This window comes from Labeo rohita, chromosome 3, assembly GCF_022985175.1.
Source record: "Labeo rohita strain BAU-BD-2019 chromosome 3, IGBB_LRoh.1.0, whole genome shotgun sequence".
In the NCBI taxonomy this organism is placed as follows: Eukaryota; Metazoa; Chordata; class Actinopteri; order Cypriniformes; family Cyprinidae; genus Labeo; species Labeo rohita.
The window spans coordinates 2,958,999-3,080,582 of NC_066871.1; the positions used below are offsets into that span (position 1 = coordinate 2,958,999).

A 121,584-nucleotide genomic window follows, 5' to 3' on the forward strand; every position below is an offset into this window, starting at 1 on the left:
TCCAGTCTCATCCACGTCCAGCTATTTTTAGCTGTACAAAACAGCTTGATTTGCTATTTGATATTGCATATTGGTGTGTCTTACCATGTTATTTTAATGTATTATCTTAATTATGAACACACTCGTGTTTAGTGCAAACTATTTTACTGTTTACTGCACATTGTTATTCTCGTTATTCCCTATAGCAGATAATGAACCTTAAATCTCACCCATAGTCTTACTTCCACATTGAAGAATAAGGTGGAGAGACGCTGTACCATATCTATAATTACCTGTATTGGACAATATCTATAGTTCCAACTTAATGTACTAAAGATTGCTGTTCCTGTCCCGTACTCACCAGTATGCTCTTGTACATATTGCCATTGTTGCAGAACTCCACACTGACCCTGATGATGCACGAGTCATCCACCTGTCTGTTGTAGAAGGGCAGAGAGGTCATGGAGACTGAGCGCTTATGGGTGGAGACCAGGTGTGGGTCAGCTGACACTGATAAAGAGGAGGATGAGGAAGATGGATTCAGGTTGAGGTCCTGCTGAGAGCTGGAGGATGAACTAGACATGGTGGAGGAATCAGGAGAGGAAGATGAGGGAAAAGCTTCAGAGTTCCGACCACAGCTGGAAAGAGACTAGAGATGAGAAGAGACAGTGACATTTTAGAGCCATTTTCAACAAGACATCATCACAATTGTTCTCAAGTGTGAAGCAACAGTTCAGGACTGGTACAAACAGATATGAATGATTAGATACAAACAAAAATACCAGGTGACTTAACTTTATAAGGGATGATGTCGAGTTGACTGGTCATTATAATGACTGAATGATAATATCACATCAGTTCTGCTGATTGGAGTTTAAACTGTTTTCATATGAAGCTAGATACATAGATATTAGAAGATTCTGCTGGATACACCAAGGTTTCTGGTTCAAATGCAGCCCGAATGCATATAGACTATTGCATGGATTCAACATTTTATTAAAACTTTTCAAATCTGAACAGCAGCTTCAAACGATGGAAGCGATTAGAACAAAAATTTCCAAGAATTTGAAGCATTCCAGTACTGACGTCTGTCCGTCCCTGAACATGGTGCAGAGGGCACGACTCCTGACACAAAGGGCGCTTTTTTAATGCTGTGCTTGAGTCATAACATCGACGTAAACACATGAGCGGTGGGACATTAAAAACAAGGACAGAAGCTTTAGTTGTCTGCAGGAAATGATGTCAGAGACCTTTGAAGTGAAGAGTGATATTAAGGTCATCGAGATAAAAGATATACAATGGCTCTTATGCTCAGCAAGACTGCATTTGCTTGATCAAAACTACAGTGAAATATGTAAAATATTATTAAAATTTAAAAGAACTCTTTTCTACTGTAATATATTTTAAAATGCAATTTATTCCTGTGATGCAAAACTGAATCTTCAGCATCATTATTCTAGTGTCACATCATCCTTCAGAAACCATTCTGATAGGCTGATTTGCTACTTAAGAAACATTATCAATGTTGACTATGATAATTCATACATAAATGACAAGAGGTTATGTATGTTAAAATAATTGTAATGATAGCTATTGAGAGTCCCTACCGACATCTAAATACACTGACCAAAATTATTATAAATGTAACACTTTTGTTTTTGCCCCCATTTTTCGTGGATCTAAGACTATTTCTATGTACACAAAAGGCCTATTTCTCTCAAATATTGTTCACAAATCTGTCTGAATCTGTGATAGTGAGCACGTCTCCTTTGCCGAGATTATCCATCCACCTCACAGGTGTGGCATATCAAGATGCTGATTAGACAGCATGATTATTGCACAGGTGTGCCTTAGGCTGGCCACAATTAAAGGCCACTCTAAAATGTACAGTTTTATCACACAGCACAATGTTTTGAAGGAGCGTGCAGTTGGCATGCTGACTGCAGGAATGTCTACCAGAGCTGTTGCCTGTGAATTGAACGTTCATTTCTCTACCATAAGCCGTCTCCAAAGGTGTTTCAGAGAATTCAGTACATCCAACCGGCCTCACAACCGCAGACCACGTGTAACCACACCAGCCCAGGACCTCCATATCCAGCATCTTCACTTCCAAGATGGATGAATCCTGGTTTTCACTGTACAGGGCAGATGGCAGACAGCATGTATGGTGTCGTGTGGGTGAGCGGTTTGCTGATGTCAACATTGTGGATCGAGTGGGCATGGTGGCGGTGGGGTTATGGTATGGGCAGGTGTATGTTATGGACAACGAACATAGCTGCATTTTATTGATGGCATTTTGAATGCACAGCGATACCGTGACGATCCTGAGGCCCATCGTTGTGCCATTCATCCACAACCATCACCTCATGTTGCAGCATGATAATGCACAGCCCCATGTTGCAAGGATCTGTACACAATTCCTGGAAGCTGAAAACATCCCAGTTCTTGCATGGCCAGCATACTCACCAGACATGTCACCCATTGAGCATGTTTGGGATGCTCAGAATCGGCGTATACGACAATGTGTTCCAGTTCCTGCCAATATCCAACAACTTCGCACAGCCATTGAAGAGGACTGGACCAACATTCCACAGGTCACAATTAATAACCCGATCAACTCTATGCGAAGGAGATGTGTTGCACTGCGTGAGGCAAATGGTAGAAACACCAGATACTGACTGGTTTTCGGACCCCCCAATACAATAAAACTGCACATTTTAGAGTGGCCTTTTATTGTGGCCAGCCTAAGGCACACCTGTGCAATAATCATGCTGTCTAATCAGCATCTTGATATGCCACACCTGTGAGGTGGATGGATTATATCGACACAGGAGAAGTGCTCACTGACACAGATTTAGACAGATTTGTGAACAATATTTGAGAGAAATAGGCCTTAGATCTTTGAGTTCAGCTTATGAAAAATGGGGGCAAAAACAAAAGTGTTGCGTTTACAATTTTGGTCAGTGTAAATTAAATGAAACTGTCTAAAATAATAAATGTAAATATGCATGTGTGTGCACAAGTACCGGTGATGTAAAAGATGATTGAGAAGTAGATATTTCCTCAATTTCAGAGCTGCTAGATCCTGACGAGGATACGCTGATCTGGTCTGCGTTCTTTTTGGACCCCTCATTCCCTGGCAAGAGCCTGGAAACACAAATTTTTCCTATGTTATGCTAATGAAAGCTTGCAGCTGTCAAGACAGTTGCAGCAAATTCAAGTCAAAATGGTGTTTAAGCAGGATTTATACTCACGATGAGAGCTTTTTGGTGAGAGTTCGGTGACTCCAGCCACTGTTGGATGGAGAAGTGTCATGAGGAGTCTCCAGTTGTCTGGAAAGTTCATAGCTGAGGACAAATAAAGCACAATTAAAATCTAGGAAAAGGATGTGAATATTGGGGGGAACCTCTTTAAAATAAAAAATAAATTCTCTGTAAAATGTCTGACACTTTAATTTGATATATTTATTTTATTTTATATAGTTTATTTATTTATTTTACATAGTTTTTAGTTTTATAGGTTTTTAGTTTGCTGCATACATTTACACTTTCATAAATCTATCATGACTCATTTCATATCACTGGAGTCTCACCTCTCCTGATCCGACAGCAGTTTTTGACTCTGTAGCCATGCAGCGATCTGAGGATGATGGGGTAAAGCATACTGGGAACACGAGGCCTGCAGCTGACGGATCTGCCTTAAAATCTCATATTCCTGCAAACCAGTGGGAGTAATTCCCATGAAATGAAGAGGCAAAGCAGCAATATGCAGAGCAAGAGATTAAAGAAGAATACAAGGAACAAAGCCATGACTGTTACGCAACACACTCTGTATAAATAATCAGTCATGAGATTAATATCAGTACGCCTTCAGAAGAAGAGAGTGCTCTATGAACGTTAAGTCTATCTCTACAGCGCCAACGTCAAACTGACACTTTAAAGAGGATTTCAATGTTTATTCAGAATGGGCACTTTAAGATCACATCAAATATATAGCAACAACAACATTTGGATGAAGATGGCTAACCTTCGCTATGTTTAATTAGACAGTTAAGAAGATAAACAAAGAGGACTCACCCGTCTTCTCTTTTCAAAATTAATGAGGCCACCCTGTTGAAGTATGTACAAATATCAATCAAAATGATACATTATGAGAATTCTGCATGTGCAACAAAATAAAAATGGATAAAAATAAAATGGACTGTTTTAAATATTTTAAAAGTTGCTATGCAATAGCTAGAGTGCTTTGGCTGGTCACTACAGTGTTTCTAGGCTGTTGTGCATGATTTTTGAACACATTGTTATTAAAACTACTATGATGTTCTGAGTGGTTTTTAGCACATTTTCTACTAGGGTAGTCTGAATGTTGCTTGGGTGTTGATAGGTTGTTGCTATGGTGTTACTAGGGTGTTTTGTCTGGTCACTGCAGCGTTTTGGGGGTGTTGTGAATGATTTTTGAGCATATTGTAATGCAGCCACTATAATGTTCTGAGTGTTTTTTTAGCACATTCCCTGCTAGGGTAGTCTAAATGTTGCTAGGGTGTTGCTAAGTTGTTGCTATGGTATTGCTAGGGTGTTCAAACTGACACTACTGCAGTTATAAGGTGTTATGCTTGTTTTTTGAGCACAGTGTAATGTAGGAACTATAATGTTCTGAGTGGTTTTTAGCATATTCCCTGATAGGGCAGTCTCAGTGTTGCTAAGGTGTTGCTAGGGTGTTTTGGCTGGTCACTAGAGTGTGGCTAGGGAGTTGTGCATGGTTTTGGAGCACACTGTAATGCAGCAACTATGATGTTCTGGGGGGTTTTTAGCATATTCCCTGCTAAGGTAGTCTGAATGTTGCTAAGGTGTTGCTAGGTTGTTGCTAGGGTGTTTTGGCTGGTCACAAGAGTGTTACTGTTTAACATATTCCCTGCTAAGGTAGTCTGAGTTGTCCATGATTTTTTTTAACACATTGTAATGCAGCTACTATGATGTTCTGTGTGGTTTTTAGTATGTTCCCTGCTATGGTGGCCTGATTGTTGCTAAGTTGTTGCTATGGTGTTGCTAAGGTGGTCACTAGAGCATTGCTAGGGTGTTGTGCATGATTTGTGAGCACTCTGTAATGCAGCTACTATGATGCTCTGAGTGATTTTTAGCATATTCCATACTAGGGTAGTCTGAGTGTTGCAAAGCTGTAGCTAGGTTGTTGCTTTGATGTTGCTAGGGTGTTCAGACTGGTCACAACAGTGTTTCTAGGGTGTTGTGCATGGGTTTTGAGGACATTTTAATGCAGCAACTATGATGCAACTGAGTGGTTTTTGGCACATTTTCTCCTAGGATATTCAGAGTGTTGCTAAGGTTTTGCTATGTTGCTGCTATGCTGTTGCTAGGGTGTTGCTATGATGCTGCTAGGGTGTTCAGACTGGTCACAACAGTGTTTCTAGGGTGTTGTGCATGATTTTTGAGCACACTGTAATGCAGAAACTAAGATGATCTGAGTGGTTTTTGGCATATTCCCTGCTAGGATGGGCTAAGTGTTGCTAGGTTGTTGCTATGGTGTTGCTAGGGTGTTCAGACTGGTCACAACAGTGTTTCAAGGGTGTTGTGCATGATTTTTGAGCACACTGTAATACAGCTACTATGATGGTCTGAGGAGTTTTAGCATATTCCCTGCTACGGTTGTCTAAATGTTGCTAGGGTGTTGCTAAGTTGTTCAGGCTGGTCACTACAACATTGTTTCTAGGATGTTGTGCATGGTTTTTGAGGACATTTTAATGCAGCAACTATGATGCAACTGATTGGTTTTTAGCACATTTTCTGCTAGGATAGTCAGAGCATTGCTAAGGTGTTGCTAGGTTGTTGCTATGGTGTTGCTAGGGTGTTTTGGCTAGTCACTAGAGCATTTCTAGGGTGTTGTGTATGATTTTGAGCACATTGTAATCCAGCTGCAATGATGTTCTGAGTGGTTTTCCAGCATATTTCCTGCTAGGGTAGTCTAAGTGTTGCTAAGGTGTTGCTAGGTTGTTGCTATTGTGTTACTAGGGTGTTCTGGCTGGTCACTAAATCGTTTCTAGGGTGTTGTGCATGACTTTTGAGTGCACTGTAATGCAGAAACTAAGATGGTCTGAGTGGTTTTTAGCATATTCCATGCTAGGGTAGGCTAAATGTTGCTAGGTTGTTGCTATGGTGTTGCTAGGGTGTTCAGACTGGTCACTACGGTGTTTTGAGGGTGTTGTGCATGATTTTTGAGCACATTGTAACACAGCTACTATAATGGTCTGAGGAGTTTTAGCATATTCCCTGCTAGGGTAGTCTAAATGTTGCTAGGGTGTGGCTAAGTTGTTCAGGCTGGTCACTACAACAGTTCTAGGGTGTTGTGCATGATTTTTGTGCACACTGTAATGCAACAACTATGATGTTTTAGCACATTCTCTACTAGGGTATGCAAAGATGTTCTGAAAGTTTTACTGCATTCTGAGTATTTTGAGTGTTGCCTGGGTTTTAACAGGTTGTTACTATGGTGTTGCTATGGTGTACTGTGTTTTTAGCACACAATAATGTAGCTATTAGGGCACTCTGTGAGTGTTTGAGCTCTTTTTCTGCTAGAGGCATTCTAAGTGTTGCTAGGGTGTTTCTCAGATGTTGATAGAATGTTCTTTGTGTGCTTTCAAATATGTGGCTGCTAAGGCATTCTGAGAGTAGTTAAGGTATTGCTAGGATGTTGCTAAGGTATTTAGGGTATTATCTGCTAGGGGTATTCTGGGTGTTTCTAGGATGCTGCTATGGTGTTGCAAGGGTGTTTTTAACACACAATAATGTGGCTGTTTAAGTGTTCTGAGTAATTTTAGTGCATTCTATGATAGGGGTATTCTAAATGTTGCAATGGTATTGCTAGGATGTTGCTAATGTGTTCCTAATGGATTCAGCATTTTTATGTGGCTGCAAAGTATTTTCTGTGGTGTTCTGCTGATTTTAATGCCCAGTTGCGTAGCTGCTAGGGTGTTTGGCGTGCTTCTATGGCATTCTGTGCTAGGATAGGTGTCTAGGTGTTTGCTAAGCGATAAAAATTTAATTGTATAAGCATTACTAATAAAGGCAAACACTCCGTCATTTCTAAACAAACATGATTATAGCCTCACCTCCACAGTGTCTGGTAGGGCAGTGTCCAGCATGGTCAGTACTGTAAGGTATGTCCCCAGATATGGAACTGTCCCTCCAGCAGAGCTCTGTAAGAAATCACTCTGCCATTAATCACCTGAATATAACTGTAAAACATTGATTATTAATAATAAAAAGTGTGCCAACTGTCGTCATCTTTACCATCTGTTTTGTTAGAGGAAATCTCTTGGATGTTTTTGTGGTGGTGTTATCCATGTCAGCTTGACTCCCATCCTAAAACATGTGAGAAATAGCATGTAGTCAAGCTAATATGTGACCATCTAATAACACTCTTGTTTTTCCTTCATCGATAAAAACAATAGTGCTTTCATGTGAACTCTGAGATCAGGTCATTGCTCTGATAATCCCAGTACACTCTGGTCAAACAGAGGAGTCAATTTTAGACAAACAGCAGTGTCAGTGTCTCAGTCCATAATATCATAAGTGGATTAAGAGAGAAAAGAACTCCAAATATGAAATCAAATGTGTTCCAACTGAAATTGCAAAAGAACACTAAATTAAATTCACATGTTTCTAGAAGTGACTTTCAAAAATTCAGAGTGTATTCGTGGCATACTGAATTGTCGTGATTATACGGTTTTAAGGGAAATGCCCAATGCTAACAATCATTTTATCAGGTAGCACAATGTCCCAGTGTTGTTATTGTTAACTAAAACTATTAGTTTCTGTAAAAGCTTAAATAAATGTTAAACAGAAATTGGAAATGTTACCTTGGAAAGTAACTGAAATGAAAAAGTTTAATTTGATATACTAAAATTATTAAAATGAAAAAATAAGGCTATATAGAAAACACATATTTAAAAATATAACAAAATTACTAAAACATAATTTAAAATTAAAATAAAAACAGAGAATATAAGAATGAAAGCATTTTAAAAAATCCAAAATATTCATTCAAAATATTCATAAATACTGTAATAGTATATAAATCATACTATAGTAACACTGTTGTGTTCATGGCTTACATCCACAAAGATTTCTCGGCTGGTCAAAACACAGTTCTCATCTGGGAACGTTTCACACAGGTTCTCGAAGACAGACAGGGCCTCCCTGGAGATACAAAATCAGACATTTCCAATGAAATATTGCTTAATCATAATGCTTTCCACAAATGGTTCAATGGTTTTCTGCTAAAGTGCTGGGGGAAAAACTATATAGAGAATAAAATCAGCTATATGAGACTATAGTGACCAAAAAAGCTCATAACTATTATGCAGTGTATCTGTACCTGCTGACAGCAGGCCATGTCTTCCTTAGTCTGTAGATGGGGTTGGACTGAAGGGCAGATAAAATGGCCTTAAGAGAAGAGAAGTTCTTCAGCTCTTTGCAGCCCTGCATGAAAAGAAAAAGTCATTCTTTAACACACTGTAAAAAACAATTTGAGTCAACTTAAAATAATTTGTTACCTGGCTGGCTTTAAAATTTTAAGTTCAGTCAGCTCAACTTAGTCTTAACTTAAAATGTTAAAGTTGATTCAACTTAAAATTTGAAGGCAGCTGGGTAACAAGCCCAGCTTTTAAGTTTTTTGTTTTGTAAACTTAAATATCTAAGTTGTGACTTTACATTACAACACATTACAACTTAACATTTCTAGTTGACTAAACATAATTTAGTTGATTGAATTTAAAATTTTAAGGCAAGCAGGGTAACAAATTATTTTAAGTTGGCTCAACAAATTTTTTTTTTAAAGTGCAATATTTTCATATGAGTCTTTAAAAAGGACGACATGAGAATGACTTTGAAACACTGAAGATCATTTAAACCTCCACCTGTCTCTAAAAAGCGAACCTGTGCAATCCGAACCCATTTTTCAATGACTCTGGCTCTTTGTGTGGCAGACGAAGAGGATCGAAGCAGAGACGTGATCACCCGGTTGGTAACTGCGTTGAATTGGGTGATGGTGGCCCAAATAGTGGGTGAGAGGTTCTCTTTCTTGTCCCGTTGAGACCACACACAGCCTAGACACTGGAAAGGGACTACCTCCATGAACAAGTCCTACAATACCAAGAATGCAAATATTACAAATCAATATGACCATAAGGAATCAAACAGAAGCAAGCTATGAAACACTTCCACTCACAGCATCCATTCGGGTGAGCTGTTCGGCAACATCCGAAACGGAGAAACTCATGAAATCCATCAGGTTATCTGACTCAAAATCACTCGCCTCCTTACTCAAAGCTGATTCTTCTTGTTCAACTGGAACACCAGCTACAACATCTGGATGTGTGAAAGATAGACAAATCATGGGTACAACGATTCAAAAGTCTAAATGTTGATCTATACACATTTTTCAGCCAATAACATTAAATAAAAGCGTATGCACATCAAAAAAATATCAATACATAATTCAGCAATTATCTATTTATGTAACTCAGAGACTATACACAGTATTTGTGCATTTATAAACAAATACAAAAAAAGTGAAACTGTGAAATATTAGTACAATTTTAAATATCTTTTGTCTATTGTAATGTGTTTTAAAATGTAATTTATTCCTGTAACCAAAGCTGAATTTTCATCTTCAGAAATCAATATGCTGATTTGCTGCTCAAGAAACATTTCCTATGATGTAGATAACAGTCGTACTGCTTAATATTTTTGTGGAAACTGTGATACTTTTTTTGCAGGATTGTTTGGTAAATAAAAAGTTTAAAAGAACAGCATAAATGTTGATCTATTAAAGCAGAAGTTCACTTCCAGAACAACAATTCACAAATAATTTACTCACCCCCTTGTCATCCAAGATGCTCACGTCTTTCTTTCTTCAGTTGTAAAGAACTTAAGTTTTTTCAAGAAAACATTTTAAGATTTCTCTCCATATAGTGGACATCTATGGTGCCCCGGGTTTGAACTTCCAAAATGTAGTTTAAATGCAGCTTTAAAGGGCTCTAAATGATCCCAGCAGAGAAAGAACAGTCTTATCTAGCAAAACGATTGATTACAATTTACAATTTATATACTTTTTAAACCTCAAATGCTCATCTGGTCTAGCTCTGTGTGAACTCCGGGTTAAAACAGTTAGGGTATGTCAAAAAAACTCCCATCTCATTTTCTTCTCCAACTTCAAAATCGTCTTACATCACTGTTTTACCTTTTTTTGTAAAGGATCTTCTTTACACGTTCACTTTGCAAACACTGGGTCAGTACTTCTGCAGTAATGTAGAACGATTTTGAAGTTGGAGAAGAAAATAAGAAGGGAGTTTTTCGACATACCCTTAACTGTCTTTAACCGGAATACACATAGTTCACACAGAGCTCGACAAGACGAGCATTTGAGGTAAAAATGTATAAAAATAGTCTTTTTTTTTTTTTTTTTTTTAAATAATTGATCGTTTCATTTGATAAGATCCTTCTTTCTCGGCTAGGATCATTCAGAGCCCTTTAAAGCTGCATTTAAACTACACTTTGGAAGTTCAAACTCGGGGGCACCATAGATGTCCACTATATGGAGAGAAATCCTAAAATGTTTTCCTCAAAAAACACAATTTCTTTACAACTGAGGAAAGAAAGACATGAACATCTTGGATGACAAGGGGGTGAGTACATTATTTGTACATTAACTTTTTGTTCTGGAAGTGAACTTAGCCTTTAATATTTTAAGCCTATTCACAATATATAATCCAACAATGACCTTCTCCCTGGAATTTCTTAAGGAGAATTTCATAATGCTTGGCCAGGGTGAAGAGAGCGGCATGTCCTCTCAACTGTAAGCACATAAGACGCAGTGACGAGTGCATGGGAGCGTCCCTGAAATCATCACTGTACTCCTCCAACCACATCTGGAGCACAGTCCACAAAGAGCTACGAGGCAAAAAAACAAATATTGAAGCTATATTTTCAAAATTGTATTGCAAATTGATAGCTCTATAGAGCCACAGTGTGTATATATGATGTGTGTGTATAACACACATCAGCTTTAATGTAAATCAACATTGATAATTTAATCAAAGTCTACTGTATACATAAGGTGTCAAACACCCCATTGTCAGCATATATTTTTACCTGTTAGGGTAATTGGTGCTGTCAAGTGCAGAAACAAGCTTGTCCCTATTAGACAAAAAATGAGAAAGTACAGTTCTTTACAAATACTGTTTATATATAAACATTACCAGTACTGTATGGTGCTTCATTATTTTAAGACTTCTTGTCGTAAAACCTTATTGACAAAACAGTGTAATAAAAGACACTAGCTATAAATCAAACAAGACACACCTTTCCAACTGAAAGACTGACTGCTCAAAACCTTTCCTTATTAGTAACAGTACTGTTTTCCAGTAAAATATCTAAACATTCTTAATGAGATTAATTTATTAGAGAATATATGGACACTGCATTGGTCTAATATCCTGATGCTTTTAATTTGCGAAATGCAACCAACACCCAAGGCACGAGCTGTGTTTTCAGACTACTCTGTCATATTCGGTAATGTGTCTGGCTGGAATAGACAAAACAGGCTTTCAAAGGCAGAGTTACATCAAATATATAAAATATATCATTAAACACTGCCTAATTGATATATGCAGACTTTCTTCTTGAAAAAAAAAACTCATAAACAAACTTGTTAAAGGAGAAGTTCACTTCCTGAATACAAATTTCCTGATACTCACCCCCATGTGCTCCAAGATGGTGGTGTGTTTCTGTCTTCAGTCACAAAGAAATTAAGGTTTTTGTGGAAAACATTCCACCATTGTCTGTGTACTTCGGTTCAAAAAGGTAAGGTAGAGAAAGAAATCCTGGAATGTTTTCCTCAGAAAATTTAATTTCTTTTCGACTGAAGAAAGAAGGAAAAATGAACATCTTGGATGACATGGGGGTGAGTAAATTATCAGGAAATTTCCATTTTGGAAGTGAACGAATCCTTTAAGTATATAAACCCATGAACCCTCAGAGATGACAAGTGGAAACTGAGTTCAAGGAAGTGGTCAGTGGTGATGTATCTTGTGAACTAATGATGTGAAAAAACTACAGATAACCAAATGCAGCTGGTCATTTGCATATGCACTAATGTGCACACATCTAAACACTGACCTCTGGAAGAGCATCTCGATGAGTATGTTAGAGCTTGTGAAGGTGCGATACGTGGACAGCAGTATCCTGCCATAGTCTTGCTCCTGACAGCAGGGGTCCAGAAGATGATCGACCAGCTTGTCCAGTGTGGCCGCTTTTAACCTGCGTACTTTACATGTTCGGTACTGAACAAAAGCCTCCGTGGGATCGGCCGACTGCTGGACCGGCTCTCTGCGCAGGGTGATCCCAAACACAGCCCCTTCTTCATGCTCCTCTCCCCACTCCTGAACAGGCTCCTTTTCCACAGATGCCAAAAAAAAAAACATTACTAATAATCCTTTTTATTTTTAATTAAAATATTATAATAATGTTATAAAAGGAGATTTTTTTTAAAGAATTAAGAGCATTGAAATTTTTGAGGGAAATGTTTGTAAAATAGAGACTATATTAAATATCTGACATGAAATATGCGATTAATTATAGTGAAAAAGAAACAGTGACCAGCCAGTTACAATATATAAAGTATACACTATTGTTCAAAAGGATACAAATAAAAATATTAATTTCAAAATAATTAATAAATAAACCTTACTGACCCTAAACTTTCTCTTATAAATCTGTATACATTTTAAAATCTTAATATTATAAACATTAGAGTTTAGCAAGTGATCTTAACAATCCAAGCTATAACATAGCAACTAAATGGATGAGCCATATTCTAAATCAAATACTATTTACCAAAAACACTACCCATAATGCATGCCTGTTTGTAAAACAACACTGGTGGCCAGCCTGTCAGCTAAAAGCAGCATGGATTTGCAAACCACAGACATGAGGACAAAGAGTCATTATAGCATGCTTTAGCTGGCTGACGAGCAGCTGATGTGACCATAACATTAGGGCAAGTCCACACGAGCACACCTCAGGATCACTCCTGCTGCTGAGTATGGGTTATGTGCTCAACGTAAACTACTATTATGAGTTGTGACACTCCAGACTATCAATTACAGCCCATTATTGATGAGTTAAAAGGATAAACAAGAGGACAGCTGAAGATGTGAAAACAAGCAAGCAAACAAACAAGAGACTACTGTTCAAATCCAAAGTGCTTTAAAATACCAAAAAAAAAAAAAAAAGGAATAATAGGTGGTAAAGCATGTTATGACACAGTTGCTAGGCTGTTCTGGGTGGTTGCTAGGTAAAGAGTGTATCCAAAGTGTACCGAACAATTGTGGATTGACAGGGCATTGATATGCAGTTGTTATGGTGTTCTAAGTGATTGCTAGGATGTTGCTAGGGTGTTCTAAGTGGTTGCTGGGTGAGGAGTGTATCCAGAGTTCACCAGCATGATGCTTTGGTGTTGTGGGTTGACAAGGTGTTGCTGTGCACTTGTTAAGGGGTTCTAAGTGGTTGCAGGCATGTCGCTAAGATGTTCTGGGTAGTTGGTAAGTGAAAAATGTATCCAAAGTTCACCAGCATGATGCTTTGGTGTTGTGGGTTGTCAAGGTGTTGCTATGTAGTTGCTGTGGTCTTCTAAGTGGTTGCTAGGATATCAGCAGGGTGTTCTGGGTGATTGCTAGGTGAAGAGTGTATTCAAAATTAACCAGCATGATGCTGTGGTGTTGTAGGTTGCCAAGGTGTTGCTATGCAGTTGCTACAGTATTCTAAGTGGTTGCTGGGATGTCACTAGAGTGTTCTGGTTGGTTGTTAGGTAAAGAGTGTATTCAGAGTTCACCAGCATGATGCTTTGGTGTTGTGGGTTGACAAGGTGTTGCTAAGCGCTTGTTATGGGATTCTAAGTGGTTGCAGGCATGTCGCTAAGATGTTCTGAGTAGTTGGTAAGTGAAAAATGTATCCAAAGTTCACCAGCATGATGCTTTGGTGTTGTGGGTTGTCAAGGTGTTGCTATGTAGTTGCTGTGGTCTTCTAAGTGGTTGCTAGGATATCAGCAGGGTGTTCTGGGTGATTGCTAGGTGAAGAGTGTATTCAAAATTAACCAGCATGATGCTGTGGTGTTGTAGGTTGCCAAGGTGTTGCTATGCAGTTGCTACAGTATTCTAAGTGGTTGCTGGGATGTCACTAGAGTGTTCTGGTTGGTTGTTAGGTAAAGAGTGTATTCAGAGTTCACCAGCATGATGCTTTGGTGTTGTGGGTTGACAAGGTGTTGCTAAGCGCTTGTTATGGGATTCTAAGTGGTTGCAGGCATGTCGCTAAGATGTTCTGAGTAGTTGGTAAGTGAAAAATGTATCCAAATTTCACCAGCATGATGCTTTGGTGTTGTGGGTTGCCAAGGTGTTGCTATGTAGTTGCTGTGGTCTTCTAAGTGGATGCTTGGCTCTTGCTAGGATGTTTCTGAGTGGTTGCTTGGTGAAGAGTGTATTCAGAGTTCACCAGCATGATGCTTTGGTGTTGTAGGTTGCCAAGGTGTTGCTATGCAGTTGTTATGATGTTCTAAGTGGATGCTAGGATCTTGCTAGGATGTTGTGGGTGATTGCTAAGTGAAGAGTGTATCCAAAGTTCACCAGAATGATGCTGTGATTTTGTGGGTTGGCAAGGTGCTGCTATGCAGTTGTTATGGTGTTCTACGTGGTTGTTAGAATGTCGTTAGAGTGTTCTGGGTGGTTGCTAGGTGAAGAGTGCATTCACAGTTCACCACCACTATGCTATGGTGATGTGGGTTACCAAGGCATTGCTATGCAGTTGGTGTTCTAAGCCATTACTAGGAGGATTTACTGGGTAGCTGCTAAGTGAAGAGTGTATCCAAAGTTCACCAGCATGATGCTATGGTGTTGTGGGTTGGCAAGGTGCTGCTGTGCAGTTGCTATGGCGTTCTAAGTGTTTGTTAGGATGTTGTTAGAGTGTTCTGGGTAGTTGCTAGGTGAAGAGTGCATTCAAAGTTCACCAGCATGATGCTTTGATCTTGTGGGTTACCAAGGTGTTGCTATGCAGTTGTTATGATGTTCTAAGTGGATGCTAGGATCTTGCTAGGATGTTCTGGGTGATTGCTAAGTGAAGAGTCTATCCAAAGTTCACCAGCAAGGCGCTTTGGTGTTGTGGGTTGTCAAGGTGTTACTATGCAGTTGTTGTGGTGTTCTAAGTGGTTGCTAGGATATCAGCAGGGTGTTCTGGGTGATTGCTAGGTGAAGAGTGTATCCAAAGTTCACCAGCATGATGCTATGGTGTTGTGAATTGCCAAGGTGTTGCTACACAGTTGCTATGATATTTTCAGTAGTTGCCAGAATGTTGCTATGGTGTTCTGGATGGTTGCTAGGTGAAGAATGTCAAAAGTTAACCAGCATGACCCTATGGTGTTGTGGGTTGGCAAGGCATTGTTATGGTCTTCTAAGTGGTTGTTATGATGTCAGTGGGGGTGTTCTGGGTAATTGCTAAGCGAAGAGTGCGTTCGAATGTTCAGCAGGACTATGTTGCAGGTTGCTAGGATGTTGCTAAGATGTTCTGGGTGGTTCACCAGCATGACGCTTTGGTGTTGTGGGTTGCCAAGGTGTTGCTGTGCAGTTGTTATGGTGTTCAAAGTGGTCGCTAGAATGTCGCTAAGATGTTCTGGGTGGTTGCTAAGTGAGGAGTGTATCCAAAGATCACCAGAATGATGCTTTGGTGTTGCGAGTGTGCAGGGCATTGCTGTGTAGTTGCTATGGTGTTCTAATGGATTGCTAGGGTGTTCAGGGTGGTTGCTAGGTAAGGACTATATCCTAAGTCCACCAGCATGACACTATGATCTAGTGGGCTGCCAAGGAATTACTACACAGTCTCTATTGGTTTCTGGTTTCTTCAGTTTCTACACTACACAGTGTTCTCAGTAGTTGCTAGAATGTTGCGAAGGTGTTCTGGGTGGCTGCTAAGTTAACCAGCTTGATGCTTTGGTGTTGTGAGTTGCCAGTGTGTTGCTATGGTGTTTTAAGTGGTTGCTAAGATGTCGCTAGGATGTTCTGGGTGGTTGCTAAGTGAAGAGTGTATCCAAAATTTACCAGCATGATGCTTTGGTGTTTGCCAAAGCATTGCTACACAGTTGTTAAATGGTTGCTAGGATGTCACTAGAGTGGCCAGCAAAGTTTAAAACTCTTGTTTTATGGCAGTGGCTTTTTAAAAAGCATGTCTGCCTCAGTAATGGCTAACAACTACAGCCTACAACTCCCAATCTGAATATAACATGAGTCTTTCCTGATGAATAAGCACAATGAAGTGTCTTTTGATTTATTCCAGTGAACAAACACTACAGCTAATGAGAAGCTGTCTACAGCTCAAGAGCAACAGCACTTCAGTTCAAAGGACACGCACCTGGGACACAAAACATATCATCATATATACAAAGCGTATCATTAAAGCTGCATAATATGACATGCACAGTGACTCGGTTTCTCAAAAGCAGTTTTAAACCTTTATAACATCCTATACTTTTTCCAAATCATCCCCATTCTCAGTGCTCTTTCAGCCCTGAATCTCCTCAACCACAGGTTAATGGTTACTGTAGACACATTCATAACATTTTTCACTGGATCACACGAGGTCATAGGCGCTTGCCATCAGATAGCAGGACACGAGAGAAACGGGCTGTTATTCAAGGACCAGCAAAAGAATAAAGAATACAAAAAAATACTTTCTGATGCCCAACAAACAGTCCAGGCCATGTCTGTTGTCAGCAAGGCACAAAACTAGCACACAAGAATTTTTCACCTTAACAAAATAAGCTATTCAACAAAAGCTGAACTGGAACTGCTGCTGACAAGGTCAGTTACTTTGGCTTAATGTCTGTTGCCCACATTCACCAGGCCAAATCTCACAGCTAGCAGACAAAACAGAGGCACATGACACACAAGCCTGGGCGCAAACTGCTGGCTGGTGTTGATTAGTTAGTTAGCACAATGAGACAAACGTGATGTGAAAACAGGTTTTACATCAAACGTCTATCAAATGCACTAGGTATTAGATATTTTGAACAAACCCACTACTACAAAAAACATTTGTGTGTAATTGCACTTAATTCAAGCCCTAATTGTTACTGTTATATAGCCTTTTTGACAACTTGCCCCTGTCTAGCTATGATTTATGACACTGTAGTTAAACACAGTAACGTCAAGCCCCTCTCTCTGACCCACATTGAACGGCCTCGTCTGTCAGCACTGATGTATATCTGTCAGGTGCTGGGACAGCACATTTTCTGAACACGATCTCTTACTCTATTTAAAGAGCATTCAGGCCACAGCAACACACTGCATTCAACACACACAACTCAGTTCATAACACACTTACATAATGCGCAACTGTAAAGTACTTGTCATTCAAAAATCGACATAGAAATAAATAATGCATTGTCTTACCATTGTCAGCTCCCATTTTCCCATTTCTGCGAGGATGCTTTTATGATATAATCCTTCCCATCTTCATAAATAAGCATAAAAGCTGTAAAAACTTAATTGCCTTGTAGAGAATAAAAGCATTTCGCTAAAATAAACATTTTGAGTTGCATATTACATTTAGCCTAAGTTATTACGCTACATAGCCTACAGTATATAACATCTTACAGTTGTATATAAACAGCCTTTTTGAATAATAAACGATTGTCATAGATATATATATATATATATATATAAAAACCTAAACGATTATTAGCCTATATATATTTACTCTTAGTATCAGAAACGTCTAAAAAAAGATAGCATGGTAGAATATCCTCGCTTTGTGGCAGACTGATCGCACTAATGTGTCGTTTCACCTGCGCTCAGAAGGGCATCATAAAGTGGGAGGTGTTAAAGAAGGAAGCAGCTCACTATTTACACTGTAAGCGACGCCAAAGAACTATAACGTCGATTATTATATTCAACAAGCAATATGCGAATAATTTCATGACTTCAAATTAAGTTTCTCACTGAAAAGCGCAAGGTTCAAATCTGCTGACCAAGGCGCTACCAGCTAAACGTGAACTTAATAAGTAGAATATAATGATAAAAAAAAACAGGAAGGTTGTGTTTGTGATATTTACATCTAGAAATGTAAAATGAACTGATAAACCTTGTTTCCATAGACTTTGTTGGCGTTTCGTCTGGTGCTGATCTAAAGGCGCTCGATCAGCAAACTATCGCCTCCTTTTTTTTTTTTAATTAGTTTTTTCTAGACTTTTTGGACCAGGACGAAGAGTGCATTCATTAAAAAAAAAAAAAAAAAAAAAAAAAACATTCATCAAAATTCTTCAGTAAGTTAAAACTTTTAACGCGAAGATTAAATATCTATACAAATATAAAAATGTACGAGTTTAATAGTTAAATATTTATTATTTCTTAAATATTAAAACTGAATGTCTTTATATGTAGAATACTTACATATTTATACATATATAAAGATGTATATAGACAATTACAGTTTCAATACAAAAAAAACAACAACTAATATTTAAAAAATAAATGTAGCTGTGGATGTCATAGTATTAGTTTTAAATATTAGTGTTCATTATTTATTATTTTTTAATAAAATTGAGGGCCTTTACATGTAATGTAACTTGCATAACTATAAACACATAAAGATGTATATATATGACAGATAAATTACAGTGTATCAATTAAAAACTTTTTTAACATTTAAAAAAATAATAATAAATGTAGTTGCTGTCAATGCCATAATATTAGAGTTAAATATTATTCAGTATTCAATAAGAGTTCTATATATATATATATATATATATATTAAAATTGATTCCCTTTACATGTAGAGTACTTCATATCTAAATATATAAAGATGTAAAAAAAATATCAAATGTAGTTGCTGTCAATGCCTTAATATTAGATTTAAATGTTAGAGTTCATTATTATTTTTTAAATATTAATATTGATATTTACATATCTATAAATATATATACATATGTATATAGAAACTGTATATAGAAAGTGTTTCAATAAATAAATATATATATATATATATATATATATATATATATATATATATATTTTTTTTTTTTTTTTTAATAATAAATGTAGTTACTGTCAATGCCATAATATTAGATTTAAATATTATAGTTCATTATCTATTATTTTATAAATATTACAATTGATTGCCTTTATATGTAGGGTATTTACATATCTACAAATACATAAAGATGTATATAGAAAATTACTATGTTTCAATATAGAAACTATTTTAATATTTAAAAAATAATAAATGTAGTTGCTATTAATACTATTAGAGTTAAATATTTATTATTTTCTAAATATTAAAATGTATTGCCTTTATATGTAGGGTACTTGCATATCTATAGATATATAAAGATCTATATAGAAAATGACAATGTTTCAATAATAATAATAAAAAAATGTAATTAAAAAAATGTAGTTGCTGTCAATGCCACAATATTAGAGTTATATATTATTCAGTATTCAATAAGAGTTTTGTAGAGTTCAGTATATATTATTTTTAAAATATTAAAACTGATAGTCTTTATATACTTGCACATCTATAAATATATAAAGATTGATTGTAATATTTAAAAAAACAAACAAAAAAACAAATAAATGTAGGCCTAGTTGCTGTCAATGCCATACAATTAGAGTTCAATATTTTTTTAAATTCTTTGAAAAAACTAACATTGAACTGTAGTATTATGGCATGGACAGCAATACTGATGTACTTTCATGAAATACTTATATAAATTTATATAAATATATAATAAATCTCTCTCTCTCTCTCTCTCTCTCTCTCTATATATATATATGTGTAAAATACACTTTGATTTGTACACTGTGTACCAATCATTGTGATAGTTCTGACAGTCAATTTGAATTATTACTTCTATCCTCATAAAGTACAGGGCTGGAGATGAAGCGCCTGAGGGAAGGGCTTTTCTGGTTGGTGCACAACGGAGGCCAACAGCTCAGCGTGTGTCCCGTGGGACTGGTGTGACGCGGTAACTGTCGTCACTGCCGATCATCTGATCTAGCCGCTACTTGCCAAATAGTATTTTACACACTGGTAGAGACGTGTGCTTCATTACCATGACGGCAGGTGGAATTTTCCAATCTCAAATTATGTTTTATCTCAGAAGCAAAATGAAGTGAGATGAAACAAACAGTATTTAGGACACCACTGGTACTGTGAAAATGACAGGACAAGCCAAGGCCACAAAACCTATCCAAATATGATGTCAGTTTTTCCTGAGCACACATAACACCTATATTCTGTGTTAATAAACAATAACTTGAAATCTGAGCTCTGGATTGAACTCCCAAAGTGTATACAAGCTCTATAAAACTGGGTTTTGCTGTAACAGGAAGACATCAGCCCCTGGAGATGTGCATGGGTATCATGGAGAAGCATTCACACGTCACTATGGGAGCTGTGCTTCTGTATTGATGAGGGAGTTCAGGCGCTTTGAAAACAGTGTTACCCAAGACGATTTGCTTTAACACCATGGTTATTTGTAGCACAACAGAACTTCCCTATGGGAATGAGATTTTGTATTTTAGTACTGTCCTAATGTTATCAGAAAATATTTGTTTCATTTCCTGGTTAGATAGACAAGACATAATCATAACACCCACATGGGAGTTCAAGATGTTTTTCAACATTTAAAATATGGGAAGCAACAAAACTTCCCTATTGGATTGTAATTTTATATTTAGTACTTTTAGAATATTATAACATTTTTAGAATGGTAGGATTTTCATTTTCTGGCTAGACAAGTCATAACAATAACAATTCCATAAGAGTTCAGGAGATCTTCTAAAATTTAAAACTGAGTAAATCTGAGTAACTTTAGCCAACAATTAAACAATTAAACCAATATCGAGTGAATATTGCAGTTGGCATACAGAAGTAAAGCAGCAAACAAAGATTGTTCGATGCTGTTAGAACCGGCATATGAAGCAAGTTTAAACAATAAAAAGTAAGAAAAAGTGAAAAGTAATACGACCAGAGATGTAGTAGTAGTGAAAATGTACTCACCCTCAAGCCAACCAAGATGTAGATGACTTTTTCATCAGAACAGATTTGAAGAAATCTAGCAGGATGGATCCTCTGCAGTGAATGGGTGCCATCAGAATGAGAGTCCAAACAGCTGATAAAACACTGAGTGAACTATTCCTATAACTGTGTTTGTATGTTGTCAACATACATTTTAAACTACTAGAGAACTTTTTGAATTTGAATATCAGTGTAAATCTAACTTAAATTGTCTTCTGGGAAACATGCAAGTATTTTCTGTAGCTTCTGAAGGGCAGTACTAAAAAAAAAAAAAAAGATATTTAGTGTGAAAAGATGTCAGATCTCGAATTCATAGTCATTGTTGGAAAGGGTTCAAATCCTAAAAAAAATAATAATAATAATTTGTGGGACCTGAAGGATTTTTCAAAGAACAGCGGGCAGTTTAACTGTTTAGGACAAACAAGGGACTCATGAACAACTATCACTAAACAAAAAAACACAGCTGTGGATCATTCAGGTAACAGCACAGTATTAGGAATCAGGTGTATGTGAACAGGGTCATTTTTATAAATTCAACTATTATTTTCTCTTGTGGACTATATGTAAATGTCTTCTATGTGAAATATCTTAATCAGGTCAGTATTAAAAAAAAAAACATGCATTTTGTATGATCCCTCTTATTTTGGTAAAATAATTACCATTTAGCAGATTCTGCAAGGTGTATGTAAACTTTACTTCATGTAAACTGTATGTAGCACGTTAACTCTGTTTTTTTTTAGACTCTAGTTGTTGGTTATATGGCAAAGGTCTTGAAAATGCCTGTAGAGAAAATGTAGTATATTATGAAGTAATCATGAAATGATTTTAGTCCGTGAAAAAGGCTAAAATAAGATATTCCCCATACTCATATCAAGAGAAAACTAATCTTTAAAACATCATTTATCTGACGTGAGTTAAAAGTCAGCAGGCTTATAGCCACAGACCTGCTCTAGTTTAGAGCTCCTGCTAAAATAGATTGACTTCTGTATATTTAGTCAACAGCGCCACCTTATGGTTGACTGGAATTTTGAAACTTCTATCATCAACCGACCATGGTAAGCAAATAGAAGAAAGTGTAGTCAACAGTAAAATTATTTGCGCTACAAACCAGTGTGTTTAGGAATACGATACTAAATTAAAACAATATGATACAAAATAACAGTCTGCAATATCAAGAACCATAAAGGGTTGTTTATGGTTACACCGGAAGTCTCGCACATTAATTCAATTTGCATTTTGCAAATGGTCCCACAATGCGTCATCAATCGGCTATACTGGCCGCACTGAATCTAAATAGTCATGAACCGAACGAAACTCGCATATTTTGCTGATTATTGCTGCTGAAAATGATCAATTATTGTCATGTTTTGGGCTGTACTAATCAGTCGGACCGAAATCAAATCAAGGAGAAGAGTGCAAAAAAACTGTCTGAGGTTTGTAGCTGGCCAAACTGAGCCGGGATTTCCAGAGCAAGAATCTTCACAACATCCGTCTTTGTTCTTATCATTTCCGGGCAGATAAGCAATTAATAATTAATACTGTGTACATATCTTTACCACTTATTAGCTTTAGTTTGTCAAAATATTACGTCTTTTCCTGCTTAGTTACTACATGATCTAGCAGCTTCCACACGGTTTCCCCGTGGATTAGACAGCATAAATCTGCAGAGCAACATATTAAGTAGGACATTAACTGTGCAATCCATGCTGTTGTTTACATCCGAGTTAGTTTTGCCAGTATGGCCACGCATCCGAGTAACTGACTAAGTAGTGCCATAAGTGCAAACCCTCTATACATTAAACAAAGAGGATAGCTAAGATTCTGTAGCTATTAGGTGAAAATTGAGCACAATTACTAAAATAAGCATTTAGTGTAAAACTTTTTTCATGTGTTTATATTCAATAGCAAAACTTGGCTGATCACTGATCTCCTCAGAGTCTAACACAAAAATACACCAATGTAAAGTCTGATAAACAGATTTTACACAAATATTGTAGAACATTTTTTATTTACCATTTATTGAGGTGTACCAATGTGTAACAAAACACTGAATAATGTCAAAAAAAAAAAAAAAAAAACATGGTGAAAGTCACGAAGTCTTAAACCGTTTTACCTAAACTACATACAGGCACTTCTTATAATGTACACAGGGCCATGAACTAGAAATGAACGGATTATCCAAGTAAAACATTTAAGCATTGGTTTCAAAGAAAAAGAAAACAAAGAAAACTTTTTTTTCTACAATCCTGTCCAACAGCACAATGAAAAAAAAAAAAAAAAAAAAAAAAAAAAAAAAAATCTAGGCCAAGACAATTCAGTTATTCTTTGAACTATTCATTAAAACATTTGACAGTTATTGCGAAAGCTTTTTAGGCATTTAAATAAATGTAAAACCTGAGGAAAAAGCAGAGGTGTAATTTGACCTAATTCTAAAGGAAAGGTTTCCGCATTTTCAATCGTAATATATGGCCGAGATGCTGAGGTCAGTAACTTTCTGTTTGTGTTTTTTGAAACTTTGTGTTTCATAATTAACACGATTGTCTAGCTCTCCAAGGCACTATAAATACGGCAATGAAAACAATTTCGAGCACCTCCAGTTTCTCAATCTCTGCCGAGGCACAAACACACAACCCTGACCATCAGTGAGGACTAGTTGGCCTGGTTCTTCTTACTCAAAACATTGAGAAGTTTCTCCGACATCAGATAGGGTCGTTCTGGGCTGCCGTCGTTCCTCTCCAGGTCCTCCACTGTGATAAATCAATGTGAGAAAAGATGTTCAGGAACAAACAAGCCATGGCTTACCTTCAGCTACCACACTGGATGAAAATAAATTGACATGCCTGTGCTCAACAGACACCTCACACACAATGCAGACAGACCTAAATAACAAAAGCACCTCCTTGTTGCATAATATTTATTAAAGACTAAAATAAAAAAAATAATAATTCTGACATGTTAGGTAGCAAAGCACACAAAAGGCAGCATACAAAGTTAAAGGCTCCTCAAGAAGGCAACAAGGTGTTTTTTCCAAAGTAGGTTGCAAATTGCTACCAAATACAATAAACAACCTGAAAGTGCATTGAAAGGTTATGGCTTACAAGTCTGAAGGAAAAGCAGCAATAACATCATCTGCATCACACATAAATTAAGAGAAACATTAGATGTTTGTCCATCATAAGAATAAAATGGCAGGAAAGAAAAAAAAACAAACAAACAGTATACTCAATGCATTATTCTTCTGATAGTAAGAACAATAAACACTGAATCAAAAACTTTGATGCAAGTCAGCCAACTGGTGTATAAAAACAGTAAGTCTGGTAAAGTAACAAGACTGAAAGTTGTTGCCTTAAAGGGATAGTTCACCCAAAAATATAAATTCTGTCATTAATTACTCACCCTCAAGTTGTTGCAAACACGTCGTAGTAGCCTTGCTGTCTATGGAGGGTCAGAGAGCTCTCAGATTTCATCAAATATATCTTAATTTGATAAACAAATGTCCTACTGCTTTGGAGCGACATGAGGTTGAGTAATTAATGACAAAATTTCATTTGCGGGTGAACTATCCCTTTAAAGTGCTGTTGAACAGATGAACATGCAAAGCAGAAGGGACTCACTTAAAATTTAACATGAAAACAGACCTTATTTACTTTCATAATACACATTCATATTGTGCAAACTTCATTGAAATGTTTCTCTCATCTCATCTCCCTTTCAGATTGTATTTTTCAACCACCTGTCATAAAGACACTTTTCATCATCCAAGTTCACTATTTTAAAGGTAAAACTTTACAACAAGATCCCATTAGTTCATGAATTAACTAACAATAAGATACATTTGTTTGAGCACTTAATATTTGTTGTTAACATTACTTAGCAACTGTTAATTTTTAGTTCATGTTTAAATAATATTAACATAAAACCTTTAATAGTCAGTATTAGTTACTGCTGAAACTAATATTAGTACGATTAATTAATGCTTTAGAAGCATTTTCCATTGTCGGTTAATGTTATTGTTAAGTAGTTGAGTGAGTTAAAGGAGAAGTCCACTTCCAGAACAAAAACTTACAGATAATGTACTCACCCCCTTGTCATCCAAGATATTAATGTCTTTTTTCTTCAGCCATAAAGAAATTATGTTTTTTGAGGAAAACATTTCAGCATTTTTCTCCATATAATGGACTGATATGGTGCCCTGATTTTGAACTTCCAAAATACAGTTTAAATGCGGCTTGAAATAATCCCAAATGTGGTTGTAAACAATCCCAGCCGAGGAAGAAGGGTCTTATCTAGTGAAACGATCAGTTATTTTCATTTAAAAAAAAAAAAAAAAAATACAACTTAAATGCTTTTCAAACACTCGTCTTGTCTTTCTCTCCCTGAACTTTGTGTATTCTGGCTCAAGACAGTTAGTGTATGTTGAAAAAATCGTATTTTCTCCCTCAACTTCAAAAATGATTTCAAAATCATCCTACATCACTGCAGAACAACTGACACAGTCTTTGCAAAGTGAACATGCAAAGAAGATAAAACAGCGATATAGGGCGATTTTGAAGTTGAGGGAGAACATGAGACGGGAATTTTTCGACATACCCGAACTGTCATGAACCGGAAAAAAACAGTTCAGACATAGTAAGACAAGACAAGCGTTTGACATTAAAAAGTATATAAATTGTATTATTTTTATGAAAATAACTGATCGTTTTGCTAGATAAGACCCTTCTTCCTCAGCTGGGATCGTTTACAACTGCATTTGGGATCGTTTGAAGCCGCATTTAAGCTGCATTTTGGAAGTTCAAACTCTGGGGACCATATCAGTCCATTATATGGAGAAAAATCATGAAATATCTCCCTCAAAAAACAATTTCTTTACGGCTGAAGAAAGAAAGACATGAACATCTTGGATGACAAGGGGTGAGTACACTATCTGTCAATTTTTGTTCTGGGAGTGAACTTCTTTCTATAAGTGAACAGCCAGTCTATAATGGCCAGTCTTTTTTAATAATTCCAATAATTCATAAAGTCTATGAACAAGTTGATGTCATCGCAGGGAGAAATCCCGCCCATTTATGACAGTCTCTAGCATATTAGCATAGACACAGCCCTGAGTGAGAAGCAGCACTCGCCATTACTGGAGATATAAAATGTCAGCGCCAAAGAGGCATTACAAGTGTTGTGTTTTGGTATGCACCAACAAACATAGGAGTCTCCATAGACTCCCTCAATCTGAGCCACTGAGCACACTGCGGTTAAATTTCACTTTCGAAAGAAATGTCCTGGAAAAAAATCGGTAAAGTCCCTTATATGTTACGGGATCAATATCAACGCTTTGTGCGCAAATGTCAGCTCCAGACAAAGTAAGTATCAAACTGCATTTTTGGAAGAGCTTCTTGGTACTCTGTAAGGTTAATGCTGCCTTCACGTGCCACCAGAATGATGGTAAATAGGAATATGGTAGTTAAAAATTGCATATGGAAGCAATGTAAAGTCGACTGCTTGAATTTGTTAAGCTCATAATCATAAGTGGGAGTTATAAAGTTTGAGATAGCACTCGATGGCACCATGAGCCCGGCTATGTTGTTATTTATATTGTGCCGTGCTCCCGATCGGTGTAATTTATTATGCACAGTACAATCAGATAACTGACTTTTAAACTGATTCCGGTTCCAACATACAAGGCTAAACACCACTACTGAGAGTTTCTGACATTTTCAGAGCGTGAGATTGGCCTGTTTTTTTTTTTTTTTTTTTTCTGGCTCATGAAGCTCCGCCCTCTTCTGAAAAGAGGGCCAGGAGCACCATCATTTGCATTTAAAGGGACAAACACAAAAATAGCACGTTTTGGCTCAAACCTCAACATCTGTTGGGTATTTTGAGCTAAAACTTCACATACACACTCTGGGGACATCAGAGACTTATTTTACAGGGCATAATAAGTCACCTTTAATATCCTGTTTGACTTGGAGAAATATCACATTATTGTAAAATAAAATGTTTTGCATGTCATTCTCAAGATCGTTTTCCCTGACAGTCCTTTTATTCCCTTAACATACAATTATTAAATGCTCGACAACTGAATGAATATTCAATCATTTCAGGTATGACTGAAACTTTTGACCATTCAGTCTCTAAATACACTAAATGAGATTATACTTCCACATATGATTACATATTCTGCGTCATTTTCATCAGTTTTTCATTGTTTTCTCTGAAGCCGTCAGCTGCAGCATCTCGTCACGTGAAGTAGGGGTCTGAGCCGCATCCGCGTCCTTCAGCAGAATGTCGCGCAGCCCTGCGGTCATGTGATACGGTCGTGCCGCGGAGCCGTCATTACGCTCAAGGTCTTCACCTTTGTGTGGTGTTAGTGATGTTTAGTAATGTGAGGATGTCAGAGGGAAAAAGTAAGGAATTGTGTAGGTATGATAAATGTGAAATTAGGTTTGTGAGGAACAGAAGTTGAATATGAAGGTGTTGAATAGAAAAACCAAGAAGGAACAGCCATAAAAGGAGAAAGAGAAAAAGAATCAGGTTATTATGAGATGAAAGACAGAACAGCACATCAGTTCCATTGAAATTGCACACCTTAGTTAAGCAGGTACCATAGACAGATTAGAAACACCTCATACCAGAATACATAACTAAAACGCTAAGTATATTGTCAGTCTAGTGTGCCACGAGAAGTTTTAACTGGGCTACATGCACTGCCATGCACAATGAAGAGTCAGTCAGCTCATTAGTGACACGGGCTTCATCCAAACAGATTTAACATTTCCCTAAATGCAGCACTATACCATTTTTAAAGGACTGAAAATAGAGGATCTACATTTTTTTATTTGATTTTCTACCTTCCAGAGCGAACCTTGATATGGCTTGATATTTATACTCGTACTACTGGTGAAAGCACTTATTAATGGCAAGTACTTACAGAAGCAGAGGAAGAGTGTGTCCACACACATGGCGTAAACGCTGAAAAACCCATGTGCAATGAGGTAGGTGCCCACCAACACAGTCTGGAGAAAAAAAAAAAAAAAAAAAAAAACACAAACAGATTTCAATCAGACAGCTGCAGATTTTATTTTATTGTCTATAAATCCAGGCTAAGTTCAGGTAGCACACACGGCTGTTCACATGTTTGGTTTTTATTAAAAAAAAGTAAATAATAGTTTTATTTAAAACATCATTTTATGTATTGCATATTGACTATTTAATTATGAAAAGAAAGTAAATCAGCATATTAATATGATTTCTGAAGAATCATGTGACGCTGAAGACTAAAGTAATGATCAGACCTGCAAACTCATCTGAGAAAAAAAGGTGACAGTGTCAAGTAAGTGTTAGGGGATGGGGGAAGGCAGAATGGGCGATGCCGACGCCGACACGGTGAACTCAAGTAAGTGTTAGGCGCATGATACTAAAATAAGAAAACAACAAAAGAACCAAAAAACACAAATTATATTATACTGAAAAACATTTATTTTTTCCTTCTACAGAAATTTGCTGTCAGTTAACAACAATAAAATAAAAGTCTATCCACCGGCACGGTCTCCATTTTTTCTTGTTGTTCTTGTTGTTATGGAAACGTCAGTTCTGGCTACTCGCTTCTCATTGGTCAGCTGTCAAAAAGACGCTTGACGTAGGGCGTTTCTTTCAGAAAAGTTGAACTTTTTTCAACTTGAAAAGACGCTCTGAGCTGCAGAAAAAGACGCCGGCGGTGGCGTTTAAAAAAAGCGCTCATGACTTTTTTGAAAAGACGGTTTACTCCATAGGATTAGAATGTAAAACAGACGCTGACAGTTTGAAAAAAGACGCCAAGTGTGAACATAGCCTAATAAGTTGGCTATCTGAAATACTATATACTTACGTAGCAAGCTAAATGGTTAACTTTAGTTAGCAAGACGGTCAGACAATGCAGGAATTAACATTACAACTAGCTAATAATGTTAGATGGCTAGAAAATTTGCTATCTTGCTAACGGAAATTCCAGCATTGGATCCGCTTGTATTGCTTGCTATTAAGCATTTTGTTCGAAGCATAGGCTAACTGTATGAAAAAAAAACGCTAGCTGACGTTATTTGACTTAAGCAAACAAATATCTGTTGTTTAGCTCCAAAAAGACTGACTTACATTGAATTCAATTTCCATCAGAGTTTCCACATTAGGTCAGGTGTCTCTTGACAGGCGCGAACACAGATTGCAGTTCTGATTGGTCCAGAAAAAAATGTCATTTATAAGAATTGTCCAATAATCGCCTACATGGCACGCAAGCCCACCCCCACTTCCCTCTCTTGACAGGCGCGAGCTCAGTTGAGATTCCGATCGGCCCAGATCGCAAGCACCCCCCCTCCCCCCTAAAAAAAAACTCTCCGGTTCTACACGATTCACGTGAATGACCCAATTGACAATGAAAACGGCGATTGTCGCCGAAAAGCGACAAGTTTGCAGGTATGAATGATGCTAATTCAGCTTTGCATCCCAGGAATAAATTACATTTTAAAATGTATTCAAATAGAAAACATTTATTTTAAACTGTAAAAATATTTTACTGTAAAAAATATATTGCTGTATTTTTTTATTTTAAAAAATGCAGTCTGTGAACATAAGAGACTTATTTCAAAAACAAAACAAACATAAAAAAATCTTACTGACCCTGTGTTAAACTTACGTTCCGTTTTCCTTCTTTTGTCATCTTACCTAGTTTGTCTGTTTGTTTAATTATTCATAATTTCCTTAACCTGTGATTTAGTGAATCACCTTCTTCGCTTCAGTGCATTTACACCCTTTAGTTCCTTGAGGTAATTGTTTGGTATTGTTTGTTAGTGTTTGTGTTTCTTCTCGTTTGGATTACCTGAGGCACTTACATTCACACTATAGGCAAATGTGGCCTAAATCCAATTTTTTTTGCTCACATGTGACTCAGATCTGTTTCTCATGACAGTGTGAACAGCACAAACCATATGGAATCTGATCTTTTTAATTCTGTTATGTGCCACTTTCATATGTGGTACTAACGCTGATACAGGTCAGATGTTTTGCAATGCAACCATACTGTGAACATTCATGTCGGAATTCATGCAACTTTTGCGTCACTCTAGATCTACATTCGTCACGGTTCTGCTCTCATGGGAGTCACTTCAAAGATTTCACATGCCCAAACTTATCAAGACAGTTGCGAAAGGTAGTGAGTGGAAGTAAAGTGATGTATCAGAACTCCTAAAGAAGAAGTTAACTTCCAAAAATGTACAGATAATGTACTCACCCCCTTGTCATTCAAAATGTTCATGTCTTTATTTCTTCAGGTGTAAAGAAATTATGTTTTTTGAGATAAACATTTCAGGATTACTCTACATATAGTGGACTTCAATGGTGCCCACAAGTTTGAACTAGCAAAATCCAGTTTAAATGCGGCTTCAAAGGGCTCTAAATAATCCCAGCTGAGGAAGAAGGGTCTTATCTAGCGAAACAATCAGTTATTTTCTAAAAAAAAATAAATAAATAAATAATAATAATAGGCAAAGACCCTTCTTTCTCGGCTGGGATCGTGTAATTTTTTTTGGACTAGTTTTGAGAAGCAATTGGGCAGATTTTGTCGTGAAAACCTGGCAACCCTGTTCGTATTGTTCTTTTGTGCATGAAGATCAGGTCAGAACCATGATCTGTTCACACTGGAAATCTGATATTACTATAACAAAAAAATAAATAAACAAAATAAAACGCAGTGTGAATGTAACCTTAGACTAATATATTAGTTAAATAAGTTTATTTTGAATTACTTGTTTGCCTTCCACATAATTGGACCAGACGTGACACCCTAAATTCTAATCACTGTCTGAGTAAATGGTGTTGTGTCTTAATAAACGAGTTAATAAAACAGAACATTGTTAATGAACTTTTTTTTTTTTTTTCTCCATTATTTATGATCACATTCGATCACTCACCAAAATAGGAACCCAGTAGTAATGGAGACTGGGTGTGGCACCCTTAAACGCATCTGTATGTCCTGAGAAAAAGAAGAAAGCAAAGATCCCTGGGGGAAAAAAGAGGGAGTTAGAAAAGCCACTTGTGTTGTGTTCCATCAAAATATACAACAAAATAATCAAAGTTGTATAATTTAACAACTGTCAATAATATTAAAATCTAATGTTAAGTTAATAACCATTATGATTTATAACCATTTTCATTCTCTTCAGTCTAAAGCATAAAACTCACCCACAAGCCCCACGATAAGGAGTTTTCCAAGGAATAAGATGAAATCAGTGACCTTATCCAGGACAACCACCCTGTAATGAGTGAAAACATCTGTGAAACATTCTTTAAATTCAGCCAGCCCGCATCAGCTTACAAAACCTAGTGAGTGCCTCATTTCCTGCATTCTTGCCTTGAACAATTTCTAAAAAATAGTTGGTCTAAGTGCAAACACATGCACTTTTTGGCTGTTATCAGCATCACTAACATGTTTGTTAGTGTTTCACAATATGAGCATTGCACTTTTAAGATACTGTGTCAGTTTAATTATTGTATGTTAAAATCCAGCACTCCGTTTCAGTCCCTTCCGTAATGGAGTTTTAAAATGTTTCCTACCTGACTACATTTCTCATGAGGAGGAAGAAGGCATCACGTGCTGATCGGCAGAAGTTTTTACCGTATATTGCCACCTGCCACAGAAAAAAAAAAAACTTATTTAGCAAAGAATGCATATGGAGATGCTATTAAAATCCTATACATTCAAGTGCGTAGGCACTGGAAAAAAAGAAAGAATGCCTCCTCTTTGACGCTTCAGTCAGTGAATGGGTGCCTAAACAGCTGATAAAAAAAAAACCCATCACAATAATCCACAAGTAATCCACATGACTCCAGTTCATCAATTGTGAAGTGAAAAGCTGTGTTTATAAGAAACAACTCCATCATTAAGATGTTTTAACTTCAAACCATTGCTTCCAGCTAAAACAGTCCTCCAAATATAATATTGCTTTCTCCAGTGGAAAAAATTATCTGAATCAGGAGAGAAATATGCAAAGATTTAGCACCGTTTACAAGTGTAAACAGTCCAAAACAGTTCTAAACAAATGTTACCCTGGGCCACAAAACCAGTCATATGTAGCATGGGTATATTTGTAGCAATAGCCAGCAATACACTGTATAAGGGAAACGGGTGGATTTTTCTTTTATACCAAAAATCATTAGGATATTAAGTAAAGATCATGTTCCATGAAGATATTTTGTAAATTTCCTACCATACATATATCAAAACCTAATTTTTGATTAGTAACATGCATTGCTAAGAACTTCATTTGGACAACTTGGACAACTTGGACAAGGTCATTTTCTCAATATCTAGATTTTTTTGCATCCTCAGATTCCAGATTGGAAATGTTATTACTGACTTTTAGCTGGAAGCAGTGGTTTATAGTTGAAAAGCCTTAATGATGGATTTGTCTCTTACAAACATGCAGTTTTTCACTTCACAAGTTGTTAACTGATGGACTGGAGTGGTGTGGATTACTGGTGGATTATTGTGATGTTTCTATCAGCTGTTTGGACTCTCATTCTGACGGCACCCATTCACTGCAGAGGATCCACTGGTGAGCAAGTGATAAAAAGCTACAATTCTCCAAATCTCTTCTGATGAAGAAACAAATTCAGGATGACCTGATGTTGAGTAAATGTTTTTTTGGTGAACACTTCCTTTATGTTATAGTTAAATGAACACACACCATAATGTAGGCGTTCCGGTTAATGAACTTGATGAACTTCTCTAGGCACCAGAAGCAGCATTTCAAACAGCACAACAAGAACTTGGCAAATTTATTCTCTGCTCCTGTGGGATCAAAAAAAAAAAAAAAAAACATTCACATACAAAAATTCACAAACAGAGTATGTACAGTGTGGGATATGGCAGGCAATGGATAATGTTCAGCATCATGTGAAAGAAGGAAGCTGCAGGGTTTATTTTGCATTAATGACAAGCTGACTGTACATCAACCAGCTTATTACATTAACAATTATAAATAAATAAAAGAACATGAATTATTGATCTGACTTGATGTTACTTTATTCTGTGAGAAGAAAGAGGCAGCAGAGTAATCCGACAGACATGAAACTAGCACATCAGTATACGAAAACAGTCAATGCTTTAAAGGGGTCATCGGATGCCCATTTTAAAGTTGATATGACTATTTAGGGTCTTAATGAAAAGTCTATAATATACAAAGGTAGTGAAAAAACAACACCCGTTTTACCTTGTCAAAATGATCTCTCCCAAAATCATCCCATTCTGATGGATTATTTAAATGCAAATGAGCTCTGCTCGCCCCGCCCTCTCCTCTCTCTGTGGAGTGACGAGCCTGTTTACTTGAGCTGCATTTAGTCGTGTTTAGCCGCTAAACTTGCTAACTAGCACGTTATTAGGAAAGGTGATTGTGGAGATTCATAATAAACCCCTTATACTCACTTCTGCTGTAAGTGAAGCTGGATCACGAATGATTTGCATGCACATAGACACGTTTATGTAGATCGGGTGGTGCATTCCCTTCACAAACAAATGTAATCCACTGCATCTTTAGCGGCTCAGAAGTTGGGAGTAAATGACGACCACTAAGTTCATTATTACATCCAGCAACACAACACCTCAATCGGAGATATTGTTGTCTAACTTACATCCCTGCTCCGGAGGCTCAATGGAGGTTGGACTGTTACAGCTGATTTAGGCGGGTCTGAGGTAAGATGCTCATGTCAATCAACTATCGTGGGAGCAGCCTCTGTTGGTGTGACGGCACACCGACAGGCATCTGAGAATGGCTCGATTTGAAAAAGGCTATATTATTTTTACAGATTAATTAAAAACTGCATGGATTTTTATCATTATAGGGTTGATGTGTACATAGACTGCGAACACACATTAATGTTCAAACAACATGTAAAAGTAAACTTTGCATCCGATGACCACTTTAACACTCATTATATGCACATATTTGGTAATATATTGCAGTGGCTAACTAATTAGATCTTTTTTCTAGAAAGTGGAATAATAACATTGACTGTAAATGTTTTCCTCTTACCTTTGAGTTTGTGGTCAATATACTCCAGCAGAACCCTGATAATCTGGACGATGGAGAGGATGAGAGAACCAAATGCCAGGGAGCCTGTGTGATATCTGCATGTGTACAAAATGCATAAAAAATATCAACTAAATCATCCTTCGGACCCAAATGACACACTTTACCATGCATACGTATCTTTTTCTAAAGCCACACCTGAGGGATCTGCCCAGAGAAGCACACAGCGGGAAAGCGGGCATGTCATTGGGTTTATTAGGAGCCCAGTAGTAAGATGCAAATGCCCCTGCCAGAGTCATCTGACCCAGAGCAGTGACAAAGTTTGCACACCAGAAGAACAGGAAAACATTGTAGAATTGAAGGAAGATCAGGTATTTGTGATATGGCGTTTCGCCACCATAGAAAGCAAACAGGCACTCAGACTGTGGACAGGCTGTCTTCACAGCAGAAAGACTGAAGTTCTGAAAGAGTCGGAGAAACGAGAAACAGGGATCATTCAATTTGGGATTGTACTACATATTAACAGCAATATGTATTCACAGTAAAACATGTATGTTATAAGCACCTCAGGGTTGCAGGTTTGTCTTGAATGTAGACAATCTGTTTCATTGAAAACTTTATAAACAGGTTCACTGGATGTAGCGAGGAAACTGTTTAGATCGATTAAGGATTCGTACTGGTGTGATCGTGACAAATTCCGCTTCATTAGCCACCACAGGGAAATAATGAGAAGAATAACAAAGTGCAGTGAACAGTAAAACTGTTCGCACTACAAACCAGTATGCTCATAATTAAAGGGGTCATCGGATGCCCATTTTCCACAAGTTGTTATGATTCTTTTGGGTCTTAATGAAAAGTCTATAACATGCTTTGCTTAAAAATTCTCAATGGTGGTGTAAATAACACCTTTTTTACCTTGCCAAAATCAGCTCTGCAAAAATCATCCCGTTCTAATTGAGGTTGCTTTAAATGTTAATGAGCTCTGCTCGCCCCGCCCCTCTCTTCTCTCTGTGGAAGCTATTTTTCCTGAGCTGCTCTCGCTGGATTAAAGCTACAATGCATTGTTCTCGATCAAAATTGACCTGATTAACATAAGAAAATAACAATTTCACCATAAAATCATGTAAGTGAGTTTCATGTTTCACAATCACAGAGTAAAAGGCTCACCAGCATGGGGCAAAAGGCACAGTATATACTTTAGCTATTTTTTTTTTTTTTTTTTTTTTTAATAATAATACTTGTTCAAAACAATCACGTTAGCAAAGTTTGTACTATTTTTACTTTTACAAAGTTTGTACTTATTTTGATAAAAGAATCAAATAAATAAATATAGGCTACTGTCATTAAAATATGTAAATATAAAACATTTTAAAATACACAAACAAAATCACTTTTGATTATCTCTAAGATGGACACCCAACATAATATATGATATATTTACCATCTGAATTTAACAATGTCATGTCAACAAATGGAAAAGTCAGTCATCTATTAATCATCTTAATTATTGTGCCTTTAGCCCCAACAGCAGGGGTGATTTTTTTCTATTCTTTATTTAAAAACTGCTGCTTTAATTATCTTAAACCAAACTGGGAATCATTAAGACGACCTTTGTCTGAAAATGTATTCAATTATTTTGTGTTTTTCATTTGCTGCTTAAATCTACATCATAGAATCAGCCATACAAAAACACATTACTGCTAGGAGTTATTGCCCAAACTTAAAAGTCCTGTTTAAATTATTAAAACTAGAGGCATTTATTAACTTTAAGATTTTTTTTTTATCTTGTAGACTACCTGCATGTTATATGCACGTGTGTGTGGGACAGAGGGGAACACGGCCGCATCACAGCATGCTGCCTATATCATAAATCAAAGCGCATGACAGACAGTTGTCGGAGAACACCTGAAAAGTGTGACCAAATGATTGATACTCGTCTGTATTTGCAGTACACAAGCTACGGTTCAGCTGCGCACAACAAATGCTGCAAGTGTGAAAACACAATGGGTGTGTGCTGCTCCCTCTCTACATACACACAACTTTTGCACTGCTTGCACATTCAGTGTGAAACCGCCGTTTTATTCAAGTTCCTGTTTAATACTGCCAACATTAACTATGTTTCTGCTTGATACTTAAGACAAGGATACACTGCAGTGACGCCCCAGAACGCGATGACTATGGTCAAGAGGAAGAAGGTAAAAATAGGGTAGAACAGCGATGACATCACGTGACCGACGGCCCTGAAAGAGGACAAAGAAAACTAAGGTCACTGAGGGTCAACAAGACTTAAAGGTATAGTTCACCCAAAAATGAAAATTCTGCCATTAATTACTCACCCTCATATTGTTCCAAAGCTGTAAGACTTTAGTTCATCTTTGAAACTTAAGATATTTTTAATAAAATCCGAGGGCTTTCTGACCTTGCATAGACAGCAATGCAACCGACACGTTCAAGACCCAGAAAGGTAGTAAGGACATGGTTAAAATAGTCCATATGACATCAGTGGTTCAGCAGTAATTTTTTAAAGCTAGGAGAATACTTTTTGTGTGCAAAGAAAATAAAAATAACGACTTTATTAAAAAACTTCTTCCCTTCCTTGTCAGTCTTTGCCGCATACATGTGGTGCTGCTGGCACACAAGCCAGCGTTCTGATGTAAAGTCGTTATTATTGTTTTATTCATGCACGTAGCTTCATAAAATTAAGGTTGAACCACTGATGTCACATGGACTATATTAATGATGTCCTATTTTAACCATGTCCTTACTACCTTTCTGGGCCCTGCAAGTAGGAGTTACATTGCTGTCTATGCAGGGTCAGAAAACTCTTGGATTTCAACAAAAATATCTTAATTTGTGTTCTGAAGATGAACGAATGTCTTACGGCTTTGGAACGACATATATCGCTTTTAACAACGCAGATTGTGTCAAAGCAGCTTTACAGTATTAAATAGGAAAATAGTGTGTCAATAATGCAAAAGGACAACAGTAAACACTTAATTTTCAGTTAAAAACAGTTCATCATTGAATTCAGTGATGTCATCATCCAGCTCAGTTCAGTTCAAATAGTATCTGTGCAATCAATTTGACGATATCGTTGGAAATTAAGTGAGTAATTAATGACATTTTTGGTTGAACTAATCCTCGAAAGGTAAAGTGTGTACCATGTCTTTAATCATAATAGGCAGAATCCACATTAAAAAAAAAAAAGATGTTGATGTGAAAACATCATGTCTTAAATACAGTTTCATATAAATTCCCAAAACACAAACCTGCTGGCCTCCTTCATGAGCTCAACAGCGATTCGGATTCGGTTCCTGAGGAAGATGAGGAGAATGATGATGATGACTTCCAAAATAGCCAAGATGATGACTGCAGAGAGGAACACGAGTTATTTTCACAATTTAAACATTTACAAACTGCTAAATTACTTAGAAAGAAAGAAAGGCTTGCCACAGCAAAATAGTAGGTTGCTTTTTGGCCCTAGTTAAAAGACAATATTATGATAATGGCTTGGGTGCCTCCTTCAATTTTGTGGTATGAATTACAGGCTGTAGTTTAATATGTAAGGTCTTTTTCAAATTCCTAACCCCAAATATGAGCAATAGTAACAGTGTGGCTACTCACTGAAGGCCAGCCAGGTCTGTCTGATGTGCAGGTAGACGGAGAAATTGGGCTGGAGGCCCAGCTGCTGTAGGGTGATATTAGCACCAGGCATGTCCTTCAGATTGACATACTTCATGCTGCAGTGAGCAATACCTATATAAGGAACAGACAAATGATTGAAAGATTAACAGCTATACTGGACTAGATGAACGTGTTGATGTATTTAAATAATGCCATACCATAGGCAACGACAGCGATGACCAAGATGATCATGACCCACACCATGATTCCAGCCAGATAACGCAGAAGAACAATGAAGATCAGACTCAGCACCACAGCAATCACCAAACAACTGCATGAAGAAACGGATTAACACTTAGTCACAGTGAGAAAGACATCCAAACTAGTGTTGATGTACTGCTAAAACTATTCAAAATATCAATTGAAATAAAATAACTGTTAACTGAAATATGATATAAACTAAATTAAATAAATAATAATAATAATAATAATAATAATAATAATAATAATAATAATAATAACAACAACAACAACAACAACAACAACAACAACAACAACAACAACTAAACAAAAATACATGAGCTAAAGCTAAAAATATAAATGGACAAAAATACACAACAAAAAAACTAATAAAAACTAAAATATGAAAAATGTAAAATATGAAATATAAAAAAAAAATAAAAACTATATAAATATATAAAAATTATATTAAAATAACACTGATCCAATATATATATTTTCACTAATATAAAAACAAAGTATTTAAAAAAAAAGGAAAACATAACTTACATTAGGATCCAGTACCAAGATTTTGTGTAATCCTCAAAGATCTTCATTGCAACTTGACGCCCTTCCATGACTACTGTAATGTTCCTTTGATTGTCAAAAAAAATTATGAATTTAAAATAAATAGCCCATTGAATTGCACTGCAATTGCAGAAGTTGCATATAAATTAATAATTTTCATGCATATACATGTTTGAGAAGTATAAATATGTGTTTACTTCATTCCAGCCACCAGGTCTTTTGCTTCTCTTATGTCGACTCCATCATTAAATTTTTCTTGATCACCCACTGTGATGGCATCTCCCTTTTTCCCCAGAGATGGAAAGCATCGCTGCAAAACTGAGAGAACAATAGCATTAAGAAACAGAATCATTAAAAATGTTCCCATACAGCAAATATTGCAATAATAAAAATAAAGTCTTTACATGGTTTGCTGGAAATCAGATATGAAGGGCACAGCTTTTCGTGTAAAATTTGTTGCGCTTTCTTAGGGAAGACAGAATTGATAGGTCATTAGACATTTCTAGAAAAAAATGACCTGAAAATTTAATCAACAGCTAAAAACTAACTTACCTTATTCCCTGGGTCTTCTCTGCAGTACGTTTTGTAATATTTCCAGTCTTCTGCGTTTCTAACGGCGGTTACTAGAGTCATAGTGCGATCAGGACATTTTTCTACACACACCTACACATAGAAAGAAAGCAAACAGGATTGACTCTCGAAAACAAAACAAAAAGTGAAAAGAAATGGTTTTTGAGGAAAACATTCCAGGATTTTTCTCCATATAGTGGACTTCAATGGTGGCCAATGAGTTGAAAGTCTAATTGCAGTTTCAATGCAACTTCAAAGGGCCTTACATGATCCCGGAATATGATAAGGAATAAGGGTCTTATCTAGTGAAATGATTGGTCATTTTCAACAAAAAAATAATAAATAAATAAATAATATATATATATATATATATATATATATATATATATATATATATATATATATATATATATATATATATATATATATATATATATATATATATATATATATATATATTTATATTATACAAAAACAGAGTTGCCACAGACAGAAACAGGTAGACAGGACACACAAACCTGCGGCGTGGGACACTGGAACTCTAGGAAGACGACGGGAGTGGCACATTTCATCATGTTGAAGTAGAACAACAAGGGCTGCTTCCTGGAAAAAGTCATCACAAAAATAAATTCTCAGTTCAATGAGGCTAATAGTGATTAATTTCAATTAAATAGTCACAGGTTCATTTAGCATTGTTTTTTGTTGTTGTTTTTGTTTTTTTAAACAGTCCACCTTCTGATTTGTTGAAGTTCGACTCAAAAAGACATATCATGACATAAGGCTATGCTCTATAAATAATCATTATCCGACAGTTTGACTAATTGAGCTGTACATTTTCCTTCATGTTTGTTTTTCAGACGGCAGGAGAATAAAGTAATGCTTGGTATTTTATTTAACATAGTAATAATTAGGACATCCACTATGAAAGAAAATATATACTGCACATAAAATCTGCTCTCCCGATTTTACTTACTACACACATCCTGTGAATTATTCACTGGAATCTCTCGTTTTTCTCCCCAAATTCTAAAGTCTCTTTCTATGTTTGTTTTCACATGGACACTTTAAATGTAATTGTTTCCATTTTCACTTCTAATTCTTATTAAAGTAGAAGTCCACTTCCAGAACAAAAATGTACAGATAATGTAATCACCTCCTTGTCATCCAAGATGTTCATGTCTTTCTTTCTTCAGTCGTAAAGAAATTAATGTAATTAATGTAATCTTTGAGGAAAACATTTCAGCATTTTTCTCCATATAGTGGATTTCTATGGTACCCGAGTTTGAACTTCCAAAATGCAGTTTAAATGCAGCTTCAAATGATCCCAAATCCGGTTGTAAACGATCCCAGCCGAGGAAGAAGGGTCTTATCTAGCGAAACGATTGGTTATTTTTATAAAAATAATACAACTTATTTTTAAATGTCAAACGCTCATCTTGTCTTACTCTGCCTGAACTCTGTTTTTTCCGGTTCGTGACAGTTAGTGTATGTCGAAGGGTGTTTAAAGGGTGTTTAATCTTCTTTGCATGTTCACAGTGCAAAGACTGGGTCGGTACTTCTGCTGCAATGTAGGATGATTTTAAAATGATTTTTGAAGTTGAGAGAGAAAATACAGTTGGAGTTTTTCGACATACCCTAACTGTCTTGAGCCAGAATACACAGAGTTCAGGGAGAGCAAGACAAGACGAGCGTTTGAGATTAAAAATGATTTAAATTATATACAATTGTTTACAACTGCATTTGGGATCGTTTGAAGCCGCATTTTGGAAGTTCAAACTCGGGGCACCATAGCAGTCCATTATATGGAGAAAAATGCTGAAATGTTTTCCTCAAAAAAGAATTTCTTTACGACTGAAGAAAGAAAGACATGAACATCTTGGAAGACAAGGGGGTGCGTAAATTATCTGTAAATGTTTATTCTGGAAGTGGACTTCTCCTTTAACAGGGTATACTGGAATGTTTATATGTCAGGTAAATACAATATTTGTTATCCGTCAAATGACTGAAATCACTTTAAAATATCATCACTCATTGATCTAGTTAATGAGCATTTTTTCACTCTAAAAACAAATGGTGCTATATAGCACTAAAAGTGGTTCTTTGGCTTGTAATCATAGGGGAACCACTTTTTAGTGCTATATAGCACCTATTTTAAAAGGTACTATATGGCACCTTTGTCAAATGATTCTATGTAGAACCATCAGATGTACCATATAGCATTTTATTACTTCAACAAAAATGGTGCTCAATAGAAACAATCATAGGGGCTTGTATTACTACAATAGTAGTAAATATATTTACTACAATGGCAAAATGTCTTGAATAACTTTTATGCTTTTCTAAGGTCAAAAGGTCTTATGTGGGAAATATTTCCTTATGGGGGCCTTAGGGGGAAAAAGATCTTCAGGAAATACACTGTATGTTATTGTTGTTTTTAATCCTTTCCCCAACTGAAGAGTTTAAGAGAGAGTTAGAGATCCTTATTCAGAGGCTTAACAGGTTCTTTGTATGGCAGTGGTGCTATATAGCACCTTAACGACCCAAAGAACCACTGAAGAACCGCTGAAGAACCAGACAGGGGCTTGACCGGTTCTTTATACACTAACGGTGCTATATAGCACCACAATCACACCAAAGAACCGCTGAAGCACCATTTTTTGTGTGTACGTATGTTACATAACACAGACATATATTGCTACAGTGATATTTAACACATGCATAATATTGTTGCAGTTCTTCACAGTCTGTTGAAAGTAACGCTTATGTTTTTACACCTGAAGGCTAAGTAGATTAAAGTCTCCTCATTGTGTTGTATTTTTTGAAAAAGCTTATTATTGTGTCCATAGAGCAAATCTTTTACTGATTATTTACATTTTAACAGTAGTTACTCCCATAATTTACGAAAGCATCACAGGACATAGGAAAAAGGTGGATACTCGTAGATTTACTCTTAAAGTTCTCCCTTACAGTCATGATTTACAAATGATTTGAGTGTAGAGGTCGACCGAAGTATCGGTTTTGCCGATTAATCGGCACCGATAGTTGATTCCCGGAACTATCGGTTATCGGCAAAAATCCACGCCGATAGTTTTTCCGGGTTGCGTCAGAGCTGAAGCGGCTGAGAACGGTCCGTTGTCCTTATACAGTGCGAGAGCCAACATATCTATGGCAAGAGCGGCCTCTATAGGCGAAAATCGCTGAAAAGCACGTGCTTTTGTTTTGACACGTGATACTGTTCGTTGCAAGGAGAGCGCAAGCTGCCTGGAGAGAGCGCGGTGCACGGACAACGCTGACACTTCAAATGCACGTTTAAAACACAGACAGCGAAAAGGTATGTATACAGTACACTACAGTACATGTTTTCATCTCAATATAAAGTAATTCATTTGTTGATTAGATTCTGCATTGGAGAAAGAACAGCAGTATGTTTGTCGACAAGGCTGAGAGGACGCTAACATTAGCAGTACATCAAGCGGTTAAAATAATGTGGCAAAAATACACGCAAGTCCGACCCAAATGTTTAGTGTCATGACTGTTACCATCAGGAATTCGTTCAATTTCAGTTCTTTTTATCTTCAGGCACAGGGTGCGATTTGCCGGGGGGATGGGGGGGATCCGACTGGAGCGCTTGGAAACAGTGAATCTTTTTGTGACGCAGTGTTTTACTGATTCGGAGTTTCAAAAAGCTCTGCTGATACTTTGCTCACCTTCTCTATATAATTTATTTGTTGTTTGAAATGAAATCATTACTATTATAGGCCTAACTTACGATGTTTTTATTAAATTTGTTATCACGTAATACAGCTCCCTTCGTATTAAAACCATTTCATGACGTGACACTCACTATCTGGTTCTTGCCTAAAAAGACGGGTATATAATGAGCGTTGTTAACAGATTACACAAACAGTTTGGTCAACCTCTGCCTATTGTTGTTATTTGGAGTGTCTTTTATTATTCATTTTGTATGTAACTTTTATTTATTTATTTGGAGTGTTACTTTTTGTTTCAGTTTGAAAGCATGTCTTTAATTTACCTCAATATTTATTAATATATTCATATTTATTTCATATAGCGCATTTTCATGATTCAGTACTGTTTTTTTGTTTGTTTTTTGTAATGAAGTTCAGTACTATTTTACATGGAGTGTTGTGTTTTTATTTATTTATTTATTTTTTTTTAATCCAGTATCCATTTTAAAAACTATCGGTTAATTAATCGGTTATCGGCAAGTACGGACCAACCTAGCTAATATCAATATCGGTCGACCTCTATTTGAGTGATTGTTAAAAAGAACCAGTTTGAAAGAATTATATTCAGTAATGCTATATAATGTCACTAATGATGTCAGAGTGGGGCAACAAATGGGATAATAATCCTAAATTTAGTGTAACTTACTCCAGTTTTCCCTGGCCACAGAACTGTCCCATACTGTCTGTGGGGTAGATCACCTTCCTTGGGTCACCGTGAGTCCAGGCTGATGAATAAAAACAGAAATGATGAGGATTTAATAATTCACACACAGAGCAGGAATTCTTAAACTTTTTAACAGATTTTAATGTGCTTTTTATGTAGCCATTACATCTCCAAAACGAAGTCATTAGGCGTGCAAGTATGAGATTTTGTTCGATTTGCTAAGTGTAATTTATTTCCATGAACTGATCAAACTGTCCATTTCACAATCAATTCAAAATTCTGATTCAATGATTCATTTGTGCCATTACTCAAACATATTTAATAAGTCCCTGTAGGACATTTTTCATATAACATACATGACTCTGGACCACAAAAGCTGTCATAAGGGTAAATATTTGGAAATTGAGATTTATACATCATCTAAAAAGTAAATAAATAAGCTTTTCATTGATGCATGGTTTGTTAAGATAGGACAGAGAGATACAACTATTTGAAAATCTGGAATCTGAGGGTGCAAAAAAATAAACAAATAAAAATATTGAGAAAATTGTCTGTCCAAATGAATTTCTAAGCAATGCATATTACTAATGAAACATTAAGTTTTCACATATTTACGGTAGGAAATTTACAAAATATCTTATGGAACATGATCTTTACTTTACATACTAATGATTTTTGGCATAAAAGAAAAACTTAAATATTTTGAATAGCACAAAAATACTGAAATATATACATATTTTTAAGCTTTATCACCCAGCACTCATCATACACAAACCAATAAATAAAAATGCCAGATACAAAATTTAAAGGGTCATCATTACACAGTGCCCAATCCATCTTTAACACCTCTGCAGACTAACCTACCCAATATTCCCACTGCAACGTAGCCTATTACGGCCGCGATGAAGAAGATACAGCAAATAATGTCTGTGCATCCTCTGTGGAGCAGAGAGAAACAGACTGTTGCAACATGATTTAAAATGCTTTCAGGGGGTCATGAAATGCATTCAAATCTTTGTTATGTTCGAGAGGTTAGTTTATAAAAAAACAATATTTGTTAAAAAAAAAAAAATATTAACAAAAGATATTTGTTAAAAAAAAAAAAAAAAAAAAAAAAAAAAAGATAAAAATCCATCCTCATTTCCACTTTCTGTGAGTGAGAGAAGTGAGAAGGGCAGAAATCAAAGTAAGTGCCCACTGCTGTAACTGGCTAACTTTACCACAACGCAGACACGGCCTCTTTTACAGCATGCCATGTGTTTGATACTCAAGATAGCATGCGCTGTGAAATAGCCATATATATATTGAGTTCTGAAACTTGCAGTGTGTTTTTTTTTTTTTTTATAGAGTAATCTCTGATATATGTTTAAATATCAAGAACATTCTCCATTCCATGACCCCTTTAAAAGCTACAGGACAAATACAGAATGACCAAGGCACAACATTTCATATAGGGAAGCATCAGGCATCGCTGTTTGCATGCAAGCTTATCAGTGAAATCTTTTTACTAAAATGCCACATTTGATATCAATGCTGATAAACTCTTTTGGGATAATAACAAAATTTGGATTTATTTATTAAACAAATCACTTAAATTCTAGAATGAATGCATGGACCATTGTTAACGGCCACACTTGAATGGTGTTTTTTTGTCTTTAATCTTTTTTGAGCTTGACAGTGCATAGAAAAACAAAAGCATTAAATAAACTCATTAATGAGGTTTGAAATTTCAATTTTCATTTTTAGGTGAACAGCTCCTTTAATGTTGTAAAGATCAAAGAAATCAGATCATTTCTTACCTGTTGTGGATGGGTCCTTTGAACTCTGGGTCAAATTTTTTGGGCTCGCCTGTGAGAACAACAGAGAAAAACTAAATTAACTACCACTGAACGAAAACAGTCAATACTCTAGACATCTTAGCAGGCCCTTTTATACCACAAAAAAAAACAATAGGGGCTTTCGCATTGGAGGAACCTCCTAGAACTATTGACAGAAATTCATGCTTTTTGGCATGTTCGCACCGCAGAAACTATAGAACTAAATACATTCCAGGAACTCTGTTGGGGGAACTAATTTAGCTCCTACTTCAGAGTAAGGTCTAAAATAGTTCTATAAAAACTACTAAAAATTGATTGGCCAAATGCATACAAAACACCGGCTGGCTACTTTTTAAAAAGCAGTGAAAAAATATTTACTCCGCGAACATGGAAAATAGTGTTAATAATGGCATTTTGTCTGCATCGTTGCGTTCTTTTCTCAGCATCGATGATATGCAACATTACAAGTTTTCATTGGAGATTTAGTCAGATTTTCATGCTCTTTCAATCACGTAAATTGTGCATTTACATTCTATCTCCGTCATCACGAAACCCAATTGTGATGATTTTGGCTCACATTTAGCAAAAACCCACCAATTCAACAAATTAAAATATGGTGACATGTCAATCAGCTAATCAACTCAAAACACCTGCAAAGGTTTCCTGAGCCTTCAAAATGGTCTCTCAGTTTGGTTCACTAGGCTACACAATCATGGGGAAGACTGCTGATCTGACAGTTGTCCAGAAGACAATCACTGATACCCTTCACAAGGAGGGTAAACCACAAACATTCATTGCCAAAGAAGCTGGCTGTTCACAGAGTGCTGTATCCAAGCATGTTAACAGAAAGTTGAGTGGAAGGAAAATGTGTGAAAGAAAAAGATGCACAACCAACTGAGAGAACCGCAGCCTTGAGAGGCTTGTCAAGCAAAATCGATTCGAGAATTTGGGTGAACTTCACAAGGAATGGACTGAGGCTGGGGTCAAGGCATCAAGAGCCACCACACACAGACGCGTCAAGGAATTTGCCTACAGTTGTCGTATTCCTCTTGTTAAGCCACCCCTGAACCACAGACAACATCAGAGGCGTCTTACGTGGGCTTTGGAGAAGAAGAAATGGACTGTTGCCCAGTGGTCCACAGTCCTCTTTTCAGATGACAGCAAGTTTTGTATTTCATTTGGAAACCAAGGTCCTAACATTAAGATGGAATATTATTCAACCACCTTTTTGGCTGACATGAAACGTACCCCTAATTATAGAATGACTAGTATGCGTGTTTGTGTAATGTGTGATGAGCTTACAAAACCATGTTCATATGTACGAATATCCATTCACTTTGGGAAGCACAGATGCTTTTAAATCAATGGGAGCAAAATAAAACTGAATGTCTGAATTAGAAGGCACTGTTATGTTGTTTGTCAGCCCACTTCTTCCACCACTCCACAGCACCACGCCCACTTTTGCAGTATTTTTTAAAACTGCGATGAGAAACAGAGGACTTCATGACCCATTAAAGAAAACTACTCACTTATAGGTCATAAACATGCATTTCAGGCTATGTTTGCACAATTAAGCACAACGTATAGGCTATGTTTGCATAACCTCTGCTGATCTGCAGCAGAGGAGTGTCTCTAGCACACGCCTGGAAAATCACATTCCAGCACAGTGATTGAGCAACAGCTTCTGCAACATAGTAAACGACCACCTAAGACACCCTAACAATCATTCAAAACACCCTAGCAATGCATAGAAGCATGCCTAATACCCCTCAGAACACTCTTGACTTTTGGTAGTGACTTTTGCACGGGCAAACACCACTCCTTCAGAAAATGACAACTCTATTTTTCTCTCAAAAATAACAGCATCCTACGCATGTTGTTTTGGAAAATATTTCTCATTTTATAGCCCTGGAATGCATTTTCCCCATCACAAAGTGGAACAGAAAGGGTAAGCAGAGTGAGTAAGAGAGAGCTTTTCCATGCAATACATGCATGCTTTTAATTACTGTACAGTTGTTCCTGCTTGTCAGTTAACATCTAGGGCGGGGGGGGGGGGGTGGGGGGGGGTGCTTCCAAAATAGGTCAGTCACATGGTGTAAAATGTTGTGCTAAAGAGCAAGTGACCAAGTTAATTTAGCTTAAATGATGAGTCTTTGGATTTTTACACCATGCTTAAAAATGTCTGAATGCCATTGCATTACAAAAGAATGTAAATTTTAATGGCATTTATTAAAAAAAAAACTGCACAAGCACATTTCCATGCCAATAGTTTACAAAAACAACTATTAGATAATAGTAAAACCACAAGATACACCGTTCAAAATAAACACTAAAATACCCATTCTGGTTTTTCAAACCACAGTTGCAGTTCCTTCAGTTCAAAGAAAAAAGAAAGTAGTTTGTAGTTCTAGGAATTGAGCTCAGATGCCACTACCTTTGATATTTTTGGGTCTGATATAATGGCATTTAGAGATTTTAAAGCGTGTTCACTTTTTAAGGCCACTGAACTTCAATCATGTAAACTGAAATAAAGAAAGAACAGATGTGCAAATGCTCTTATTTGACAACCACAGAGCTGTCTTGTGGAGAAAACTGGTTGATTTTTCCATTGAGTGCATGAAAATGTCTTGCACTGGAACAGAAAATCTGCTCTGTTTATGTCTCAAACACTATGTAACAATATAACGATAAGAATGCATAATAACTTACCCAAATGCATTTGATTAAACCACACATGTAAAATGACTTGCATATTAGTTATACAGCAACTTGCAAATGAGGAACATCACATGCAATTTGTTATAATCTGCCAACACAAACACAAAACGGCCCACACTGTGAAAAACAAAAAAAAAAACAATTTGTTGAGTCAGCTTAAAATAATGTGTTACCCTGCTGCCTTAAAATGTTAAGTTCTGTCAACTCAAATAAGTTTAGTCAACTTGAAATGTTAAGTTGTACTAAGTGACAACTTAGATATTCGTGTTTGTTAAACTTAAAACCTGGGTAAGTAACCCAGCTGCCTTAAAATTTTAAGTTGAATCAACTCAAATATCTAAGTTATCACTTAGTACAACTTAACATTTCAAGTTGAATAAACTTTTTTTTTTTGAGTTGACTGAACTTAAAGTTAAGGCAGCTGGGTAACAAATTATTTTACGTTGACTCAACAAATTGTTTTTTACAGTGTAAATGTTAAATTACATACACATTTCCATTCATTTGGATTGCATTAACTAAAAAAAAAAAAAAAAAAAAAAAAAAAATGTATGACAGTCATACATTAATAAAAAGGGTAAAGATAAGATTCATTAAAAAAAAATCATGACATTGCTTATTAACTATTTTTATCCATTTTTATTTTAATACATTTTTTAAGATTCATTTATTCAAATACTTCAGCACTAATCTGTTCACTCCAAAAAAAAAAAAAACATTTATTCCATTAAAAAGTATGAACATGGCTAGTTGTTGAACAAGCACTATTCAATTAGTTCAATTGTGTGATTGAAAAAAACTAATCAATTTATTGATGATAAATACATAAACCTGGTTATTGTGTATTTTAAATAGATACAGTTTATTTTTAATGTATGACTGAAAATATGCATCACATTAAGATTAGTTTGTAAAACTGTACTCCTTATATGCATTTCAAATGCATAATCTTAATCCATAGTATTCAACACCAAGTTTAGTATTAAAGCTGCAAGCAGCGCTGAAAGGGCCCTCACCACTAGGTGGCTTTAGGAAAACAGTGAAGGGTGAGCAATACGCATTTAAAGTGCTAAATATGGGAGGAATATGTCAATGTCATTTACATGTGCCAAACTTCCTGCTGCCAGCTGGTGGCGCTATGACTATAACTGAATATAGGCATGTAGATGTCTTCAAGCCAGGACTTTGATCAAACATATGAAGTTTGGTGCAGGTATGAAAATGGTATGTTTGAGTGACTCTAAAAAAATGACATATCCTGTAGCCAACAGGTGGCACTATGATTATAACAGAATATTGGCCTTTAGATATGTTAAGGCCAGGACTCTTATCAAACATGTGAAGTTTAGGGCAGATCGGACATTGGCTGAGTTATAACAAATTCCTTTTACATGATGCAACATCAAGCTTTGTCAGGCCACCACCCTTTAATGAAAACTCAAGATATTCACAATTTAACATCACAAAGGCCAAACATAATACCAAATATGACCAAATATAATGCTGATGTCATTAAATCTCTATGAGTTTGTTAGAGCATAAAGCACGCCACTTCCTGTTGCGTTCCTATAACTGAATATGGACATGGGCATGTGTTCAGGACAGGACTGTTAATCAAATGTGAAGTTTAAGGCACACTGGACATTGTAAGCCTGAATTATAATAACTTCCTTTTTATGGCGAAATATCGAAGTTTGTCAGGCCGCCACAGACATGCCCTTCAACAAAAACTCAAGATCTTAGCAATTTAATGTCACAAGGGGCTTTAGATTAGATTGAACAAATGTGGTGTTGATTTGGTGTTGAGTTCATTTAAAAACAAATAGCAAAATCGGCACAAAACTTGCTGAAAAAATGTAAAATAACAGACTTTCTGTTGGGTTTTGGACTCGTACCAGGGGACTTTTTTTCTAGGTATCGGTGTGTTGAATCGTACATGTATGTGAAACAGCTCGAGGGGCACTTCAGTGAAATTTGATAGGTGTCACTATCAAGCCATTTTGCCACACCCACTTCTGAAATGCATATCAGATTTAAATTTTCATCAAAGTTTCATTACTTTGAGCATGTTTAGGCCCTTAAAAATGTGATTTATTTCAGAAAAGAAGAAGAAGAAGAAACAGCTATTCCAATAGGGTCCTCGCACCACCTGTGCTCGGGTACTAATAAAATAGATTAGTAAAGCAGAAGTGAAATACATGAAAGTGAGTAAGTGTTGTTTTATAGCTGTAAGGTTTGTAAGGCCTCATCATTACAATGATTCATTTTATCCAAATCTGAAAACTGACACCATGGATTGCTAAAATGCAGGCAAACCCCAACCACTTAATGGGAAGACAATGACATGGGAATTTCTACTGTAGCATGTGACTGTAAACATCCACACCCTCTGAGACAGACACACAAAGACTGAGAGCTTTAGTTCCCGGGCAGACCAGGGTATTGTGAAGATGGACAAAGGCCTAGTATGATACTAATGCAGTATTAACATGCTTCCACGGCTACACAGAATGAAAGCAAATGGAATAAAAGCCAACAACAGTGCCATTAGAGCAGCTTCAGGAGGACTAAAACTCTGCCACTGAAAAATCCCACAGGTTCTGGGAAACCATTAGAATCAATGTCTGGACATGAAACCAGACTGACTTGCCATAAATAATCTCAACTTTACCTCTGGTAAGTTGCTCAATGAGAGCTTCAATGGGCTCGTCCACAAGCCAAAAGTATGAAACACATGCACACATGCATACAAGAGGAGATACCATCAAGTGACATTACCGCTCTTTTTGTAAGCACCGTCCTCCGCGGGCATTTTTATGTTCAACGGCTCAATCTGATGATCTGATATTCCTTCCTCGCTGTCAGACTGGGAAACGCACCTACAGCACACTATCCGACTTTTACTTCCTGATTTCAAGCGGGAAAACAACCTGCCACTGTTGAAAACTGGTTCGACCAGTCTAGAACAGGTTCAAGCTGAACTAAACACCCCTTTTCAAGCAAGAAAATATTGGATTTCCTTCATTTGATCTTTGTAAACTCAGCTCGGTGTCCTTTCCCAACTGTTTTTCTCATGCTTTTGCCTCTGCAGGATAAAATGGAGATTTTTTTGTGTCTCTAACATGGGGAGGGATCCAAGCTGGGCGTGACGGCATTGACACTCGTTCAACTCCATTTACATTCATTTTGCTAATTTGTTGCAAAGCAATTTCATTGAGTAAGTGTCTCTTGAACTTTCCTAAACTGCATTACCAGCTTGAGTTAAATCATATAAGATCTTCTTTTAGGTCTCAAACAGCCTGCTGTCTGCGTAGGTTTATCAGTGTGAAATCAAGTGTGAGAAACCAAACTTTCCTTTGGTTTTACAATATCTAGTAAGACCTGTTCATATGTACCTCCACTCATGCTGATCGGAAAGTGATAAATCAATCAAAAATTCAACCAAACTGAATCTAATTAAATTTAAATCAGATTGTTGATTACGGGTGGGACTATAAATAGACTCGTTGATCAATTCTATGATTTTCCAAATGCATTGCGATTCTTTCTGGAAGTGAATCTGAGCTAGTTTTTAACCACACACTCAAATGCTCACGATGAAGAGCGCTGAAGAACGCTTGTGCGTTCGTCTGACTAAATGGTTAAATAAACTTGCACCTCAGCTAACACAAGATTAATGTGCAAACAGCCCACTGTGAACACTCTTCGCCCACAATAATTCGCTTTAACCTTTTCGAACTTATGAATCATTATTTTAGGATTATTGTAGGCCATTCTGCACAGAACTGGTGCAAACTGCTATCCCACGATGATAGCGTTTTAAAAACATTAAAAAAAAGCATTTAAGTATTCAAATCCTAGATGTTGAAATCATTTTTGCATTTTATTCAATTGTTGTTTTTAAAAATCTTTGTTAATTTTCTTTGTAAATTATGAAATTTATTAAATGTTTTAGTCCATTGGCTGAGACTGATTTTAACTACACCCCTACATTTATGATTAGGAAATATTTATTTGTCACTCTTTCTCATAGCTACAAGGTGAGTAGATAGGCCCCATCATTTTGAGGTAAAGAATGTCACTACTCACTAAAAAATGTTGGGTTAAAAATAACCCAACTAGTAACCCAACTATGGGTTGGTATAGCACCTTCCCATCTGTGGGTTATTTTAACCCAGTGAATTGGGTTAAAATCCAGTTGGGTTAAAAGTAACCCAACAGTTGAGTTAATTATTTAGATTAATTTACATCAGTTTTTTTTTTTTTCCCTCCTTTTTTTTTTTATTATTATTATTTTTTTTAATAAAATTACTTAATAAAAATACATTATAACACTACTGTGTATTCAAATACATCTTTTGTTTATTTAAATATGCAAATAATACATTTACAATAAGTCTTGCTTCCTACACAAATTAATCTGTTCTAAGGTCAGATACAAGCTACACTGCTTGTAGTAAGGTCTTCTGTTCCATTGTTTCACTGTTGAAAATGCTAAAAATCTGGGAGGAGTTCTTGGAATTAGTGCAGCAATCCGGTGTCATCCAGTAGCATAAAACTTTCTTCATTCACTCCTTCCTCTGTGATAAGATGAAGCAGAATAAGAAACATTTTACAGATAAACTAGTAAACTTTTTTTCATAATTGTTGGAACACCTACACTACTAATCAAAAGTTTTTGAACAGTAAGAATTTTCTTTTTTTTTTTTAAATTCTTTTCTACTCACTAAACCTGCATTTATTTGATCCAAAATACAGTAAAGGCAGTAATATTGTGAAATATTTTTACTATTTTAAATAACTGCTTTCTATTTGAATACATTTTAAAATGTAATTGTCCAGTGTTTTCAAAGCTGAGCTCGTTTTCTTTGTCTCATAATCCTTCAGAAATCATTCTAATATTCTGATTTGCTCCTCAAAAAAAACATTTATTATTATTACTGAAAACACCTGTGTAGAATTTTTTGCAGGTTTCTCTGATGAATAGAATGTTCAGAAGAACAGCATTATCTGAAATAGATATATTTTGTAACATAAATGTCTTTATCATCACTTTTGATCAATTTAAAGCATCCAAATTAAACCTAAATAAATAAATAAACACTGTCTCCAAGCTTTTTTATGTTACTAAAGCTTTTTATTTGAGATAAATGCTGATCTTTGAATCTTTTTATTTATCAAAGCATCCTGAAAAAAAAATACTCAACTGTTTTAAATATTAATAATAATAATAATAATAATAATATAAAATCTTATATAAATATAATAATATAAAATATAATAATAATAAAATCTTAAGCAGCAAATCAGCACATTACAATGATTTCTTAAAGATCATTTAACACTGAAGACTGGATCAATTCAGCTTTGATCACAGAAATAAATTTGATTTTAAAATATATTCAAATAGAAAGCAGTTATTTTAAATGCTGTATTTTGGATCAAATAAATGCAGGCTTAGTGAGAAGAGAATTCTTTAAAAACATTAAAAATCTTGCTGTTCAAAAACTTTTGACTGGTAGTGTATATGGATCACTGATATAAATAGTTTACTTACCTTGACTTTTTTCAATTAATTGGCATGTGGATGTTTAATGTATGAGATTCCACTGTTGTAGTTCTTCCTTCACTGAAGAACCCAATGTCTAAAAATAAGTATAAACACATTTAGTACACATTTAAAAAACATGCAAATCTGTCATAGCTTTATAAGAGAAATGGCTGTAATTAGAGGCGATTCTAATATATGCATAACAATATTCAATATAAATAAACCATAAAAACACGTTTAGTATTATTACAATTAGTGCTCGCTTTCCAAACAACTGACGCTTGCCCTGTTTGCACCAGCAGGCGTCGCCGTTGTGTCACGAACGATTGGAAGCGGTGAATCATTTTACGAAGCGATTCGTTTAATTGATCCGAAACTTTGAAAAGCTTCGTTTCTCCCACCACGTCTTTTTTGGGGAGAATGGATAGACTTTTCTAGCAGAGAATTACAGAATTTGAGCGCATCTCTCCGAGCTGCCGCTGAGCTAACGTTACATACTGGACCGAAGTTGAATGATCCGTGTGGAGCGGTTCAAATGAACATTTAACATTAGCCATTTCCCATATGTAACGTAAAATGTGATAATCATTAGTGCGAGCAAATAAACTGTAGTCAGAATACGTCTGGAACCCTCCATCAACTGTAAAATAATACCTGTAAACAGTGACATTATATAATTAGCCCTACGTACATTTCACCATACATTATTAACGTTAGGTTACTGCACTACATCTCTAAACAGTTTCACTACTTTCTGCTAATTTTTATTTACTTTATTACTGCTAGCGACCTAACTGGGACAGCTAAGTTAACGTTAACGTTAAGTTACTCATTTACAATCGAACTCATTCTCCGCAGTAACGTTACAATACACTGACTAAAGGAAACTACAACTACAAAAAAAAAAAAAAAAACAACAACAACAAAAGTTCAATTTTGAAGTCCATTTCACGTTCTTCTTATAAGTATAATGTTATAAGAGTTATCAAAACCCTACTACTCACCTCATACTGATGCAGCAGCAGCTTCTTCTGTTGTCAGTCACCGTCGTCCGTTAAAATTTGAACTGTCGCCGCGGGAACCAGTTAAACTGAACGCTGGGTTATTATTAAAAACAACCCAACGATGTTTAAAAAAATACCCCAACGTTTTAGAAAATAACCCAACATAGTGACCCAATATGTGTAACCCATCTATTGGGTTAAAAAAATAATCCATCTATTTTTACTGTGTACCGAACACAATTTTTCTATAATTAAACACACTTTTTTGGGAGTTATTCCATAACATTTAGTTTTTATATGTGTACTGATGTTCATAACTGTGCTAGCTAACCATGTGCGGATTAGCATCTTTGAGCTAGCTTCAAAAGTATCTAAAATTGTCAGTACTGAAACATTTGGTGAAGTTTCAATAGTGACATCTTTGTTTTTTGGGCGTTATCCCATAAAATTGTCACTACCGTAACAGTCACGACCGAAACATGTCACTGTTTCAGTAGTGACAAAAGTGAACACATAATCCTATGTATGTGGGTTAAAATTCTGTAATGTGTTGTTGTCACTAGCAAAACACAGGATATTTTATCAAAAATAAAGTATACTGAATTATCAACCAAGATGTTATGATAGTGTTTGGTTCAATGTATATTCAAACTAATGAATCCTTAACTTTAAAATCAGCATGATCAACTTTTTGCCTTTTACAAAGAAAAAATGCATTCAAAATACAACAAATCTTATGAAACATTTGAAATATTGTTAAAATTGTAATTGTTGAATTACCAAAAGCCTTTTAAAAACCTTCTTATTAAATTATATATTACTGTGTTTCAGAAGTGACAAATCTGGAGAGAGGACAAATATTCCAAAACTTTCTGAAAAAACAAGATGAGAATTAACTGCACAATTACTAGAAATGTGTACCTTGAATATTATACAATTTGCATACACAAAATTTGCTGAAAAAGACATTTCCAACTCTGACTTTGAACCAATTCTGTAAATGCCCTATATATCAAGAATAAAAAACTAAACAATACATAATAAAACGTTTTATATTTTATTTTAGTTAATGTTTAATGTATTACAAGTAATTGCATTTTTAATGGTTTTAGTTAACTATAGTAACCCTGGTACAAAGGATTTTCACTTTCAAAAAAATAAATATACATTACACAACTTCCCTGCCATCGTCTTTTTCATAAGCTATAATCATTTCTTAATATTAGCATGAAGAAACACTTCAAAAAGATTTTTGAAGAACACTTGAATTCAGTGACTCTGTCATTCTGTGTCTGACAATTACAGTTAAGTCAACTGTGTGTTATTAAACAAAATTTGTGATAAAGCAAAGTGATTAAATATTTGTATTCATTATAAATGCTTTGTTTTAGTAAAGAAAAGTGCATTATGACTCTGATGATTAAAACATACCAAGAAACAATGTCCAAACAACCAATGAAGTCTAAAAAGGTTATTGCCATTAAAATATATTGCGTGTTTGATCAGGGTTGGAACTAAACTCTGCAGGAAGGTAGATCTCTAGGAACAGGGTTGAGCACCCCTGCATTAGTAAGACTAATGGAAAGAAAGCTGCTGTCAGCAGTCCATTTCCTAGACAGAATGTGATAAGATGATGACTCCTTTTTATTGTACATGGAGCTTACACATTTCAAAAGTCACTGTAAAAATAAGATATGATATCAGTTTTATTAGTGAGAAAAAAATGTGACGTTAAGAAATGCCATTGCAATTTCCCGCCATCTGGTTTTTGAGGAAACAAACCTCATCCTGCTTTACATTAGGTTTCAGTAAACCACTGTAAGTATATCATAATTTGACTATAAGATTAACTACAAGATGCTAGTATACAACACAATATATAGCCCTACAGCGTAAGACATGAAGGCTGTACTCTTACACTTGGTTTGGCTTGGATGGTTTTATTTATAAGGAATTGCTAAAAAGGAAACTTACACCACCACAGTGACTCAAATCAAGCTTACGCATCCCTTAAAAACAAATTTAGCTAGTATTGGTCTTGAAAAAAAGTCTAATACACAAATTCTCATTGCATTTAGGCAATATAACAAGTCTCCAGTGACAAACATTGCATGTAAACTATTAGAGAAGTTGCACTGGACGTAGAAGTCATCCCTTCCCTAATCTGAAACAGCTGCAGTCAAAACTCAGGCCTTCAATGGCAGAAATAGCACATAAGTACAGCTCAGAAAAACAAACAAGTTTAAAATTAAGAGGTTAGGCTTTATTTTACATCTTTAAAAAGCGCCATCCTATATTCCACCCTTTAATTACAAGCACTCCAACTCTTGAGAGCAGCCTCCCATAACCATGTGCTCTATGACTTGGGTTACAAGCTATACTTATGGTATGAGGAATTATGTACAAGCAAAATCAGGGCTTTTAAAAAAAAAAAAAAAGCACTAATTTTAATTGTTGTAAATACTGGTTTTTAACCTAATGCACAAGCAATAATGTTCTTGTTAAAGCAACGTTGGTTTCAAACTGAAATCCAGGACCGAAACCACATGCAAACTATTAGAACAGCCACAATTGAGTCTTTCAATGCTGTCCATGACTTGTATGCATAGACACAACAGCTGCGTAGTTTCATATGTCTGTGTGATGGTTTTGACCATAATATTAATGTATAAACAAACCTGTATACTAATAGTATAACATGAACATTTTAGCCATAACACAGTGCGATAGAAATCCAAATGCACAGCATGTAATTGCCAACCACCAAATTTACAGTACAGTACCTACCAGTACTTTAACAGTTATACTGGCAAATCACAATGTTTACAGATAAAAGTGTTCAGCCTTTATGTTTGTTGAGGAGTAAGAAACTCAATGCACATGACACGAGATAATATACTTACAAGGAAACTGCAAAATATGAACTGACAAAGCAAATAACGGGAATTGTAGGCGTTGCCTTACTAATAAAACCTCTCGAACGACATAAAACTACAGCCTTTCACGACGTATATAGCTAAAAAAAAAAAAAAAAAAAACATCTTGCTTGGCTGTTCTGAGTATTTAATTAGGGGCGATGAAGTGATTATCCATAAATACTCCTAATCAATTTCAGTTTCTGTTTGGAAGCGTAAACACGAAAGGGCTTTCTTAAAAACCTCAAACAACAAACTTTAACAAGAAACACCCCGGAAATGTAAACCGGGAATGAACTTACCGTATTTTAGCTTCTCTTCCATATCCATTTCGGCTTAGCGTGTGTTTACCAACTGTGGCGCATTAATGTTACACTTTCATGAGCATTAGCATGAGCATTTCAGTCCACAACAAACTGCAGAGCAGTACGCTACTGAGTGCATTGGCAAGAAAGACGAAACTTAAGTGATTTGATTGGCAGTTCTTTTAACCAATCACTGGGCATTCTCGGATCTGACAAGTGGAATTGGAAGACCAGCAGAATTCTGCTCTGTATCTTACGTGTAACTATTCAAAAATATTAAACAGGAAAGAAACCGCTATAAAATTACATAACGGCATTGAGAAGTCTGATTTTGACTAATCGGTTCGGTTAGAGCTCACTCTTGTGATTTTACGAACGCTGTCAGAATCGGTTCGAAGGACAGAAAAGATCCGGTGGAGAAGAAAGAGGTAAATTGACGTCCGGTTGCTTAAAATGTCTTAACACGCCCTAAGGATGTAGTTACTTTCTGTTTGCTGATGAACTATATTAATCTATATTACGTGCGTAATATACATTAGTTGAGGAAGTTGAGAAAAAAAAACGCACCTTGTCCGTTTTTTAACTGATTTTAGGCAGAACGTTTTTAGTAGTTGCTTATATATGGAAGGTATTTTCTGCCAAATTTAAATAAATAAATTAAATGATAAAAATGAAAATGAAAACCAGATTAACAATTTAATTATAGAAAACTCTACGCAAAATATGTGCCAAAATTGAAAATAAAATGAAAAGATTTAACTTTCATTTTATTTTTCACTGTGACAACGCATTGTCCCTGTCAAATTGAAAAATAAAATGCAGTTGGTGATTTGACTTTTCATTTTCACTGCGATGTCGAGGCAAGACTGCCAATATTAAAATGGAAAGCCAAACGTGAAAAAGAAAATGCAAATACATTTTTTACAAAGCCTTTTACTAATGCTCACGCAATAATAGTGACACAATTCATATTAAAATGTAAAGTCTGGTTTTCGTTTTACTGTCTCTTTTATTTCACAGTTTTCATTTTCGTTTTCATGTTCAAAGTCAACCTGTATGCAAATTTATGTTAATCAGTGGGCGGGTCTTGTTGTGTAAGCGCGGCATAGAATAGGCTCGTTTGAGATGCGCCTCGCCTCGCCTGAAATGTAGGTGAGAGTAGGCGGCTGCAGTGAGGGGAGGAGTGAAATAAGTGCAGTTAAGACGGACGGTTCGACCTCTCGAAGTAGAACAGAGATCAAACGAGATCAACGGCGGATATTGCGTTATCACACTCACCTGCTGTGTTGCTGATAAACATGATATAATTTCAGCTCTGTTGTTTTTATATCAAAATAAATATGATGAACAAGACACTCAAAGTGCTTGCTATTTAATTCCATACGAAAGGCGTATTTATCATCCATTTTTACTTTAATACAAACGTGTATTTTAGATTTTTATAGAAATATGACAACAATCACATATCTCACGCAGAGATCGCACTGGCATAGTGTTTGGGAATATTCATGCATAATTTAAACACATAATCACATGATATTAGATTAAAAAATAAAACATTTTAGAAAAGAACGGCAACATCACGGTTGTCTGAACCAATGAGCTTTAAGCTGTGTCGTCATCCAGGCGTTTCCCATCATGCTTTTGGTCAGTGCAGTCGGTGGAGAGCTACTGCGCCTGACTGCTCAATCCGACACAGCCACCTTGCCGTCGCGAGAGTTTTTTGGCACACGTCAGCATGACATCAGAGCAAGGCGGACGTAACTCGGACACATTTCTAACCGGCATGCATCTTGCGGTGATCAACGGTGATCGATTCTGCGCAGAATTTGCTTATCTCAAGCAAGCCTATAAACATGTATAGCGATAAAATATGCTTTTCACATGCCATTAACACTCATGATATGAAACAGTCGTAATAGGCATAACTACATCATTGTCATTGTGTTTTTGAGGCCCTTAATAAGCTTAGATTTTCATGAAACTGCACACACACACACATCAGTATTAATGATAGTTAGACACTGGCAAAAGCTCATCAATGGGTGTGGAGGAGACGCTCTATAGTGCCACCTTTACAGGTGCTGGTCATATAATTAGAATATCTTCAAAAAGTTGATTTATTTCACTAATTCCATTCAAGAAGTGAAACTTGTATAAATGTATACATTCATTCCACACAGACTGATATATTTCAAGTGTTTATTTCTTTTGATGATTATAACTGACAACTAATGAAAACCCCAAATTCAGTATCTCAGAAAATTAGAATATTACTTAAGACCAATACAAAGAAAGGATTTTTAGAAATCTTGGCCAACTGAAAAGTATGAACATGAACAATATGAGCATGTACAGCACTCAATACTTAGTTGGGGCTCCATATGCCTGAATTACTGCAGCAATGCGGCGTGGCATGGGGTCGATCAGTCTGTGGCACTGCTCAGGTGTTATGAGAGCCCAGGTTGCTCTGATAGTGGCCTTCAGCTCTTCTGCATTGTTGGGTCTGGCATATCGCATCTTCCTCTTCACAATACCCCATAGATTTTCTATGGGGTTAAGGTCAGGTGAGAGTGCTGGCCAATTAAGAACAGGGATACCATGGTCCTTAAACCAGGTACTGGTAGCTTTGGCACTGTGTCCAGGTGCCAAATCCTGTTGGAAAACGAAATCTGCATCTCCATAAAGTTGGTCAGCAGCAGGAAGCATGAAGTGCTCTAAAACGTCCTGGTATACAGCTGCGTTGACCTTGGACCTCAGAAAACACAGTGGACCAACACCAGCAGAGGACATGGCACCCCAAACCATCACTGACTATGGAAACTTTACACTGGACCTCAAGAAACATGGATTCTGTGCCTCTCCTCTCTTCCTCCAGACTCTGGGACCCTGATTTCCAAAGGAAATGCAAAATTTACTTTTATCAGAGGACAAAACTTTGCAGTCCAGCAGTCCAGTGCTTTTTGTCTTTAGCCCAGGCGAGACGTTTCTGACGCGGTCTGTTGTTCAAGAGTGGTTTGACACAAGGAATGCAACAGCTGAAACCCATGTCTTGCATACGTCTGTGCATAGTGGTTCTTGAAGCACTGACTCCAGCTGCAGTCCACTCTTTGTGAATCTCCCCCACATTTTTGAATGGGTTTTGTTTCACAATTCTCTCCAGGGTGCGGTTATCCCTATTGCTTGTACACTTTTTTCTACCACATCTTTTCCTTCCCTTCACCTCTCTAATAATGTGCTTGGACACAGAGCTCTGTGAACAGCCAGCCTCTTTTGCAATGATCTTTCGTGTCTTGCCCTCCTTGTGCAAGGTGCCAATGGTCGTCTTTTAGACAACTGTCAAATCAGCAGTCTTCCCCATGATTGTGTAGCCTACAGAACGTGACTTAGAGACCATTTAAAGGCTTTTGCAGGTGTTTTGAGTTAATTAGCTGATTAGAGTGTGGCGCCAGGCGTCTTCAATACTAAACCTTTTCACAATATTGTAATTTTCTGAGATACTGAATTTGGGGTTTTCATTAGTTGTCAGTTATAATCATCAAAATGAAAGAAATAAACACTTGAAATATATCAGTCTGTGTGGAATGAATGTATACATTATACAAGTTTCACTTGAATGGAATTAGTGAAATAAATCAACTTTTTGAAGATATTCTAATTATATGACCAGCACCTGTATATTGTTCTCATCAAGCCGGACAACCTTATAATTCACACATTAGCTGCGACCAACAGGAAGTCTGCTATTTAGATTTAAATGTGGATTTTTAGAAAAATAAGGCCCCGTTTACACGAAGGGAAGACGCAGATATTTCCCTGCGGTTTGGCCTCTCATTTACACGAAAACCCCGTTTTTATCACAGAAAACGATTATTTCTAAAAACTCCGGCCAAAGTGGAGATTTCTGATAACGCCGGTTATGTGTTGCCACTGGGAGAAACGGGGTTTTAGGTTCTCAAACGTCACATTATGCGCCAGAAAATGCTTAACGTCATGTGAGCGCCCTATTTATTTTGGATTTTGATTGGCTTGCATGGCTTTATTCTTTTCCCTATACTGCCGCCCATAGGTTTGGCATAGTTATTATGGCGCTCGACGGCGTATTTATGCGGGTTGATATAAATGACAAGTTTTTTGAAAACGATGTTGTGTGCACAATGTTATTATTGAAAACGGAGGGGAGGAAATATTCGTTTCTCTAAATACCCGGCTATGTGTAAATGTGGCCTAAGGCTTTAAATAAATTCATACTCCTCAAAGCAAAAACAAGTACTTCACACCAAATTTTGTCAACATGATGCCAACATACTAAAGATGCTAAATTGCGAGCGGATTTTGGATATTTTGAATGGTGTTGACATGGTGATTTATGAAAGTAACCGTAAAAAAGATAGTAATTTTCATATATCTTTAAAGTGCATTATTCTAACCCTTCAAAACTTTTTACATATGAGGAACAAGTCATTCTTAGGAAACATGGTTAGTTAGTAACAAACCATGCATCAATGAAAAGTTTGTTTATTCAGCTTTCAGATGATGTATAAAGCTCAATTTTGAAAAATTGACCCTTATGACTGGTTTTGTGGTCCAGGGTCACATATAGTTCTCTCCCTGTGTGTGTGTCTGTGTGTTGATCTTATAGTGTAACCCTTTCATTGCTGAAACCCTTAAATCCAAACTGACAGAGGGTTACTGTAAATGCATGTGCCAGCTGGGCACCGTTTTCTTGATGCTACCGGCATGGCGATTGCACTGACGGCGAGGGCCCGTCATCGCTACTTGCAGCTATATTTATTATTATTTTTCTTCCGTTTGGCGCATAACTCGTCCCACACGGTTTGCCACAGACCCGCAAAAGAGGCGTCAAATCGTGGGGCTTATTGAGTAGAGGTGTGCTATGACTTTTATATGCAATCGGGTGTGGAAATTTGGGGCAAATGAAAAAGCATTTTTTTTTCCTATTATGGTAATTTATATAGGAATTTTGCATTGAACAGACTCTCAGGATCACTGTGAAGCTGTTAAACCATCCCCTAGCAACCATATAGAGCACCCTAGCAACTCAAACCCACACAGACATATCTTCAAATTTGAATGTCATTGCGACATGAGGGTTGGTTTATATCATTCATACTGGCAAGCAGACTTTGGAGCATCATAATTGGCAGCTGTCAAGCCACTCCCTAACAACCAAACAGAGTACCCTAGCAACCATTTAGCAAGTCCTATATCTTCGCATCAGAACATCGTAGAGACATGAGACTTGGTTCTTTTGACTCATGCTAGCAAATTGGATTCCTAAGATGTTAGTCATGCTAGCAATGAAAAGCTACATGCTAATAGTAATTAGCTAAGTGTTAAATCAGGTTAAGAACATGCTAATCATGTCACTATATGTCATGTCATCTATAACACTCCATAGTAACTATGTGTGACAACTTGTAACTGCCTAGCAACCACACCAAGTACCCTAGAAACTGCATAGCAACACCCTAGCAACCACCCTGGGTACCCTACCAACCACATAGCAACCCCCTAGCAATCACCTCAGTTACCCTAGCAACCGCATAGCAACACCCTAGCAACCGAGTGCCGAGTTTGCCACGGCAAGCCCCACTCACATTTTCTTCAGAAAACATACATATCTAGTTATTATCATTATTATTAATATTTTATATATTATTATTTTATAAGTTGCTGTTCACCCAGCCTGCACTTATTTAATCCAAAATACAGCAAAAGCAGTAATATTGTGAAATATTTGTATTATTTAAAATAACTGCTTTCTATTTTAAAGGAGAAGTGCACTTCCAGAACAATAATTCTCAAATAATTTACTCACCCCCTACTCCAAGATGTTCATTTCTTTCTGTCTTCAGTCGTAAAGATATTATGTTTTTTGAGGAAAACATTTCAGGATTTTTCTTCATATAATGGACTTGTGCCTCCGATTTTGAACTTCCAAAATGTAGCTTAAATGCAGCTTAAAAGGACTCTAAACGATCCCAGCCAAGGAAGAAGGGTCTTGTCCAGTGAACGTCTTTTTTTCAGAAAATAAAAATGTGTATACTTTTTAAGCACAAAAGGTTGTGTAGCACAGGCTCTGGCATGCGCGTTCACAATGCTATGTACTATTGAATCAGGTCGAAAGGTCCAATGTAGGTGGAACCACAGACCCAGTGTTTACAAAGCGAACACACAAAGACTAAGAAAGTGCAAGTAAAATGCTGTTTACAAACAAAAAGGTACAAAGTGTCGGACGATTCTGAAGTTGTAGGAGAAAATAAGATGGAGTTTTTCATCATACTCTACCTTTTTTAGCCGGAGTAAACAGATGATGAACTTAGACGTGATTCAAAGTAGTGATGGGAAGTTCGGATCATTTTACTGACTCTGAGTCTCGTTCAGCAAAATGAACAAATCTTTTTTCGAGTCATTTTGTTAATTTTAGCAAAATCAGCATCACGTGACAGCCCCATAAGATGAACGAATGACTCGAAAAACCCAAAGACTCGAAACAGGTGAACTAATTCCAGTACAGAACCTAATAGGATGTTGCGCATGCGCAACTGAACGAATCACTCCCCGAGACGACTTGTTCTTCGTGAGTCACATTAAGGATTTGTTCAATATGAACGAATCGTTCAAGAACATTCAAGAGCCTGTCATTCAAGAGCCTGTGCTACACAAACTTTTGTGCTTAAAAAGTATACACATTTTTATTTTCTGAAAAAAAGACCAATCGTTTCGCTAGACAAGACCCTTCTTCCTTGGCTGGGATTGTTTAGAGCCTTTCAAGAACGACCTGTGGACGCGCATCCCAGAGCCTGTGCTACGCAAGTTTTTGTGCTTAAAAAGTATACAAATTTTTATTTTTAGAAAAAAATGACAGATCGTTTTGCTAGATAAGACCCTTCTTCCTCGGCTGGGATCGTTTAGAGTCATTTGAAGCTGCATTTAAACTACATTTTGGAAGTTCAAAATCGGGGCACAATTGAAGTCCATTATATGAAGAAAAATGCTGAAATGTTTTCCTCAAAAACCATAATTTCTTTACGACTGAAGACAGAAAGACATGAACATCTTGGATGACAAGAGGGTTAGTAAATTATTTGTAAATTGTCGTTCTGGAAGTGGACTTCTCCTTTAATATATTTTAAAATGTAATTCTTGTGATCAAAGCTAAATCTTCAGCATCATTACTCTTCAGTGTCACATGATACTTTAGAAATTATTCTAATATGCTGATTTGCTGTTCAAGAAACATTTGTTATTATTTTTATTATTATTATTATCAATATTTAAAACAGTTGAGTACATGATTTTTTTTCAGAATTCTTTGATGAATAGAAAAATCCAAAGATCAACATTTATCTGAAAGAAAACAATTTCTATTTCAGATAAATGCTGTTCCTTTGTATTCATCAAAGAAACCTGAAAAAATCCACTCAGCTGTTTTCAACATAACAAGAAGAAGAAGAAGAAATGTTTTTTGAGGAGCAAATCAGAATATTAGAATTATTTTCATGTGACTGGAGCAATGATGCTAAAAATTCAGCTTTGAAATCACAGGAATAAATTACATTTTTAAATATTTTCAAATAGAAAACATTTTTTTTAATAGTAACAATATTTAAAAATGTGACTGTTTTTGCTGTACTTTGGATCAAATAAATGCAGGCTTAATGAGCAGAAGAGACTTCTTTAAAAAGACATACAAAAACATTTGACTGGCAGTGTATATATCTTTGTTAATTTTGTTAAATAAAGAAAGATGAAAGTGTAGGATTTGTTTAAAGAGTTAAAGGGGGAAAACAACATGAAAAAGTTACTAATAATAATTATCAACATTTATTCTAATACTTAGGATACTTAATTTAGACTAACTGCCATGACTCGTGAGGTGTATATGGATATTGACATATGTACATTTATTGTATATAGATTTGCTGCATATTCTAATCATGTCTTCATTGCTTGTATCTTTTTGATTAGATTTTCTTTGTATAGGACTTGCAGTTTTTAAAGGCACTGATGGAGACAACAATGGAGCAGCTGTGTAAGTTTTAAATTGACACCCCAAACCCAAGTTTTTCACCTGACTAAATCAAATAGCTGTAAAATGTATACAATATATTCTTTCTTAGTTCACCATGATGAATTAGGACTCTCTTAATTGAGGTTGATGAATCTAAAACTATCCCTTTTAAACTCCTTTAATGGATATTTTTACTCTGCAGTATTACTCACATTGCATGTACCAAATATTCTGGTTTAACTGTCATTTGTTTTTCAGATGCTCAGTTTGTGGACTGTCATAGTGACAAGCTCATCCAAAGGGTAACTGCTGTGATGCCCATTGCTGATTCCCTGAGAGCTCTTAAAATAATTCAAGAGGAAACATACTCACAGATATTTGTAGCCCCTACAAGAATGGATAAAATGAGACAGTTACATGATGCTCTGAGCACCAATGAACAAAAATGTGCTTTTTATAATTTGCTCAAACTTAATGAGCCCTTCCTGTTTGAAGATCTTAAACGAAAAGGTGAGAGAGAGTAGGACACATACAACACATACAAAGCAAAAACCAGATTGGATGTTCATACTTTTGTTTGTAGTTTATCATTTTTCTGCTTACTATGTTTATGCTGCTTGTACTCTTTGATTAATTTGTGTGGATACATAATTATAATTTAATTGTCAAAAAGTACTAAGATATAGAGCATTTAATTTAAAGAAACATTGGTGAAAACAAGAGAAATATTTGGAACATTCATAACCTTTACATTTTCTATAGTACCTCAAGAAATTGAACAGGGAATGGCAGGGTCATCTGCACAGACCTCATCAAAAGTACTGGAAACTGAGTCTCACCCTCAAAATGCTGAAACAGTACAGACGGAAGCTATCCAACAGAGGACTGAGGACCAACAAATCACCAGGTGGAACAGAGACAGATCCTGTACAAGACATAGTACAAAAATAGAGAAGCTGTTAAAAGAGCCTGACAGAAAAAAAGTAAGGAACCTCTACTTTTACAAAGATGAGAAGTACATGATTGGCTTTGGAGGAAGCGGCACACAAGTATATATTGGTGTGTGTGAAGACGGCACTGAGGTGGCCATTAAAATAATACCCAAGAACCCAAAGAACAAAAAAGACTTCGAAAATGAACTGATTCATTTGCAAGATTCAAAGCTTGAAAGCCCATATATTGTCAGGTATGTGACCTGTGCAGAAGATAAAGATTTCTACTATCTTGCAAACCAGCTTTGTGAATATGATCTAGTGGACTACATGGAATATCTTCGTCAGCCAGAGCAAAAGGACAGAAAAGAGACCACGTTGAGGAGAATAGTGAAGGAGATGCTTCTTGGCCTTCAAGTTCTTCACCATGCTGGAGTGGTACATCGTGATATAAAGCCTAGTAATGTTTTGATAGGTATAAATGTACATCTATTTTTTCTTTTCACAGATGAACATAAATGAATCTACACTTTTGACAAAAATTTTAATTGTCATCATTTACCCATCATGTCATTCCAAACCAGTCATCATCCACTTTAAAATGAAAACAATTTAACTTTCATTCAACATATTCAAAACTAACAGTCCTACTCTTATTAGATAAAGAAGAAAGGGCAAGGCTGGCTGACTTTGGTATAAGTCGCAAACTGGAGGACGGGAAAACCAGAGTGTATACCGATAGAGCTGGCACGCAAGGCTGGGAGGCAACGGAGATCCTGGAACAGTTCGAACAGGGCAATACAGAGCTCAAAGCGCATTACAATCAGAGCTCTGACATTCAGGTTTGTGAAATACCATCAACTGCAATCCTGCCAACGTGAGATCATCTAAGAGAGGATTTTATGGTTGTTTGTGATTTCTTGAACTTTTCCTATTCTAATCATGACCAGTAGTTAGTATTGTGCATTTGCTGTAGGTTGCGGGGATGTTAACATATTACATCCTCTCTGATGGGAAACATCCTTTTGGTGATGGTATCCGCCGTGAGGTGAACATTTCAGAAGGGAAATATTCTCTTGGCGATATTCAAGACATTGCAACAAAGGATCTCATAAAATGGATGATTAACAAAGATAAAGATGAGAGACCGACCATCAACAAAGTCCTAAATCACCCTTATTTCTGGGATGATAAACGGTAAATTATAATTTATGTTTGATCCTTTGGAAGAAATAATTTGCTCCTTATTCTGTTCACTGTTATCCATATTATTTTCTGCCTAGTCTTTCACTGAATCCTTTTACTCTTTTACCTCTTGCTCCTTTCATGTGTTTGTTTCCAGTATTTCAGATGCTGAATCTGAGACAAAAAGTTTCTCTCTCATACTGAGCCACTGGCGGTGTCTTGTTTTTCTGGGCTTTTTATTATCTTGCATCTATCCTGAGCTGTCGGTCTGCATCAATTCTGATCTTCCTTGAGACGGCTCTACAGTGTACTGCTTTGCTCGCTGTTAGTAAGATTACATTGTTAAATTTCCAGTCGGGAAGACCATGTTGGGAAAATGTTTTAATCATAAATTCCCTGACTAGCCTTCATATTTATGCCTTTTTTTCTCTGAAAGAATAATTAGATCATTATTATATTATTGATCTGTGCAGAAACAATGTGAACTCACCTCTGAACATGATATTTGCCTTCACAATATTGTTTTTCCTTCAGGATAAGAGAGGTTCTTCACAATCTGGGTAATAAAGAGGAAGTCCAGGATTACGAGAACTATAAAAACAATGAAAAGCTTAATGACACTGTAAAAAAATACACAGAGGGAAAAACCTTTTCTGACTGGAAGACAAAGGTGAGCAATGACTTCTTCACCTAAACATAAGAGATGTGTTTTCCTCTCCTTGCTAAATTGCTGATTGGTTCAGTTAAGGGTGTGTTTGAACTATTAACAGCACAGCAATTAGTATTTCTTAACTGGTAGGTATTAGTGACCCCAAACTGGGTTGTCTCTTATGTTCGGACAGAGGGGAACAATCAATGCTGAATAATAAAGTGCATCTAACCATATAATCGTGCACTTTTAGTACAGTAAAATAAAAAACAGTCAACTTTTAAAGGAGAGGAAACGTTTTCCATTGTTGTTTACATCTGTGCTTCTTACAAATGTATGAATCACAATTTAGGGTGCTTTCACACCTGTAGATCGATTGCTTTGCTTCTGAAACAGGGATTAAAAGTATTACAATGTTGCTTTTGTGGTTCACTTTCACACAGCAAAGTTTCTAAAAGGACCAAATGTGTTAATACAAGTCACTCGTGAGTAAATTGTCCTCTCATTGGTCAAACTTCCATGGTTTATTTTCCGGATTCCGCTCAGCTGTCATCCGTCAGGATGAAATAACAACAGCTTTGCGGGCTTATTGTTGCAATTTTTGTAGCTGTCGTTACGTTAAATTATAATTTTAAGCAGGAGTCCAGGATTTGTCTGAAAAAAAAAAAAACATTTAAAAAATGCACCTACTACAAAGAGAGCAACAGGACGCCATTATAAAATGAAAATGTGCGCTTTGATTTTAAATAGCGAAGACATGCCCACACACAGACATTCACAGGTTCATTTTAGCAAAACAACATAGCTACTGCTTTTCACTGAACGTCTAGGTTACGTCTGTAACCCTCGTCCCTGAAGGAGGGAACGGAGACGTTACGTCGAGTGACGTATTTGGGATCTCACTTGGGAGCCCAATCACCTCTGAGCTAAAGAGAAAAGGCCAATAAAAATTGGCGAGTGGAATTTGCATGCCAAGCCACTCCCCCTGTACATACAGGTATATAAGATGGCGGCGTGCACCCACTTATTCAGATTTGTGCTGAGAAGCCGAGCTGTAACCCAGCATTCAGCGCAGCTCAGGACTGTGGCAGGAGGACGTAACATCTTTGTTCCCTCCTTCAGGGAACGAGGGTTACAGACATAACCCGTAAGGAATGGCACAGCAAGCCGACACCGAGCCATCCTCTCGCAAATTACCTGATGTTACCTTAACACACGGGAGGACACTGGCTCTATACAAAGATTATAGAATCTTGTGAAGGTGTTGGCTGTTGCCCAGCCCGCAGCTCTACAGATGTCTGCTAGAGAGGCGCCATGTGCCAGTGCCCAAGAGGGGGCATGGCTTACCCTGGCATTGGTATGCCTAAAGGGTGGAGTCGCCATTTGCCAGGGAGAGTGAGTTGTCATGACAGCGCGTCGGCTGCACGATTCAGCTCCCCCGGGATGTGAACAGCGCGCAGCGATCTGTGCTGCGTCTTACTCCAGAGGAGAAGATGGTGGGCGACATGCGTCGGGAGCAAAGACCACTCTGACGCTTGATGTACGTCACTGTCGCGATGTTGTCCATGCAGACTAGCACGTGTCTGTCCCGCAGCATCGGTAGGAACCAGCGCAAGGCAAGAAGCACTGCTAGCAACTCGAGGCAATTGATGTGCCACTGCAGTCGAGGTCCTGTCCAAGAGCCCGAGGCTGCCTGCCTGTTGCATACGGCACCCCAGCCTGTCTAAGAGGCATCTGTCTGGACTATCATGTGCCTCGACACACCTGCCCATAGGAACACAAGGTTTGACCAAGGTCTAAAGGGGCAGCGACACTCTGGGGTAACGCCGACCCGGAATGTGCCACAGTGCCATGCCCATCTCGGGATCAGTGCTGAAGCGGTCTCATATGGAGCAAGCCGAGCAGTGTCAATGTGGCTGCAGCTGCCATATATCCCAGGAGCCTCTGAAAGTATTTGAGATGGACCGCTGTCTTGTGCCTGAAGAGGTTCAGGCAGCTCAGCACCAACTGCGCGTGCTTGCTCATGAGGCGCGCTGTCATATTGACCAAATCAAGCTCCATAGAGAAAAGAAATGCTCTGCACAGGGGAGCGCTTGCACTTCTTCCAGTTGACCCGACGCCCCAGATGGCTGAGGTGCTGGAGCACCAAGTCCCTGTGCTAGCACACAGATCTCGCGAGTGAGCTAATATAAGCCAGTTGTTGAGACAGTTGAGGATCTGAATGCCCTTCTCCCAAAGTGGGGCGAAGGCACCCTCCGCGAGTTTGGTAAAGACACGCAGAGACAGGGCCAGCCCAAAGGGGAGGGGTTTGTACTGATAAGCCTGACCCTCGAAAGCAAACAGAAGAAATAGTCTGTGTTGAGGAAGAATCGAGACATAAAAGTACATGCCATTCAGGTCGATGGCTGCGAACCAATCCTGATGGCAAACGCAAGAAAGAATGTGCTTCGCCGTAAGCATCTTGAATGGAAACCTGTGCAGGGACCAGTTCGGTTCGGGGCTTGAAGATCCAGGATGGGTCGTAACCATAGACTGTAAAAAAAACATGGACGTAGTGTCCGTGATGTCACCCGTAGTTTTCTGATGAGCATTTTTGAAGCTCTTAGTGGGCGGGAGTCAGCCGTCACCATCTTGGAATCGCGTCACTGCACGTCACTCCACGTCACTCCCAGATAATCAAAAAATGGACAAAGAGTCGGGACGTGGGTGGAGCTGGTTGCTGAAACCACGCCTGTCTAGCGCGACAGTGGTGACAGCATTGGCAATCCACCTGTCACTCAAGTGGCCACGCCCTAAATTATGCAGAACTTTAAGGCTTAATATAATTTAAACAGATTTATAACCTGCTCCAAAGCAGAAATCTGAATGAGTGGATGCACACCGACATCTTATATACCTGTATGTACGGTGGGAGTGGCTTGGCATGCAAATTCCACTCAACAATTTTCATTGGCCTTTTCTCTTTAGCTCAGAGGTCCCAAATACGTCACTCGACACAACATTGAACGTGACTGACTGGGGGAACTGTAATTACCCATTATACACTGTGATATAGCCTGGTTCATTGGGCCGTTGGATCGGATTGCTTTCTTACTACAACCGAACTGTTCCAGAGTTCGTTTTCAATCGAGCCGAGACCACCTCGTTAAGGCGATCTCGGACCGTTTGATTGCTGTGTTCACATATGCCCAAATGAAGCGAGCTAAGCAGAGAAACACGCCAGGTTCCGAAACAAAGTGCCAGGTGTGAAAGCACCCTTAACAAATGTCAGCATGGTGATGTGATGCCCTCACAATTCATACAACATAAGTAAAGAAAAATACAAACCAGACTATATTAAATATAAGTTCAGTTGCAACATAGCTAAACCTAGTTTGTGCTGTGTTTATGTGCTACATCTGAGATTCATATTATTTTTAATATTATATATTATTGTTTTATTATTATTTTAAGAAAAATTAAATTATATTGATTATTTTAAAAAAATCGGTGTTGTATTTTCCTGCACTGAGATTTCCAGGTGTAAGTAACTTTGTATTTGCAGGTTCCTAAGACATGGACAAAAATTGGCAAAAAGCTCCCCAATGACTTGCTTGGCCTGTTACGGCATTTGCGTAATGCGCTAGGACATCAGTAAGTGTACAGAAAAAGGGCAATATGTAAATTTTGCATTTTGCAGGATACAAGTTTAACAAAGAAAACCTCCAGTAGTTTCTGCATACATGTTTACAGTTTTTTACTTAAGGTTTAATGTATGATTTTTGTATTAAGTATCATATATTATATATTACATATTGTAAGATCTGTTTTTAATTTGTTTCCGATAGGGAAAAAGAGTTCTATAAAGAGAAAATGATTGATGAGTTCCCAGATTTCCTCATCAGTTTACACCGGCTGGCTATGGACATGGGATGGGAATACTGAAGATGCTGAGAAATTGCATGTAGACACCTGTACATAGTCTTTGTTTTTGTCATTTTTATAGTTTTGATCAGGGGTGCCCAAACCTGTTCCTGGAGATCGACCTTCCTGCAGAGTTTAGTTCCAACCAGTGTTCAAATTGTGGGGGGCGGTCCCGGACCTCCCATAAGCATTAAGGGACCCCTCATAACACCCAAAAAAATATACTTCAGGGGTACCCTGGTTTTTCAATAAATACATAATACGTCAAACATAAAATAGTGAAAATGAAATTAAAAGATTTGATTGCTGTATTAAGTTTAGACCTGCTCACGTTAAATCATAGTTTATTTTTACGCGTTTTTACAGCGTTGCGCATTATAACCAATCACACACGACTCTGTTGAGTTTAGAATGCAGTGGCCAATCAGAGGCGTTCAGAATAGTTATTGCTGAAACCTGGAGTACAGGTGCGTTCACGCCATATCGAAATTCCCGTAATTACGAGATTCCAACTTGTAACAAGCGTTCACGTCCTCGTATAACTCGTAATTACAACTTGTGAACTGGGAGTCTTCTGAGAGTTGTACCACATGACCAATATAAGCTCTGTTTAGGTGTTGATAGTGTTGCCATAGAAAAGCATAATTCCAAGTCTAAGGACGTGAACAGCTCCGAGTAGAACGTCACATGTTGTCATCTCGAAATTACGGTAATTACTATATGGCGTGAACGCAGCATTTTGTTCAGACTGAACTCGCGAATTCCCCCATCATAAGCAACAAAGTGCAGATATACGAACTATGTAAGTAAGAGATTCATTTATCATACAGTGTGTGGACAGCTTCACTGATTATAAGAGGAGTTATGAGTGCTTGAGCACTAGCTAGACTGACTGCTCATTTAGAGTGCGTACAACAGTTCAATAAACTAGAAGTTAATATTAAGAGACTTACGTTTTAGACACCATATTGCATATTTTTGCTCTATTTCTGCTCTATTTCGCTAATAAAAAAATAATTCCAAACACAGCCACAGCACTTTGCGTCTCTAAACAACGTGACGGTGTTTTGTTCCTGAATCAAATGATTCGGTTACTGACACCTGCTGGCGGTTGTAATTCCACATTTAAAGTACCTTTTCATTTTTTTAAATAATTGTGACGCGATCTAGGAAAAACCTAATCAAACACACCTGTCTGTAATGATCAAGTGCTCCTTCAGATCCTAATTAGCTGGTTCGGGTGTGTTTGGTCAGGGTTGAGCACCCCTGGTTTTGATCATGCCCTTTTTTGGAGACGAATATTTGACTTTATTTCAGTTTTTGCTGCCTCAGCTGTGTTACACTTAATGTTGAATATTAATGTTTTTATTAGTCCCTGTTGCCTTTTTAAACTTCTGTTATTGATTTCAGTTAAAGACTACTGAAGATGATTTCAAGGCCTGTTTTTGACTTAAGTCACTATAGATATTTTGACTTGCTTGCTTGTTTATATTGACTGAATCAGTGCTGTAATGCTAAATAAATGTTATTTGTATAATGTGAAATGGTTTGTAAAGCAGTGAAAGAGTGTCGTCCAAAGATCACGTATACAATATGATAAAGGGATAGATAATACAAAAATGATAATTCTGTAATCTTTTACTCATCCTAATGCCAGTCTAAACTGTTAAACAATTTAAACAAAAACTGTAAATCATTTATTTTATTTTGTTTAGAATTTCCAAGAGATGTTATTTTGAATAAAACTTGAAATTAAAAAAGTAAAATTTTTAGACTTAATTATGAATCTTAATTGTTTGTGTGTGTGTGTGTGTGTTTTACCTTTAAAATATTGTGTTAGTATTCCAAACGTTTGAGTAAACAAAAATCAGGGAAAAAGATCTTAAAGTTAGAGACGCCCACTTTTGTTCTCCAGAGACTCCGCACTCACAGATCTCGTGTTGTTGCATGCTATCGATGATTGGTTGTATGGTTTTCCTCTTCCGCCCTCATCGCATCTATCAGTCTGTATATTCCGCCTGTCTGAAGTCCTGATTTCTGCACGAATGAATCCGTGATTATTAGCAAGCTACAGGTATGAAGCACACATCTGTATGTACATGACAGCAAATGCGAGTGTTTAGCTTCTAGATGATCAGTTTGCCTGCCTGACTGCGCTGTTGGTCAGTTTTGCAAAGTAATTTCCTTTCGATTTCAAGTAGTATAGCATAGTATAGTATAGTTTAAGCATAGCTTAGCTTAGTGTAGTTAAGTATAGTGTAGTAGAGTACAGATAGTATATATGGTAGGTGTATGTCACGGTTTATTCCAATAAATATTTTATCGGGTACGTCGTCACAATGAAACTTGCTATTAAACAAAATATTAAAAATATCACACTATTTAGCTGACAGTAATTACAATTTATGTGACAAGTTGCCCCAGACTTATACTTAGAAGTGCCCTTGTTATCAAAGTTAAGCAGTTGAAATGGACTTTGACTATGACTTTGCAGGCATTTGTTTCATTTAAATGATTAAGAATATACACTAATTAATATAAAGCATCATGTTAATATTGTTGTTTTCCTTTTTTCTTCTTAGCAATTTCACAGGAACTGAAGAAAAACAATGGAACATCGGCGTAAGTTTTGTATTCACTTAAGTGCACATTTGAAATAATATTGGTACAGATTAAATTCACTTGACCTAATGTGTGTACTGAAGGTGAAAAAAAATTGGACACTCTTTTCTAATTGATAGATATTTCATTTTTACTCAGATGCTGAGTTTGTGGACACACACTATGATGCTCTCATTCAGAGAGTTACATCTGTGATGCCCATCACTGATAAGATGTATGAAAGCAGAAATCTTACCTGGGAAGTGTATTCGAAGATCACAAAGGCAATATCTAAAAAGTCCCAAATAAGAGAGCTCTTAAACGCTGTGAAATCTGGAGGGCCTGCATTAAAATCAGCTTTTTACAAAGTACTGCGAGACGTTCAACCTGAGGTCATTCAAGAACTTGAAGGTAAGGCTAGATTGGAAAAAAATGAAGAAAGCAATATACATAAGCCTTATGTATTTTCAGCTTTTATCTTATATGGATGTTGCAGGGTCATCCTCACAGACAGACCATGAAAAACAGGTAACTGAGTCTCACCATCAAAAAGTAGAAACGGAAAAGGAGGAAGTTAAGACACACAGACCTGAGAACAATATCATCAGGTGGAACCCATCCTCAATAAAGTACAGAAGTGAAATAGAGGAGCTCCGGAAAGATTCCTGCAGGAAGAAAGTCGGGAACCTCTACTTTTCCAGAAGTAATAAATACATTATTGGCTCTGGAGGAAGTGGCACAGTATATCTTGGCCTGAAGGAAGATGGCACTGAGGTGGCCATTAAACGAATAACCAAGGACCAACAGAAAAGCAAAGACTTTGAAAATGAACTGAAGCATCTAAGAGATTTAAATCTGGAGAGTAAGAACATTGTCAGGTACGTGGACTTAGCAGAGGATGAAGACTTTTATTATCTTGCATTACAGCTTTGTGAATATGATATGGAGGATTACATGGAAAATCTTCGTCAGGAAGAGCAAAAAGACAAAGCTTTGAGGAGAATAGTGAAGGAGATTCTTCTTGGCCTTCAAGTTCTTCACCAGGCTGAAGTGATACATCGCGACATAAAGCCTGGAAATGTTTTGATAGGTATTAAAAATAGCTTTTACTTACTTACTTTGCTTTGTGGCTTTACAAGAATGCATAGATTTTGTATTTAGTCAAGATCACAGGTGACTTAAAAACATACTCTCAACAGATTCAGGAAAAAACGCAAGGCTGGCCGACTTCGGCTTAAGTCGCAAACTGGAGGAGGGCAGAAGCACAGTGCATACTGCTAGAGCTGGTACACTTGGCTGGGAAGCAACGGAGATCCTGAATCAAGATACAGGTTACAAGAAGAGCTCAGACATCCAGGTCTGTGAAATACCTTAAACCGACTACAGAGATCGTATAGCTGTAGGAAAGATGAATTTATCTAACTCTAAAATTTTAAGTTGCTACTATCTGAAAATCTTAAATCAATAACAATGATTTTAATATGCATGTTTTTATTGTTTTTGTTTCTGAAAATTTCTGAAATATAATACAAATTTAATGAAACACTTATATTATACCTTCATATATCGTTTGATTGTCTTTTTGGAGCTTGACGGCCCCATTCACTTTTAATATTTGTAAAAGAGTGACCAGAATATTTTTCAAAAAAATCATATTTTGTGTTTCTAATAAAAGAAAGTGTATGAAGATAAATAACGACAGAATTATTCCTTCAAATCAACAGACAGAAAATACAATTTCTATATTAAATATTACTGATAAAATGGCATGTGATTGTGGCCACAAAGTTCAGATTTCTTTATCAGCTTGTTTATTTATTTCTGTCCTATGGTTAGCATGTGTTTCACAGTCTGCTCTGTTTATTTCAGGTTGCTGGGATGTTGATGTACTACATCCTCTCTGACGGGAAACATCCTTTTGGGGACATAAAGGATCGTGAAGAGAACATCAAAAAAGGGCAGCACTCACTTGAAGATTTACAAGATATAGTAGCAAAGGATCTCATAGAGTGGATGATCAACAAGGAACCAGCAGAGAGACTGACCATTGATGAGGTCCTACGACACCCTTATTTCTGGGATGATGACAGGTAAATAACAAAATTATTATTTTTTTGAACTAAAAGCGAGTTAATCTTGTGTATGTATATATATATATATATATATATATATATATATATATATATTTATTACATCTAAAGATATATTTCACAGTTCTACTTCTATCTAGATATATTTCACAGTTCTACGCCTACTTCTATCAGATCTCATGCATGGTTCTCCACTACAAATTCATAATTTCTTCATATCTTGCTTGCTTGAAATAGTTTCTTCTGTTTGTTTCCAGTTCTTCAGATGCTGTTCTTTCCTGATACTCTGACAAAATTACTCTTGACTCTCCTCTGAGTCACTGCCAGGATCTTGTTTTTAGATTTTGGACTCTTTAGGCTGGCATCTATCTTGAGCTGTGAGTCTGAGAATCATAAAGAAATAGTTCTGTCATTATTTACTCACCCTCATGGCGTTCAGTCATAAGAACCATTTTGATGATGCCATTTTGTCATTTTGGAGCTGGACAGCCTTCATTTAGTTTCAGTGTATTGACAAGTGTGGCCAAGAATATTCATTGTTTTCATATTCTGTGAAAGAAAGAAAGAAAGTCATAATGATTTGGAATAACATGAGGGTGAATAAATGATGACAGAATTTTATTTTTCAGTGAACTATCATAGATAGTACTTCATAGAAACATGCATATAGTGTATTGTATGTTGTGTTTGACATGCATGTCCTGGATGTACACCCTTGTTCTGTTGCTGAACTGACCTGCTCAATGCCTGCATGTTTTTTCTGTTCTTCAGTAAAGATGCAGTCCTGAGGAAGCTGGGCGACAGGCCTGAAATCCAGAACTATGAGATTTTAGCAAAACTTCACAAACTCTACATAGAGAAAGGGAACACTGAGGAAACAGACCCAACAGTAGCACTGAACATTAATGAGGCCTTCAGTGAACTGAAAATCGAGAATGAAAAGAAGTAAGTTTTAAGTCTCTTTTGCTCATTAAGGCTGCATTCATTTGATCAAACACATTAAAAATATTGTGAAATATTATTATAATTTAATACAAAATGTTTCTATTTAAATATATATTTTAAAAAGCTGAGTTTTTAGCATCATTACTCCAGTCTTCAGTGTCACATGATCCTACAGAAATCAGTCTAATATGCTGATTTGCTGCTTAAAGGGATAGTTCATCCAAAAATGAAAATTCTGTCATTAATTACTCACCCTCATGTTGTTCCAAACCCGTGAGACCTTCATTCACCTAAGGAACACAAATTACGATATTTTAGATGAAATTTTTTATTTTCTGATCCTGCATAGACAGCAGGTGAAGGAACAGAAAGGTAGTAGGGACATCATTAAAATAGTCCATGTGACATGAGTGGTTCAACTGTAATTATATGAAGCTACAAAAATAGTTTTTATACACAAAGAAAACAAAAATAATGACTTTATTCATCAATTCTTCTCCTCTGCACACTAGGGCGCCTTTATTGTGCATATATCAATAAATTAATGTTATATTACATGAGAGTTTACATGAAGTGTGGATCATGTGCAAGGCTGCTTATTTTTTGTCCTTTAGGAGAAATGACATCCTTACTATAGTGGGTGTGGATTTAAAGAACCTTTGGAAGCTCTTCAAGACAGCGGAGGAGATCACAGAGGGAAAACATTTTTCTAATTGGAAATCAGAGGTTAGTAAATGTGCAGGACTCACATAAACATACAACAGGAGCCTTCCTCTGCGTGCTTTGTACATTATCTTGGTTTATTTAGGAATGTGTTCGGACTGGTAGCTATGTAGCACACTAGATGTTCTGTGCTAGCCAAATGCCATAAACACTGTATTTTTTTTATTTGCAGCTTTTAAAAATATGGCCAGATATTAACAAAAAGCTTCCTGAAGATGTTCTTGGGCTGCTGCGGGTTTTGCGCAACAAACTGGTGCATGCGTGAGTGAGACAAAAACGTTCATTCAGATCTCAGTCGCATCTTCATTTCTGTAATTTGACCCTTTTACTCATTTCAGTTTGCTTTCATTGATAAGGAAATGTAGGTAGTCAAGTGTTGATGCATTTATTTTTGTGACTGTAATGCTTATATTTTGATATCTTGCGATGAATTCACTGTCTCTTTTGTTTCTAACAGAAATGTCAGGAATGAATTTGAAGAGAAGAAGATTTTTGACCTCTTCCCGGATTTTTTCATCAGTTTACACAGAGTGGCTAAAGTCTTGAACTGGAAATACTGAAGATGCTGAGAGCACATTACATCACAACACGGCATGAGTGTTTACTGTTTAGTAGACATAAAACGTATTATTTTAGATGGAGCAGACATTCTTGTTGACAGATTTAAACACTTTTCTCAACTTAATTCCTACATTTATTAAACTTTTGTAGTTAAGTAGATAAATTTACAGATTAAAGCTAAAAAATATATATTTTATTTTATTTTATTACAAAAGTTTGTTTTAATAGACTAAAACTGCTGCAGAGAGTCAGTGGGTGTATATTAGCAACAAAAACACATTTGTTTGACTTTTGTTTTATGATTTCACTGTAATCGACCACTACTCAAAACACATGATTATGAGTAAATTATTATGAAATCAAGATTTATCAAATCAGGGATGTAAAGATATTGTCTGTTTCCATTAAAGTGCAATATATTCATATGGCTGGTGAGAGAAGTCAATGAGTTTTATTTATAAACTTGTTTGGAAGTTATTTGGAATAACCGAACTTTGGGAACTATTTGAAGAGAGATTTGATAATATTGAGAATGAAATGCGATAAAGAAATCAATTCTCAGAGAATATCCAAGAAAACTACTACTAAAGCTCAACAGAACCAGTACAGAGGTCCTCCAGCCCTCACAGTGTATAAGAGCTCTCTCATTCTGGCCTGATAACAATCTGAGCTCTTCAATGACTGGACTAAGGTGTGGCATTCAGATATGTCAGGAACCAGTGGAATATGTCAAGAATGTAAGGTGACTGCTTGCCTTTCTTTTTATTTTCTCGGTTTTACCTTATTTTCATTTGAATTTGTTTAAATCACAAATAATCTAAATGATCAAATTTTGAATGCCTGATGTCAGTATACTCTTGGCAACTGCCTTGACTGTCTTTAATGCTGACTCCATCTTAGTACGAGTGATGCAACATCACTTCTCAGATCAATTTATACCTAGGGCTGGCCAATAGCTAAAAATATCTCACAATATATTGTTTCATTCCGTACTGGTAATTATGGAAATTAAAGGTTTAATTTTAACCACAAACATTATTTTAGTTTTAACAGTTAAACAAAATAACATTTAAACAAATATATCTTTACTTATATTTTCTATGCATATTAGTGTTAAGGAAAAATGTTGGCCTTTCCCCTGAACTACAGGAGGGTGCAATGAGCGAAATAATGCACCGCATTAAATTGTTTATTCAATGCAATGAGAAATAACGACTACATAAAGCAAATATAATTTCGTGGATTGCAAAAAGGAATTATGAACAAAACAGAATCATGTATTTATGCATAACTTAATACAAAAAGCCGAAGTGCCGGTCATACAGATTGTATTTAATTCAGATCACATGAACACATTAAAATGAGTGCTGTGCCTGCCTGCGTTAAAGAGATTGTGAATAAAAATATTTATGATGTTAGATGTTATCAAGTTGAAACCACGAGATGCGCCGCTGCTGCGTTTTCATTCAAAATATTTGACAAATAGTAGCTCAGCGCGGAGAAAGCCACATAAAGTTAAAAGAGGTTCATCTTCTGTCTCAAGAATTTGTGGGGGTTTTATTCAATTCCACTGCGTTTCTGATGTCACAACTTGACTGTCTGCTTGTCACTCATATCGCCAGGCCTACTTAAAACTCCGAAACCAGAACAAAAAAGGCCAGTTACATGGCATATTACGCAAAAGCAAGTCAAAAGCATTCGGAAACTAAATGGACAACAAATAATTTTATAACGAATAACGTACGCTGTCACTAAAAAGTAAGTAAATGAAGAAAAATAAAATACAAACTGAAACATTAAATATGCACATGCTACACACAGAAAGTCTAGAAAAAAATTAACATAAACATAGAATAACCAAAATCAGTACGTTTTTAAGACCCTTTTGAAAATCCCCGAGCTGTCAACTGTGACAGGAAAGGGGAAAAACTTTTGGGCGGGTCTTAAATTTGGCTGGTAGTTTTTCTGAGATCTGTGAGCCCCAAGCTGTGTCCCAAAGTGGAGTGCGCGGACCCCGAAGTGCGTATTTAAAGTGCGATTGCGTCCCAGCTTCACGACGTAAGCTGTCCCAATTCAGGATGCACCTTCCGTGTGCATTCCAAGGCCGAATGCGTCACCGCGGCCCGACGAAGGCTGCCGCAATTCGAAAGTGACTTCAAACGCGGCCTCCGAATTCCAGGAAAATGAAGTGTACATCTGCGTGGATCTGAAGGACTCGGCCCGGCTATACAGAGCTCTGTTCAGGTGTTACTGCTGCCGCTGAACATTGAGATGAACAATGCAGAATTTGTTTTTATTTATTCACAGTTTTATTTTTATGGTTACTTGACTGCCTAAAATCAGGGTTGCAAACCTTTCTAAATATGTTCACCATCATGACAATAAACCAGGGCCGTGCACAGAACCCAACCCCCCCCTCAAAAAAGTTTTAGAGTGACTTAAATCTCACAACGTGGATTACACGTAGTGAGAGATGAATATAAGATTTCTAAGTATAATTGTAACTGAAATAAGAGAACAGTTGAATGATTTAATAAAAATCAAAACTGAATATGGGGACTATACGATGCTGTCCTGCAATCAGAACATCTTTTAAACAGTCCAGACTACTCTGGTATACTTGGCATCGACAGCAGCTGGACTTCAACAGTTTTAACTGTGCAATGTTCTAAAATGTGTACTTTATGAAATACGTGCTCAAGTTCTGTCTGAAGATAAAGCACAAGACAAGCACATTATTGTTGTTAATTGTTGTTGTTATTATTATTAAAATATTTCTGGGCATTTTAAGCATATTTTCTGACTCCCTTTAATGCATTTGCCCTGTTTTGATCCATATTCCTTTAAGGAGATAAAAATGGTCCTTATCAACCTTGATTGACATGGCAATAAAATTCCATCACATTATTTTGGTAGTAAAAATTTTGGGCTGGTTTTTGTTGAAGTGGGCGGGTTTTGGTGAGCTTTTGGGCTGGAAATCGTCAACCCGATCTGGCAACACTGCTTGTAAAAAGCATTCACGTCCTCGTAGAACTGGTGTATGTACAAGTGTGTGTGTGTGTGTGTGTGTGTGCCACACTCTATTCTAGTGAATATTTTCCCGTGTAGCTGTTTCATTTGAATATGTAGATCATAGAAAAAAAGTTTAGCTGCGATGACTTTTGTGACAACATTATAGAGGAGCATATCATCACAGTATACAGGGTAGGTTGTCACAACGTAACCTGCTATTAAACAGCTTATACTGGAAGCAAAACAATTATTAAACATACACAAAAAAAAAAAAAAAAAAAAAAAATGCTTGATGCTTAATAATAAGTGCCCTTGTTGTTATTGTAGTTCATTAGTTTAACCTTTCAGTTTAAATCTACTTTGACAATGACTTTACAGGCATTTGTTTAATTTAAATTATTAAGAATTTATATATATATTTTTTTATATAAAGCAGTATTTTAATATTGTTGTTTTTCTTTTTTTGTCTTCATAGCAATTTTACAGAAACTGAAGAAAAACAATGGATCATCGCCGTAAGTTTTATACTTACTTTAACTTAAATGCACAACATTTGAAAAATAATGGCACAGATTAAATTCACTTGACCCAGTGTTTCCTGGCTTACTTTGATTATGTTGATTTGATGGTTTGTTACCATGTACTTGAAGATAAGAAAATTTTGAAATTTTTATTTATTTTTTTTTTTGACTGTTTGATGTTTGATATTTACACAGATGCTGAGTTTGTGGATACGTATTATGCAAATCTCATTCAGAGAGTTACATCTGTGATGCCCATCACTGATAAGCTGTATCAAAACAGAGTGCTTACCAGAGAAGTGTATTCGAAGATCACAAATGCACCTACTCCACAAGCCAAAATGAGAGAGCTCTTGTACTCTGTGAAAGCTGGAGGACCTGAAGTAAAATCCGCTCTGTACAAAGCACTGAAAGAATATGAGCCTTATTTAACCCAACACCTGGAAGGTAAGGCAATAGTGGAAAAATGAAGGCTATATGGGATACAGCTGCAGCTACTGGGCATGCGCACATCAATAATGCGTAAAAATATTTTTGTCACGCTAAACAACATTAATTACTGTATTTGCATTAAGGGGAAGGATTAGGGTTGTTGTAGGTGTAGACATTATTAAAACCAGGGCCCTGAGCTGGTTGAAATGAGGTTTTCAATAAAACTTTTTAATAAATGGATTTTGCAGGGTCATCCTCACAGGCAGGCCATGAAAAACAGGTAACTGAGTCTCACAGTCAAAGAGCAGAAGTAGAAAAGTATCAAGCTAAGACACACAGACCTGAGAACAATATCATCAGGTGGAACCCATCCTCAATAAAGTACAGAAGTGAAATAGAGGTGCTCTGGAAAGATTCCCGCAGAAAAAAAGGTCGGGAACCTCTACTTTTCCAGAAGTAGTAAATGCATTATTGGCTCTGGAGGAAGTGGCACAGTATATCTTGGCCTGAAGGAAGATGGCACTGAGGTGGCCATTAAACGAATAATCAAGGACCATCGGAAAAGCAAAGACTTTGAAAATGAACTAAAGCATCTACGAGATTTAAATCTCGAGAGTAAGAACATTGTCAGGTACGTGGACTTAGCAGAGGATGAAGACTTTTATTATCTTGCACTACAGCTTTGTGAATATGATATGGAGGATTACATGGAAAATCTTCGTCAGGAAGAGCACAAAGAAAAAGCTTTGAGGAGAATAGTGAAGGAGATTCTTCTTGGCCTTCAAGTTCTTCACCGTGCTGGAGTGATACATCGTGACATAAAGCCTGGAAATGTCTTGATAGGTAGCCTATTAAAAATAGGTTTATGAACTATTTCTTTTTTATTTCATAAGCATAATGATTGACTTTGTATTTATTCAACATCACAGATGTTTTAAAAACTCTGTAACATACTCCCAACAGATTCAGGAAAAAATGCCAGGCTGGCCGACTTTGGCTTAAGTCGCAAGCTGGAGGAGGGCAGAAGCACAGTGCATACTGCTAGAGCTGGTACACTTGGCTGGGAAGCAACAGAGATCCTGAATCAAGATGCGGGTTACAAGAAGAGCTCAGACATCCAGGTTTGTGAAATATCATGCATTAGCTGCTAAGATCATCTATCGCGGGGCAGTAAAAAATTTTCAAACGCTAATATTTTAAGTTGTTTTAATCCGAAAATCTTACATCAATAACAACAATTTTAATAGTATTTTTTTAATCACTTCAAATGAACAGACAGAAAATGTTATTCATTAATTTAATATTACTGAAAAAATTGTCAGACTAGTCACAAAGTTCAGCTTTCTTTATCAGCTTGTTTATTTCTCTCTGTCCTGCGGTCAGTATGTGTTTCACAGTCTGCTCTGTTTATTACAGGTTGCTGGGATGTTGGTGTACTACATCCTCTCTGACGGGAAACATCCTTTTGGGGACGTGAAGGATCGTGAGGAGAACATCAAGAAAGGGCAGCACTCACTTGAAGATTTACAAGATATAGTAGCAAAGGATCTCATAGAGTGGATGATCAACAAAGAACCAGCAGAGAGACTGACCATTGATGAGGTCCTACGACACCCTTATTTCTGGAATCAAACGTGTTTTATGCCTAATAACTGTATGTTGTTATGTGCAGTTAAATGAAAATTCATAGCTATGGTTAATGTACTTTTTTCTTTAAAGATTATGTACACTTCTTTCCTTTAATCAGATGTTCCGTAACTAACCCCTAAGTTTATTTTATTTGTGCTTGTGTCCTAATCCTTATTTTCATTTGAAACTGTTTCTCATAAGTAGACACGTTTCTCAAATTCATACTATTTAAAAAAACAACTCTTCTGAAAGAAAATGGTGCTGTAAAAGCATATATTGTGTCATCTGGCTTGATGTCTCTTAATGTGCTCTTTGTCTGCTATTTCCTTTAGGAAAACTAAAATGCTTAGGATGCTAGGAGAGATAGAGGAAGTCCAAAACAGAAATTTAGAAAATCTTTCTAAGCTTTGCGACTCTGCAAAGAAATTTACGGAAGGCAAAACATTTAATAAATGGAAATCAGAGGTGGGTAGAAATATCCAATTACGTGACTTTATACTATATAATATTATAGATTTTTACTTGTTATTGTTATTTTCCTTGTAATTGTTATTTATAAAATATCTATAAAAAGTATGTCATGACATCTAAATTAACATCTGAGGTTGATGACATTCCTGTGATCACAATCATTTTGTAATTGTTTACTACTTGCATTGTATTTGCAGCTTATAGATGAATGGTCCGACATTAACAAAGACCTTCCGGAGGACTTACTTGGCCTGCTGCGTGTTTTCCGCAACAAACTGACACATGGGTAAGACATAATTAATTAATAATTAATTAAGATCAAAGATCTCAGTTATCTCTCTATTATTCTTTTTTAATTTTCCTCATTTCAAGTTGGTTTATTTTAACCAAGCTATGATGTTTATTTGAAGCTACAAATTATTGAAATCAGGATGAAAAAAGTTGAGTTTTGATTTTAAATGTAGTAAGAGATTTCTTACATATTGCAACTTTCTCTCCCAATAAGTATGTATTTTGTATCCAATAGGGGATTTCATGAAGAGATGTTCGACCGTTTTCCAGATTTCTTCATCAGCTTACACAGACTGGCTATAGACATGGGCTGGAAGTGTACCTGGTCTTAAGATAAGCAAGGAGAACATCAGCACCATGGACAAGAATTTTTAGGCTCTAGTTTGTCCATGGAGGGGTGAAGAGACACATGTGACCCATCAGGGAAGCATGTGTCACCACTCTCATTTTCACACTTCTCTCCTGCTCTTTAAAAGAACCGAACCCAGACCCCTTTAAGTGGACAAAGAGGTGGACCAAGTGAAAAAGGACTCAGGACTGTTCACACTGTTGCTGTTCCTGAAAGAGGACTCAGTTCCTTTTTTGGTCCACTTTAGCAGTAATGGTGTCTCAGACCTCTTTGTGTTCTATGGAGTAGAGAGGGGATGAGCGCTTTTTTCCCATATATATAATGGTTTCCCCAGTAATGGCAGTACACAAAGCAGTGCAGCACCTGACTTTGAAACATGCAGCACTCAAATTTATTCAATGAAATCAGATGGCCTTTTTAAATTTTAATAATCACATTACGCTACACTCTTAAAAATAAGGTGCCAGAATGAACCAAAAAGGGGGTTTCGCGGCGATGCTTTGGAGGAACCATTTTTGGTTCCCTGAAGAACTATTTTGTGAAAGGTTCTTTAAAGAACCGGGGTTTTACTTGGTGCCATAAAACACATTTTTTATGACAAAAAAACCTTTTTAAAAGTTCTTCAAAGAACCACTGAAAACAGGTTCTTTAATGGGGAATAGGTCCACATTTCTTCCAGATCAGCATCCTCATATTTATCGTACTATACATTTTCTTTAATAGGATTGTTCATGAAATAATTTTGGGGGGAAAAGACCCCAGAAGTAACAAGACAACGAGATATATGATTAAAACGTTTATTGCTTTTACAGTATACATCAATGCAGCACATACATCATACCTTGATACTGTGTGTGCCTGTTTAATAGGGATGTGCACGAGTACTAGGGTAGCCTACTCAGTAGTGTTGGGAAGGTTACTTTGGAAATGTAAGAGGTTACAGATTACAAGTTACTTGATTGAAAATGTAATAAGTAGTGTAACTTTTCAATTACTTTATTAGAGTAATGTAACATTACTTTTAATTACTTTTTGATTACTTTTCTAAATTTCTAATATTTTCAACTGTTAATCATTTTAAGATTATAATAAGGGATAATATACATCTTTATTTTGCGATAACAACTGGCTGAATGTACATTATCTTACTTATTACACAGCTGCTTGATAGATTTAGATGTTTCGTGTCAAAATTATTAGACACAAAACACTGATCTGAGTTGAAATATTTGAACGCAAAGCTTCCATGAAGAAATCAGTTGCTAGCAAACGGCAAGTTCAAACTAGACATTTTAGGGATACAGTGCAGTCATACCAGTTTTCTTACACCACATAAATAATTAAGTAGTAGTACTAGTTTGTTAGTTATCTTATAATCCATTATAATGTACAAAAAAAAAAAAAAAAAAATGGCAGCAGCTGCGTTTGTATGAAACAATAGAGCAAGTCCATGATACCAGGATGACAGAATTAAGAAATTAGTATATTATAGACTTTTCATTAAGACCCTAAAAACTCATATCAACTTGTGGAAAATGGGCATCCGATGACCCCTTTAAATAAAATAAAATAAAAACACACACACACACACACACACACACACACACACACAAAAATGTCCATCCCTAGTGTGTAATACACTGAATACAACAGGGTAATGTCAGTATCCCTAACATTCTATGCTCTTTTTTTCCATCGTGTGGAAACTGCCACTGGTGGTTCAAAGAGTTCCCACTTTTACAGTACTTCTGATCAATGGTTGAGGCTGGGTACACAGGATCCTGTTAAAAAAAAAACTATAGGCAGCGTCCGTGTTCGTGCTGTTGCTTAAGTTAAAGCACCATTTCTCTGTAGTTCCAAATATTCATCTTCATATTATTAAATTGTATCTAACAGTATCTAAAATTATTTTATGTATGGTGAAAAAAAAAGACGAGTTATCTTTCAAGTATACATATCTTAATTTGATGTTCTTTTAGTACATTGCCAGTTAAAATGTATTCATTTTGTACAAAAAGTACAGAATTTTACATTAATTCGTTTTGGCTTAGATTATATTTTCATTCTTGTTTTGTTCTCAGTTCTGTTCTACCATTAAATTTAAAGGATTTGTTGTGGAGTGAGGGGAAGTAATGGTTTTTCAATATGTTTGGCTGACTGTATTTTTTCATGACAATGAACAGGTTGCGTTTGGTGAGTTAGAGGCGCTGACACGATCACTTGATTTTTTTCAATCGCTTATAGGAGCTTTGTCTGTAAGTATTAAAATGTTTAGTAAACATAAAGTACTTTATGTCCATCTTATGTTCAGTATTTTCTTTTCATTTTTTTCTATAGCAACACTATTCATCTCTAAACAGAGCCTACATTGGTCAGATGGTACAGTGGTCATGTGGTTCAAGTTGTTGCTCTCAGAAGACTCCCAGTTCACAAGTTGCAATTACGACTTCTACGAGAATGTGAATGCTTTTTACAAGTTGGAATCTCGTAATTACGGGAATTCCAATATGGCGTAAACGCACCTATAAAGAAGGGGAACTCTTTTATGAGGGCAGAATAAGAGGCCATTTTTATGGATTTCTGTGGAGAAGTCTTCACTATGCTGAATAAACAGCTTTTTAGAGGAAACGGCTCATCATCATGTAATGAATCAACCGCCTATCTTCAACATGTTTTACACTAAACAATACTTTTGGATTAAACTAGTTTACCATGAAAAAAATGCTGTTTTCATTGATTTTTTTTTTTTTTTTTTTTTTTTTTTTTTTTTTTGAGACAGGTGGGATTTAGCTTACAGCACTTCTCATTGATTCCTTTGGTATCCGTAAACAGTCACTGAGTGTTGTACAACTCTGACTGAAATTCAGTGACATCAAGGCTGTAATGTGAAAGTGCCGTTACGCTTTATCTAATAGTAAGTAATAAAAACCCTCTCATCTCTCTATAGTAAAACAGACTCTTGTACGATGATGATACCTATTTACTTGTAGACTACACTGTAAAAAACAATTTGTTGAGTCAACTTAAAATAATTTGTAACCTGGCTGCCTTAAAATTTTAAATTCAGTCAACTCAAAAAAAAGTTTATTCAACTTGAAATGTTAATTTATACTAAGTTACAACTTAGATATTTGAGTTGAATCAACTTATCAACTTAAAATTTTAAGGCAGCTGGGTTACTTACCCATCTGTTAAGTTTAGCAAACACAAATATCTAAGTTGTTACTTAGTACAACTTAACATTTTAAGTTGAATAAACTTATTTTAGTTGACTGAACTTAAAATTTGAAGGCAGCAGGGTAACAAATTATTTTAAGCTGACTCAACAAATTGTGTTTTTTATTTTTTAGAGTGTATGACGCACGTTACTAGAAGAATAAAACATCAGCATGCGCTAGTGGTGAACAATAAGTGTTGAATATGAGACACAGAACCACAGATTAGGAGCCATGATTGTTTCACGATGCCAGTCTTTCATCTGGGACAGCCAAAAATCATGCAGTGTGTTTCAAGCTTAAGGCAATCTTTCAAGCATTTTTCTTACTCTCATTCTGATTTCAGCCGAATTAGTTTAAAGTAACTAGTGATCCAATTGCAGGACATTCTGAATCATTGAAATTTTACCTGCACATATTTTCTTTGATAAATGATGCTTGACAACAATCTCTCACCAAATGTCAGCAAGGGCAAGGATATGATTGTGGCCAACAAAAAGTCACAGAGAGGTGGTCGTGTTCCCATTCACATTAATGGGGTGGAAGTAGAGAGATTTAAAACTAAAAGTTCCCTAGTGTTCACATCTCTGAGGAACTTTCCATAGTGAGATGGGAAGACTACTTTCTGCAGGGGCTAAGGAGTTTTGGCATCTCCTCTGACATTGTGTCAAACTTCTACCTGTGCACCACAGAGAGCATTCTGACAAGCTGAGCTCATCATGGCAGCCCTTTAGAGTGGCCTCTGAAGCATACAAAGAGCAGCTCTACATACACTCTATGCTTTTAAATATGCTTTAGAAACAAATAAACTAAACTAAACTAAAAGTGAACTGGGACCCTGCTCAGGAGGAGACCATTCCTCTGGTGCCACTATTGTGGGGAGGGCTGAAAAACGTCATCAGTGAATCAATGATAAACTGACTTTAAGTGAACAAGTGAGTGTTGTTGAAAGTGCTTGTAAACTGCCCACTCGCTTGACCAACACTAACACCAAAAGAAGTGGCTCAAAGGGAGTATGAATAAATCCCAAGTCAGCACTGTATGAGTCAGATCCAGTCTCTGAGCTTTCCTCAGGAGCTTAACTACAAGGTCGTTTTTGCCAACTGAATGGCCAGCCACAAGTTTCATGATATGCAGGTGATGGCTGCCATGACACTTTGAGTGTGGAAGGAGTGTGCCCCTTATCCAACAGCTCTTGCAGAAAGGTTAACATGGATGACATGTCACAAGAGGACAGGTACTTATTCTGTGCTGCACACCAATCAGAAAAGACTGACCATTTAAGGGCACAGAGGCATCTCACAGATGGGGCTCTGGCCTCAAAAATGGTGTTAGTAAGTCTTGTGGGAAGCTGTAAAGGGCTTGACCATTGACTCTTCGAGGGGCCAAGCATGAAGGCTCCACAGCTTAGGCCAGGGATGCCATATCATGCCACTCATTTGAGAGAGGAGGTTCGTCCTCAAAGTGGTTGTCCAAGGAGCTGCAGGTAGCAGCTGAATTAACTCAGCAAACCACATCTGACTTCTCTTGAGTGGGGCCACCAGGAAGACTGAGCACCTGACTTCCCTGACCCGTCTGATGACCTGAGGAAGCATGGCAAGGGGGGAAGGCATGCAGGCAAGTGCTGGACCATTAGTACACCAGGGCTCTTGCTCCTTCAAGAAATAATTTGGGCAGTGGGTGTTGTCTTCTGAGGCAAAGAGGTTCACCTCTGCTCTCCCAAAGACAGACCAAATCATTTGAACCATTTGGGTGTGTATTCTCCATTCTCCTGGAGCTATATTGCCCTTGGACAGCATGTCTGCTCCTTGGTTCAGTCTGTCCAGCACATGAACTGCCCTCAGTGAAAATAGGTTGCATTGTGCCCACAGGAGGAGGCATCTTGCCATCCTGTAAAGGAAGCGTAGCCTGACACCACCTTGGTGAATTATAAAGGCTATGACCGTCATGTCTGAGTGGACCAGGATGCCCTCTCAAAGCTAGCAGGAAGGTTTTTAGAGCCAGAAAATCTGTCATCATCTCGATGCAGTTGATGTGCAGGTGTTGCTCCAGGTTGGACCAGGAGATAAATGCCAGTATGCCCTTGTATAGTGCTCCCCAACCCGAGTTGGAGACATCTCTTGTAACTGCCTTCCTTTTTGAGGTCAGTCTCAATGGGACACCTGTCTGAAACAGGCAAGGGGTTTTTCAAGGGTCCACAGCTCTGATGCTGCAATGGGTTACCCTGAGATAAAGACATCCCAGGCACCAAGCATGGGGTGGTACACAGGCTTTGGGCCAAAATTGGAGGGGCCGTATGTAAAGCAGCCCCAAAGGAATCACAGAGGAGGTGGCTGACATGAGGTTGAACATCCTCTGGAAAACCTTGAGGGAATGTGAAGTCCCGAATCTGAATGAGCTGGTAGCCACTGAATTATCAGGAAGCGTTATTGCATAATCTGTGCCCGCATCTGGGCCAAGTCGATAACTGTCCCCAGGAAGATAATTCACTGATCGGGATGATTCCCAATATTACAAGCCAATTACAAGTCAATCGTTGAGGCAATTCATAATGCGGATTCCCATCTGCCTCACAGGAGAAAGAGCAACGTCCACATACTTCGTAAAAGTATGTGGGGCCAGATACAGTCCAAATCAGAGTTTGTATTTACAAGCCAACCCTTTGAATGACAATCTCAAGATCGGTCTGTGATGAGAAAGTAAGCATCTTTCAGATCCATGGAAAAAAAAACGTATCTAGAGCATATTTCTGCTATGATCTGTTTTAAAGTCAACATCTTGAACTGCCATCTCATAAACATGCGGTACAGATGCCTGAACTCGAGGATTGGCCTGAGCCGTCCAGTTTCCTGTGCCATTATAGAGGTCCCGATGACCTCTTCATTCTTGCCAGTGGGAAGAGAGTTGATTTTTATCACCTCTGACTAAATCAGATGTACTGATGAACTGCAGACAAAAAGTCTTTGTTGTAGTTTATTTCTTGCAAGAAAGGCCAAGTAATCATACAGAGGTTCTGCAGAATGTGTGACAAAGAGGAACACACTGACTCAGTATTTATATCCTATATTTATTTCTACCTCATCCAATCATAATGCATACTTAACAGAATGTCTCCTTTTAGGGTATCAATGTTTTCTAAACATTCAGTGCAATGCATCTTCCTTGAAATCAGGATGTAGCCATGCTTAGCTGCACAACCACATTTTACACATTTCCTGTTGTTCTTTAACACATCAAGATACCTCAAGTATACTGATGAAGCATTTAGGAAGTTTAAAGAACGCTCTTCAGTAAAGCAAAAAATAATACAATTTCCTGTACAGTCCCTACCTTTCAGCTCCATCGACCCAAGCCACACCTTCAACAGCTCTTATTTAAAACTCTTGTTGAAAGGCTATCGTCCATGTTACGGTAAGTGTCGGTAACAACTTTCTGGTGAGTACATTACTTAATATATTAAATATATATTTAATCAAAAGTACGTAAGCAGCACTTTATTGTGTATATTGGTATCAGTTCTTGTGATATATAATTTAGATTTAATGTCGATTTAATTTTAACGTCGACAGTATTGATAGCATTACGGTAGTCTGTGTCGTCACTAAGTTTTATAGCTGGTTTAAACTGGTTTTCAGACAAGTCTGACTAGAGTGATACGAAGACCAGCAACCCATCTTAGGCTTTAGCAAGAATTGAATTCAACTATTTAAGATCACACTGAAGACATGAAACTGAAGTTCTGGTATAAATTTAGGCGCAAAAAGAAACTTAAAAATAGTCTTTTTGATCATTTTTTTAACAAAAACATTGAAATGCTTAGAAATACTCGAACAAAAGAGGCCATTTTGGAGCTCTCTAAAGATAAGTCTAAAAGAAAAATTGGAAACTTCTACTTTTCTAAAAAAGAGAAGTATAATATTAATCCTTCAGGCCCAATACCAGTTTATATTGGGTTCATGAAAGACGGCAGTTTGATAGCTATTTATTGTTTTCATAAGAGTAGCTACAGTGCCTATTTAAAATATCTAATAAGATGTTTACAAGATCCAAAGCTTGAGGGCAAGATCATCAAATATGTCGGCTTAGAAGAGGATGACAAGTGTGATTATCTGGCAGTAAATCTTTGGGATTACAATCTGGATGAATACGTCAGAAACCTTCATGACTCACAAATAGTCTCACAGATTAATATAAAGGAAATAGTGATGGAGATACTTCTTTGCCTTCAAGTTCTTCACCGGGCTGGAGTGATACATGGTGATATAAATTCTAGAAATGTCCTAATCGGTATTAAATATTTATTTTCATTCTTACTTTTTACATAATTACTCAGAATATCATAACATATATATTTTTATATGTAAATTCCAAACTATTATCTATTCCCAACAGACTCTGAAAACCGCGTTAGATTAACTGGCATCAAACTAGAGGGAGAAACAACAGACAATACAGATAGAGCTGGTACACAAGACTGGGACGCAACAGAGGACCTGGGCAAAGAAAATAAATACACAATGAGATCAGACATCAAGGTTAGTGAAATTTCCTACATAATTACCATAATTCAACTTTTTTGTTTCGACCCCAAAAAAAACTATTCTACGTGGAGTCTACAAATCTGTATTCAGCTAGGCATGTGATCTCAACATATAGCCTTTCATCTATGTGGAATGAAGTGTCTTCACATCATCAAGAACTGATCAAATGTTCAGTTTAATTCAATTCAGTTTAGTTTAACTGAATTCAGTTGAAGTCACTTTAAATAAATGCATCTGCCTAATGCATGACTGTAAATGGAGATTTGCATGTTCGTCACAGTCTGCTCCATTTATTGCAGGATGCTGGTATGTTGGTGTACCACATCCTCTCTGGTGCGAAACATCCGTTTGAGGTCTTAAAGTATTGTGACATGGAAAATGATGTGCAAGATATTGAAGCCCGGAATCTCATAAACTGGATGGTCAACAATGCCGTAATTGATGAGGTCCTAAAACACCCTTTTTTCTGGAATAAAAAAAGGTATATATATTGTGGCGCTGAGGCCAGTTGCTCCTCGTTATAAATGTGTTCACTCATCTGCTATGGGGGGAGGCGTCTGGGGGGGTAGTTTAGGGGAGGGGCGAGGTGCACGGAAAAAAAGGAGGAGCGCGTTGGTCAATTCAGAGTGGAAGGAAAGAGAAAAAGGGGGAGCTGGAAGAGAGCTCATGGAGAAACATAAAAATAATAACCCTCTGCGTTTTCTTGTGTTTTGCGAAGTTAGGACGCCTCCTGATACCCTTTGCTTTAGGTTGTAAGTTCAGGAAATAAAAAAAGGCCGTTGGCTGTTTGTTGAACCGGATCTCCGTCTCCTGCCTATTTCATCTGGGAAGTTGCACGACGCTACAATATATATATATATATATATATACACTGTATATATGTGTCAATAACTGTATGTCGTGCTGTGCAGTTAAATGGAAATTTATAACTTTGTTTTGTTAATGTATTAATTTTTTCTTTAAAGACAATGTATACATTTATCCTTTTTATCAGGTGTTCCCTAACTACCCCTTTCAATGAAACAATTTGTGTTTGTGTCCTAATCTGAAAGAAAAATACATGTATGATGAATGTTGGGCTTAATTTGTATTTATGGAAAATGTATGCTTGTTCTTTTGCTAAATTTACTTGCTCTTTGCCTTCAGAAAAGAGGAAGTGCTTAGGAAGCTGGGTGATCAACCTGAAGTCCAGTACTATATTGATATTTCAAAAGTTTGCAAAACTAGAAAAGCTGAAGAAGGCCTAACAGCGAGAGAGGCCGTAGAAAGGACCTTCAGTAATAAAAAAGACAAGAGCAGGTAAATTGTAAAAAGTGTTTGATGTGTAGGGACAAAGGGGCTTTGGTAATCTTGGCTCCTGCCATAATATATAAACTTTTGTTATTTTAACTTTAGTTGAATTTGATACTGTTTCTCACAAGTAGACGCGTTTCTCAAATTCGGACTTTTCAAAAAACAGCTCTTCTGAAAGAAGAAGAAGCTGTTGTTTATTTTTTGCCAATGCTGTAAAAGTATATATGAAGAGTTCAGATGCAAAACCAGCTAAATCCATCTGACATTTTTCTTTCAAATGAGCATATCTTTCTGGCTACTTTGTATAGGTTTCTATGTAAATACTGGCACTTCTGTTTGGGCTGAGGCTGAAATTTTGCGAGTTTGAAGTAAAAGTATTTGATGGACGTATAATATGTGTCAGAAGCATTCACTCAGTATCATTATCTCATTTTTGACCGAGATGGCTTTTAGCTGGTTTTGCATCTGAACTCTTCATATTGTGTTGTTTGGCTTGATGTGCTCTTTGTCTGCTATTTTCTTTAGGAAAACTACAATCCTTACGATGCTAGGAGAGATAGAGGAAGTCCAAAACAAAAATTTAGAAAATTTATCTAAGCTTTGTGACTCTGCAAAGACATTTACGCAAGACAAAACATTTAATAAATGGAAATCAGAGGTGGGTAGAAATATCCAACTACATGACTGACAGAATATTATAGCTATCCTTGCTGAATTGTTATTTATAGAATATCTATAAAAAGTATGTCATGACATCTAAACTAACATCTGAGGTTGATGACATTCCTATGATCACAATCATTTTGTACTTGTTTACTACTTGCATTTTATTTGCAGCTTATAGATGAATGGCCAGACATTAACAAAGACCTTCCGGAGGACTTAATTGGCCTGTTGCGTGTTTTCCGCAACAAATTGACACATGGGTAAGAAAAACCTCAATTCAAGTTGGCTTATTTTTACCTAGCTATGATGTTTATTATTGAAATCAGGCAGAAAAAAAGCTGAGTTTTGAATTTGAATGTAGAAAGAGATTTCTTACGTATTGCAACTTTCTCTCCCAATGTGTTTTGTTTCCCATAGAGGATTTGATGAACAGATGTTCGACCGTTTTCCAGATTTCTTTATCAGCTTACACAGATTGGCTATAGACATGGGCTGGGACTGTACCTGGTCTTAAGATGAGTGAACATCAGCACCTTATTGTAAGTAGGAGATGAGAGAGCCTCTACCATGGGGACTAGAATTTTTAGGTTCTAGCTTGTCCATGGAGGGGTGAAGAGACACACGTGACCCATCAGGAAAGCATGTGTCACCACTCTCATTCTCTTTTAGAGACCCCACTGGACCACCATGTGATATTGGAGCTCACATCGGCCTAAACCAGTCTCAGACACTTGTCTTCAGGGCCGGCCCGTGGCATAGGCAGAATAGGCAAATGTTAGGGGTGCCGTCAATCCCTAGGGGCGCCAAAATGAGTGAAGTTGTTATTTTATTTTATTAATTTTTAAATTACCAATACTACTTCAATACTATGAATTTAAAATATAAAAAAAAAAGTGATCAGCCACCAAAAAAAACAAAAACAAAACTATTTTATTACTCTCTGACTCACCCCGGTTCGACACGTGATCAATCTCCCCTGCAAAGCCGCACTTTCACATACATCAGTCACCTGATCACCTGATTATTTTATTGATTTATATATATATATAAGTTTATTTCCAATCTGCCTGCAATTTTCAAGACTTTTTTTTTTTTTAATGAAAATTATTGGTGGAATGGGCTGTGAAGCAAGGGGCACCAAGTAAGATCTTGCCTAGGGCAGCAAATTGGCCAGCACCGGCCTTTCTTGTCTTTTCTGCTTTTTTGTAATTTCATAATAAATATAATTACATACAGCAGTATGTATTCCGAGAGTTTCATTTCTAATATTGTTTTATTGTGTTGTCTTATTCTCTTTTATGGCTTTGCATGAAATTACAGAAGAGTTAATACTCTTCTCCTAATACTAATAATTCTTCTTTAATAAGGGTATTTAGGATATGAGGTTTACAATAAACTCCATGTGAGCACTAGATTTTAACTGGTATATATCTGCAACACTCAGTACTAGCATAACATATCATTTTGTTTGAATCAACCATTCAAACTTTTTTGTAATGATTTCACATTACTATTTATTTGTACTCAAAATAAAAAAAAAAACATATATAGAAATATTTAGTCTAAAATATAGGCATGATAATGGAACAAACGATAATATTAGGGAATAGTTAGAAATTAGGTAGAATCAATAAATTATTAATAATTTACTGCCATTTTGTGAATAGTAATGTAAGTGATGACAGCAAACAATCAATACAGAATGAAGTGTTTTGAAAATCAAAAATGTGGAAAGTTTGCGTGAGAGGTAGGTTTAGGGTAAGGGGATAGAAAATACAGTTTGTATAGTATAAAAAACCATGATGCCTATTGAATGACCACATAATGTGTGGACTTATAGTTGTGCACTAGAAAGTATAAACCTCCCTTGCTGAAAAAAAAAACAAAAAAAACAGCTAAAACCAGCCTAAGCTGACTGGCTGATTTTTTTTTTCAGCAGGGTCGTACCTCTTGACAATAACGCGTGGCGCTTCATCATCGTGAATAGAGAAACTTTGCTAAACGCTAAAGGTCTTAGGAGGCTGTAAGTACCACACTCAAAATGGCGCCCTGAACTCTCCATCTCTCACGCATTCATATTCCTTTTCCGCCCTCCATGCTCTGTCAGTCTGTAAAAATCCCACCTGTCTAACGTCCTTAGCGCTGTACGACACTGTGTTTTAGTACCGTGCATTCACAATTCGTCTGGTTTCCAGGTATGTTAAGTTTCATCTGTTTGTATGACAGTTAAATGGAGTGTATTATTAGCTGGTGGATTTTACCTGTGCTTTTGGGTCAGCTGCTATTTATGTGCACGACTGTGGCCAAGAACTGTGACGCTTTAATGTTTATGCATACAGATTACCTGCTTGAGGACTTGTTTACAGTGACTGAAACTCTACAGCTGAAGGAATATTATTAAATCTGTCATACCTCGAATATCTTGTTTTAACTAGAGTTTTAACCAGTTACTATAGCATAGTTTGCCATAGTTTCATAATTAGTGCATGAGCCTTTTATCTTCTCTGAGGGGACAAACCTGGTGAAATTAAGATTTAATAATAATGATGCATGGAAATGTTTAAGGCGTTGTTGTTTGTTTTGATACATGCATGCTTTTTAAGCTCTATGGCATGCATTATTGTTTTTCAGGGGCTCATTCATCATGGCATTAAGGAGTGTGAGTCGTCTGCTTGTGAACAGCCAGAGATGTGTCCTTTTTACAGCTTCCAGATCACACAAAACTGCTGCAGCCTCTCCACTGGGTCAGAACAGCGGTTTGTTTTAAATGTCTCTCTCTATATAGGGATATAATGCACACATATGGACCTCTGTGTTATTCCAGACCTGTATATTTTTATGTAATCTTTATCAATGCATTTTTAATTTCACAGCTCAATTATAGAATTCAAGTCATGTTTTTCAAGCACTTCAATTTGCACACTGCATGCGTAACATTGTAAATATGCACAAATGTACAATTCTGCTATTTTATCTGACGCAGAGAAGTCTGGCGAAAAGAAGCAAGTGAAAACACGTACGTTTACTTCTTTTGCAATATTTTTTACTCTAAACTTGTGAAGATCTGGTGATCACTAACCTGCATGTCTGTTTCTAATCTGCCATATAAACCTCAGCTAAAGTGCAGTTTAACTGGCGTGATGCTTTGGAGCTGGAGGGTCTTTTAACAGAGGAGGAGATCATGATTCGAGACTCTTTTCGCACCTACTGCCAGGAGAAACTCATGCCGCGCATCCTGATGGCCAACAGAAATGAAGGTGTACATACATATATATCACATTGACAGCTAATAGTTTACATTGATCTAAAGCACTTTTAAACCAACTGCCCTTCGCTCTCCACTAGTTTTTCACCGTGAGATTGTGTCTGAAATGGGGGAGCTTGGTGTTTTGGGACCCACCATTAAAGGTATGCACAATGTAACAGTCTAATATTGGTTAGCAATCGATATTAGAGTAGGGTTGCATGGTTAATTGAAATAAAATCGAAATCTGCAATGTAATTCAGTAAATATATGCACTGCAAGTTTCAGAGTAAAGTGTGGCACTGTGTTTATTTTAGAGATTTTTTTTTAAAATATACCCTTCTTGTCAACTAAGTGTGTTTGTTCAAAATTTAACTAGCTGTACTTTCCTGTAACTCTCTTTCACCCATGCACATTTCCCAATCAAGGTTACGGCTGTGCTGGCACAAGTTACGTGGCCTACGGTCTCATTGCTCGTGAGGTGGAGCGAGTGGACAGTGGCTATCGCTCGGTGATGAGTGTGCAGTCCTCACTGGTCATGCACCCCATCAGTGCTTATGGCACTGAGGAACAGAAGGAGAAATACCTGCCCAGACTGGGTATGACTACAAAATCACTAGCCAAACATTCAGAAAATGTGTCAATGCAAAAATCGTAATGGTTTATATTCTTTATCTATTGATGTTGGGCTTTAGTTTATAAGATTTATTCACTAATGTCTATGTGTTGTGCAGCACGAGGAGAGATTCTAGGTTGTTTCGGACTGACAGAACCAAACCACGGCAGTGACCCGGGCAGCATGGAGACCAAGGCCAAGTACAATCCGTCCAGTCGTACCTTCACCCTCACCGGCTCCAAGACTTGGTAGGTTCTGTACAGCGCTTATATAACACACAAGCTTTAAAACTAGCAAAGTTCACAAATGCATGGAACGGCATGGATAAACTCAAATCACAATTCATTTGTACAAAATGAGAAGGTTAAAACAGTTCACTTCCAGAATAAAAGTTTTCTGATAAGTTACTCACTCCCGTGTCATCCAAAATGTTCATGTCTGTCTTTCTTCAGTTGCAAAGAAATTAAGGTTTTTGAGGAAAACATTTCAGGATTTTCTCCATATAGTAGACTTGGGGATCACCGGGTTAAAGGTCCAAATTACAGGCTCTACACGATCCCAGCCGAGGAATAAGGGTTTTATCTAGTGAAACAATCATTCATTTTTAAAAAAACAAATAAAAATGTATGTACTTTTTAACCACATATGCTTGTCTTACACCAGCCTGAGCTTGTGCATTACATAATAAGCTCACACGTGACGTAGGCAGAAGTACTGACCAATGAAAGTCAAACACCCTTTACAAAAAGGTAAAACAATGATATCGGATGATTTTGAAGTTGGAGGAGAAAATGAAATTGAGTTTTTTGCCCAACCTTTTTGAATGAGCATTTGTGGTTAAAAAAGTATAGAAACATAATTTTTTTTAGAAAATGACCAACCATTTCGCTAGATAAGAACCTTCTTCCTCGTCTGGGATTGTGTAGAGCCCTCTGAAGCTGCACTGAAACTGCAATTTGGACCTTCAACCTGTTGATCCCCATTAAAGTCCACTATATGGAGAAAAATGTTTTCCTCAAAAACCTTAATTACTTTGCTACTGAAGAAAGAAAGACATGAACATCTTGGATGACATGGGGGTGAGTAAATTATCAGGAAGTGACCTCCAGTAAGTAACATTTTCTGATATTTACAATCTGTGTCCACATGGTGGTGTCATGAGCCTTTTTAAAGACTGCATTCACTTAATGGGCAGTTGCTGCCACTGCGCAGTGTTGACGTATTTTTGTAGGCCAACCCTGAAGTTAAAATCACCCTGTTTCTCTTAAGAAAAAGCCAATAGGATTTTTTTCCATTGGCTTTTGGATTTTTGCAGAAAATGGGCTATGTAATCAATGAAAGCCTGATTCCTACACATTTGTTCATCATGATAAACATACACAGATTTTAAATACAATCACCATAAGTAAAAAGCTAAATGTAGGCTATAAATGAACAAATGGCTGGATGACTTCAACATCACTATTTTTAAAGGAAAGGAAAGGAATGAGTGACATGTGGCCAAGTATGGTGACCCATACTCGGAATTTGTGCTCTGCATTTAACCCATCCTAGTGCACACACACAGTAGTGAGTAGTGAACAAACACACGCACGCACACACCCCGAGCCATATCGCTATCGCTGCGAGCGCCGGGGAGCAGTTGGGGGTTCGGTGCCTGTTTGGCGTGATGACATTTAATGTCCCAGACAACTTCTGTTACCATTTAGACACTTCTTGACAGTCACCTTTTTCAAGACATCATCTGAAAGCTGAATAAATAAGCTTTCCTTTGTGTTGTTAGGATAGGACAATATTTGGCAGAGATACAATTATTTGAAAATGTGGAATGTGAGGATGCAAAAAAATATATATTTCTAAGTATCTTCATGGAACATGATCTTTACTTAATATGATTTTTGTGGTCCAGGGTCACATTTTGTAAAATTATTTATATTGTGGATGACATAAGTGGCAATCAGTCTCTTCTATCATTTTACACTCGTCCCCACCTCTCACACAGGATTACGAACTCACCAGTGGCTGATATCTGCGTGGTGTGGGCCAAATGCGAGGATGGGAAGGTACGTGGCTTCATCTTGGAGCGTGGCATGAAGGGACTGTCCACCCCCAAGATTGAAGGCAAGTTCTCCCTGCGGGCTTCGGCCACCGGCATGATCATCATGGATGAAGTGGAAGTACCAGAGGAAAACCTGCTGCCCAAAGTTACAGGACTGGCGGTGAGTGAAAAAGAAACTCAGTCACCATCAAGAAACACTGGCTCAGGGTTTATTGGCTTTACTACAATTGTAGTATTCTGTTGATTTCAATTATCGTTTATATATCAGGGGCCACGGGAGAAGCAAATTTCCTCAGACTTTTAGAAACAATAAATTTTATATTCAAATGATAGCAGAGGATTTATTTCCAAGCAAATTAACTTATTTCAGTTCTATATAAAGGACACAATTCTTAGAATCCAACCAAAATCTCTTCAGGCTGACTTCATCCACATGTCTAGGCCTCCACAGTGGATATTATCTTCAATCATTTAAATAGTAATCAATTAAAATTGTTAAAAAAAAAAAAAAAAAAAAAAAAAAAAAAAAAAAAAACAGAAACAAGGATGAAGCATGATCTTCATGCAACTGCCCTTAAAAGCACCACCTACAGGGACCAGAGATAACAAATTAGATGCATGTGCATCTTTACATGTCATGCATATTTTTTTGTGTAGGTTTTTTATTTTATTGTCCTTATACAAGTAAACGTTTAAAACAAAAGGCCAATATACTGTATATCGCTCAGGCCAATTCACTGGCCAGTTGTTGACCATTTTGAGATTTATCAGCTGAGTCATAATCAGCTCTTATTTCAGTTCCCAATTCTACTGACCACCTTCTCAATGCATAATACAGTTTTGCTTTATTTTTTAATCAACTTTCATTACATAATGCTAATATACTTGATTTTTTTTTTTCCCTTGTTCACCAGGGTCCATTTGGGTGTCTAAATAATGCTCGATATGGCATTGCTTGGGGAGCTCTGGGAGCCGCAGAGTTTTGTTTCCACGCTGCACGACAGTACACACTGGACAGGTCAGAGCACATCTGTTATCTAATGACCAGCTATACCTATAAATGAGTGACTGGATAATGTGAGAAGTGTGGTAGAATTTCAAAACATAAATCTTCCAGTTTATTGCTTGCATGCTAAGACTGGCTGTCGTTGTGGTTAAATTGTTTGTGTAACATAATCTGTAATGTCCCCATTAGAATCCAGTTTGGAGTTCCTCTAGCCAGAAACCAGCTGATCCAGAAGAAAATGGCAGACATGTTAACTGAGATCACCATCGGCCTGCAGTCGTGTCTTCAACTGGGCCGACTGATAGATGAGAAAAAGTGAGGTTCATCTATATGCTGCTGCAGTTTTGACTACATTTATAGATTAGAAAATTATTTTTTGAGGACGCAGGAATTAAGTTTAGAACCAAGAAAGACAAATGCAGTTGAAGTCAAACGTTTACATACACCTTGCACAATCTGCAAAATGTTAATTATTTTATCAAAGTAATTGTGATCATACAAAATGCATGTTTATTTTTTATTTAGTACTGCCCTGAATAAGATTATTTCACATAAAGGACGTTTACATATAGTCCACAACAGAAAATAATATTTGAATTTATAGAAATGACCACGTTCAAAAGTGTACGTACACTTGATTCTACACTTAAGTCCCTTGTTTGTCCTTAACAGTTAAACTGCCTTCTGTTATTCAGAAAAAATCCTTCAGGTTTCACAATTTTTTTTATTTTTTTTGTTTTTCAGCATTTTTGTGTATTTGAACCCTTTCCAACAATGACTGTATGATTTTGAGATCCATCTTTTCACACTGAGGGCAACTGAGGGACTCATATGCAACGATTACAGAAGGTTCAAATGCTCACTGATGCTCCAGAAGGAAAAATGGTGCATTAAGAGCCGGGGGGTGAAAACTTTTGAACAGAAAGAATATATGTACTTTTTTTTCATATTTTTTATCATATTTTTTCATTTCAGTACTGGCCTTCAGAAGCTACAGAAGATACTTACATGTTTCCCAGAAAACAAAATAAGTTAAATTTAACGCTGCTGCTGGCTCTTAATGCATCGTTTTTCCTTCTGGAGCATCAGTGAGCGTTTGAATCTTCTGTAATAGTTGCATATGAGTCCCTCAGTTGTCCTCAGTGTGAAAAGATGGATCTCAAAATCATACAGTCATTGTTGGAAACGGTTCAAACACGCATAAATGCTGTAAAACTAATATTTGCTGTCATTTTTTAAAAATTCAACTATTATTTTTCCTTGTGGACTACATGTAAACATCTTTTATGTGAAATATCTTATTCAGGTCAGTACTAAATAAAAAATAACATGCATTTTGTATGATCCCTCTTATTTTGGGTAAAACAATAAACATTTTGTAGATTCTCCAAGGTATGTAAACTATACTTTGTGCAGTTACAACCTGCTACAGGGTCACTGAAAACCAGGAAATGTCATTTTAAAAATAATATATGAGAAAAATGTTTAAATTATTAGATGTATACTTTAGATATTAGATATATAATTATTAGATATATATTTTCAAGCTACTGATCTTTACTCTCTGAACTACACTGACAGAGCGGCTCCAGAGATGATATCTATGCTGAAGAGGAACTCCTGCGGTAAAGCCCTGGATATCGCTAGACAGGCCCGAGATATGCTGGGAGGAAACGGCATCGCAGACGAGTATCACATCATTCGCCACGTCATGAACCTGGAATCCGTCAACACTTATGAAGGTCAGAGAGAGTAAAGGAGACATGAATAAAGTGATCAGATCACACATTACAGAGAAACCCATCTGTAATCCCTGATTTGAACTTCCTGATCCTGGTCATGACACAGGCGGGAGTTTTGTAATGCTTTGAGCTCTTAGAAGAGTTCTGAAGTTGGATATTTTTGGAGGATGTTGGAAAGCTTGCATTAGAACATTTTTTACATTATTTTATGTCTCATAAGTTATTCACAAAATCTACACAGCACTAAATACTGATTGTGTTCTTTTGTAGGTACCCATGATATCCATGCCCTGATCCTGGGCAGAGCCATCACCGGACTTCAGTCCTTCACAGTGGACAAATGAGCTGCTGTCACATCATGTCCACTGACTGCTGCTGCCTTTGACTTATAGCTCATACAGTTCCTGAATGCTTTTAAAGATTGCATTATTTGCCATTACAACTGACTTGAAATTGTCACTACAATATTCTGAATCTGGTGTTTAAAGGTGAAAGTAATGTGTGTCATATATGAATGTCTGTACTTTATGTAGTCATTGTCAGAGATCTATTTTTCTATGTTCTAACTAGATTGCAATATTTTAAATTAAGGTTTGACTGCAGGTTTTTCAATTAGATTTGTAAAGAAATGCACCAAGGATCACAGAGATGAAAAGTGCATGCTGTTGTTTGTACATTGATGTATTATAGAAGGATCTCGAAGAAGTGTTGAACAAAACTATATTCACTGCAGTTGAATAAAAGGTGAAATATTTTAGCGTTGGTTTTTATTACACAGATGGTACTGAGGGGCTCTAAGGCCTGTTATCAAATCCTCATTTTATAATGGTGTTGTATCTTGCTATCTGTATCTATTTAGAGCAGCTCATTTGAACTGAGAAAGCCATAAAGAGAATTGGCAACAGATTAAATGAGTTTTCAATAACTAATGCTGTGGGAAAAAGCCTTAATCCTACAGAAGCTCAAACCTTAGCTATTGAAACACAAATAATGTGGTTACCCAAACCACATTTGCAGGGAGTTGGAAGAAATGATAGTAAAAGTCCTTTAGGTAAGCCATGTAATCCATCAAAAATTGATTTTACTTTTTACTTTACTTTAAAAACATGTAAACACAAATCAGATTAGTATATCAATGTGTATTTGAACTTTCTTTAACATACTATTGTAATAAATGTTTATATTTTGAAATGTTTGAACAGTTTGTCTCTAAGTTTTAAGTTAAATTAAACAAGACTCTGTCTCTGTTAGGACATCTGTATATACCATGAGCAACATGCAAATCATACGTGTATTCCACCTCAAATTAAGTTACAGTTTGTTTGGTTTGGTTGTGTATCTACTGCTCTGAGCTGTGCTGCAGGCCTTTATTGATGGCGGCCAGGGTTTGACTGGCTCCCTGTAGCTCCATACTCAGCTGACTGCTTCTCTCCAGCACCTCCGACAGCTCATTGATGCTGGCCTCCATGCCCTGACTGTGCTGCTCATAATACTCAAACATCTGCTCCTTCACCTGCTGACACATCTCACTCACCTGCACAGACATACACACAGCATTAGTTCATCCAAAAATGCTGAAAATGTACTCTACCTCAGCCCATCCAAGGTGTAGAATTTGTTACTATCAGACACGACATTTACAAAACATTAACTGATGGACTGGAGCTGTGAAAATATACTTGTGGAATATTGTGATGTTATTATCAGCTGTTTGGACTCGCATTCTGATGGCACCCATTCACTGCAGAGCATCCACTGGTGAGCAAGTTAATTTTCTCCAAATGTGTTCTAATGAAGAAACAAACTCATCTACAATTTGGATAGCCTGAGGCCGAGTACATTACAATGTTTGCATTAAAAAATAGGAAAGTTTTGTATATTTTAGGCCAGTTGTTGCTAAACTGTATTGCGTAATTATTTATTAACAATCACTGGCTTTTTATGCATACAGTATGTGACCCTGGACCACAAAACCAGTCTTAAGTAGCATGGGTATATTTGTAGCAATAGCCAACAATATATTGTATGTAATTATCAATTTTTCTTTTATGCCGAAAATCATTATGATATTAAATAAAGATATTTTGTAAATTTCCTACCTTAAATATATCAAAACTTAATTTTTGATTAGTAATATGCATAGCTAAGAACTTCATTTGTACAACTTTAAAGTCGATTTTCTCAATATAATTTAAAAATAAATTAGATTTTTTTTTGCACCGTCAGATTCCAGATTTTCAAATAGTTGAAATAGCCATATACTGTCCTATCATAACACACCATACATCAATGGATGTATAAATCTCAATTCCAACAAATTGTTTCTTATGACTGGTTTTGTGGTCCAGGGTCACATATATGCAATAAAAACAGAAAATTCTTTTAGCTCTGGTGGATATTAATAAAAAAATATTAATTCATTTTTTTTTAACCCCAATACCCATAAAAGGTAAACCTTTAAAATGTGTATGCTTGTTAAAAAAAAATCATCAATATAATGAATATTCAGGCATACATCGGATTGCCTAGACAAAATATAAATTGAAAATAATAATAAATATAATTATTTATATTATTTTAGAAAATAATAATAAAAATGATTAAAAAAAACAGTAAAAACTGTTTAAAAAAATAAAACTTGCTTAGTTTAACTAAATGTCAAAAATGTTTATAGTTTGAAATGTATTATGCATATAAATATGTACAGTACACGTAATACGTAAAAAATATAAAACAAAAATGTGAAATGAAAATGTGCATACACTGCATAAAAAATCAAAATGCTACAAAACTTTCATTTTTATAATCTTTTTAAATGTTTAATGATACACATATTCTGATATATCTATATTTAGATATTATGTTGGTATTATTTCAGCCAACTGCACTGACTACTTACAAACACAATATCAGCCAAGCACTAATGTTTTTTGTTTTTTTTTCGGTTTCCTTGCATCAGTTTTAGTGTTGAGTACCTTTTTAATGAGCTGTTCCTCAAAGCTGTTCATCACATGTTGGTCCATGGCCCGTCTCTCATTGATTTTCTCAATTAGGTCCTGTGCTTTTTTCCCAATCACATCTATTCGTGAACTCGTGGGAGCCAACACGGCAGCTTCTTCCATAGTACTGCTGCCCGGCGAACTAGTCGAGGTTTTTGAAACACTCACACCCGAGTCCTCACTGTTATAGGCGAGAAACAGGTAAAATGTCTGTAAACGTAATCAGCCATCGCTAACAAGCAAAAAAAGTTTTCTGTTACTGGCTCACCTTTGTGGTTCATTGCTGTCATCCAAACTAACAAATGACAGAGTTTCACCTGTTGAGTTAAAACCATCATCTGGCACCTGAACCAAAAGGAAATTCACTTTAGCAGCAATACTAGATCATTATCAGATTTTTGACAATTTTAGTATAAAATCACATGTACTTTTGCTGATGAATGGTAATGGCCAGTTTTGGGTGTTGACTGCAATGTCATAGAGCCTGAATTTCCAAAGAAGTGCTGAGCCATGGCCTTAAAACATAATATATGACACATATGTTAACATTAACATGACAGATACAGGTACGTATATACTTTAACATGACAATTAACCTGCGTCAACATACAAAACCTAACTATACAGTCATAGTAACATCGTGTGGTGATTTAATGATTATACTTTGAACTCCAAAGTACGTCAAAGAATACCATGGTACTATTATCGCACATGTAATTCCTGTTGTACCAAAATAATGCATAATTTCATAAAGTCAAACTTTCAAACTTTTCATAAAGTCACTTTGCGTTAATATTAGCATGTTAAATTCTCATACTGTAACTAGCTCGTTTCTTATCAAATCTGAATGACTTAAACTTACTCTCTTTAATGTGTGACCGTCGAGTAAAGTGTCTCTGGGGTTTTTCCAAGCCGTAAAAGTAACAAAGTAATAACTGAGTGGTAATTTTGTTCGTTTTTATCGGAGTTGTTTACAATTTACTCAAATCTACATCGGGCAATGATGCACGTGACGTGCACGCGCGCGTGATTCTATAGGAAAACGACAGTTAATTATATAATTTTACCACACATATTTTTATTTTATTTTTATTTTATTTTTTTTTTTACATATCGATAGTTTACTTTCCAGAAACTTCTTTCTGAATAAATAAGTATTTATTGAGATTAATTTAAAAATTAGATAAGGGCCATAAACTGCTCTCCCACAACCAAAAAACACATTTAAAAGCATTTAGTAAATAAAAGCAAGTATTTAAATCTTGATGTTTATGAAGATCTTTCTATGATCTGTTGAAACCCACAATAATAAAATATCTGTAAGCTTAATATATATAAAATCATCAGTTATTGGATACTTTTAACTAGGAGATGGTCCCATACCCTAACCCATAAATTTCAACTTATGATCCTGGTGAAAAAACCAGCATATGCTGGTAGGTATGTTTTGATGCTGGGATGCTGGTTAGGTATGTTTTGATACTGGTTTAAGCTGGTCCTTTGCTGGTTTATGCTGGTCCTTGACCAGCAACATGACCAGCTTAAACCAGCATCAAAACCTACCTAACCAGCATATGCTGTTATTTTCACCAGGGGAAAATTATATTAATTTTTTTTTTTAAATGTTTTTCCATTGTTGTTTTGATTCTTTTAAAAAGTGAAGTTCAAAAAAAAAGGCTATTTTTTTAGGCTATTCAGGCTATTTTACATTTTCTTTGTAAATTACTTTGTAAAAGTGTGCCACATTTTTCATGTCACCACTAAAACAGTGTATGTTTTAGTTGGCTGAGACTGATTTTAAGTACACCCCTATATTTATAATCAGGAACTATTCCTGTGTCCCTCCCTCTAATAGCTACAAGGTGTGAGTAGATAGGCCCAATCATTTTAAGGGTAAATTTAAAAGTCTGAAAAATCTGTGTGTAACTTTAAGGCACGTCACTACTGAACACCTTTTTTTTTCTGCAATTAAGCACACTTTTTTGGGAGTTATTTCCTAACATTTAAGTTTTTATATGTACACCACTGTTCAGAACAGTGCTAGCTAACCATGTGCTGATTAGGATCTCTGAGCTAGCTTCAAAAGTGTCTAAAATTGTCACTACCAAAACAGTCTGACTTGGTGGCGCTTCTGTATTGACATCTTGGTTTTTTGGGTGTTATCCCATAAAATTGTCACTACCGAAACAGTTTCAGAACATGTAATCCCAAAACTAAATTTCAGTACAGTTATGCAAATTTTTAGTATTTTAATATCTTTTAGTAGTGTTTTAGTATATGGGTAAAAATTCTGCAATGTGATGTGGTCACTACCAAAGCATTACTGTCACTACCAAAAATGTGCAGTCACTCCCAAAACACAGAATGTTTTGTAAATAAAGTATACTGAATTATCAACTAAGATGTTATGATAATTTTTGGTTCAATGTATGTTCAAACTAATGAATCCTTAACTTTAAAATCAGCAATATCTCAATAGTCAATATAACCCTTCTAATTACATTATTTTGGTAGTAACAAATTTGGGGAAAGGACAAATATTCCAAAACTTTCTGAAAATACAATATGAGAATTAACTGCACAATTACTAGAAATGTGTACCTTGGATATTATAGAATTTGCATATCAAATTTTTGGGGGAAAAAGACATTTTTTTCAAGACGTTTCCAACTCTGACTTTGGACTGGTTCTGTAGAATGGCCCATATAAGCCATGGTATTTTTGTTAGTGTTGTGTTATCCACTTTTTTTTAAAGAGAACGTAAGAACAGTATTTTTAACTGTACAAAACACTTCATTTTGCTGCTAAATATTACATATTGATGTGTCTTACCATGTTAATTTAATGTGTTATCTTAATTATGAACACACTGGTTTGTAGTGCAAACAGATTTACCGTTTGCTGCTCGTTGTTATTCTTCTCATTATTTTCCTATAGCGGCCAATGAACCGAAAGTCTCGCCCATAGGCTTACTTCTTTACTGAAGAATAAGGTGGATAAGACCAACAAAGTTTCTTCAAATCCTCTGTCAATTTGCAATCCAACAACAGTGAGTTTTATAGGGAGACCTAACCTCATAATTTGCACTGCAGTCTCAGGTCAGCATCTGAGGAGCAACCATTAATCCGTAAATGGAAATACATTCAGGCCTGGCCTCACTGGCTCAGAACATAATGGACTGTAATAATGAGATGAATGAGTGTCAGAGGACACACATAATCCCTGCTGTTGCCGAGCCAGCTGGGACAACCAGAAGCAAAGTACAAACATTTGCACAATGATTAAAAAAGGCTATTGTTCAACTTTTATGTAGTTGAGGTGAGTTTTTTTCCTCATTCAAACAGATTTGGAAAAAGTTGGCATTACATCACTCACCTGTGGATCTTCTGCAGTGAATGGGTGCCGTCAGGATGAGAGTGAAACAGCTGATAAAAACATCACAATAATCCACACCACTTCAGTCCACCAATTAATGTCCATAGTCTATAATAACACTTCCTCTCACAACAACATTGTCGTCTCACATTTGTTAAGACTCTCATTTGACGGCACCCATTCACTGCGATGAGGAAACAAACTCATCTATATCTTGGATGGCCTGGGAGTGAGTACATTTTTAACAAATTTTCATTTCTGGGTGAACTTATCTTTTAATGTTCATTAATAAAATTGTTTACTATGTAAAATTGTATACTATTTTATATTTATTGTTATTTCATGTCATGGTTTGGTTGTTTTATGAGATGTTAAATGACTCTTGGATTTCTAAATAAAAGTGTAAAATCACTGATTCAGAATAATTCCAGGACACTGACTTTTAGCAGGGACACAAAAAATAGGTGGACAAATGTTCAAAGTCAACCCAGGTGCCAGATTTCATTTAAAAGCTCATCCAAAAATAGAAAACAGCAAGGGACACGAAGAAGAGAACAGGATGTTGTGAAGGCATGATGTCAATCTACTGATGATTAGACAGACAGTATCTGTGCTGACACATTATCACAGAAAGATCATATTCATCAGTGTCTCATATCATGACTGCTCAGCTTTTGTTCACCTCAAAAAAGGCACAGTCTGGGGCTAGTTGTTCCATAACTGTAGTCAAAACGTTAAGATATGTGTTAATGCGTTAAAAAATTATGAATTAGAAGTAAATAGAAATTTGCTTTCAGAAACAAACCCACACAGGTGAACTGTGTGACAACTTGCCCTGGTGTCAAGACCCACCACACACATTGTCACATACAATAACTCCACATAAAAAACAATTGCAGTGCATGCAGTAGCATATTTTGTTGATTGATTTATGAGGGCTGTATAATATTACTGGCCTAGATATTTTTTTTAAGAATTTTGTGATATTGATATTCATAATTGCTAATTTAAATATCAGCAACTGCACTTAACTGCATATTTTGCTCAGTTTGGACCTCTGAATAAAACTGATCCTTAAGTATGAGCTTCATAATCCCATATGAACCCACAAAACATGATGTATCAAATATGATACTTTTTTTTCACTTTGTTCATCTCCCATAAGCACTCTTGCGCAATTATTCTTATGATTCTTATTGCAGGGGTCAAGCTAGAGAGCTTGAAATCCATCAGGAAATACACAGAGGAGATAAAAAGCCTTTCATGTAGCCTAACAGAACAACTAACACAGGCAGCTCATGATCTTCTGTCAAGCTATGTTGATTTTGAAGAGGGCCATTATGAAATCAACAAATCCTGTACAAGCTCAAATGGTTATGTAAGAGGAATACTGCTTAGCTGTAGCTTAAAATTAATTTGACAATACCCTGACAGAACTTTCATCTTTTGAGAGTTTTCCGTTGTCCCCTCATCCTGAATTTAGTCTAAAAGAGGACATGCTTTACTTTCATGTTACTCAGTGGCAATGCAATCCGAAATTATTCAACATCAAACTAGTGCTTTAAAAGTTCTTAATTAAGTGTGACAGAAACAAAAAGGAAAGCCTATCCACCTTTTTCTTCCCATAATAGTGACCATTTGTAAATTTTATGGGTCTGGCTTCAGGTCCCAACAGCATCCAGCTATTTTTAGCTGTACAAATCAGCTTTATTTGCTGCTTGATATTGCCAATTGGTGTGTCTTACCATATTATTTTAATGTATTATCTTAATTATGAGCACATTGTTTTTCATGTTTTTTTGTCCTCAGTGTGAAAAGATGGGTCTCGAAATCATACAGTCATTGTTGGAGAGGGATCAAATACACAAAAATACTGAAAAAAACAAACAAAGAATTTGTGGGACCTGAAGGATTTTCTGAAGAAGAGCAGGAAGTTTAACTGTTCAGGACAAACAAGGGACTCATGAACAGCTATCACTAAAAAAACGTGAATCATTCAGGTAACAACACAGTATTAAGAATCAAGTGTATGTAAACTTTTGAACAGGGTCATTTTTATAATCATACAGTCATCGTTGAAAAGGGTTCAAAAGCACAAAAATGCTGAAAAACTATTATTTACTGTATTTTTGTTTTAAATTCAACCATCATTTTCTCTTGTGAACTATATTTAACCCTTTAACTGTCACTCCCTGTCTGAAACATAGACATGAAAATGCACTATCCAAAGTTACATTTTTATAATTCATGAACGAAATCATTTTGTAATATGATTTTGATGTACGATTTCCATGGTAATGCAATGTCTGATTTTAAAATGGTTTTCAAAGGATGAATTTTGAGATTTTAAGTTTTCAGTTGATATATAATTTCTTAAGATTTCTTTGCGTGATTGGGAAAAAGGCAATGAAGAATGTCCTTTGCGACAAAGGTCAGAACTCCTGTTATGATGTAGATTTTTGAGGTGCACTCCTGTCATAAATTAATCTATTACTTTTCCTACATAATTTGTAAGACAAAAGAGTGGTAAAATATCTGTTTAGGAGTCTTAGACCTTCTCAACGATATATTGTTTGTCATGATTAGATTAGAATTTATTTGTAATACATTGTAAAAAACAATTTGTTGAGTCAACTTAAATAATTTGTAACCTGGCTGCCTTAAAATTTTAAGTTCAGTCAACTCAAAAAAAGTGTATTCAACTTGAAATGTTAAATTATACTAAGTGACAACTTAGATATTTGAGTTGAATCAACTTAAAATGTTAAGGCAGCTGGGTTACTTACCCATCTGTTAAGTTTAGCAAACAGAAATATCTTGTTGTTACTTAGTTGTTACTTAGTACAACTTAACATTCAAGTTGACTAAACTTATTTTAGTTGACTGAACTTCAAATTTTAAGGAAGCAGGGTAACAAATTATTTTAAGCTGACTCAACAAATTGTGTTTTTTATTTTTTTACAGTGTATGTTGAAGTAAACTTAGGCATCCCACAGAGTGGACGGTGACAGTTAAAGGGTTAAATATATTTTATGCGAAATATCTTATTCAGGTCAGTACTAAATAAAAAATAACATGCATTTTGTACAATCCCACTTATTTTGGTAAAAATAATTAACATTTTGCAGATTCTGCAAGGTGTATGTAATTTATTGTAAACATTCATAACATCTTTTTAGCTTAAGCAATTTACTATGTCCTTTAGGATTTGACTGTCATCCTGTAAATCTGTAGTAGGAGAATAGTAATAGTAGAAATGTACAAATGCTTCAGTATAAAAGTCATGCCAGTATTCATGTTTAAAAACAAAAGTTTCAGTGTGTCACACTCAGTGTTGGGAAGGTTACTTTGGAAATGTAATAGGTTACAGATTACAAGTTACTTGATTTAAAATGTAATAAGTAGTGTAACTTTTCAATTACTTTATTAAAGTAATGTAACTTATTTTAATTACTTTTTGATTACTTTTCAAAATTTCTAATATTTTCTACTGTTAATCATTTTGAACATTTAAACCAGGCAGAGTTAGCCTTACAGTAGCGTTCAACACTGATTACTGTCAGACTTTCAAAATCCTTTATCATTTGAATTAAGATTATAATAAGTAAGGGATAATATACATCTTTATTTTGCGATAACAACTGGGTGAATGTACATTATCTCACTTATTACACAGCTGCTTGAAAGATTATTTAGATTTTTCATGTCAAAATTATTAGACACGAAACACTGATCTGAGTTGAAATATTTGAAAGCTTCCATGAAGAAATCAGTTGCTAGCAAATGGCAAGTTCAAACTAGACATTTTAGAGTACAGTGTAGTCATACCACTTTTATTACACAACATTTCACCACATAAATAATTAAGTAGTAGAACTAGTTTGTTAGTTATCTTATAACCCATTACAATGTACACAAAAAAAAAAAAAAAAAAAAAAATGGCAGCAGCTGTGTTTGTATGAAACAACAGAGCGAGCCCACGATACCAGGATGACAGAATTAAGAAATTGTACACATAATATTGAATTAAGCTTTTTAATAAAAATATTTTTTTTATATATTTTATTAGCTAACCAAAAGCAAAGCTTCCGCCAAGAAAAATGATCAAGCATATAGCACTGACTTAAGTTGCCCTGAAAGAGTCTGAGCTGTGTAATAATTTAAAGCACAGCCACCACAAATTCAGACTTTTTTTTTTTTATTTACTTATATTTTTGGGCTTTTCATGCCTTTTATTGTGATAGGACAGTAGAGAGATCACAGGAAAGAGCTGGGAGGAGAGAGAGGAGCGGGATCGGCAAAGGACCTCGAGACGGGAATCGAACTCGGGTCACCTTGAGCGTAGTTGCGCTATATGTCATAAGATCATAACATAAATAACATCATAACAAGAAATAGTTTAATAGCTATGATACTGGGTTTGAAATCAAATGTTTGCATAGTTATGACAGAAAACACTAGCATCTAACAATGCCTTGGAAAAAACAATCTTAAAAAATAAAGTTTATGCACAAACCCAAATAGGAAATAAAACAGTTATCGAATAAGCATGTGTCCTATTCTGTGTCCTAAACTCCTGAAACATCGGTGTCTCATTTTAGAGCAGTCAATGCAATTTAAAAGAAGTCAATTAAATCTGTAAGTGGGGGTGGGTGGGTGAAAAAAATTCAGACGTAATCCCCTTTGTAATCACTGGCATTTTTCAAAAGTAACCGTAATTCAATTACATATTTTTTCTCAACTGTAACTAATTACAATTACATTTATTTTGTAATTAAATTACGTAATTCCGTTACATGTAATTAGTTACTCCCCAACACTGGTCACACTTACTCTACTGAGTCTTTACGAACTGTAAAATTGGAAATGTTCTCAAAAATAAAACTGTTTAGTAGTCAAATTGAGTATTTTCATCTGCTAAATAGTCGCGTAAACAAACGTCGCGTTCGTCTGAAGTGGTAACCATAGCAACGGACTATTGACAAAGCAACGTACTACTAAAATCACTTTTTATAGATTTTCATGAACGAAATTTCAGGATATTTTTACAATATTCATACTATTTTTGAATATTTTCACGTTTGCCGAAAAATATTTTTATATTTTTCTGTTTTGTAAACAGCGCTATATAAAGAATTTGAAAGTGAATTATAAATGCCATTGTTTCAATGACATGTCGGACTTGTCACGCACAATGATTTATTTTCGCCCAAAACAACGCCAAGATTAGTTTGATAAACTGGAATTAACAGGTGTCAATGAGAAAACAGGTCTTTTCGGAGGGATCACCATGTTCGCGGAATCCCCGACTTAATTAAGCGAATTAAAGGACTTGGGACGCGGCCAGCGGAGGCATTACGGTGACTTCTTGGAGGCGGGGTGAAAGGAATTCATCTACCTCTCTCCAGTGATTCAAACCGGCGGAAAGTGGGCGGTCCTGGAAATTTACTCCGGTCTGATTGATAACGTTGGCTTCAACGGACGGTGAGAGGCTTTAGCACCACGGACAGCGAACGGACGCGCATGCGCAATACGCCTCTGTGAACCTTGGACTTGTATGAAGACGAAGTGTAAGCTCTGTACACTCTCAAAAACAAATCTACAGGCGATGTCGATATAACAGATGAACTAAAGCAAACAACAATGAAGGTGAGCACACAACTTCTAATATTTAATTAGTGACGAAGTCATTTGGATACTGAAGTTTGAATAAACAGACTGTCTCACTTTTCCAGATTGTTATAAAGCGAGGAGTTTTTAATCAGAAATCAAGGCAACACTCAGTGGCGACAAGTTCGTGAAAGAAACATCAAACATCTTTATATTTGGGCGGATTTTGGAAAGGCTGGTAATGAATTCTCTCAACGTATCAAGTTTGAACTTTACGGATAAGACTGGACATGCTTTTCAGTACTCTTTTCCAAACGAGGACCCGATGTTCAAAGACTACAAGCCAGTGACCCGCGACCTCATTCCCTTGCCAAAGGGGGTTTTGTACCTGTTAATGGCTGCGCTGGTGATTGTTGCAGTCGCCTATGCCATAGTGGGACATCTAATCAAAGACCTCGCAAATGATGTAGTAGGTAAGATAAAGGTTATGTATGACCTAAAAAACTAACAGAAGCTTATACTTGTGGTTAGCTGTTCCAGCCTTTTCTAATGTATTTTGTACAATGATAAAGCTTTGGTATTCTTTGAAGTATTTAAATGTAACATGGTACTATTGCCATGGTACGTTTTTGAAGGGATTTTTTGTTGTTGTTGCAGAGTTTTTTTTTTTTTTTAAGTTTGGGGTTTATGAGGTTTCTTAATAATATAATAACACAGTAATATTATGAAATATTTTTGCATTTTTATTATTTAATTATTGCTGTGATGCAAAGCCGAATTTTCAGGATCATAATCTTCACTGTCACATGATCTTTCAGAAATCATTCAAATATGATAATTTGCTACTCAAGAAACATTTCTTAATATTATCAGTGTTGAGAGCAGTTGTATACTGCTTAATAATTATGTGGAAAGGTGTGAATAGAAAGGTCAAAAGAACAGCATTTATTTTAAATAGAAATGTTTTGTAATGCATTATAAAGGTCACTCTTGAGACCAATTAAATGCATTCTTACTGAATTAAAGTAGTAAATATTTTCCAAAAAAAAAAAAAAAGTACTGACCCAAAACTTTTGAATGGTAGCATATTTAAGCCAGTTAAATCCTATTCAGTGTAAACTGTATAGTAAATGGCCACAACTATCATCATTTGCTTTGCTGGTGTGAATAAATGCCTCATCTACTGCAGCAGTAGGACATTGGTTTCAGCATAAATGTGACCCTGGAGCACAAAACCAGTCATAAGGGTCAATTTTTAAAAACTGAGATTTATACATCATCTGAAAGCTGAATAAATAAGCTTTGTTAGGATAGGACAATATTTGGCCGAGATACAGCTATTTGAAAATCTGGAATCTGAGGGTGCAAAAAAATCTAAATATTGAGAAAATCTTAAAATCTTTAAAGTTGTCCAAATGAAGTTCTTAGCAATGCATATTACTAATCAAAAATTAAGTTTAGATATATATACGGTAGGGAAGTCACAAAATATCTTCATGCAACATATTCTTTACTTAATATCCTAATGATTTTTGGCATAAAAGAAAAATCGATAATTTTAAAACATACAATGCATTTTTGGCTATTGCTACAAATATACCTGTGCTACGTGAGACTGGTTTTGTGGTCAAGTGTCATATAGAAAAATGTGAATAAATGGATTCATTTGTAAAATTTATGCACAATTCGTATTATGTTTTTAAGAAAATCTCTGCTCCTCACAACGGTCATCACTTGATTTTAATCTTAAAAGCAAAAGCCAAAAAAAAAATTACTGTTACTTTGAAACAGAAACTTTCACTCAAGTATGGTTTTGACTGGATATTTTTGCTTTTTAATACAGTAAATGTCAATATTCGCACCTCAACTAAAGTCAAACTTTTACAAGTTTTCTACCATAAAATTTTCTTCTCTCTTATTATAGACTGTGTGCTTGGCCCTAACGAAGACGATGCAGAAAAAGATGACATATCGAGCATCAGACCCACCCGTCTGCCCGCGGCTCTGTCCCTATCCCATTCTAATGCCTTCCATGTGTGGGACCAGGATGATGTGGTGATCCCTTTACCGTCGGACGACAGCCCCCAGATGAGCCCTCTGCTGCTGGCCGCTATCCCTTACATCCCCTCCTTCTTCCCCACATCCAGCTCCAACAACAGCCCCTCAGTGCCCAACAGTCCCGGGCCAACATCTACCATCCCACGGGACGTCTGAGAAAACAAATGGAAGGTAAGACGGTGAAGCTCAGCCACTTTCTACGATTTTTTTTTTTTTTTTTTTGACAGAGTGCAATGGGTTGAAACCAAAGAAAACGGGAACATTGAAGGACAAGAGCCGTGCACCAGAAAAAGACTTTGTGCATGTTCTCGTCATGCAGATCTGACTTTTCAAAACAGACTATATTGTGCTGATATTATGAATATAATAACATTAACATTCATGCATTTCATAGACACTTTTATCTAAAGTGACTTCCAGTGCATATATATACGTTTTACCTTTCTTATTCCCTGGGAATCAAACCTGTAAGCATGACATCACTACACTGGAAGCCTCTTCCGTTCATTTCCCGAAGTTTTTGGACTGAAGGGTCACTTGGAAATACATACTTTTGGATGGACTGCTTGAGACATATTACTTTTTCCTGTTGTGTAAGACGATTTATGGAGGTTCTGTTATGAGCGCTGTTGAACATCATTACGACTCATCCCCAAAAGGATTAATTTGAAAGAATCCGAGCTCAGAATGACTCTGCATTATATATTCGGTTGGTATTAATTACATAACAGCTCAAGTCTAGACTTTCCACGCCCGTGCAAATAAACCTAAAATTTCTCCTCTGTGTCGGTTGGTCTCAAAGGAGCATCTCTTTACGGGAACCAGACTGTTGGAAATCAGAGATGTGCGGGGTGAAGGATAAAAAAGGAATGATGTTTGGACAGAGGCTCGAAGCAACAAAACTCAGCAGATGCCCTTGAAAGGATCAAGAAGCTTGTTGGATGATTGAAATTTTGGATTTATCAGAATTTAAACGCTGGATCTAGATGTCAATCATTTTGGAGACCACATTGGGGTTGTTCACACAGGACATGTTCTTGCATTGTTTTACTGTTCATTGTTTAAATGTTGGTTTTCGCCATTGGTATCACAGCTGTTTTTTCACCATCTCAGGTTATGAGCATCCTGTTTTTAAAATAACACATTGACACATTGTTTATTTTACGTATATAATATTGACATTATAGTAATACAAAGCTGGTGGAAAATGGTGAACTTACCCTTTAAATCAGAGGTGTCCAATCTTGCTTCTGGAGAGTCAGAAGATATATAGAAGATATATAGTGTTTGCACGTCACAATTTGGTCAGTTACCAGGATGCGCGGCCATATTGGAGATACTCATGGATTGCATGGTTAATGTACTACTGAATATATTGTTCTGCTAATTTATGCTGTCTAAACCACTGAAAAAACGAGTGGAAGCTGCTAAATCATATAGAGAAGGATTTAGTTTAGAAAGGGCGCAATATTTTGGCAAACTAAAGTTAATAGGTGGTAAATGTATGTATGTATATTACAGTAGAGGAATGTGAACCCATGACCTTGTGGTTAGGCTTTGTTTTGGCACAAACTTGCACTATGATATGGATATTTTCACCAGATATCCCACTTTTTTGTCACATTGTGAATGTACTTGTAGTGGAACACAAGAGCGTGTGCTGTGTGAACGTTCCCATATACCTATAATGCAATATTATGCTAAAGTGGACTGACTTGTTTTTTTGCAAACCTTTTAGGGTCCATATTGGTTAACAAGCATTAACTAATGCTGTTACAATTGCTGTAAATAAAGAACTCTGCTAACCCTAAGTTGTTCTTTGAAAAGTAAGTTGATTAACCATAAAACAAGTGTATAGTGTCTTTATAAGAGTGAAATCACAAATTGAAGTCAAACAGTTGAAGTCAAAAGTTTATGTACTCCTTGCAGAATCTGCAAAATGTTAATTATTTTACCAAAATAAGAAGGATCATGCAATATGCATGTTATTTTTTATTTAGTACTGACCTGAATAACATATTTCACATAAAAGACATTTGCATATAGTCCACAAGAGAAAATAACAGCATTGAGAGCTGGGGATGAAAACTTTTGAACAGAATGAAGATTTTTATTTTGCCTAAATATCTTTTTTTTTTTTTTTCATTTAGTACTGCCCTTCAGAAGCTACAAAAGTTACTTACATGTTTACCGGAGGATAAAACAAGTTAAATTGACCCTGATCTTCAAACTCAACATGTTTTAACAAACTCAGACAAGTTATTTCGAAGCGATAGGGGATTACTTTGACTCGGCCACTTAAGATGTCACGACAGCAAGTAAACAAGATGTAATCCTTCAGTGTCACAGAGGATTCCCTCAACCTCTCCTCCCCCAAAGGGCAATCGGCGGGACAGCAGATTTTCCATACGCTGCTGACGGCCCTCTTAAAACAGGATTGTGTTCAAATCATCTAAATTGTTTTTTGATGGCAAATGTGTCTTGCATAAACTTCTATCATGCTTCTGTCCCAGATTCAGAGCCTGACAATTTAATCTTAACGTCCAGCTCACATCCTCTCTACATGTGCTTTTATGTAATCTTATGTGTGCCAACAACACAAGACTTTGGGAAATGAAGAGATTACGAAGCCTGTGATCAAATCTGAATGTCCAATTCATTAAAAAAAACAAAAAAAAACACTACTGTTCAGAAGTTTGGGGTTAGTACTTTCTTGAAGTCATTACTACTTTTATTCAGCAAAAATATTAAGCAACAGAACAGTTTTCAAAACTGAATAAAAGAAATGTTTCTTAAGCAGCAAATCAGCATATTAGAATGATTTCTGAAGCATCATGTGACACTGAATACTGGAGTAATGATGCTGAAAATTCAGCTTTGCATCACAGGAATAAATTATATTTTTGACCCCAAACTTTTTCAACAGTAGTGTACATCCATGT

At 36.4% G+C, this 121,584-nt stretch overlaps 8 protein-coding genes and 1 long non-coding RNA gene across 15 annotated transcripts in view; 5 read left to right on the forward strand and 4 right to left on the reverse strand.

Annotated features, from left to right (window-relative positions):
* LOC127163461 (ral guanine nucleotide dissociation stimulator-like 1) overlaps positions 1 to 17,862 on the reverse strand; it is a 22,625-nt gene extending 4,763 nt beyond the window's left edge. Inside the window, exons 1-15 of the mRNA XM_051106695.1 lie at positions 17,486 to 17,862; positions 12,171 to 12,445; positions 11,145 to 11,189; positions 10,774 to 10,943; positions 9,220 to 9,359; positions 8,928 to 9,134; positions 8,368 to 8,471; positions 8,105 to 8,189; positions 7,281 to 7,352; positions 7,100 to 7,186; positions 4,056 to 4,088; positions 3,572 to 3,693; positions 3,234 to 3,326; positions 3,006 to 3,126; positions 341 to 628 (exon numbers count right to left, since the gene is read on the reverse strand). Of these exons, the coding sequence (XP_050962652.1) occupies positions 341 to 628; positions 3,006 to 3,126; positions 3,234 to 3,326; positions 3,572 to 3,693; positions 4,056 to 4,088; positions 7,100 to 7,186; positions 7,281 to 7,352; positions 8,105 to 8,189; positions 8,368 to 8,471; positions 8,928 to 9,134; positions 9,220 to 9,359; positions 10,774 to 10,943; positions 11,145 to 11,189; positions 12,171 to 12,445; positions 17,486 to 17,509 (1,866 nt within the window). The 5' untranslated portion in view covers positions 17,510 to 17,862. The remainder of the gene's footprint in view (positions 1 to 340; positions 629 to 3,005; positions 3,127 to 3,233; positions 3,327 to 3,571; positions 3,694 to 4,055; positions 4,089 to 7,099; positions 7,187 to 7,280; positions 7,353 to 8,104; positions 8,190 to 8,367; positions 8,472 to 8,927; positions 9,135 to 9,219; positions 9,360 to 10,773; positions 10,944 to 11,144; positions 11,190 to 12,170; positions 12,446 to 17,485) is intronic.
* A 5,339-nt stretch (positions 17,863 to 23,201) lies between these two features.
* zgc:63569 (choline transporter-like protein 2) lies at positions 23,202 to 58,042 on the reverse strand. 3 transcript variants are annotated; one of them, XM_051103338.1, is made up of 22 exons: positions 50,890 to 51,172; positions 45,376 to 45,424; positions 44,441 to 44,514; positions 43,559 to 43,637; positions 39,682 to 39,766; positions 39,146 to 39,256; positions 38,998 to 39,058; positions 38,791 to 38,911; positions 38,576 to 38,659; positions 38,005 to 38,117; positions 37,787 to 37,918; positions 37,432 to 37,531; positions 36,310 to 36,402; positions 34,728 to 34,812; positions 34,361 to 34,623; positions 34,166 to 34,260; positions 32,822 to 32,925; positions 31,689 to 31,762; positions 31,317 to 31,387; positions 31,046 to 31,134; positions 28,036 to 28,120; positions 23,202 to 23,860 (listed from the first exon to the last, which is right to left on the reverse strand). In XM_051103338.1, the coding sequence occupies exons 1-22, from the start codon at positions 50,921 to 50,923 to the stop codon at positions 23,763 to 23,765; spliced, it is 2,100 nt and encodes a 699-aa protein (XP_050959295.1). In that variant the 5' UTR covers positions 50,924 to 51,172; the 3' UTR covers positions 23,202 to 23,762. The 3 variants fall into 3 exon arrangements, with proteins under 3 accessions (XP_050959295.1, XP_050959289.1, XP_050959285.1); XM_051103332.1 differs by lacking the exons at positions 23,202 to 23,860; positions 50,890 to 51,172 and adding exons at positions 26,203 to 27,459; positions 57,884 to 58,042; XM_051103328.1 differs by lacking the exon at positions 23,202 to 23,860 and adding an exon at positions 26,203 to 27,459 and having other exon boundaries at positions 50,890 to 51,171.
* A 135-nt stretch (positions 58,043 to 58,177) lies between these two features.
* Positions 58,178 to 74,310, forward strand: LOC127160706 (serine/threonine-protein kinase/endoribonuclease ire-1-like). 2 transcript variants are annotated; one of them, XM_051103364.1, is made up of 9 exons: positions 58,178 to 58,314; positions 65,882 to 65,945; positions 66,183 to 66,434; positions 66,687 to 67,331; positions 67,517 to 67,698; positions 67,833 to 68,053; positions 68,576 to 68,711; positions 72,235 to 72,323; positions 72,518 to 74,310. In XM_051103364.1, the coding sequence occupies exons 2-9, from the start codon at positions 65,921 to 65,923 to the stop codon at positions 72,612 to 72,614; spliced, it is 1,647 nt and encodes a 548-aa protein (XP_050959321.1). In that variant the 5' UTR covers positions 58,178 to 58,314; positions 65,882 to 65,920; the 3' UTR covers positions 72,615 to 74,310. The 2 variants fall into 2 exon arrangements, with proteins under 2 accessions (XP_050959321.1, XP_050959328.1); XM_051103371.1 differs by lacking the exons at positions 72,235 to 72,323; positions 72,518 to 74,310 and adding an exon at positions 68,199 to 68,365.
* Positions 66,736 to 74,509, reverse strand: LOC127160722 (uncharacterized). Its single transcript, XR_007826827.1, has 3 exons — positions 74,415 to 74,509; positions 68,532 to 68,597; positions 66,736 to 66,849 (listed from the first exon to the last, which is right to left on the reverse strand). It is a non-coding gene; the product is annotated as an uncharacterized LOC127160722 (long non-coding RNA).
* A 23-nt stretch (positions 74,510 to 74,532) lies between these two features.
* Positions 74,533 to 79,941, forward strand: LOC127160692 (probable serine/threonine-protein kinase irlF). 2 transcript variants are annotated; one of them, XM_051103347.1, is made up of 10 exons: positions 74,533 to 74,667; positions 75,176 to 75,215; positions 75,354 to 75,605; positions 75,691 to 76,284; positions 76,394 to 76,551; positions 77,064 to 77,284; positions 78,056 to 78,229; positions 78,844 to 78,955; positions 79,125 to 79,213; positions 79,410 to 79,941. In XM_051103347.1, exons 2-10 carry the CDS (start codon positions 75,203 to 75,205, stop codon positions 79,510 to 79,512), a joined length of 1,716 nt encoding a protein of 571 aa, XP_050959304.1. In that variant the 5' UTR covers positions 74,533 to 74,667; positions 75,176 to 75,202; the 3' UTR covers positions 79,513 to 79,941. The 2 variants fall into 2 exon arrangements, with proteins under 2 accessions (XP_050959304.1, XP_050959310.1); XM_051103353.1 differs by having other exon boundaries at positions 79,125 to 79,263; positions 79,410 to 79,522.
* A 1,593-nt stretch (positions 79,942 to 81,534) lies between these two features.
* LOC127162962 (serine/threonine-protein kinase/endoribonuclease ire-1-like) lies at positions 81,535 to 86,768 on the forward strand. Its single transcript, XM_051105915.1, has 9 exons — positions 81,535 to 81,757; positions 83,001 to 83,040; positions 83,242 to 83,493; positions 83,727 to 84,321; positions 84,442 to 84,599; positions 84,895 to 85,080; positions 85,440 to 85,572; positions 85,776 to 85,864; positions 86,105 to 86,768. The coding sequence occupies exons 4-7, from the start codon at positions 84,174 to 84,176 to the stop codon at positions 85,446 to 85,448; spliced, it is 501 nt and encodes a 166-aa protein (XP_050961872.1). The 5' UTR covers positions 81,535 to 81,757; positions 83,001 to 83,040; positions 83,242 to 83,493; positions 83,727 to 84,173; the 3' UTR covers positions 85,449 to 85,572; positions 85,776 to 85,864; positions 86,105 to 86,768.
* Positions 86,769 to 92,661: 5,893 nt separating this feature from the next.
* On the forward strand, positions 92,662 to 97,869 carry LOC127162960 (uncharacterized). Its single transcript, XM_051105911.1, has 8 exons — positions 92,662 to 92,844; positions 93,664 to 93,720; positions 93,826 to 93,968; positions 94,274 to 94,455; positions 95,121 to 95,273; positions 95,793 to 95,925; positions 96,105 to 96,193; positions 96,351 to 97,869. Exons 3-8 carry the CDS (start codon positions 93,951 to 93,953, stop codon positions 96,445 to 96,447), a joined length of 672 nt encoding a protein of 223 aa, XP_050961868.1. The 5' UTR covers positions 92,662 to 92,844; positions 93,664 to 93,720; positions 93,826 to 93,950; the 3' UTR covers positions 96,448 to 97,869.
* A 99-nt stretch (positions 97,870 to 97,968) lies between these two features.
* gcdhb (glutaryl-CoA dehydrogenase b) lies at positions 97,969 to 105,354 on the forward strand. 2 transcript variants are annotated; one of them, XM_051105909.1, is made up of 12 exons: positions 97,969 to 98,128; positions 98,565 to 98,689; positions 98,917 to 98,949; positions 99,050 to 99,190; positions 99,279 to 99,341; positions 99,606 to 99,776; positions 99,912 to 100,041; positions 101,796 to 102,012; positions 102,767 to 102,870; positions 103,048 to 103,173; positions 104,440 to 104,600; positions 104,871 to 105,354. In XM_051105909.1, exons 2-12 carry the CDS (start codon positions 98,578 to 98,580, stop codon positions 104,942 to 104,944), a joined length of 1,332 nt encoding a protein of 443 aa, XP_050961866.1. In that variant the 5' UTR covers positions 97,969 to 98,128; positions 98,565 to 98,577; the 3' UTR covers positions 104,945 to 105,354. The 2 variants fall into 2 exon arrangements, with proteins under 2 accessions (XP_050961866.1, XP_050961867.1); XM_051105910.1 differs by having other exon boundaries at positions 97,970 to 98,128; positions 98,565 to 98,677.
* Positions 105,355 to 105,491: 137 nt separating this feature from the next.
* syce2 (synaptonemal complex central element protein 2) lies at positions 105,492 to 116,416 on the reverse strand. Of its 2 annotated transcripts, none has more exons than XM_051105913.1 (5): positions 116,373 to 116,416; positions 108,028 to 108,114; positions 107,868 to 107,944; positions 107,576 to 107,780; positions 105,492 to 106,134 (listed from the first exon to the last, which is right to left on the reverse strand). In XM_051105913.1, exons 2-5 carry the CDS (start codon positions 108,109 to 108,111, stop codon positions 105,940 to 105,942), a joined length of 561 nt encoding a protein of 186 aa, XP_050961870.1. In that variant the 5' UTR covers positions 108,112 to 108,114; positions 116,373 to 116,416; the 3' UTR covers positions 105,492 to 105,939. The 2 variants fall into 2 exon arrangements, with proteins under 2 accessions (XP_050961870.1, XP_050961869.1); XM_051105912.1 differs by lacking the exon at positions 116,373 to 116,416 and adding an exon at positions 108,462 to 108,607.
* Between the last annotated feature and the right edge of the window lie 5,168 nt (positions 116,417 to 121,584).

Coding starts and splice junctions, on each gene's coding strand:
- zgc:63569 (XM_051103328.1), bottom strand. CDS start 50,923: ATGCCCGCGGAGGACGGTGCTTACAAAAAGAGCG. Junction 34,813..36,309: donor TTCTGGGGCGTCACTGCAGT/GTATCCTTGTCT, acceptor CGATCTAAACAG/TTTCCTCGCTACATCCAGTG. Junction 31,135..31,316: donor CCTTATCGTGGGGCTTGTGG/GTGAGTTTTATG, acceptor TTTTTCCCCCAG/GGATCTTTGCTTTCTTCTTT.
- LOC127160706 (XM_051103364.1), top strand. CDS start 65,921: ATGGAGACAACAATGGAGCAGCTGT. Junction 65,946..66,182: donor GACAACAATGGAGCAGCTGT/GTAAGTTTTAAA, acceptor TTTGTTTTTCAG/ATGCTCAGTTTGTGGACTGT. Junction 68,054..68,575: donor TATTTCTGGGATGATAAACG/GTAAATTATAAT, acceptor TTTTTCCTTCAG/GATAAGAGAGGTTCTTCACA.
- LOC127160692 (XM_051103347.1), top strand. Junction 78,230..78,843: donor AAAATCGAGAATGAAAAGAA/GTAAGTTTTAAG, acceptor TTTGTCCTTTAG/GAGAAATGACATCCTTACTA. Junction 78,956..79,124: donor TTTCTAATTGGAAATCAGAG/GTTAGTAAATGT, acceptor TTTTATTTGCAG/CTTTTAAAAATATGGCCAGA.
- LOC127162962 (XM_051105915.1), top strand. CDS start 84,174: ATGGAGGATTACATGGAAAATCTTCGTCAGGAAGAGCACAAAGAAAAA. Junction 84,322..84,441: donor GCCTGGAAATGTCTTGATAG/GTAGCCTATTAA, acceptor TACTCCCAACAG/ATTCAGGAAAAAATGCCAGG. Junction 84,600..84,894: donor AGAAGAGCTCAGACATCCAG/GTTTGTGAAATA, acceptor TGTTTATTACAG/GTTGCTGGGATGTTGGTGTA.
- LOC127162960 (XM_051105911.1), top strand. Junction 95,274..95,792: donor AATAAAAAAGACAAGAGCAG/GTAAATTGTAAA, acceptor TATTTTCTTTAG/GAAAACTACAATCCTTACGA. Junction 96,194..96,350: donor CGCAACAAATTGACACATGG/GTAAGAAAAACC, acceptor TGTTTCCCATAG/AGGATTTGATGAACAGATGT.
- gcdhb (XM_051105909.1), top strand. CDS start 98,578: ATGGCATTAAGGAGTGTGAGTCGTCTGCTTGTGAACAGCCAGAGATGT. Junction 102,013..102,766: donor CCAAAGTTACAGGACTGGCG/GTGAGTGAAAAA, acceptor CTTGTTCACCAG/GGTCCATTTGGGTGTCTAAA. Junction 102,871..103,047: donor CGACAGTACACACTGGACAG/GTCAGAGCACAT, acceptor TGTCCCCATTAG/AATCCAGTTTGGAGTTCCTC.
- syce2 (XM_051105913.1), bottom strand. CDS start 108,111: ATGGCTCAGCACTTCTTTGGAAATTCAGGCTCTATGACATTGCAGTCA. Junction 107,781..107,867: donor GACAGCAATGAACCACAAAG/GTGAGCCAGTAA, acceptor CGCCTATAACAG/TGAGGACTCGGGTGTGAGTG. Junction 106,135..107,575: donor AGGAACAGCTCATTAAAAAG/GTACTCAACACT, acceptor ATGTCTGTGCAG/GTGAGTGAGATGTGTCAGCA.